Source organism: Muscardinus avellanarius (assembly GCF_963383645.1).
Source record: "Muscardinus avellanarius genome assembly, chromosome: 9".
NCBI lineage: Eukaryota > Metazoa > Chordata > Mammalia > Rodentia > Gliridae > Muscardinus > Muscardinus avellanarius.
Genome location: NC_137795.1, coordinates 65802199 through 65946377, shown reverse-complemented (window position 1 = coordinate 65946377; position 144179 = coordinate 65802199). Strand labels below are relative to the sequence as shown.

At 37.9% G+C, this 144179-nt stretch overlaps 2 protein-coding genes across 5 annotated transcripts; one reads left to right on the top strand and one right to left on the bottom strand.

Moving 5' to 3' along the window:
* Positions 1-63416: 63416 nt before the first annotated feature.
* On the bottom strand, positions 63417-64601 carry PEG10 (paternally expressed 10; the record flags this gene model as incomplete). Its single annotated transcript, XM_080701786.1, has 1 exon — positions 63417-64601. The coding sequence occupies exon 1, from the start codon at positions 64482-64484 to the stop codon at positions 63417-63419; it is 1068 nt and encodes a 355-aa protein (XP_080557912.1). The 5' UTR covers positions 64485-64601.
* A 6553-nt stretch (positions 64602-71154) lies between these two features.
* On the top strand, positions 71155-141959 carry SGCE (sarcoglycan epsilon; the record flags this gene model as incomplete). Of its 4 annotated transcripts, XM_080701637.1 has the most annotated exons (13): positions 71155-71351; positions 85588-85695; positions 96570-96692; positions 98653-98810; positions 105052-105124; positions 109981-110179; positions 122620-122782; positions 125606-125817; positions 126760-126786; positions 127504-127692; positions 139023-139066; positions 139943-139977; positions 141909-141959. In XM_080701637.1, the coding sequence occupies 13 exons, from the start codon at positions 71243-71245 to the stop codon at positions 141957-141959; spliced, it is 1491 nt and encodes a 496-aa protein (XP_080557763.1). The 4 variants fall into 4 exon arrangements, with proteins under 4 accessions (XP_080557763.1, XP_080557764.1, XP_080557765.1 ...); XM_080701638.1 differs by lacking the exon at positions 126760-126786 and having other exon boundaries at positions 71161-71351; XM_080701639.1 differs by lacking the exon at positions 85588-85695 and having other exon boundaries at positions 71243-71351.
* Between the last annotated feature and the right edge of the window lie 2220 nt (positions 141960-144179).

The window sequence follows — 144179 nt, the reverse complement described above, 5'->3', positions numbered from 1 at the left end:
AAACAACAATACTTGCTTTCAAAAGTACTGTGGTAAACATTAACAAATGGTAAAAATCAAGAGAGATGGGTAGTGCACTTGAGATTTGACAATGTGTTCTTTTCCCCCTGTAAGATATGTTCTAATGCAGATAATTTCTCAAAAAGTTAAAATTATTCTAATTGAGCCGGGTGTGGTGGCGCACGCTTGTAATCCCCGCGCTTGGGAGGCATAGACAGGAGGATCGCGCAGGTCCAAAGCCAGCCACGTGCACTGGCTTAGGAGACCCTGTTTCCAAATAAAAATGTAAAAATAGGTCTGGGAGTGTAGCCCGGAGGTAGAAGGGCTTCCAGTACCACCAAAAAAAAAAAAAATTATTCTAATTGAACACCTTTGAGGAAAAGGTCAAGATTTTATGAGGAACCTCCTATACATCATAATTTAAGATACTGGTCCATACACATGGAAACAAATTTAACGAGTAGAATGGTTAATAGAACTAATTAAAATATATAATTTGAAACTTAAAAGAAAAAAGAGGACAGCTTCGAAGGATTCTCAGTGACTGACTTTGAGACAAATTACAGGTAATAAACTTAAGGATGGTAAAGGATTATAACAAATTTAATAAAATAAGAAACCACAAGTGGAAAGATATGATAAGAGAGAAGGCATTCAATTCCTTACAGAATGCTAATAAACATAGAAAGAACAATTGACTTGAAAATTACCTAAAGATGCTAAAATAAGAAATGTTTGGAGATATTGCCGATATTTCATAGTCTCAAATGATCAAATTAGTTATTAATAACAAAGGGATAAATAATTGCTGGTGAGTAGAAAAAGCTGCAGACACCATCTTACTCTCTTGGCCAAAGGTAACATCACTTTCTTGAAAAAAAGCTGACACTGTATGTGAATTTTGAGGATGACACAAGGATGTTTCCCTGATAACACCACCTGAACGTACAGCACAAGTCTCATCGAAGAGAAAGTTCAGACAGAACTGCACTGAGTCACAGTTTACACAATCATGACCCTGCCCTCTGCAAGATGTGAAGGTTAAGAAAGGCTGAGGAATTCTTCAGATTTAAGAAAATGTAAACAGATATGGGTATTAAAGCAATGTTGTAAAGAATGTTCATTACTGAGGCATAGATAAATTTTAATATGGGTTATGGTTTCAATACCAGTATGCCAATATCTGACTTCCTAATTTTTTTGTATTGTGGTTACGTAAGAAAATGTTTCTTAGAAAATACACATCAAAGTATTTAGAGAAAAATAGGCACAATGTCTTCAACTTACTCTTAAATGGCTCATGGGGAAAAATAGTAAAATGTAGAATAGTAGAAATACATCCATAATATATACCTTATATGTACAGATATACACATATACATGGATATAAAGTAATGTAGCAAAAGAAAAAATATAAACAATAGTGAATTTGAGTAATAGAAGCACAGGAGTTTGCTATCCTACTCATTCAATTTTCATGTAAGATCTAAAAAACATTTTGTTTTACCAAATATATTTGTGTGTGATTTATTTAGAAAGAGATAAAATATAATAGCCTCTAAATAATTTAAGATAAAATAAAAGGAAATGAACACAAAAAAATTTAAGAATGAGAAACATAGTGTGAACCTAGTCCAGAACCTAGTCCAGAGGATATTAAAAGGTGAAAAGAAAATATCAGCACAACTCTAATGATAATTTGAAAATAATTTTCTGGAAATTATAGATGTACTATTAAGTAGCAAGCCAAAATTATGTTGTTGAAGTTTACTAAGTGAAAAAGTTTATGATATATAGATTAAAAATACAGAAGAATTTACAAGTAGACTGACTCTAGCTTTACCAAAATAGATGTGAAATCAGAATTCAAACAATATACATAAAACAATCTGATAACAGCAATTATTTCCATGTAGATAGATTATGGATATTTTATTTTTTGGCTCTTTCTGCAATCTCCAAATGTTAGGCAATATTATATGTTATGTTTTTCAGTATCTACACATTATCCTCAGTAAATCTTATGAAATATCTATGAAAACAAATTAGAAAAACATGTGCAATGCCTCTGGAAACGAAGGATTAGAATTCATCATATATCAGAATCTTGGAAGGATTTATACTAATTACAAGCAGATGTTAAGGTTTAAAGAACTCTAATCATATCCAATGAATGCTTGACCTCTTGCCCTGGAATAGAGTATGTGCCCTTCTGACAGGAAGAGGTTCAGTAACATGGAAACTGCCGGACACCACCTTCTCAACAGCAGATACTTTCTGAGGGAGGAAATTCTTTTCTGCCACCCCACATTAGCCCATTCTTTGTACATTCATTTAAGACATCTAAAAAAACTCAGGGTATTTTCAGGATGGATGTTTTACCTTCACGATTTTGCTTTTTACCTCAAGAGAACAGAAATCATCAGCATCAGAAAAGCTAAGATGATAGAAGGAATTGGGCAGAGTAACAGGATAATTACTATTGCCCTTGGCATATCACCTCCATGTTTAAATCCAATGGATTAAAATGGGTCTATGTGATAGAATAAAATGATCAAGGAGAAAAAAAGTTTTTAAAAATGTCAGTACAAGAAATATATGGAAAAGGAAAATGAAAAGATAAAATATAACAACATCTACTAATCAGTAAATATAAAATTAGTTGGATGAGAAGAAATGAAATGAATGAATTTATTTGGCTAAACTATCCATGGAAAGGTAGACTCCCCTGAAAAAAGGTACACTACTGTGGAAAAGGTAGAAACAATCTACCCTGACACCGACTGTAAGAACGAAAGATTGAAAACAATGGGATGGAGAAAGATACATTAGACAAACACAGATTTTTAAAAACCAGAGGATAGCCGGGCGTGGTGGCGCACGCTTGTAATCCCCGCGCTTGGGAGGCAGAGACAGGAGGATCGCGCAGGTTCGAAGCCAGCCGCGCGCTGGCTTAGGAGACCCTGTTTCCAAAATGAAAATGTAAAAATAGGTCTGGGAGTGTAGCCCCGAGGTAGAAGGGCTTCCAGGAACCCCAGTACCACCAAAAATAAAAAATTAAAAATTAAAAAAATTAAAAAAATAAAAACCAGAGGATAATATGCTAATATTGATTTAGTAGAATTAGAAAGTTTTCAACAAAAATATTTACAGTGGTAAAAGAAAAAAAGTGATAAAATAATTGCTAATATTTCTTTATAACTATGAATAGAGGTTTGGGGCAGAATAATTACTAATGTAAATATATATATATATATATATATAATGATATTTATACATTTCACTATATGTTTAATTTTTTACTCACAGGACCATTATGAAAAACTGATCTGAAATCGAGCAGATAAAAAATTTATAAAACTTTAAAAGGAATTTAGCAAGTTTGCTCTTTTATTAAAATGTGAAAAATCTAAGATCAATAACAAAGAATACAACACAAACTTACTTGCTTTATAATAAAAAGTACCCTTTAGGATATTCTCCAAAACAAATAGGACGTTTAAAATGAAAGGTAGAGCCACCTTGAGAGTAATGGAAAAGATAATATATCAGATAAAAACCGAAAAGAATGTGGCTAAATCTCTACTTCATGCAGAGAAAGTCTTGATATTTTACTCAAAATGAAATACTAAACTGAATGAAATAAGTATTCAATTTAGTACACTGAAGAAAGAAAAACAAAACTAAATTGGCAAATAAATATAAAATATTAAAATAGAAATACCCAAATTAAAATGAAACAAATCAGTACATTTAAAATATAAACGAAAAATTTATTACAGGTAAAATTTGAAATTAAGTAAAGGGCCCATCAGTTTTATTAAATTATAGAACAAACCATTTTCAACCTTCAGCACTCAAAACAAAACTATTTGTTTGACTGGCAATTCGACATTTTGGTCGTATGGTGTGGGCTTGACCTGAGCCGGATGTTTTTCCCTGGATGGGGTTGGATCTGTGCTGAACTCGGGTGCTTGCAATCAGCTGGTGAGCCCAGCTGGCTGGCTCAGGGAGCTGGGCTGGAAGTATATGTTCTGAATTTAGTTGATACAGTTTCTGCTATATTTTCTTGGCTAAAGTGAATTGCAAGGTCATCCCTGATTTTTAAAAAATGAGGAGATATGAGAAATCCCCTTTCTTAGTGATGGGAAAAGTCATAAAGAGTTGTTTGAGTTTTTGTGATCTATCATAAATGTATGCTACTTTGTAGAAATAACTTTTTAAAATCTGGCTTAAAAGGTACTTTTCTACCAAAACACATTTTAATTATTTTCCTAAGAAGAACTGGATCATGTAGAACAAAGAAACACTTGTTAAAATTTACAGTCAAAAGGACAATATCTCATATAGTTTTACATCTGAGTTCTTCTAACTTCCCAAGAACAGAATCTCCTCTGTGATTCAAAATATTCACAATATAGAAAAATAAGGACACAGTCCTCAGATATTTGTAATACCACAAATTGCTAAAAGTTTCAGCTATAAACAAATAAAAACCCTACTATTATTTCTAAAATAAATACATGTTCAAATTCTTTAAAAATTTTTTTAAAAGATAGCTAACCAAAATCAGGGCTATAGTAAATGCTTATTTATTCAGCAAATATTGACCACCACTATTGACCAGGAAATGTGCTAGGGACTGGGAATACCAGTGCGAACAAGCTCTATAGACTCTCTCCTGGGCTGGAGAGGTGGGATACAATAGGCCCAGAGTGGCAAGCTGACCTGCGGGTCAACTCTGGCTGACTGCCTGTAAATAGAGTTTTGTTGGAACAGGGCCACATCCATTTGTTTATGTCTTGTTTATGTCTGCTTTCACACAACAGTGGCATAGCTGAGTGTTTGTGACAGATGCCAGATGGACCACTAAGTCTAAAATATTCACTGTGTGGTCCTTTTTGGAAAAAGTTTGTCAGCCTTGAAATACACCATAAAGAAATAGCAAAATACAATTTTAAAAGAAAATAAAACTGATGTAAAGAAAACACATGGATTGATGAGATGCCTCAAGAGTCATCTTTAGGCATGATTGGTCAGGGAAAGCTATTTTGAGGTCAGAGAGAGAATGAGATCTGTCTGCCAGGGGGGAAACATAGCAAAGAACTTTTTCCTCCTCCTCCTCCTCCTCCTCCTCCTCCTCCTCCTCCTCCTCCTCCTCCTCCTCCTCCTCCTCCTCCTCCTCCTCCTTTTTGTACTGGGGACTGCTAGGAGTGCTGTACCTATGAGATATACCCACAGTTTTATTTTGTATTATTTTATTTTAATTTTTGTTTTGAAACAGGGTTTCACTAAGTTGTGGAGGGTCTCACTAAGTTGCTGAGGCAGCAAGGGAACCTGTGATCCTCCCGTCTCAGCCTCTCAGGTACTGGGATTACAAGTGTGCACCACCATGCCTGGTGGGAAAGACCATCATTTCTGACATAGTTAATAATAAGTTAAAAAAAAAAAAAGGCTTAGCGATTGTGAGGAATAGAAAGTAGGTTGGTATATCAGTAAGCAAGTGTCTAGGAAGAAATGTCTAAGGCAGTAGATAAGAATCAGATCTGGAAAGGCAATTATGGTTAGGGGATCTATCAATATATTATCTCAAAAAGCAAAACAACAAAAGTACTGATATCAACTATCATAAAAGAACCATTTGGCAAAATTCAGTAGCTTTTCCCAATTAGTTTTTTTTTTTTTTTTTTTTTTTTTTTAGTGGTGGTAGTAGTACTAAAGGTTGAACCCAGGGACATTCGATCTCTGAGCTAGCTACACCTTCAGCCCTTTTACCTTTTATTTTGAAAGAGTTTTGTTGTTGAGGTTGGCCTCATACCTTTGATCCTCTTATGTCAGCCCTCCAAGTACTGGATTTCCAGGTGTGTGCCATTTCACCCAGCTTCCTAATCAGAAACAGAAAATAGTCTCTTAACAACAGAAAGAATCTAAACTGAGACCTCCTTCAGCCTGGATAAATTCAGAGTCTCCACGCAATGTGGGTCACAAATAAATGTTCTGTGTATATGTTTCTTTAGAGTAAGGCAGTGGTGTTTAGTGAAAAAAAATTTTTTTTTTTTTTGTACTGAGGATTGAACTTGGGGCATTCTATTTCCAAACTATACCACCAGACCTTTTTTATTTTTTACTTTGAAACCAGTTGCTGAAGCCGGGCGTGGTGGCGCACGCTTGTAATCCCCGCGCTTGGGAGGCTGAGACAGGAGGATCACGCAGGTTCGAAGCCAGCCTCTGCTGGTTTAAGAGACCCTGTTTCTAAATTAAATATAAAATAGGTCTGGGAGTGTGTAGCCTGGAGGTAGGAGGCCCCTGGGTTCCATCCCCAGTACCACAATAAAACAAAACAAACAAACAAAAAAAAAACAGTTGCTGAGGGTCTAAGTTTCTAAGGCTGGTCTTGAACCTGCAATCTTCCTATCTCACAAGTAGTGGGATTCCAGTTAGCAGTGGCATCTTAACTGTATTGGTTCTAGGCTTTTCAAATTAAGCAGTGTTATTCTTATATGGGGTCTGGATATGATTGGTGGTGCTCACAAACTAATGGTTAGAAACCAAAGTGGAAAAATTCCTAGCAGAGGATGTAGAGACAAGGACAACCCGAATGAGAACAAAGGAGGCTATTTAAGCAGCGCTTGCTATAGCCAGTCAGTCCATCTCTATCACTTGTGCCTGATAGAGCCACAAAGGCAGAGAACTGCAAAAGACTTAGAGTGAAAATAGGGGAAGCTTCAGGAATGCTCTGATTGGACTTAGCTGACACATGGAGCTGGAGACGGACTAAATTAAAAAAACAAAAAACAAAAAACAAAAAACATTAGGGCATTCTTTGTGACTGGTTTGAGGGAGCTCACTTAGCATTCTCTGGTTCACCCTGAATTGAAAGAACAAAAATTAGGGAAGCTGGCAGCCACTGATCAGGTTCTGGATTGTTCTGCGCTGATCGTGGAGAGGTGTTGGATCAGGCTGGGGTTGCATTTATGGTCTGGCTATTGTCTGATGGCTTATTCAGTCTCTTAAGACAGCCTGTGATTATTCTCTCCCTTGCGAGAGACTGACCAGTTCCGGGAAGGCTGGAGATGCAAATCTTCACGGATTGAGGATCAGGCAGTCATCTCCATAGTCAACTGTATTACAAGATCTTTCATTTATAAATAGTTATAATGAGCTCAGAAGGATTTGGCACCCAATGCCTGCAATTAAATTCTCCAGTTGAATTTGGAAATTCTCTTGATTGCCATTTCGTAAGGGTAGTAGGGTTAAGTTTGGGTAATCTTTAGTAGGAGTTTAAGGCAAGTATTTTTCCCCTTCTCATGTTATGCCTTAAACAATGAGCTGTGTTTTTGGCAAACTCATAACATCTTTTGAAACTTGATGTTAAGGCTGAGAGCAAGTACGTGGAATCCTTTTTACAGGCGTCCTTGTTCTCTGACCAAAGTATGACATCATCTCCATGTTGTATCAGGACCAAATCACAAGGGAAATTAAGATCTTTTCAAACTTGTTGGAGGACCTAGGAAATACAGGCATGGGCTTTATTAAACGTTGGGGCATGGCCATGCAGATACTTTGTCCTCCCTAGGTGAAAGCAAAAAGGTATTGACTGTTCGGGATAGAGGCACATTGAGTCATTTAGAGCAAAGATCCACTATATTGAAGTTGTTTTAGATGGAATTGATGACAAGATGATATTTGCACTAGATACAAGCAAGTGAGGGAAAACAATCTTTTTGCTGCCACTAAGGTCATAAACAAATACATATGTAATTTATTTATTCACTTATTTACTGGCAGGATGGGAATGCTATATGACCTAGTGCAGACCTTCTAATATACAGAGTTCACTGGTAGGTCTGAGCCCTTGCTTTGCTTCTGGTTTCAAGGGATTTGGGGGAACTTCGTGTAATGGTATGTGGGATCTGTTTAATTTCATAGGTTCTGCTCCACTGATTTTTCCTATGTCAGTGAAATTTTTAGTTCAGGAAATACCAGGTTCAGCATTGGTGATCCTTATCTTGGATATGCCTGAAATATAATGGAGAAAGCAAAAGTACAAGCAGAGTAGAAGAAACTTGATTATGAATAGAGGAGTTCCCTAGAACCCCAAGAAATGATCTTCCTGGTGTGCATTTAATATTATGAATTCACTGCGAAGTAAGTCTTTTCCTTTTCAGCTTGCTGGGGCACACATCACAGAGCAGAAGAAACTTTTTTCCATCAAGACCCCAAGGTGTATTTTATTTCATTTTTGCAGTACTGGGAACTAAACTCAGGGCCTTGCACATACTAGGTAAGCATTCTACCACTGAGTTATATCATTAGCCTGGCCTCAAGGTTTATATTCAGGAATGGAAAATAGAAAAAACCCGTGGGTTATTTGAATTATCGACCACCTGTGTGATATATTTACTCTGAGGAAGAGGTTGAGCAAAGGTGGCAAAGTTTAACGTAAAAGGAATAGCAGTCGTATCCATCCCAGACCACTGAGGGTGACCACCTGTATTTGTAGCTCTTTTACCTGGAGTGGCCAAAGGGAAGACAGGAGATAAGGTGTTGTTTACTTCTTTGGAGCACCCACACTGATCTGAATTGCAGGATTTTTGTCTTGGTTTTTCTTTTAGAAGATGAAACGGTCTTTTCTTGAATGTACCCTCCCTTTACAACACTAAAAGTGTTCTTGTCAATACTGATTGGTGGGACATAGCCTCCTTCAGCAGTTTGATTGGCAGGATCACAAGTTTACTTTGGCTCCTGTCTTTTTTTTTTCTAAAACCCTTTCAGAGTGGTCTGCCACTTTGAAACACCACCACCATCAGGTGTTTATAAGTTTCCTATCCTAATTTGTGGTTTTTTTTTTTTTTTTTTTTTTTTTTTTTTTTTTTTTTTTTGGTGGTACTGGGGTTCCTGGAAGCCCTTCTACCTCTGGGCTACACTCCCAGACCTCCAGACCTTTTTTTTTTTTTTTTTTAAACAGGGTCTCTTAAGCCAGCGCGGCTGGCTTCGAACCTGCGCGATCCTCCTGTCTCTGCCTCCCAAGCGCGGGGATTACAAGCGTGCACCACCATGCCCGGCCCTAATTTTTTTTTTGTTTTTGTTTTTTTTGTTGTTTTTTGGTGGTACTGGGGTTCCTGGAAGCCCTTCTTCCTCCGGGCTACACTTCCAGACCTATTTTTATATTTTTGAAACAGGGTCTCTTACGCCAGCACGGCTGGCTTCGAACCTGCGCGATCCTCCTGTCTCCGCCTCCCAAGCGCGGGGATTACAAGTGTGCGCCACCACGCCCGGCCCTAATTTGTTTTTTAATTAGTCTTCAATTTCAGGTTTAATTGCATTGACAAACTGAGATGAGAGACTGCTGTTACAGCTGCGTCTTCTTTAATTTTCTAATGTCATTAGAGGTACAGTTCTAGCTGTGAAAATTTCCTACTTTTTGTATATTTCAGTTATGGTCCAATCAATTTTTATTGGAAATGTTCTAGAGATGGCTTTTAAGAGATTGTGGCCTCTGTTTTTGAGCCTTTGACTGGCCCTCAGATTTATTGTCCAAAGAGGAATCTTGTAGGTCCCATTCTGAATTAGTCTATTCAACTTCTGCCATTAGTATTTAGCATCAGAGGTTCTGTCTAACATGTACGCAAGTCAGGTAACCTGGGTGATGTGCACTCAAAAGAATTCGAACATCATCTATGAATAACTGATGGCCTTGACTGGGTTTAGAGAAATCTTTAATCATAGATTTTAATTTACCTCCGGTTTGCCGGGCGTGGTGGCGCACGCTTGTAATCCCCGCGCTTGGGAGGCAGAGACAGGAAGATCGCGCAGGTTCGAAGCCAGCCACGCTCGCTGGCTTAGGAGACCGTGCTTCCAAATAAAAATATAAAATAGGTCTGGGAGTGTAGCCCGGAGGTAGAAGGGCTTCCAGGAACCCCAGTACCACCACCAAAAAGTTTTTGAGTTTTTTTTGTGTGTGTGCTATTTTGGTACTTGGGATTGAACCCAGGGGGATACCCCCTCCCCAGTCCACCCGCAGACCTTTTAAGTTTTTTATTTTTGAAACAGGGTCTTGCTGAGGCTTGCCTTGAAATAGCGATTCTCCTGTTTCAGTATCCGAGTTCTGGGACTACAGGTGTGCACCACCACGCCCAGCTGGATTTAAATTCTGCAGTTGCCTGCCTACCTGGCTCGTTAGAGGGATGGATCTTTAAAGGCAAGTGGTGTGTCAGAGTCTTTGGATAGTTGTTGGCAGAAGGAGGAGGGTCTGGACTCGGCAAAGAAGAGTAATGAGTGCGTGGAGGAGGAGAGAGGATAAGGAAGGAGCGGGGGAGCCCAATATGAGTCAACTGGAGGATAAAACGTGGGACTTCCCAAGGAGGTAAGTCTGGCTTATTTTTACTTGTTTGCTTAATTGATCATTGTATTTAGCCAAAGAAGCATTTAGTGAGTAAATTTATGATTCAGAATTTCACTTAGAGGCCTCTGTACATCTATAAAGAAATGTCACCCAGTAGGCTTGAGAAATAATGCTCTTTTTTTCCTAGGGCACTTCTCAAATATTCATATCAAATGTTCTTTAGAGGGGCCATTGAAGGCAAAAATTATTCTTGGTAAAAGTTATACCACTTATGAAGACTGGCACAGGATTAGTATTAGACAAGAAGTACATGCAAGAAGTCTTTCCTAGGAAGAAAAGGATTTAGATAAAGATGACCCTTTACAAGAGCTAGAAATGGCCAATAGAAATGTGATCCTTGTACAGTTCATATCTTGAATCCCTAACCTGCCCCAATGAGCCAAAATATGATCACCTGCATCCATCTCACCCCACTTTGCAATAAAAAAAACTAGATCAAGCTGGATCAAGTCCAGCTCCCAAGACAAAAACTCAAGGTGGGAAAAACCTATGTAGCTTTTGATGACCGTACGATTTGGCCAATAAGAATTGTAAATTAGCCGGGCATGGTGGCGCACGCTTGTAATCCCAGGATTCAGGAGGCTGAGACCTGGAGGATCATGGTTCGCAGACAGCCTCAGCTATTTAGTGAGGCCCTCTGCAACTCAGTGAGACCCGGTTTCAAAATAAAGAATAAAAAATAGGGCAGTGGGTGTAGCTCGGAGGCCAAATGCCCATGGGTTCCATCCCCAGGCCCGCAAAAAAAAAAAAAAAAAAAAAAAAAAATTGTAAATTCACTAGTCTTTGAGGGCAGAGGGAGCAACAGGCCGTTTCTGGGCCCAGTCTATGGTTCTCCTTATGACAAACCACGCTTTCAGACAGCATAACACAAAAGACAGTAAGAAGGAATGACCTGATTCCAAAAAAACTAAACAAATGGAAACCAAGAACAGTCTGTGCATCAAACTGAGAATAACTGAGAAACTGAACACAAAAAGAGTAGAGTCCATTCTGACTTACCACATCAGGAATGTGTTCCAATGAGAAAAGGGTTGTAAGGCGCAAGGGGCCTCTGCACCTGGTTGACAGTTGGTGTCTCAGCAATAGGCAGTACAGAATGGATTTAATGGGTCTCCAGTAAAACTGGAAATAAAACAAGCCCCTTGGAATGAAGATTTTAAAAGGCTATTTCTGCAGACCTTGCTGTAGCAAGTGAGTTACCCACCATTGCTTCCACGTGTTGAGACTCCAAGTGGCCAGGGACGCTTTATGGTGGGGGGTGGGGTGGGGGCTGGGAAGCCTTTAGGTTTGCTCTGATTGAAGTGTGTTGGCAAGGGGCCTCCATGATTAATTTGGGGGCATGTTTGTCTTTCTCTGGTTGATCCTGAGCTGGAAGCCAGGGTAAAAATTAAGCTGGTATTCATTGACTAAGTCTTGATCGTTTAGGGTTGACTGACATAATATTAATTCATTCCATCATTTAGTCTTTCTAGGATATTTTTGTTGTTGTTAATCTGAAAAATGTTCATGGAACTGTTTGATTAAGTCTTGTGGTTAATAAAAGGCATAATTTGGGATGGATTTCTCCAGTCCTGGCTTCATATATTCCATTTGGCCATTGGTTAAAGGATGGCTTTGGAGGCAATTTCATTTTTATAGCCTGTTCTCCTTTCTTTGCCTATGTGTGCATGTGGTACTGGGGATTGAACCTAAGGACATTTGACCTCTGAGCTACACCCCCCCAGCCTTTTTTAATTTTTGCTTTGAAACAGTGTCTTGATAGGTTGCTGGGAGTCTCTCTATGTTGTTTGAACCTGGGATCATCCTGTCTCAGGATCCTTCTTCTCTCCTTATCCTACTGGTGACCTAATGCCCAAGAGCTGACACCTGGGTTGTAGCATGTTACTTTGGCCTCGCCTACCTAGACATGTTTCATATTTCAAAATGGCTCTAAGAAACTCTTTGAAGTTCAAGTCTTTTCCTTCTCTTCGTCTTTTAAATTGTCAATAATACTAACACAGCAATCTGTACACTGAGGGTGATCAATAAGCGATTCTGACTCAGAATGTACCTCAGGTGCACCAGAGCCCTGAGCTTACTCAGAAATGGGCTCATTAAAATGGTATCACACCGGGTCACTCTTATTATCTTCCCCCCAAATTATTAAATGTACATGTTGCTGAGCAGGGTGCTTTGCAGTTTACTTAAAAAGAAAAGAAAATCTATTTTTGATTGTGGGGAAATCTTTAAGAGCCGGAGACAGAGTCAGTTTCAAACTGCATTTGCACCTGAGCAAAATTACAAGTTACTCTGCTTCTGAGAAGAGAGAATTAGGCTGCTCGTTATCAAGGCTTCTTGGTGTCTCGGCCCCACGGTTTCAGACCTACCCCAGAACTCACAAATTGCCTGCTGGTGTGTCAGTTAAAGAAGAAAACGGAATAAAGGCTCCGAGGTTAAAAATTACCACGAGCAGCTCGATATAATTCAAGCAGGGGACACATAATCCACATCTACATTTTTAGCCATGGCTCTCCATCACGATGGGATTTAGTTCTTTTTCTATTCTATGGGGTACCTGATTCCTTAAACTGTGTCCCTGGAGGTTACACAGCAGTTTGTTAACTTGCCGCAATCCAGCTTTCATCCTCTGCTTTACTAAACGGTGTCAAAGATAAAGCTGGACACTAGTTAAAGAGGTAAGGGTAGATTTTAATCAATAATATGCTCTTGTCAGAGGGAGAAGAGTCCCGAGTAAATTCTATTTAGCTTCTATGTACAGAGGTGACTGGGCCTTTTAAAGGGATGGTGAGAGTAGCGAGTGAGCTGGAGATCAGTGTTGGGGAAGTGAAAAGGGAGGAGGGAGAAGCAGTGGAAACCTAGGTGGGCTTAATAACTGGTACCTATCAGATTCCACTCCTATACTCCCACCTCCACAGAGGCTGCGAGTCAGAGGCCCTATCTTCAGGTGTCAGCTGGGACAATTCTTTTTATCCTCAATAAATTCTTTTGTCAGCCTTGAGTTTACTCAGGCAGGCACTTTAAGAAAGGCTAGGGTCATCCCTGGGACAGAACACTGAGCTCTTAGAAACTATGACAGTGTTTACTTAAGTTCTTACAGGCTAAGGTAGAGGCCTCAAGGGGGCCTGGCTAGAGTTTTCTCTTAGGGAGAGAATTTTTGTCACCTTCAATATTATCATCAGTGTTAAAGTGAGTTTTTTATGTTTCCAGGGACAGCTTTTATGGGTAAAGAGAACATTGAGAGGTGTAATTAGGTTTCAATTAAAATAAATATTTTATTTACTTAATTCTTAAGTTTTAAGATCACCTTACAGTCCTTGAATTTTTTTTTTTTTTAATTTGGTGGTACTGGGGTTCCTGGAAACCCTTCTACCTCCGAGCTACACTCCCAGACCTATTTTCTATTTATTTTTTTATTTGGAAACAGGGTCTCTTAAGCCAGAGAGGGTGGCTTCGAATCTGCGCAATTCTCCTGTCTCCACCTCCCAAGTGCGGGGATTACAAGCGTGCGCCACCACTCCCGGCCCTGAATTCTTTTTTAAAGTCTAGAATTTTTTTTTTATAATTTCTCCTAAGAATGATTTTAGAACCTTATTAAGCTTCAATCTGCATCTAAGTTTACTGAATTTCCTTTTACATTTAACATTTATGTTAACAAGTTCAGTGTTCTTTTTTTAGCAAGATAATTGTCTAACTTAAACACAGTTTTACAGACCACTTAACTTTTATTATTAACCTCATAAATTAAGCATATAAATCAAGTTGCCTCAGATTTTTCAAGAAGGTACATAAATTTAGTAAGAATTCAATTTAATATCATAAGTGTAAATCAATTATACCAGTACACTCCAGAAAATGGAATTCTGAAGATTTGAGACATATTACAAGAAATACAGTGGCAGATATGTAAAACTCCTTAATACAAAATATTAGCACCACAGATTTTACTTTCTTAAATTTTTTCTGTATATGCTTTTAAGTCTTGGGTGAAAGACCCTTAATCACTAAAAATAAGATTTAGACTGATACCGACCATTATTATTGTGCTAAAATGCTTAACATAACCATCCCCACCATTTCTTTCTAAATGCACTGTTAGGTCTGTTCAAATCTGTGTGCAATCCATCTCTAGCTATTTTTCACCTTATAAACTAAAGCTCTGTACCCATTAAATGACAAGTCCCCACCCCATTGCCTCCTCCTTTAGTCCCCAGCAATCATTCCATTTCTATTTTCATGAGCTTGACTACTGCAGATACTTCATATAAGTAGAGTCATCCAGTGTTTATCTTTATTGCTGGCTTGTTTCACTCTGAATGCTGTCCTCAAGGTTCATCCATGTTGTAGCATGTATCAGAATTTCCTTCTGGAATGATTCTTTATTTTTCGGTATTGAAGCTTGAACCCAGGGGCACTCCGCCACTACATCCCCAGCCCTTATTTTTTATATTTATTTTTTATATTGAGACAGGGTATATCTCACTAAGTTGCCGAGGTTGGCCTTGATTTGTAAGTCTCCTGCCTCGGACTCCTGGGTAACCGGGATTACAGGCATGTGCCATCACATATGTTCAGCTTCTAAAATGATTCTTTTCTTTCCTTCCATCCTCTCTCCCTCCCTCCCTTTTCTTTCCTTTTTTGTACTGGGGATGGGACTGAGCTATACCCCCAGCCCTGTTTTATTTTTAAACAGGTTCTCACTAAATTGCTGAGGACCTTGGGAGGCTGACGCAGGAGGACCACAGTTCATGAATAGCCTCAGCTACTTAGTGAGGCCTTCTGCAACTTAGTGAGACCCTGTTTTAAAATAAAGAATAAAAAATAGGGCTGGGGGTGTAGCTTGGAAGTAGGATACCCCTGAGTTCCATCCCCAGTACTGCAAAAATAAATAAATAAATAAAGTAATTAATTAATAATAAATTGCTGAGGGCCTTGCTAAATTGCTGAGGTTGACCTCAAACTTGTAATCCTCCTGTCTTCGCCTCCCAAGTACTGGGATTACAGGTGTGTGCCACCACACCTGGCTAGAATGATTCTTAATAGCAACCATCAGGAGCTTACACCGTCTTTCTTATAATCACTATACCTTTAAGAGGGAGATAGAGAAGAGTTTCATATAGTCCAAGTCTATGTATTTAAATTACATTTCCTAATATAAGCATAAGCTGATTCTCTCCTAAGTTAAGAATTTCCCAGTGGTATGCCTCTTGATTTTTAATACCCCTAACTTCATAGAACATATTTATTTCTCAATACATTATTTTAGGCTGATGTGTTTGTGGAGAAAAATGTGCATTTATGTCCCTAAAGCTCAATGCAATATTTTTTTTTATTAAAATCATGAGAGGAAAAAGCTTTGAATCATGATCCAAATAAAATTGACTGAATGACAAAGTCAGTGGAGATGCCTTGAGAAACATACCACAGTGTCAGTTACAGGGATGTAACTCTGGTGTAGAGAGGCATTGCAGCATCACTGCTTGGACTATGATGTTGATTTATAATTTCACATCCTAGCATAACAGTCTGTTACATACATAAAAGTTGGTTGCATATGTGTGTGTGTGTGTGTGTGTGTGTGTGTGTGTGTGTGTGTTTGTACTGGGGATTGAACCTTTATTTATGTATTTATTTATTTGTTGGTACTGGGGTTCCTGGAAGCCCTTCTACTTCCGGGCTACACTCCCAGACCTATTTTTTACATTTTTATTTTGGAAACAGGGTCTCCTAAACCAGCGCGCGCGGCTGGCTTCGAACCTTCACGATCCTCCTGTCTCCGCCTCCCAAGCGCGGGGATTACAAGCGTGCGCCACCACGCCCGACACCTATATTTATTTTTTATATAAATATACCCATTCCTATATTTTTAAATTTTGAAATAGGATCTCACTGAGTTGCAGACACCTCAGTAAGTAGCTGAGGCTGGCCATAAACCTGTGTGATCCTCCTGTCTCAGCTTCCCAAGTACTGGGATTACAAGCATGCATTGCTATGCCTGGCTCCTGTTCATATTTTTTCCCACCTTTTTTTTTTTTTTTTTTTTTTGCAGTACTAGGGAATGAACCCAAGACCTTGTTCATGTTAGACAACTAATACACTACACTCTCAACACTTTTTATTAATTTTCAGATAGGGTCTCACTACGTTGCCCAGGTCCTGTTAACAATTTTGTGCCTAAGTTCTCATTGTCAGGAATGCTTTACCGGTGTTAGGGAGAAAATGTCAGCACTTGTCTTCTAAAAGAAGCGTGCAGCCCCCACTAAGACTGCTGTCAACTTGCTTTGCCATTTCATTTGGGTTTTCACTTCTTTGTCCCTTGAAATACTGAAATTTCTTGCTGTCTAGCTTCAGAAACTATAACTTGGTAATATCTTGCATTCTTCTCAGTCTTTCTGTCTTGAAGATCAAACTTTGCAATTTAGAATTCTAATTCTTTTTAAATATTAGAAGGTATATAATTAAATTTCAGGCTCTCTTTTAGCTTTATCTGGTGTGTGCACTCTTGACTTTTAAGACCATTCTAGTAACACTTGTGTGCACAGAATGATCGTGATTTATCTGTATCCCTGTCCGTTTGCTTCTCAACCTGTCTTGTCAAATTAAAAAGCCCTTTGGGATAAGTGAGAGATAGAGAGATGTTAATACTTAGTTGGTCAAATTTAGGACTTAATTTCTCTGTTTAAATAGATACTCGAAGTGAAATACGTATTTCAGGCTTCCGTTCAAACTGCTTCGCTGAATTACCGTTGGCAAAAACATTTCTGCTCTAGTCCAAAACAATGAGATAGTTCCTGTAACAGAGTGACCAAAGTGATTCTGTTATCTATAATCTAATTTTACCTGACTAATCATGTTAGAAGAAAAATCTCCAACTTGTTTGCTTTTCAAAAGAATCTTAAGGGCAAGCTGACAAAATTAGGGCAAGGCTAATTTTTCTCAGCCTAAATTCTTGAAGAAATAGCTGCAGATATAATGTCTAAAGACATTGAGGCTAGTCCTGAAGACCAGTGTATTTTTGCTAGATATGAATGAGAACAGGTTAAGGAAGCATGGACCAGAAAGTTCCTGCCTTTGAAAGGGCTGTGTATCTGCGAAGTTTGAAAGAATCGAAGTTCCAAACCCTGGCAAAATCTTTTAACTCTGATCTAAAAAAACAATCAGGCTGTAATCGCAGCATTCAGGAGGCTGAGACTGGAGGATTGCGGTTCACGAAGAGCCTCAGGTACTTGGTGATGCCCTCCACAACTTTGTGAGACCCTGTTTCAAAATAAAGAATAAAAAATAGGGCAGGGAATATAGCTCGGAGGTCAAATGCCCCTGGGTTCCATCCCCAGACCCACAATAAACAAACAAACAAACCAGGACCCCTTTTGCAAATAAATGGAAACAGAAATGATACCTGGTCAGAGGAGGATAACACCATTCTAAAGAAAGAATACACTGTGCCGCAACAGAAGAAAATTATTCCTCTCAAAAATAGTCACTGATTTTTGCATGGGAAATAAATCTTAAGGCAATGATATCTTCCAGGTATACCACCAGGCAAGCTACAGCATAGGTCATGAAATACAAAGATTCCAAGAATTCATATCACCTGGGTCATCACCGTACAACTATTTGTTCCAGAGAACTCTAGTCCAGGACTGTAAGACTATGAGCCAGTAAGTTATACTGTTTAGTCAGGGAATTTCTGTAAACCAATTTTGCACAAGCAAATACTTTGCTCATTTGAATAAACACTTCTATCAGGACAAGAGACCGCACCCTTGGATGGAGAGCTTGTTTATCTGACAATAGTTTACTCATCAGAACACAGTGCTGTGTTTATCAATCCCCAATTATGTCAAAACTGTACCTGTCATAACGGGTTCCCTGTCGCTGTGAAAGAAATGGAAAAGTGGTTAGAATCGAAATGGAATTGCAGAAGATAGATAAAGCTAGGTTATGAAGGAGGGGGTTCCTATGCATGAATTCCCAGTTAGCTATTGCAAAAAAAATAAATAAATAAAAGTGAGGGCTACAAGATCCCACAGAGGCCACCACAGAAAGTGTAACTTTGAGGACATCTGCCAGCCACAGTCCATCCAGCTGCAGACTGGTGCCACTTGATTATTCATCCTTGTGACCAAGGATTATTTTCTTAAAATATCTAATCCTCCTCAGTTTTGACTTTAAAACTTTCTCCTTAATTACCTTGTAAAAAAAAAAAAACCTTGGTTTACTATGACACAAATATTACCATTTCAACACTTTGCTATTCTCATATAAATAGCATTATTTTTGACAGAATCTTTCTCTGATTGTGTCTTCTTCTTTTTTAAATTTTTGTGGTATCGAGGACTGAACCCAGGGATTCACACATGCCCTTTTTATTTATTATTATTATTATTATTATTATTATTATTATTATTATTATTAATTATTATTGTGGTACTGGGGTTCCTGGAAGTCCTTCTACCTCTGGGCTACACTCCCAGACCTATTTTTTTTTTTTTTTTTTTGGAAACAGGGTCTCTTAAGCCAGCGAGGCTGGCTTCGAACCTGTACGATCCTCCTGTCTCTGCCTCCCAAGCGCGGGGATTACAAGCGTGCACCACCACGCCCGGCCTTATTTTATATTTTTATTTGGACACAGGTTCTCTTAAGTTAGTACGGCTGGCTTCAAACCTGCGTGATCTTCCTGTCTCCACCTCCCAAGCGCGGGGATTACAAGCGTGTGCCATCATGCCTGGCATCATCATCATCATTATTATTATTATTATTGTTTTTGTGTGGAATTGGGGATTAAACCCAAGGACATTTCACCTCTGAGCTACACTTCTAGCCCTACTTTTTCATTCTTTTTATTTTGAAACAGAGTCCAAATAAGTTGCAGATGGCCTTACTAATGACTTGAGGCTGGTTGCAAACCTGCAATCCTCTTGTCTTGGCCTTCCAAGTACTGAGATTATAAGCATGCCCCATCATGCTTGGTTATTTTATTTTTGAAACAGGGTCTTACTAAGTTGCTGAGAATGGCCTCAAACATGTGTTCCTCCTGTCTCAGCCTCCCAAGTACTGGGATCACAGCATGTGCCATTGCCGCTGGCTTAATTTTATTTTGTTATTATTTTGTGGTACTGGGAATTGAACCCAAGGGCATTCTACCTATAAGCTATACCACCCCACTCCTGCCTTTTTTTTTTTTTTTTGAGGGGGTCCTGGGGATGGAACCCAGGGGCATCCTACCTCCAAGCTATACCTCCAGCCCTGTTTTTTATTCTTTATTTTGAAACAGGGTCTCACAAGTAGCTGAGGCTGTCTGTGAACCATGATCCTCCTGTTTCAGCCTCCCAAATGCTAGGATTGCTAAGAGTCTTGGTAAATTGCTAAATCTGGACTTGAAACTGATCCTCATGTCTCATCCTCCCAAGTACTGAGATCACAGGTATGCACCACCGTGTCTGGCTCGCTTAATTTTATTTTGTGATGAGATCTCACTTAATATCCAAGCTGACCTTAAATTTTAGATCCTCCTGCCTCAGCCTCCCCAGTAAGCATGGACCCACTGCACCCAGCTGACTATTCCTATTCTGAATCCATGAAAGTCTTGCCCTATACCTCATAATCTCCAGCTCCATGAATTCTACCAAAATTATTTCTTGAAACTTCTCTTCTGAAATATGACTAAGATTTGAGAGAAGCATTCTACCTGGTCCATACAGACAGTAAATGACTGTTCCGTCACCCTGTTTTTCAGGCAATAGTTTAAGAAACAGTCATTCAACATTGTTGGAGGTGTCATGAGCTAGTTGAAACCTCTGGCCACCAGGCTGAAGGACCTCTGCTCAGAAACTGTACAGTACCCTGAGGCCTCTTGAACCCCATGTTCAGGGTGTCTCTCCCTATATTGGGTCTGAGGTCCTATTAATATTTTGAAGCCTTCTAATACTGGGTTTATTTTTATGTCCTGGGAATGAGGATTCCGCTTTTAGGATATCTGCTCAGCTTAGAAAACTCGTACATGTGCTAGGAAAACTGCCTTATTTGTGTGTGTGTGTGGGGGGGGGACTGGGGGTGGAACCCAGGGGCTTTCTACCTCCAGGCTATACTCCCAGACCTATTTTGTATTTTATTTGGAAACAGGGTCTCACTAAGTTGCTGAGAGCCTCACTAAGTAGCCGAGGCTGGCTTTGAACCTGTGCGATCCTCCTGTCTCAGCCTTCCAAGTCCTGGGATTACAAGCGTGTGCCACCATGCTCAGCACACTGCCTTATTCTTAACACAGTGTTTTGGCTCCTTCTCTCTTCACATTTCTTGGTAAGCCCACAGAGGAGAGGATCAGTACAGGTTCAGTGAGTGAGCCTCTCACCACACACCCCATGCTGACAAGCAGAGAAGACCCCATCAGATGCATAGTTACCCTTAGAGGACAGACTCTGTCTTAGACCACCTTCCAGATCTAGTGAGAACATTCCTCAGTCTTGCCCTTTTTTCTTTGATAACCACTTCATGCTTCTGCTGCTCGGGGCTGGATATCTCATGATGGCTCTAAGACTTGCTGATTGACCAGATTCTCACTGTGCGGTAGCTGTCACGGAGTCTTCTCCAGCCTTCTGAGCCAAGCACACTCTCTTCGTGTGCATATTTCTCTAAGTTACCTAATTTCACCAAGAAATTTTGAATAACTGTGGCCACTATGGGGAATTTCTGACATGAACAAGATGAATTACTTGAGAAACAAATTAGAATAAACGAGAAGAACATCTTGGGAGGAGAGCCTCTGGCTTGTCTGTCCAAAAGAAAAATCTTTTTTTTTTTTTTTTTTTTTTTTTTTTTTTTTTTTTGCTGTACTGGGGTTTATACTCAGGGGCATTCTACCACCAAGCTATCATCCCCCCCCCCCCCAGTCCTTTATTTATTTATACTGGGAATGGAACCCAGGCAAATTGTACCTATGAGTTACACCCCAGTCCCATTAATTATTTATTGAAACAGGGTCTCACTGAGTTGCAAAGGGCCTCGCTAAATAGCTGAGGCTGTCCATGAACTGCGATCCTCCAGTCTCAACCTCCCCAATGTTGGGATTACACGCATGTGCCACCACGCCTGGCCTATTTTTTTTTTTTTTTTTTTTTTTGTATTTTGAAACAAGGTCTCACTAAGTTGCAGAGTGCCTCACTAAATAGCTCAGGCCGTTACTGGGATTATAAACGTGCACCACCATACCTGGGTCAAATCACCTTTTTCAAATAAGAGATTAAAATGGGGTGGTGGTACAGGTTGGTAATCCTAGTACTTGAGAAGCTAAAACGGGAGGATCATAGGTTCAAGGCCAGCCTCAGCAATTTAGTGAGACCCAGTTTCAAAAATATAACCAGAGGTATAGCTTGGAGGGAGAATGCCACTGGATCTAATCCTTACTACCACTAAATAAATAAATAAATACATACATAAATAAATAAATAAATAAATTTCCCTCTCTCCCCAAGGTTTCCTAGTTTTTGGTTTATTTAGTACCAACTTCCTAATGATAAGGCTTGATGGAAAGACCCTAGTGACTGTTACGATCAGCTGGAATTCTTTCTCCTCTCTGTATGTATATGTGCAAACAGTTTTCTTTCATCTAATTCTTCTCTTGTATAGTTTGGATGGTTGACCTTTTACAGTGCTAATTTGACACCTGTCTTCCTCCTGAGTCTTCTCGCCCCCTCTTTATCCCCCTATGGGAACCTGGAAATTATTTTGTTCATGAACATTGCTCTGTCATTATGTGTAAACTTTAGAAATATCTAATACAGATATAAAGTCAAGGATTTCCAGAATAAAAAAAAGACAGAGGAAATGTTAAATTATTTTGTTTCTTTTGCATGCTTTTCCTTGCCAAATGTGTGACTCAGAAGGAAAGTTCACTGTGAGTTTAAGTAACAGACGTGGTTCCTAGAAATAAAGAAAATCTCAGCATTTAGAGCTTTTGGCAAAAGTCTACAGTCTTTAAAATATTTGATATTTTATTACAGAGATTTATCTGTATTTGAAAAATATGTGTATATGTGTATGTTTCTAAAACAGGCAATTCTTTGGACCAATTAGAGGAATTTAATTTTAGTTTAAAATCAATACTGTTTCCTTACTATCTTACAATATAAAAAATTTAGTGAAATATTTTACTACAAGCATAATTTTTCATGTTTTTTTTTTTTTTTGTGGTACTGGGGTTCCTGGAAGCCCTTCTACCTCCGGGCTACACTCCCAGACCTATTCTTACATTTTTTAAATTTGGAAACAGGGTCTCCTAAGCCAGCATGCGCGGCTGGCTTTGAACCTGCGCGATCCTCCTGTCTCTGCCTCTCAAGCGCGGAGATTACAAGCGTGTGCCACCACGCCCGGCTTAATTTTTTATGATTTAAATGTTTAAGATTTCTGACATTAGTTCCATTAGTTCTATCAGTTTCCACTAAATTTTTAGGATTAAAAATGTGTTTAAATGAAAATGTAATGAGAGATTGAGAAAGTTTATTCTTTTAAGTTCTTATTGTCTGGTCCAAGATACAACAATACCAAAGTGAAGATGTTCAAGCTGGGCGTGGTGGCGCATGCTTGTAATCCCTGAGCTTGGGAGGCTGAGACAGGAGGATTGCGCAGATGGAAGCCAGCCTCAGCTACAGCACAGATTGGAAGCCAGCCTCAGCTACATAGTGAGGCTCTCAGCAACTTAGACCCTGTTTCCAAATAAAATATAAAATGGGTCTGGGAGTATAGCCCGGAAGTAGAAAGCCTCAGGGTTCCACTCCCAGTACCACCAAAAAAAAAAAAAAAAAAAAAAAAAAAAATTGAAGACATCTGGATTTAAACTTAAATTGTGGGTCCAGTCTGACTTTTCCAAGGTTTTATCTTGGTTATGTGGATTTGGATTCTTATATAAAAATGCTTCTGTACTAAGTCTCTATAGAAAGGGATTTTGAGCCAGGTGTCGTGATGCACACTTGTAATCTCAGTATTTGGAAATTTAAACAGGAGGAATACAGGTTCTCACCCAGCCTCAGCAACTTGGTGAGGTCCCCAGAAACTTAGCAAGACCCTGTTTCAAAATAAAAATAGGCTGGAGATATAACTCAGAGGTAGAATGTTCCTGAGTTCTTTCCCCAGCACCAAAAGATAAATACACACATAAACATAAAAATAAAATAAATAAAAATATTTTTGGAAGACTAACATACATAATATATTTAAATTTCTGGAAATTTTGGAGATATAAATTTAACAGTATATAAACTTAAGCCAATCAGAAGAGCTCTTTTTTTTTTTATAAGCCTTAGTTATCTAATGTATTATTTCCCTCTGGAGCTAGGAAAATATTTTATGTCACCCAATAAGAAGTAAAAAACATCCCCTTACTTACAAGAGCACAAAGAAATTGCAGCCTTTATTCTACAACTTTAGCCACAAGACAAAGGAATCACAAAATATAAAAATCCCACAGTCCAGCTGGGTGTGGTGGCACACTCTTGTAATCCCTGCGCTTGGGATGCAGAGACAGGAGGATCACACAGGTTCGAAGCCAGCCGCGCTGGTTTAAGAGACCCTGTTTCCAAATAAAAATATAAAAATAAGTCTGGGAGTGTAGCCCGGAGGTAGAAGGGCTTCCAGGAACCCCAGTACCATAAAAAAAAGAAAAAAAAATTCCCCAGTCCAGATACCAAAGGGCTAGTCTTCTTTCTAATGGATTTGAAAATATTTACTTAATGAATATCAGTGCACAAATAGTGAAACAGAAAAGCAATTCATATTCTCTGCTATTATGCCTGACAAAGAGTTCAGAGGATGACAAAGATTCCCACCATCTTTTCAGAGAAGAGAGAAACCCAGAAGATATTACCAAACATTGTTAGAATCAAGAAAACATTTTGGGCAGAGTGTGGTAGAGCACACCTGTAATCCCAGTACTTCAGACAATGAGACAGGAGGATACCAGGTTTGAGGCCAGCTTCAACAAGTTAGTGAGGCCCTTGGCAATTTGATGAGACATTATTTCTGTTTCAAAATGAAGTAGTACAGTGTAGAGGTAGAGCACCCTAGGTTCGGTCCCTAGTAACACACACACACACACACACACACACACACACACACACACACACACACATACACACACACACCACACACACACAAACCACATTTGGCTGGGGATGTAGATCAGTGGCAGAGTGCTTGCCTTCCATGTCTGGAGCTCTGAGTCTCAGTATCAGAAAAAGGAAAAAAAAAACCAAACACACAAACAAACATTTGCTGGTCTCACATAAAAGAAGTTCTGTATACATAATGTACTCATCTGACTATATAGTCAAGACCAGCCGATTAGACCACTTGGTATAGAAACTGATTTAGCCCAAACTCCTCTTCAAACACAACATAGACCAACTAACAGACTGGACTAAGAACCAGAAAGCAAAACAAAAATGAAGACGAGAAAAGAAAGGACAAAAATCGCACCAACCAGAGGAAGAGTGAGTGGGAAAAGGTTTAAGGTTCTGTGGCTGCTGGGGCTCGCGCTAAGGACCGAGGAAAGACAGGCCTGCACACGAGGTTCACGTTGTGGACAACCACTCAGCCCCTTGGTTATTGATTCTCTGAGGCCACAGAATCCACAGGGCATATGTGTTAGGAACTTATCTACTCTGCTCACACTTCGCAGCAGTGTCTGTCGTCCCACGTAGCCAGCTGCACCCAGAGAGCCAGAGGAACCAGCACTGGCCCAGCCGTCCAAGAGCTCGAGTGTTGGAACAGAAGCAACCAGTGATGCAGTCCCAATCTGAGATGGACAGGCCGGGAAGCTCTTTGGAGATTTATTGGAGAGAATCCAGTTAGAAGAACAAAGGAGCTGAAGTCCAATATCTCCAGGTGAGAGCAGATGCACCTTCCACCTGGGAAGAACCCGGCTTTTCTTCCTGCTGCTTCTCCTTCTCCCACTCTTTATTCCATTCAGGCCCCCAGTCTGTTGGACAGTGCTCTCCATGTTCAAGGTGGGACTGACCCCGTCAGCTGCTCCATGTGCCAATCATCTCCTCAATGCACCTAAAGTCACCTAATCCTAGTCAAATTGATGTCCAGATTAACCATCACAGTTATCATAGTGATGACCTAGAACTATATTGAAATACAATGTTCAAATAATTGAAACAAGGGCAGTAGGGATAGCTTAGTGATAGAGCTCTTTTGTGAGGCCCTGGGTTAATCCCCAGAAACACACACACACACACACACACACACACACACACACACACACTGAAATATAACTAATACAAATATACAATGACCACAGAATTTGTCCCATTTTAATGAGTGAGAAAACTATCAAGAACTGTGAAGGGCTTGAGATAGTACCCTACTTGCAAACTAAAAAGTTTCCTGCCAAGGATTCATAGATGCTGGCAGAAGACAAGAGATTCCTGGGTCAGAAGCAAGAAATGTATTACTCATGCCATAGCAAGCAGCGTGCACCTATATTTGGTACCAGTTTTCCAAACCACCACCTCTGCACAGAGATGTGAAAAAGGCCAGGTGACATTTGCGTATGCAATAGGCTGCATTCTAGGAGAGGAGTCTGAGTTTAGGTGATTCATATCTTTTATAATACACATTAAACTTACCTGACTCTGATCTGGAAGAAGACCTGTGGATATCTTCCACAGCTATAAACAAACCTGAACTTTGATCTGGAAGGAAATATCCATATCTTCTCAGATATAGAATTTTGCTATACAAACATTTTTGTTTGCTATACAAACATTCTAAGAAAGATAATTCAGGAAAAAAGGAAGTTAGTACTTCTGTTCATAAGAAATGTAGGAATATGAGAAATCTAAGAACCGTCTCCTAACATCAGAGATTAAAATTAATTAAAAAACATATGAGGAATTATTTATAGGCACTTGAACAAAGTAGCATTAGAATAAGATTGCTAAGTTAGATATAAAACTGGTAAAAAACAAACCTGAAAATCTATGAAATAACAATTTCATGTCTTGGCTCTATGATAAAAAGGAAAGAAAAACAAGTAGAAAGTGCTACTGCAATTTTCTTAATTAAATGGTCATCAGCTGTTTAAAATACTGATCCACTGTGAAATTGAAAAGATACGTATTTTTTCATGAACTGTGGTTATAAGATGTTTGTTTATAATTTGATGTTATTGTATGGATACTCAGAAGGTTCTTTACTGTTTTTATGGTAGCAGGAGTTGAACCTAGGGGTGTTCTGCCCCTGAGGTACATCCCCAGCCCTATTTTTAACTTTTGAAGTAGTCTCACCAAATTGCTGAGAACCTTACTAAGTTGCTGAGGCCGACCTTGAACCTTCAACCCTCCTATGTCAGCCTCTATAGTAATGGGATTACCAGGCATAAGCTATCATTTCTGGCTATATTTGTTGTTTATATAGGAATTTGTATGCATTATTTAAACTTTTGCCTAAAGTTATTAGCAAAGACATATATCCACGGTTGTCTTGGTAATACTCAGGGTATAACACTGACTAGAACACTAAAATATCCATTTTTCTTTGGTAAGCTTCTCATGTCCCAGAAGAAAACAAACATCACATCTTCTATCCAGGGCTTTATCAATTATATTAATATTTTCAAAGAACCAGTTTTTGCTTTGTTAATTTTCTTTATTTGTTATTTCCAATTCCAGTGACTTCTGCTCTGATCTTATTGTTCTTCTCTTTGGCTTTGTTTGGTTGTAATTTTTGCTTTTAGGTTTCAGAGATAAAAACAGATCCATGCTGTTAAATATTTCTTACAAATATTTAAAACTATCGATTCTAAACATTGTTCTCATTGAATCATGTACATTTTGATATGGAGTATTTTCATTTCAAAATATTTTAGATTTTTATTGCCATTTCTTCTTTGGCCCCTGGTTTACAATTATGAGTATATTAATTTACGAATACTTGGGGGCTTTCTAGATGGTTTCATTATTTTCTCTTTGAACTCATTGAGATTCAATTTTTTTTTTTTTTTTTTTTGTGGTACTGGGGTTCCTGGAAGCCCTTCTACCTCCGGGCTACACTCCCAGACCTATTTTATATTTTTTTTATTTCGGAAACAGGGTCTCTTAAGCCAGCGAGGCTGGCTTCAAACCTGCGCGATCCTCCTGTCTCCGCCTCCCAAGCGTGGGGATTACAAGCATGCGCCACCATGCCTGGCTGAGACTCAATTTTTTAACCCCACATTACACTCAATTTACATACAGGATCAGATGAGTTTTAACAGATAATAATTCTTTTGACAGATTGCCAATCATGATGCTAAATATTTGACTATTTCATCACCTCCAGGATTTCCTCATCCTCTATCACAAGTCATTACTCTCTCAGACCCCATTGCAGGCTCTAATGACTTTAGAATATACCATGTAAGCAATAATCAGAAGAAACTTGGAGTGGCTGCATTAGTATCATGCATTGAAGACCTCAAAACAAGAAATATTACCTGCGATAAAGAAGGTATAGAAAGATGATTTGAATCATCATAGTATATTATTCAAAGAGGTCTAATTATGGTTCATCTGACAAATGACAACAAATTTGAAAAAGATGAGATAATACAAAATGATAAAATCAGTTCTTGACAGCCAGAGGGCAAATCTGGTCTGGTTACAAGGGAGAGAGAGAAGAGGTTTATCCTAGAATATTAAAGCTTGTTCCAGAATATTCAAGAACATAGTGAAGGATAAAATTTGAGTGTACATAAAAAGTTGTAGACTGTTTGAGGAAAATGAATTTCATTTGCCATATCTGAGTGTGGCGAAAGATGAAATATGTTAAAATATTGGCAAAGTTCACTTAATTTTGATGGATTTATTTATAAAGATATTTTGCTATCTTTTATTGCCAAAGACTAAATCAATGCAATACTAGAATTTTATTTTCTTGTTAAAATAGAAATTGATCTTGAAATATTTAGTCTGCTTTTAACAAGGGAAATAAAAGATTATTTTTACCTTCTATGCAATCTGCAGATTTAGCAGAAATTTTGTATACACTAGAATAGTGGTGACTTTCTTGTTATTGATTTTTAAAGTTCATCATCTCATGCAAACTAAAGTTCCTTATAATTGTATTACCTTCTTCTATATTTATTATAAAATATAGATATCACTTTCACTTGTGTATAATTAGGCTATAACCAGTCAGTGTTCACAGGCATTGGAACTCTTGTACCAATCTAATGGCCAAGGCTTTTTCTGATAATTCTTTGTTTTGTTTCCTCAAGATCTGATCCTAAATATGGTGGGGCGGGATGTGCCTGGTGCGCCACCACACTGGGCTCTGTCTCTATGATTTGACTTTTTTTTTTTTTTTTTTTTTTTTTGCAGTAGTGGGGATGGAACCCAGGGGCAGTGCACCTCCAAGCTACACTCTCCAGTACTACTTTTTAATCTTATTTTTTAAATAATATTTATTTTTTTGGTGGTATAGGGGTTCCTGGAAACCCTTCTATCTCTGGGCTATACTCCCAGACCTATTTTATGCTTTTTATTTGGAAACAGGGTCTCTTAAGCCAGCGCAGCTGGCTTCGAACGTGCGCTATACTCCTGTCTCTGCCTCCCAAGCGCGGGGATTACAAGCGTGTGCCACCATGCCCAGCCATCTTTTTATTTTTTGAAACAGGGTCCCACTGAGTTGCAAAGGGAGGCGGAGACCGGGGGATTGCGGTTTGGGGACAGCCTCAATTTGACTGTTCTAACTGGCTTACATAAGTGATATTATTCATATTTGCCCTTTTGTGACTGTTCCATTTCACTTACTATTATGTCTTCAAGGTTCTTTAATGTTGTAGCAAATATCAGAATTTCCTTCCTTTTTAACGTGAGGAAATATGTCCTTACATGTATGTACTACATGTGTTTACCCATTAATCCACGGATAGAGGCTTGGGTTGTTCCTATCTTTTTACTATTGTGAATATGGCTGTTTTGAACATTGATATACACAAATACTCTTTGAGACCCACTTTTGATTTTTGAGGTATATGCTTAAAAGTGGAGTTGTTGGATTATATGGTAATTCTAGGTTTACATGTGTGTGTGTGTGTGTGTGTGTGTGTGTGTGTGTGTGTATGTATGTGTGTGTGTTACTGGGAATGAAACCCAGAGGCATTCTACCTCCAAGCTACACTCCCGACCCTATTTTATTCTTTATTTTGAAGCAAGAGTCTCACTAAGCTGTGGAGGGCCTCAGAAGTAACTGAGGCTGGCTGTGAACCCGCTATCCTCCTGTCTAGGCCTCCTGTCTTGGCCTCCCAAGTACCGGGATTACAAGTGTGCACTACCATGTCTGGCTTATGTTTACTTATTTTGAGGAAGGTCTGTGATAATTTCCTTGGCAGCTGTACCATTTTATGTTTGCATCTAGCAGTGCATAATGATTCCAGTTTCTGTATAGCCTTATCAATAACTGTAAGCCGGGAGTGGTGGCGCACACTTGTAATCCCAGCATTTGGGAGGCTGAGTCCTGAGGATCATGGTTTGCGAACAGCCTCAGCTACTTAGTGAGGCCCTCCATAACTTAGTGAAACCCTGTTTCAAAAAATAAAGAATAAAAATAAGGCAAGGGCTGTAGCTCAGAGGTTGAATGCCCCTGGGTTCCATCCCTAGACCTGCCCCCCAAAAAATCATAAAAAAGTATAATTCTTAAATAATATCCATTTGTAATGGTTGTGAGCTGGTGTACTTGTGGGGTTTTTTTGCATTTCCCTAATAATTAGTGATGTGGAGTCTCTTGTCATGACCTTATTGATCTTTTCTATATATTCCTCAGAGCTTATTGGTCATTGGTATATATTTCTTGGAGAACTGTCTGCTCAAGTCCTTTCCCAATATATTTTTTATTCTTTTTCTTTTCTTTTCTTTGTATGTGTGTGTGGTACTGAGGGGGGAACCCAGGGACTTTTCTACCTCCGGGCTATACTCCCAGACCTATTTTATACTTTATTTGGAACCAGGGTCTCACTAAGTTGCTGAGAGCCTCACTAAGTAGCTGAGGCTGGCTTCGAACACATGCAATCCTCCTTGTCTCAGCCTCCCAATTGCTGGGATTACAAGCGTGTGCCACCACGCCCAGCTCCCCATATTTTTTAATTCAAGTTTTGTTGTTATTGATTGAAGAAGTTATTCATAAATAGCATATGAGCCCCTTACAAGGCATATGACTTACAGATGTCTTCTTCTCTCCCATGGAATGCATTTTTACACTATTTAATAGTACCTTCCCCCTTTTGGGTACTAGAGATTGAACCCTGGGGTATTCTACCTCTGAGTTACACTGCTTGTCTCAGCCTCAAGTGCTGAGATTACAGTTGTGAGCTATCATGTCTGGCTGATAGTACCCTTTGACACAGAAGAGTTTTAAATTTTGGTATAATCTGTCCACGTTTCCTCTTATTACCTGTACTTTCAGTTTCTTAGCTATGAAAGTATTGCCAACTCCATTATGGTAAATTTTGTCCCCTGTTTTTTTCTTTCTTTCTTTCTTTCTTTCTTTCTTTCTTTCTTTCTTTCTTTCTTTCTTTCTTTTCTCTCTTTCTTTCTTTCTTTCTTTCTTTCCAGTACTGGTAATGGAACCCAGGGGCTTTCGACCTCCAAGCTACACCCCCTGCCCTATTTTTTATTCTTTATTTTGAAACCGGGTCTCACTGTGTTGCAGAGGGCCTCACTAAGTAGCTGAGGATGTCCGCCAACCTCGATCCTCCTGTCTCAGCCTCCCGAATGCTGGGATTACAAGCATGTGCTACCATGCCCAGTTGTCCCCTGAGCGTTGAATAGTTTTAGCTTATTTATTTATTTATTTATTTAATTATTTATTTATTTTTGCGGGACTGGGAATTGAAATCAAAGGCATTCTACCTCTGAATTATGCCCCTAGCCCTATTTTCTTTTTTATTTTAAAAGAGTCTCACTAAGTTGTGGAGGGGTTCACTAAGTAGCTGAGGCTGGCTGTGAACCTGCAATCCTCCTATCTCAGCTTTCCAAGTACTGGGATTACAATCATGCACCGCCACATCCAGCTAGTTTTAGCTCTTACATTTAAAGTTTTAACTCATATAAAGTTAAGTTTTGGAAATTCATAAAGGAAGGGTCAAACTTCACTCTTTTGTATATGTATATCCAGTTTTTCCAAAACCATTTGTTTTAAAAGAAAATGGAACACTTCATGAATTTGAGTGTCATACTTGTGCAGGGACCATGGTAATGTTAATATCATTCCAATTTTAGTGTATGTGCTGCCATACTCAGTACTAGGATGTCGCTAGAGATGCTAGAAGTATTTTAGGTTACTTTGATATACTCACATTTCTGAATTAGCTCATCACTAACACAGGAAATTCATGGGAAGAATCAATAAATCAAATGACAGCTATCTATAGATAAACTGTTATTCATATAATAATTTCTGAGCTTGTTTTTTTTGCCAAACAGGTTGACAGGCTCCAGAGGTTTGTTAATGCAATCACTGTCCATACTGTGATCTTATCCAAGAAAAAGCACTGATGAAATTCTTATGAAATGGTTATGTATCATAGCCCAGTGGAAAAGTTTACTTGATTTCAATGTTGTTAATTATTGTGGTAAATCAGTCTCATCCATTTATCCATCTATATGGATAATCTATATAACATATAGATATGTTATATAGAGGGATATAGATATATATATAGAGAGAGAGAGAGATATTTTGTGGTATTGGGGATGGAACCCAGGGGCATTCTACTTCTGAGCTACACCCCCAGCCCTATTTTTTATTCTTTATTTTGAAACAAGGTCTCACTGAGTTGTAGAGGGCCGCACTAAGTAGCCGAGGCTGGCTGTGAACCCGGATCCTCCTGTCTCAGCCTCCAAAATGCTGGGATTACAAGTGTGTGCCACCACTCCAGGCTGCTTTTTTTTTTAATACATACTGTTTAATACGTATCAATATATTTTAAATGTGTACTCAGTTCCCAAAAAATAGATTTTATTTTAAATATTTGACAAATTAGCTTTCATCTTACATAATTTAAAGGAAACTAAGCAGCATATTTTACTGAATATAAAGAAATCCTAATTTATCTTTATATATTTAAAAATATGAGATGTTAAAATTCTATTTTTAAATACTAAGAATACTATTTTAGATAAATGCTAGTTTTATTTTTTATATGCTAATAGTAAATACATTTTTTCAGGTGGATATGATGGTACATGCTTGCCATTCCAGTTTTTGGAGGCTGAGAGAAGATCACAGGTTTGAGGCTAGTATCAGCAATTTAGTGAGATCCTCAACAACTCAGCAAGACTCTGTTTCAAATAAAAAATGAAAGGGTTGAGGATATAGCCCCTGGGTTCAATCTCCAGTACCGCAAATAAATTAATGAATAATAAAAGTTTTCTTGGATTCACTTTTTAGTATAAACTTTATAAAAATGGATAAAATGATTTTCAGAAACATGAAGGAGAGTTCATAAGCAAAAAGAAGAAAAAAAAGGATTGGAAAATGTTGAGTGGTATTGTTATGTAATTGTTCATGGCAAAATTATTAATGAAAGCCAGTAATCCACTCACCTATCTTTATTTTGTAGGTCTGAAAATAGGACTGAATTCACTTGGTAGACTACTGTAATATTAGCATAAGATTTAGGTGATAAACATATTATTCTGTTTCAATGACTAATGCCCAAAAAATAGAAGGAAGGAGAGATGCTGTTGGGTACCAAGCCCCTGCAAAGCAAGTTGAATTTGAAGTACAAAAGCAATTACATCATTATCAGTATAAGGGATGTACATATCTCACTAAAATGTTTCATCAGAAAAAGAAGTATCCTTGAAATTGCATTTTGGAAATAGTTTGGAAGAATAGCCTGTCTGGAGTACTGGTATTGTCTGATCAGTTCAAATTTAGCTGTTCCCATTATTTACAGTAACTAGTTAGATCCTGATCCGGAACCTGGGTTTTCATTAATTTATTCAGCAAACATCTGTATATGAGTTAGACTGCTGCTACAGTAGTGATCAGTTGATGAGGGCCCAGATAAGACAAAAGGAAAAGAAATGTAATTGGGTTTTAAATGTAATTCAGACTGATTGGAATACAAAAAGTAAAATAGGTTTGGGAGTGTAAAATGGGGCATAATCATGACTCTCAAACATAAAATAGATGCCTATCAAAGACTGTACTTAACTCATTAATTAATGAGGGAAGCATAGTCATTAGCATTTATTCAAATGAAAGTTCAAGGATCACACATAAATAAGCAGTAAGAATGCTGGAATTAATTTACAAGTACTTGTATAACTGGCTTATTCTATGGGAGGTGGAGAGAAATCAGTTTCATTTCTCCTATACAAAATTCATTCATGATTCTGAACGGGAATCATTTCCATTGCCAATAGTTATTTGCAACTTACAGAAATTGGCAAATAGTTCAAGGGACATTGCAGAAAACCTATAGAATCGAGTGCAATCATGATGTGTTAGACAGCTGCCTAGTTTTCCATCAAAGATACCCGGGAATCCTTGTCCATTTTGAAAGACAGGTGATACAAATTTAATTAAATTTTTTTGAATTTAAGTTTCTTCAGAGATTCTAAATATTGACAAATGTTCTCTATATTTGACTTTTGGTATTGGTGTTTTTCAGAAAAGACTAAGATTCAAAGAGTCGTAAGAAGGCTCATTGACAACATGAGCTTTCCAATAAAAGTATAAAACAACAAACAAACAAAACCCCTAAACCACGAGCTCTCAAGTTAGATTGTTGAAGTTCAAATTCTGACTTCAGAGACTCTGCTTAAACATAAAAAAAAAAAAGGATGGAGGTATAGCTCAGAGGTAGACTGGGCTCAGTCCCTAGTACCCAAACAATAACAACAACAAAAATAAATTCTGACTTTATTACTTACTAGTTATGGCCTTCAGACAAGTTATTACTTTTTAACTCAGTTTAACTCAGTTTTTTCATTGCTAAAATGAGAAAAATGATAATACTTACTTTGCAGATTGTGGGGAGGATTTCAGGAGAATGTCATGCGCCTAATATACCAGGAACCATTAGTAAGTGCTATTTATTAGTTTTTATTAGTATTCTGAGAAAAGGGCTCTTAATATTGCTAGTCCTATGAAGAGTACATTTTGATGGAGGTTTGTATGAGTCAACAATCCTTTCTCTGATCATGTTATTTCCCAGTTCTGTGTAATTTTCAACACTCTGAGCCAGTAGCATGAGCAGGAGCTAGGAGTAGCAGTAAGAGAAACTGCAAGGATAGCCTCAGCAACATAGTGAGACTCGGCAGCCTAGCAAGACCCTGTTTCAAAAATAAAATAGGGCTGGGGGTGTAACTCAGAAGCAGAATGCCCCTGGATTCAATCCCTAGCTTGAAAAAAAAAAAACATAGATCAAATTGTTAACTGAAATTTAGTCAGGATAATGTGTTCATGCCTATTTTTTCTTTACATTTACTATGTGCTCTCTCAATTTGTATATGTAATATTTTAATATTTAGGGAAAGTAAAAAGGGAACATAGCTGGAAGTGGTGACACATTCCTGTAATCCCAGTACTTGAGAGGCTGAGATTGGAGGATCCCAAGTTAAGGACAGCCTCAGCAAATTAGTGAGACCCTCATCAAATTAGTGAGACCCTAGCTCAAAATTCAAAAAATAGGGCAGGAGGTATAGCTCGGAGATAGAATACCTCTGGGTTCAATCTCTAGTAACAAAATAATAATAATAATAATAATAATAATAATAATAATAATAATAATGATAAATGAATAAATAAAAATAAAGGGAACCAATGCCCCTCAAATCCTCAAGAATACCATTTCAAAGCCTTAGAAGAGAAGGGAAAGATGTAGAAATATAAATAGTATAAAAATCATGTCTGAATTATCTTCACTAACTCATCATACAAAATAACAAACATTTTCCAGTGCCGTTAACAGGAAATACGACTCCCATACTGGGAATGCACTTGAAGGGTTATGGTGCACCTGATAAGAAAATGTAGCCAATTTTTACAATACAAAGACTCTATTCCCCTGGTAGATGTAAGATTGTTATTCCAGCTTTGGCAAGAACCAGCAAGCACTTCTGTTAAAGTCACCAAGTTACTGACTCTCCAGTTTCCATGGCAACCACTTTTTTTTTTTTTAGTATATATGTAAAAACAACCCCATAAAATTAAGAATGGAGTTTCTTCCAGAAGTAACTTCAACAACACAGGGCTAAGATGAGTAGCCTCCGTTTGATTTGGCTTTAAAATGGATCGGTACTTCTGATGCCTTTGTCATAATTATAATGTGATGTTTAGCTACTGAACCAAACAAAGATGTGCAAATGAGGGGGGAAAAATAGTAAAAAAGCGGTTTAGCTTCAAAAAAGAGAAAAATGCTGTTAAAACTGAGCATGCTTACCAGCTAGAGCTAAGGAGCTGCTAAAGTAATTCACTCACAATGTTTCTTTTGTCTGTTCCCAGAAAGGAATGCATAGGTTACACACACGAAATCCCTTTTCTATGGTAACTGCCACTTTCCCCAGGGCAACAGGAAATAGGAAGAAAAAATACGTTTGCAGTCCTGAGGTGGAGTTAAGTGGTAGTAGGTTTTTGGTAAATAACCAGGCTGCATCTGACTCTGCTCTATCAAGGACACTTTGCCCTCTTGCCCCTCTCCTTCCTCAGCTCTAGCAAAGCTCACCATCTTCACAAATGACTTAAAAATGCAAATACTTGATTACAGGTTGTTATGTTAGGTATTTATTCACAATGGGGAGGAGGCTCATAATCAGAGGAAAGATGTTCCCAAGGTAACATTTAAGACAGAAAAACAGAATTTTAAAGAAGATAGGATAACAAGAGGATCCTATAGTGGTCCTAGAGTGAGTCCCAAGTCACACTCCTGTAGCTGCCTTGTGATGCCATAAGGTTAATCCTATCCAGAAAGATGTATACTTTTTTTTTTTTCTTGCGGTACTGGGGATTGAACCCAGGGGTGTTCTACTTCCTCTAGCCCTATCTTTTATTTTTTTTAAATTCTTTATATTGAAATGGTCTCGCTAAGTTGTGGAGGGCCTTACTAAGTAGCTGAGGCTGTTGGTGAATCTGTGATCCTCTTCTCTGAGCCTCCCAAGTACTGCAATTACAAGCAGTGAACCACCACGCCCGGCTTTCTATTTATTTTTATTGTGTCAAAAACCACATAACATTTACCATTTTAAGCACTTGTAAGTGTAGAGTTCAGCAGTATCAAGTGTATTCAGATCGTTATACAGTGGATATCCAGGATATTTCTATCCTGCAAAAGAAGCTCTACTTGTCCTAAGCAAAAACTCATTCCTCCCTGCTTCCAGTCCTGAGCAACAATAATTCTGCTTTGTTCCTGTGGATTTGGCTACTAAAATCCTACATGTGGAACCATAAAGAATATACCTTTTTGTGATGGACTTATTTCTCTTAGCATGATGTCCTCTAGGTTTGTCCATGTTTATATTATATGTTTTCTTTTCTTTTTAATGCTGAATAATATTCCACTGTATGTATATACTCTGCTTTCTATTCACTCATCTGTTGATTACATGTTGAGCTGCTTCTACCTCTTAGCTATTATAACTAATGCTACCATGTATATGAATATGCTAATATCTTTCAAAGATTCTACTTCAATTCTTTGGGCTATATATTCTTAAGTGGAATTGATCAGTTGCCTGACAATACTATTTTTTTTTTTCTTTTTACGGGACTAGAGATGGGACTTGGGGGCATTCTACCTGAGCTACACCCCAGCCCTATTTTTTTTTTTTTAATTTTGAAATTTTGAAGCACAGTCTCATTAGTTGTTGAGGGCCTCTCAGCTTCCCAAGTACTGGGATTATAGGCATGTACCACCACACCCAGATTGAAGTTCTTTTCTTGAAGAACTGGCTTATTTTCAATTTTTTGAGGAACCACCATGCTATTTTTGGTAGTGGCTGTGCTATTTTTTACTCCTAACAACTATGTACAAGGATTTCAGTTTCCCTAAATCCTAGCTGACAATCTTTTTATTTATTTTGGTAATAGCCATCCCAATGTATATAAAATAATATCTCACTATGATTTTAAAGATTTATATTTTAATAGTACTTCTTCACTAGACCATATAATTTAAGATTGCATATATCTTCACTAAATTATCATAGCATATCAAATAAATATGATAGTTACTGGCAAACAGTGATGCAAAAGAATGAAGAAGCTTTGTGGTTTCACAAGATTCACAGGGAATTATTAATCAATTGGGAGTTGAAATCACAGCTGCGAATTACCCAGCCATTTGTGTAATTCTGGGAAGCACAGATGAGCTCCTGACTTCCATGGTTCTGCTGTTATTTCTCTGTGCTAAAATGTATATGATTTTTGCTACCTAATATGAATTCATCCAATTTTTAAGACAAACATACACTACCATGTGCTAATGTAAAAAAGAATCTTTCCAAGTCTCCTCAATAACAATGAAAATTAATTGCTAATGAATAATTATCCTATACATGCAAGCACATGAATTGAGGTTAAGGAGAGGAAGTCTGTTGAACATAGCAAGAGATTTCAAAGCAATTTAATTAGTTTCACAAAGTTACGTACCTTTTTCTTTAAAACATGTTATCTGAGTCGGGAATTGTGAGCACCTGTAATCAGAGCATGGGAGGTTGAGAGAAGAGGTTTGCAAGTTTGAGGCCAACTTCAGCAATTTAGTGAGAGCCTGTTTCAAAAACGACAGTATAAAAAAGGGACGGGGGTGTAGCTTAGAGGTAGAATGCCTCTGGGTTCAATCCCAAGTACCAATAAATAAATAAATAAACAAATAAATAAATAAAAAGACGATGTTATCTGGAAGCTCTGTGATTAAAACTTTGTAATATCCAAAAAAGCACAAAAACTTAGTAAAATGATTTATTCAAATATAGTATAATTGAAGTGTAATTTTCCCAAAGTTATAATAATGACTGTCATTCCATTAAAATATGAGCATGAGTAACAAATACTATTGAACTCACCTATTTGCGAGGCAATCAGAAAGATGTTACAACCTACTCAAGAAGCACTTGAGAAGAATCCACTATTCTTTTTGTGTGTGTGTGGGTCTGGGGGTGGAAGCCAGGGGCATTTGACCTCCGAGCTGTACCCCCTGCCCTATTTTTTATTCTTTATTTTGAAACAGGGCCTCACTAAGTTGCAGAGGGCCTCACTAAGTAGCTGAGGCTGTCCACGAACCGTGATTCTCCGGTCTCAGCCTCCTGAATGCTGGGATGACAAGCGTGAGCCACCACGCACCACTCACTACTCTAATAGTGTGTACTTATGTGTGTGTCTGCCAGTGCTCATGTATGCACTCACAAACAGAAATGCTTTGATAAGCTACAAAACTACTAATATCTTAGGGGACAAATAGTTACCTGTCTCTCTGGCAGAAATTATTTCCATTTCTACTCAACAAAAGCCTATTATTTTTAACAAAAGCCTACTCAACAAAAGCCTATTATGAAAGTTAATGCCTGGGAACTTTAACTCATTAATGTCCACTGAGTGTAAGTAGTCATCTTCTTCTATCCACAATTCTGAAATTGTAGTCCCGCCATCAGCAGCATTGGCATCACTGTGGAATTTGTAGGAAATTAACATTCCCTGGCTCCATGTCAGATCTACAGGAGCAGAAACTCTGGGTGGGTTCAACAACCTGTGATTTAATGAGTCCTTTGGGTGATTCTGAATGCACCCTTGGGGTTGAGAACAATTTCCCTAGGATAACCCTATGTGGCTGTGACTGAGTGTGACATAGAAGAGCCGTGATCTCCAACCTTCTGCCTCTAAAATTTTGCCTCTTTTTTTTTTAATAGCAAATAAAAATGTTAATACTTTTTACTCTTTATCTTTCCCAGTTTTGGAAAATACATCCTGATATCATTTTCACATTTGAGGCCATTCTCTGTCCCTAACTCTACAGGAACTTTTATAATAGAAGTCCCAGATATTTAAAAAAAAGAGGAAAATGCTAATATTATAGTTTTAGAGTTAGTGTATAGAGAATCTTTGTGCTTATAATTTTTGTATAATTTATGGGGAGCTTTTAAAGTTGTATGGTAGTAAGTCAAATTATATTAGAGTCCACAAAGCTCTGAATTTGCCATGGTAGGCCTTAAAAGACTTAGAGGAGATCTCATCTTATAATACTAGTGATATATTATTTCTTCTGCATAATAAATGTTATTGTTAAATGAAGAGTTCACATTAATTCTTTTGTTGCACATTCCTAACAAAATTATAGTTCTGTTAAGTAATGCTGACAGAACTAATTTCTAATCATTTTTATAACTTTGTTCTGCCTTTATATACTATTGCCAAACAGTACTAAGCAGGCTAATGAAAAAAAAAAAAAAAACCTTCCAGCAGTAACATGTTTTCTTTCATTGTTTCTCACAAGTCATCCCAACAGTATGTTATTTTGAAGGTCGGCAGCAAGAAAAAAAGTAAAATAATACAAGAATTTTAAGCTGGTCATGCTCTGCCATGGTACACACGCACACACACACCCCAATCTCTGTATACCCGATATTATGTGTTAGTTGGTTTTCTGTTGCTGTGACAAAAGTACCTAAGAAAAACAACTCAGAGGAGAGGTTTATTTTGGGTCATGGTTGACCCCCTTTACTGTGGGCCTGGGGTGACGGACAGCATCATCATCATGGTGGGAAGGGAGTAGGGAGCAAAGGTACTCACCACATGGCAGCCAGGAGGGCTGGGTGGGGATAAGAGATGCCCTGAAGGACATCCCAAGAGATCTCCAGGGATCCATGCCCATCAACGAGGTCCGGCCTCCTACTCCTACAGTTTCTACTACTTCCCAACAGTCGATTCAGGTATGAATCGCCCAGTGGGTTAACGCCCTGCTGAGGTCAGCATCCTCATGAGCCAGCCACTTCCCAAAGCCCCACCCTGAGCACTATTGCACGGGACCACGTCTTCAACATCTGAGCCTCTGGGGACACTCCATCTTCAAACCACAAGAAAAGGCTGTCATTCTTTTAGATTTCCTCTAAAATTTACTACTTGGAAACGCAATTGCTTCTCTATGTAGCCATGGGCATGACATTTGTCTAGAAAACAAAAGACAAAAGCAAACACTATTTGCTTTTGTGGAACTCGAGATTGAACCCGTGATTGAACCCAGGGGTCTTCTCTCTCCAGTCTACACCCCTAGCTCATTTTATTTTTTATTTTGAAACAGGGTCTCATTAGGTTGTTGAGTCTCATTACATTGTTGATGCTGTCCTCAAATCTGTGATCCTCCTGTCTCTGCCTCCCAAGTACTAGAATTATAAGTGTGTGCCACCATGCCCAGCTTCACATTTATTTTTAAATGTCCCACTTTGAGTTACATACTTATTTATTGTGGAATATTTAGAAAATGCAAAAACATCATTACTGAAAATTCTACTTTGAGAATAACCGCTATTAATATTTTATCTTCAAATAAAAATATATTAACATTTTATGCTAATGGGCTTATGCACTATTCAGGAAAGAGCTAAGAAAATAATTTCTCAGCTAGGATAATGAAATAAATGCTATAGACATTAAGCTGGATGTGGTGGCATTTGCCTGTAATCCTAGTACTTGGGAGGCTGAGACAGTAGAATTGCAGCTTTAAGACCAGCCTCAGCAATTTAGCAATATTCTTAGCCACCTAAGTGAGACCCTGTTTCTACATAGAAAAAATTTACAAAGGGCTACAAGTGTAGTTTAGAGGTAGAATGTTCCTGGATTAGATCCCCTGTACCACATACCAAAATAAATAAAATATCAAATGGCAATTTGTATTTTAAAATTATCATAGTAAAGACCCTTATGTCTGAAAATTATTGGCATGAACAGAAATTCCAGATATACCAATGAAAAAGCTTAATTTTCCATCAAACCAGTGAATCTTTGCTTATTTAGTATAAGCTAGCTTGACAAGTCTACATTTACCCACTTGTTTATTTACCCATTGTGTGGCAGAAAAATAAATGTGCTCATCATGCCAGGATGACAAACATTCCCTTTCACCCATAAAAATCACTTTGAAAAGCAGGAGTGATATAATAGAAAGCAAATTTGTAACAGTGCTGGACACTAAACAGAATGTCTTTGTCATACTTAGAATTTGAGGAATTTCTTGGATATATCCAGTGGCTAGCGGGATAAGAGCTAGAAACCTTGGAGGAATGTAAAGCGTCAAGTCAGCAGCTTGGTAAAGGGAGTTGGCCATGAGCCAAATGGTGAGCCTATCTGTTGAAGATTTCTGGGGCAGCTGAGATAGTCCCAACTTGAATATCCTGGAGCATACAGGCTAAATTTCACCAGAAGAATTAAATAAAGTGGAATTTCTGGCTCATGGAAGCCTGAAAACTTACCATGAGCTCCTGGGCTGAAGTTAGATGAAAAGATAAAATCTGACTATCATATTGGACATGGAATAAACACGGACACACACCTACACGCTAAAGGAGTTGGACAATAGCGATCCTTATTTCTCAGAGAAATGTCAGTCCATCTGAAATGTCAGTCCATCTCAGAGAAAAGCAGTCCATCTGCTTCTTATCTATAAAGTCTTCAGAAAAGCTGATCCTTATCTCCTGGTAAAAAATGTTCCTGGACATTCCCCACAATCATGAATACATTAATGGAGCCCTTGGTTTACTTCTCTCTTTTGAGGGATAGTTCTCCCTAAAAAAGAAATGCCTGAAAACGGCCAAGGAACTTCAGGACACCTATATTCATAAATCAAGTCTTTCATTTATAAATATGAATACAAAAAAGTGAATTGCCAGGCATTTTGATAAAAAAGTAGCAAAAGAGATACTGAAAGGCTATGCAAATACACAGAGAAATATAATCTTTAAAACATTAATTTGTACCTTCATATAGTTTTGAGATGAAATTGCATGCAACAATGAAACTATCAGAACAGAGAGAATTCTTGGAAATTAAAAGCAGAACACCATATTGTTGAAAAAGATCTGAGTTGTAGTATTGAAGAGCAATGACATATTTGTAGAGTGATCTGGTGACTGGAGATACAAGTAGAAGGCAGTGCTTTATGCAATAAGCAAAGCGATGGAGAAAATTGTTAAGAAAAATATGGTGCTGAGAATAGAACAACCATGGCATCTGGTGCTTTGCTGAAGCCTCACATGTGAGATCCTCCAGCCATGCGTTTGGTTTGATATTGTCATTGTGTCCCTGGAAGTTGTAGCTCTAAGTTGCTGCAAGCAAAGCAAGAAAGAAGGTATATTCAGGTTTCTACAGAAATTATGGTTCTGGGATAGATTCTGGGGAGATCATGAAGACTGGCATCTACAGCCAAAAATACAAAATCATTTTGGAATGTAAAGAATTTCTTTGGATTGAGTTTGTCACTGAACTGTGTTCCTGAACTATGAAACATGAACGTGTTCTCTGAAGAATAGTTTTTCCTGATAGATGCACATTGACAAATGAAAGAAGAGATGAAAATAGGCAGTAGAATTTGTCTTTTTTTTTTTTTTTAGGGGTCTACTCAGCAACTTTAAGCATCCTTCTGGAATTTTAGAAATTTCTCTCCTGAGCCTCAAGATAGAAGATGGTAGCCGGGCGTGGTGGCGCATGCTTGTAATCCCCGCGCTTGGGAGGCAGAGACAGGAGGATCGCGCAGGTTCGAAGCCAGCCGCTGGCTTAGGAGACCCTGTTTCCAAATAAAAATATAAAATAGGTCTGATAGTGTAGCCCAGAGGTAGAAGGGCTTCCAGGAACCCCAGTACCACAAAAAAGAAAAAAAAAAAAAAGAAGAAGATGGTCACTGGCTTTCTCCTTTCCCTTGTTACTTGTAGGGAAAACTTTACAAGTTAAAAATTAATCTTGCAAACTCCAGGGAGTGCCTACTAAATTATTTTCACAAAAGCATATTGAATATATTAAAAAATGAGATAAGGCAAAATAAAATATGCTTAAAACTAGAAAAAGAAGGAAAAAGGAACAACAACAAAACAAGTGCAATGAGTAGAAAATAGTTAAAAACAATGTAGATACTAACCCAATTACATTAATAACCACTTTATTTATTTATTTATTTATTTATTTATTTATTTATTTATTTTGGTGGTACTGGGGTTCCTGGAAGCCCTTCTACCTCGGGGCTACACTCCCAGACCTATTTTTACATTTTCATTTTGGAAACAGAGTCTCCTAAGCCAGCGCACGGCTGGCTTCGAACCTGCGCGATCCTCCTGTCTCCGCCTCCCAAGTGCGGGGATTACAAGCGTGCGCCACCACGCCCGGCAATAACCACTTTTAATGGATTGTCCAAATACACCAATTAAAATATAGATCATGAGAGTAGAAGAAAAAAAAATCATCTCTATCTTGCTTACAAGAAAGCCACTTTAAATATAAAGACACAGATGGATTAGAAATAAAAGGATGGAGAAATTTGTACTATGTTAATACTAATAAAATGAAAGCTAGAGTAGCTATGTTAATTTCAGAAAAAAAGCTCAATTTCAGAGAAGAAAATTATTAGGGATAAAGATATGTATTACATAATGGTACAGGTATCAATTTCCTAAGAATACCAAACAGTCCTGAGTGCAACAGGTCATCAAAGTACGTGAGGGAAAACTGATAGAACTGTAAGGAGAAATAGATTATATTTTTATTATGTTATATGTATTATACTATTATTACATGTTTTATTCTATGTGGAAACTGCATCTACTAACAGAGGGTTGGTATTTGCATAGATCCAGGAGGCTAAAAGTCAGTACGGATATAATTGATGAGAACAGCACTACAGATCAATTACATATGATCAACATTTATAGAATACTCTGTCTAATCACAGATAAATACATATTATTCTTAAGCTCACACAGAATACTAATCAAGATAGACAATAATCTTGGTCATAAAACACAACTTAAAAATATTTAAAAAATACAAGTCCTATCAGGTATACTCTTAGACTACAATGAAATTAAACTAGATTCATAGAAGAATGATAGCTGGACAATTCCCCAAATTCAGAAAATAAATAATATACATCTAAATAGATATGGATTAACAAAGAATTTTCATAAAAATTATAAAAATAAGCTGGGCATGCTGATGCACACCTGTAATCCCAGTACTTGGGAGGCTGAGACCGGAGGATCAAAGTTCAGCGTATAGAGTCTCAGCAAGCAGGGAGACTCTTAGGAACCTAGAGAGACCCTGTTTCAAAACAAAACATGGATTAGGGGTATCCTGGAGGTAAAAGGCTCCTGAGTTGACTCCCTAGTACCACAAATATATATATATGTATATCTACACACACATATATATAAACAAAATATTTTAAAATAAGTAGAAGTAGGAATATAACTTTTTGATATTTGTGTAATACAACAAAAAACAGTGCTCAGTAGGAAATTTATAGTATTACATTATAAAAGAAGAAAATAATGATTCAATAATCTAAGCTCAGGAAACTGGAAAAAAGGAGAACCCAAAGCAAGTAGAATAAAACAAATTATAAAAATGAGACACAGCAAAGGAAACAGAGTGAGGAGACAACCAATAGTATAGAAGAGAATATTTGCACATTATACATTTACAAAAGGCTGGTGTCTAGAATATATAAGGAACTAAAAAATTAAACAATAGTAACCCAATTAAAAATTGGGCAATAGACTTATATAGACATTTCTCCAAAGACATATATATGACCAACAAGTATATGAAAAATATGTTCGGCACCACTAATCATCAGGGAAATATTAAGCTAAAAAAACTGTGAGATATCACCTCAATACAATAAGAATGGCTATCATCAAAAAGAGGAAGATAACAAGTGTTGGTGAAGATGTGGATTAAAGCAAACTTTCGCCTACTATTTATGGGTATGTAAATTATGTAAAAGACAAGAAGAGAAAATAAATACTAAATAGACTAGAAAAAAAATCTCTGTTTACGAGATGACTTACTTGTTTAGATATAGAAAAATTTAAAAAAAACCAACACGAAGCGCTTGGAACTAATAAGCGAATATAGCAAAGCTGTGGGATACAAGGTTAATATACAATTAATCTTGTAGCTTTAATTGCTTTTATAAACACCAACAATGAACAATTAAAAATTGAAATAAAAATGGTATAATTTAGAATGTAATCCCCAGATATTTATGCTCTATAAATCTAACAAAATATGTACATGCAGAAAATACATATCTATATGCAGAAAATTTCTGATGAACAAATCCAAAGATCTGAGTGGAGAAATATTCCATGTTCATGGATAGAAAGATTCAGTATTGTTAAGGTCTCAGCTTTTCCCAGTTTAATCTATAATTCAACACATCCCCTATCTAATAGCAAGCTATTTTCTAGATAATGACAAATTGATTCTAGTGTTTTTGTAAAAAGGCAAAAGACCTTGAATGGCCAACATGATATTGAAGAAATAGAAAGTTGAAGGACTGGTGTTCTGGTTTCAGGACTCAGTATAAATTTAGATGATCAAGATATGATATTGGTGAAAAAGCAGTCACACCATTCAGTGAAACAGAATAGGGAACATATAAATAGAGCTACAAAAATATTGTCAACTGGTCTTTGATAAAGTTACAAAATTTCAAAGGCAATTCAACAGGAGTTTTCTCAGTCAATGACAATAGAACAATTGGGCACTCACATGCCCCCCTGGCCCCCAAAATGATGCTAGACATTGACTTTTCACAAGTTTTGAGTTTTCAATAAATTAAAAATGTATTACAGAATTGAAAATATAATTCAAACCCATAAAACTTCTAGGGCTGGCAACATAACTTTATAAAACAAAAAAAAAAGTATATGTAGCCTCTGGCAATGAGCTTTTAGACATAGATCAAAAGTCTGGTCTATGAAAAAGTAATTGATAAATGAAGTTTGAGTATCATTCAGATGGATTAAACTTTGGAAGACATTTTGTAATGTTTCCTTATATATTCAGATTTCTCTTCTGAGAAAATTTTATTTTATTTATTTATTTATTTATTTATTTATTTATTTATTTATTTTTGGTGGTGGTACTGGGGTTCCTGGAAGCCCTTCTACCTCCGGGCTACACTCCCAGACCTATTTGTACATTTTTATTTGGAAAGAGGGTCTCCTAAGCCAGCGCGCGCGGCTGGCTTCGAACCTGCGCGATCCTCCTGTCTCTGCCTCCCAAGCGTGGGAATTACAAGCGTGCGCCACCACGCCCGGCTTCTTCTGAGAAAATTTTAGAAATAATTTTGTATCTCAGTAAAGAACATTATCTAGCATATTAGAGTTTGCTAGTGTCTGTCTCAAATCTCTTCTTTCATATCAGCAGCTTATTTAAGAAAACTTGTAATTTAAAAATAGCATTTATATTAATTATACTGGACCTTTAACTGAAATATTTAATTATAAGATTTAAAATATGTATATATAAATTTACGCTGGGAGTGGGGCACACGCTTGTAATCCCCGCGCTTGGGAGGCTGAGACAGGAGGATAACTCAGGTTCGAAGCCAGCCTCAGCTACTTAGTGAGGCTCTCAGCAACTTGGTGATACCCTGTTTCCAAATAAAATATAAAAAATGGGTCTGGGAGTATAACCCGGAGGTAGAAAGACTCTGGGTTCCACCCCTAGTACTACATATATATATATATATATATATATATATATATATATATATATATATATAGGCATCCTCCTAAAGTTCATATATTGAAACCTCACCCCCTCAGCAACTTAGAAAAACCATGTTTCAAAATAAACAATTACAAGGAATCAGGTTGTAGCTCAGAGGTAGGATGTCCCTGGGTTTGATCCCTGATCTTGGAACTATAAGCAATAAGATTTTGTTGTTTATAAAGCGCCCAGGCAATTTTGTTACAGCTGCTGAATGGAAATATTCCATGAATCATCTTGTGGGTAAGGCTTCCTTCAAAGTGGTCCTCTAGGCAATCAGTATGGGATGGAATTATTATGAGGGTCCTTGTCATGTGAAGGCCAGAATCTCTAGCCCAGAGACTTTGTCTTCCAATGTTAGGGAACAAATGGATAGTAGATACCCTGTAATAGGGTCAATTTCATCAAGTTCTGATGACCAGGATTTTTATGCTCAATGAACCCTAATACGTTAGATCTAGATATAGTAAGTGCACATGTCTAGGGCACTGCTACTTCAAGACATCTGGCTATAAGTTTTACATATGTGAAAATAAGTACAGTCTGTTTTTCTGATAAGAGCCACAAGTATAATAAGAACCACTTTTCTATATTGGTGTTGAAATATCCTGAGGATAGACTGGAGCTTAAATTCCATACTCGATACTTGTATGCAATCTATATTAGGCTGTCTTATCACAGTAGACTTTTGTGCTTGCTCTTGCTCTCTTGATTAGGTTCCTGATTGGTTGGAGGCAATTTTCCCCGCCCTCTCACCCCCCAAGAGCTTATGTAGGTGGCTACTCCTTTCATTTCTCACCTTCGGAAACAAAATTGGAGTGGAGAAAAGAAATAGGAAGGATAATTTTAACCTAAGGCCCCAATTGCATTTTGCAATTTTGCTTATCTTGATAAAGATGTACTTTAATCTACACCTAACTTCCTGTGTTCATTCTTTTTGTGTGTGGGGGGGGGTCTAGAGGTAGAACCCAGGGGCATTTGACCTCCAAGCTATACCCCCTGCCCTATTTTTTATTATTTTATTTTGAAACAGATCCTCACTAAGTTGCAGAGGACCTCACTAAGTAGCTGAGCCACAATCCACGAACCGCGATCCTGAGGTCTCAGCCTCCTGAATGCTGGGATTACAAGCATGTGCCATCATGCTTGGCTCTGTGTTCATTCTTAAGAAGGTTAAGAGTAGTCAGCACCCTTCCAACCTCAACTCTGGGTTCTGGTGAGGTTTCATATCTATAACAAGGCTTTTATCTAATTCTCAGAATTGCATGATATTTCAGTTTGAGACTAATAGGGTTATTTGATGTCCCAAGTTTGTGGCCCTAAAGCTAGTAAAATGTTATTCACTCTACTTTGATTCATCTTAAGAAGTTCAGGCAGCACAGGGCATGATGGTGTATGCCTGTAATCCCCACACTAGGGAGCTGAGACAGGAGGATTGCAGGTTTGAGAACAGCCTCCGCAAGTAGTGAGACTCTCATCAATGTAAAGAGACCCTGTTTCCAAATAAATAAAATCGGGCTGGGAGTGTGACCTGAAGGTAGAATGCCTCTGGGTTCAATCCCCAGTACCACACACACACACACACAAAGAAGCAAGTGCAGGCAATATTGATATTTGGGGTGGTGTTCAGGTGATTCAGACTTACAGAATTGAGCAGTGCAGTCATGAAATCAACTTAGGTGTGCAAGGTAGGATATTCCACTTTATTAGACTTATTCTAATATTGGATGATTATAAATGAGATTTAAGTACTTCTAAAAACATTAAAAATAGTATAGGAAAAATGTATTTTCTCCTTTCTTTTTTTAAAAATAATTTAATCTTCATTTATTTTTGTGGTACTAGGAGTGGAACCCAGAGGCTTTCTACTTCCTGGCTGTACTCCCAGACCTATTTTATATTTTATTTGGAAACAGGGTCTCACTAAGTTGCTGAGAGCCTCACTAAGTAGCTGAGGCTGGCTTCAAACCTGTGCGATCCTCCTGTCTCAGCCTCCCAAGCACAGGGATTACAAGCGTGCGCCACCACGCCCGGCTTTTTTTCTTGGTTTTAAATATAGACATCTTAAGAAAATTAGCCAAAGATATGAAGTGTGTGTATGTATATATATATATATATATATATATATATATATATATATATACATATATATATATATAAATTCAGGGATTTTCTCATGTAAGGACTATAAGACTAGCTATAAAATATTAATAATCTTCCAAACGTTCACTTGTTCTCTCTTTCAACTCATTATTTTGGGTAAAAATGTTATTCTGTAAATTATCTTGAATTAACAGGCACACAGTATTCTAGATGTATGAGTGTCAACTATTTCTAAAAAATTTAACCTGGAAACTGAACTAAGGAAACTTATTTTATGCTAAAAGGTTTGCTTGGGAGGTTAATTTGAGAGGAAAAAGCTATCTAACTTTTCTTTCTCTTGTTTGTCTGTCTTAATTCTCAACTGGAAAGCACTAGTAAAAATAAGTCAATACAAAATTTAGTATACTGTGGAAAAAAACAAATGTCAAATATTATACAATTCCCTTTTGCCTTAATAACAATTAAGTGGTAACTGGACACAAATGGTTTGAGTAACTATTGGAACTAGAACCCTTTGGGGCACTGCTTTTAGGGGTATTCAGTCTTCAAAAGCATTAGGTATCTTAGTTCAGGATCTGTCCCCAGCATTGTGTCCTCTTGAGTATCCATCCATCGATCCATCCATCCATCCATATTTTTCTTCACATATTTTCAAAGAAGCCAGAAAAGAAGTAAAAAGAAAAAAGAGATTATTACTTAATATCTCCAGGAAAATATTAAGTGCTTTGGGTAATAAGTTAGTGCTATGTTTGACTGTGGTTTGTCTCCACCAAAACTCATTTGAGGCTTAATTTCTTAATATAACAGTATTGAAGTGGTTGGTCCTTTAAGGGAAATAATGAGGCCATGAGGGCACCATACTCTGAGAGGATTAATACCCTCTGGAGGGAGTGAGTTAGGTCTCAAGGGACACATGCTTGGCCTCTTTTGTATAACCACTTCCCCTTTGGGTTCTCTGCCATGTTATGATATACTCAGGGGCTTTGGCTGATGGAAGCCATGCTATTTGGATTGTTCAGCCACTGGACTCATAAGCCAAATAAACCTTTCTTTTACAAAATTCTTAGTCTTAGGTATTTTGTTATAGCAATACAAAACAGATTAAAACAGCTATCAAATATTTTATATGTATATACTGATATTTTTCCATTCAAGTATTTGTGTTCTTTATAAATTTATAATTATCAAACTACATTATTATTATTTATTTATCACCCACACCAGTAAGTTCAATAAGCCTGGCCATGGTGGCACACGCTTGTAATCCCCGCGCTTGGGAGGCAGAGACAGGTGGAGCCAGCCTTGCTGGCTTTAGAGACCCTGTTTCCAAATAAAAATATAAAATAGGTCTGGGAGTATAGCCCTGAGGTAGAAGGGTTTCCAGGAACCCCAATACCACCAAATATATATATGTTCAATAAATCATTGATTTACCTGAAATTAGTGTACATTTTGCGATACGGATCAAAAGCGATTCATCTAAACACAAATTTAATTGCTTTTATATGTTTTAAGTTAATTTTCCTTTGTTGTACTGCTTCTTTCATTGTGTTGTTCATGTAATTTATTCAAGAAGGCAACTGAGAGCTCTAATCAGTGAAACATAGGCCTCTAACAAGATTGACCAATGAATGCATGTTTGTTGTTTGTTTATTTATTTCATAAAATGTTTTAAAAATCATGCCACTGCTGCATAAAATAGGTTTAATGTTTAGGACTAGCCCCATGACCTAGCTGCATAACCTAATTTTATGTAATTTTGAGGCATAGTACCTTTCTGTTGTTGTTTAAGTTTTGTTTAATAATGTGGATTATGATGAGGATAGGGTCCAGATGGTAGCCAGTGTAGGGGTAACAAGAGAAGAATAAATACATGTCAATTTTCTTTTCAAGTGAGTTTGCTAATCACTTTTACACCATAATATTTTAATCTTAAATGCCAAGCAGACATTCGATAGTTACGTGGTTCTTAGCCATGCATCTCCACTCCCAATTTTTCCAACTCTACCCACTACCCCGTATACCACACAAGTCTGGGCTGGAAGGTCTGCTGCTAAGAGGAGGCAGCTTTTAGTTGTATATTTTTATCATTAATCCCCAAATTTTCCTTTAAATCACCATCATTTTGATAAGCCACCATGTTAATGTGACTGCCATTTCATATAAGGAACCCAGCAAGTCTTTGAAACTAGCAAACTAAAGTTCAAGTTTTCCATATGCAACCTATTACCTATAACTGATTTCATGTTTTAACGTCTAATAGGATGAGTGCCGCATGACCCCATTTGCCACTTTTTACTTAGATGAAAATCACCACCATGCTGATTTTTGTGAGTTAATTGGTATAAAAATCAGCAAGTTTCCCACATATCTCTATTTTAGTGCACTTAGTATGTCTTCCTTTATGCCCTCACTAATGTTTTATAACTTTCTATAAATAAATCTCAAATGTTCCAGGTAAAGCTGATATTACAAATAAGATTTGCATATCATTGAAGTTGCTATTAATTGGTGGTTACTTCATACCTTAAAGTTTTGCAGTTGGAAATAAACTAGCTGATTTCCTGGTATTCTGAGACTGGGCTGTGACTGATTGGGTTCTTTACACACTGCACTCATCCCAAACTCACCCCACTCCTTTGCCCCTCCCAACCTCTCTGCCCATCTCCCCACTTTCCTCAGCCCCTTCACTTTCCACACTCTCCCACCATCCTATTAATAAATCCTAAATATTCCAAGTAAAATTGGCATCAATAAATGAAATTTGTTTTATCATGTTACTATTAACTGGTAGCTTATTTTATACTCTAATGATCTGCAGTTAGAATAAATTAGTTTCTAATTTCTTAGGGTATTCTGGGCATTAAATTGACCTTGGGTTGTGATTGATAGATTCTTTGTTCACCACCCCCATCCTCAACGCACCCAACCCCCATCTTCTCTTGACATCCCCCATTCCCCTCCCACCTCTCCGGGTATCATTTTCCCCCACTATCCTTCCCTTCTTACTCCAAACTATTTCAAATAGTATTGATTTTGAAGTTTATTATCTCACTGGAGTTACTATTTATTGGTCCCTTTATCATTACATGTTAATGAGTTGGAGCTGAAATAGATTAGCTGACTTCCTGAGGTATTTTGGGTAATAATGATATTGGGTTGTGTTTGGCGAGTTCCTTACACACTGCCCCATTCCAAACTCACCCCGTTCCCACCTGCTCATGCCTCTTCATGTTCTCCCCCATCCCCACTCCACCTCTTCTTCCTTCCTCCAACTCTCCCCACCCTACTCCAATTAAGAAATCTCAAGTAATCTGAGAAATATTAGTATTAAAATTTAGTTTATGTCAATGGAGTTGCTCTCACTGGTGGCTTTGTGTGTGTGTGTGTGTGTGTGTGTGTGTGTGTGTGTGTGTGTGTGGTACTGGGGTTCCTGGAAACCCTTCTACCTCCAGGCTATACTTCCAGACCTATTTTATTCTTTTATTTGAAACAGGGTCTCTTAAGCCAGTGCGGCTGGCTTCGAACCTGTGCAATCCTCCTGTCTCTGCCTCCCAAGCGCGGGGATTACAAGCTTGCGCCACGATGCCCTGCAAGGTGGCTTATTTTACATGCTAACGGTGTGCAGCTGGAAAATATTAGTTGATTTCTTTGCGTACCCTGTGTATATCATTGATACTGGGCTGTGATTGATGTGTTTATACTCCACCCCACCCCAAACTCACCCCACCCCACCCTCTCTTCCTTCCCTCATCCCCCTATTCCAATGAATAACTCTCAACTATTCCAAGTAATACTGATATTGAAGCTGATGATGACACTGCAGTCACTATTAATTGCTTCCTTCATTATTATATATGTTAATGAGTTGTGCTGGAGTAAATTAGTTTTCTGGGGCATTCTGAGTATATAATCGATACTGAATTGTATGGTTGATGTATTCCTTATACAACACTCTCATCCCAAACTCACCCTCTCTCTCACCTTCCCCATCCTCTCTTCCCATTCCCGATCCTCTACACTCTACCCATTCTCTGCCCTGCCTCCCCTTCCACTCCCAATTAACAGATATCAAATATTCCAAGTAATATTGATATTAAAAATAAAATTGGTTGTATTATGCCACATCTCTGTAATTGCTATTAATTGGTAGCTTTATTGTATATGTTAATGTTTTGCAGTTGAATATATTAGTTGATCCTGGAGTACTCTGGGTACATTATTAATACTGGGCTGTGTGATTGATGTGTTTTTTTTCTTTTTTGTGGTACTGGGGATTGAACCCAGAGGCATTCTACCTCCAAGCTATACCCCTAGTCAGTTTTTATTTTTTAAAATAGGGTCTTGCTAGGTTACTTACTGAGAGGCCCACTCAGTTGCTGAGGCTGGTCTTGAATCTGTGATCCTCCTGTCTCAGCCTCCCAAGTACTTTATATACCACCGCCATCACAAAGTCATTTCTACTCCCTTCATTTCTGTCCCATTCTCCCCACCTCTCTTGAGCCTGTCTCCACTTGCCTTCCATCTTTCCACCCTCCAGACCCCAAATAAAAAATCTCAAGAATCACAATATTGATATAACATGAAGTTTGTTGTGTCACTGTAGTCATTATTAACTGGTGGATTTATGATTACATATGTTAATGTTCTGCAGCTGGACCTAGTTAATTTCCTGGAGTGCCCTCTGTGTATCATTGACATTGGACCGTGTGATTGATGTGTTCTTCACACACCACTCCATCCCACTCACCCCCACCCTCTGCCCTCCCTCCCATCCCCCACCTCCCTACTCCTTCCTGTGAACCCATTCACCCACTGTCCCACCCTTCCCACTCTAATAAATCTCAAGTATCTAAATACTGTAGTATTAAAAATGAAGTTTGTTAGTCATTGGAGTTGCTTTCTTTGGCTCTCTTATTATTATATATGTGAATTATTTGCAGCTGGAATAAGTTGATTTCCTGGGGCACTCTGGGTATGCCATTGATATAGGGGTGTGTGATATGTTCTTTATATACTGCCCCCAACTCACCCTCCTTCCACTTACCCCACCCTGTTTCCATCCTCTTCCCTTTCCACTCTTCTTAATCTCCCCATCCCCTGCTACCTCCTCCTGTTAATTAACCTCAAGTACTCCACGAAGTATTGACATTAAAAATACTGTGACATCACTATTAATTGGTGGCTTTATGTTAATGTCTTGCAGCTGGAACATATCAGTTGGTTTCTGTATATCATTGATATGGAACTGTGTGATCCATGAGTTCTTCATACACCACCCCATCCCACACTCATCCCACCCCACCATCTCTGACCCTCTTCTCCCACCCCCAATCTCCCCACCACCTCTTCTGACCCCATTTTGCTTATCCTTCCATCAGCCCTCCTTCTTTACACCAATTAATAACTCAACTCTCCTAACTAACATTGATATTGAAGTTTGTTATGTCATTGGAGTCAATATTAATAGGTGACTTTATTATTATATATGTTAATGATTCATTTCCTGGGAAATGCTGGGCATGCCATTGATATAGGGTTGCATGATTGCTGTGTTTTTCATACACACCCCCATTCCAAACTCACCCTCCTCATTTCCATCTCCCTACCTCCTTAATCTCTCCCACCCTCGCTGCCCACTCTTATTTATTTATTTGTTTGTTTATTTATTTATTTATTTTGGTGGTACTGGGGTTCCTGGAAGCCCTTCTACCTCCGGGCTACACTCCCAGACACCTATTATTTTTTATATTTTTATTTTTGGAAACAGGGTCTCTTAAACCAGCGTGGCTGGCTTCGAACCTGCGCCATCCTCCTGTTTTGGCCTCCCAAGCGCGGGGATTACAAGAGTGCTCCACTACGCCCGGCCTGCCCACTCTTATTAATCCCAAGCATTGATATTAAAGCCAGTTATGTTATGTCACTGGAGTCACTATTAACTGGCTATGTTAATTTGTTAAACTTTTGCATTGGGACATCTCCGTTGATTTCTGGAGTGTACTCTGTATATCAGTGACACTAGACCCTGTGATGGATGTCTTCATATAACACACCCATTCCAAATTCACCCCACCCCTTTCTGACCCTCTCCTCCTGGATCCCATCTTCCTACCCCATCTTATGACCCCATTTTGCCCACTGTCACCCTCTTCCCACTCTAATAAATCTCAAGTATTCTAAGTAATGTTGGTATTAAAAATGAAGTTTATGTCATTGAAGTTGCTATTAATTGGTTACTTTATAATTACATATGTTAGTAAATTGCGGGTATAATTGATTTCTTGGTGTTCTGAGTATATAATTTGATTCTGGATTATGGGTTTGATGTGTTCTTCATCTACTACTTCCAATCCTCAATTTACCCCTTCATACCCTCTCTTCCCACCCCCTCCCCACAGGTGTAATTAGTTGATTAGTTTGGGGTGTTCTGGGTATATAATTGATACTAGACTGTGTGATGATGTGTACTTTATCACCCCATCCCAAACCCATCCTACTCCCATCCTCTCTTCCCAGCCCCCCATTCTCTCCCCTCTCCACAGGTGTAATTAGTTGATTTCTTGAGGGTGTTCTGGGTATATAATTGATGTATTTTTGATATTTTACCTCTATCCCAAACCCACATACTCACACCCTCTCTTCGCAGCCCCCTCCCCCCTCCCCACAGATGTAGTTGATTCCTAGGGGATATTCTTATTATATAATTGACACTGGCTGTGTGATTGCTGTGTTCTTTATATATTATCTCCATCCCAAAACCCACCTACTCAAACCCTCTTCCCAGCCCCCTCCCCATTGTCCAGCAGGTATAATTGATTTGTTTGGGGTATTCTGGGTATATAATTGATACCGGACTGTGTGATGATGTGTCCTCTATCACCCTCATTCCAAACCCACCCACTCACACCCTCTCTTTCCAGCCCCAGTCCCCCAACCCCCTTCCCAAGGGTGTAATTAGTTGATTTGATTGGGGTGTTCTGGTATATAATTGATAGTGGACTGTGTGACTGATGTGTTCTTGATTTATCACCCATCTCAAGCCTACCCCACTCCCACCCTTCCCACCTCTCTTCCCAGCCCCTCCCCATCCTTCACCCTTACCACAGGTGTAATTAGTTGATTTGATTGGGATGTTCTGGGTATATAATAGTTATGGAAATGCGTGATTGATATATTTTTGATTTATCACCCCATCCCAAACTCCCCGACTCCCACCTTCCCCACCTCTCTTCCCAGCCCCTCCCCATCCTCAACCCTTACCACAGGTGTAATTAGTTGGTTTATTTGAAGGATTCTGGGTATATAATTGATATGGGACTGCATGACTGAAATGTTCTCTAATCCCCATCCCACCCTCTCTTCCCAGCCCCAAACCCCTAACCCTCTCCCCACAGGTATAATTAGCTGATTGGGGGGTTTCTGTGTATATAATTGATACCAAATTGTGTGCTTGATGTGTTTTTTACATACCACCCCCATTCCAAACTCATTCCCTCCCCTCAGATGTAATTAGTTTGATTGGGGGGTTCTGGGCATATAATTGATATGGGACTGCGTGATTGATGTGTTCTTGACTTATCACCCCATCCCAAACCCACGCCACTCCCACCTTCCCCACCCTCTCTTCCCAGCCCCCTCCCCATTCTCCCCTCTTCCCACAGGTTAATTAGTTGATTTGATTGGGGGGTTCTGGACATATAATTGATACGGGACTGCGTGATTGATGTGTTCTTGACTTATCACCCCATCCCAAACCCACGCCACTCCCACCTTCCCCACCCTCTCTTCCCAGCCCCCTCCCCATTCTCCCCCCTTCCCACAGGTTAATTAGTTGATTTGATTGGGGGGTTCTGGACATATAATTGATACGGGACTGCGTGATTGATATGTTCTTGACTTATCACCCCATCCCAAACCCACACCACTCCCATCTTCCCCACCTTCTCTTCCTAGCCCCCTCCCCACAGGTTAATGAGTTGATTTGTTGGGGGGGGGTTCTGGGTATATAATAGATGTGGAAATGCGTGATTGATGTGTTCTTGACTTATCACCCCATCCTAAACCCACCCCACTCTCACCCTCCCCACCTCTCTTCCCAGCCCCCTCCTCATTCTCCCCCCTTCCCACAGATGTAATTAGTTGATTTGATTGGGGGTGTTGGGCATATAGTTGATACAGGACTGTGCGATTGATGTGTTCTTGATTTATCACACCATCCGCAAACCCACCCCACCCGCCTTCCCCACTCTCTCTTCTCAGCCCCCTCCCCATTCTCCCCCCTTCCCACAGGTTAATTAGTTGATCTGATTGGGGGTGTTCTGGGCATATAATTGATATGGGACTGCGTGATTGATATGTTCTTATCACCCTATCCCAAACCCACGCCACTCCCACCTTCCCCACCCTCTCTTCCCAGCCCCCTCTCCTAGCCCCCTCCCCACAGGTTAATGAGTTGATTTGTTGGGGAGGGTTCTGGGTATATAATAGATATGGAAATGTGTGATCAGGTATATAATTGATATGGGTCTAACTACATGACTGATGTGTTCTTGACTTATCACCCCATTGCAAACCCACCCCACCCCACTCCTCTTCCCAGCTCCCTCCCCAGTCTCCCCCCTTCCCACAGGTGTAATTAGTTGATTTGATGGGGGGGTCGGGTATATAATTGATATGGGTCTAACTACGTGACTGATGTGTTCTTGACTTATCACCCCATTGCAAACCCACCCCACCCTCTCTTCCCAGCACCCTCCCCAGTCTCTCCCCTTCCCACAGGTGTAATTAATTAGTTGATTTGATAGGGTGGTCAGGTATATAATTGATATGGGTCTAACTATGTGATTGATGTGTTCTTGACTTATCACCCCATTCCAAACCCACCCCACCCCTCTTCCCAGCCCCCTCCCCAGTCTCCCCCCTTCCCACAGGTGTAATTAGTTGATTTGATGGGGGGGTCGGGTATATAATTGATATGGGTCTAACTATGTGATTGATGTGTTCTTGACTTATCACCCCATTGCAAACCCAACCCACCCCTCTTCCCAGCCCCCTCCCCAGTCTCCCCCCTTCCCACAGGTGTAATTAGTTGATTTGATAGGGTGGTCGGGTATATAATTGATATGGGTCTAACTACGTGACTGATGTGTTCTTGACTTATCACCCCATTGCAAACCCACCCCACCCCTCTTCCCAGCCCCCTCCCCATTCTCCCCCCTTCCCACAGGTTAATTAGTTGATTTGATTGGGGTATTTTGGGCATATAATTGATAAGGGACTACATGATTGGTATGTTCTTATCACCCCACACCAAACCCACGCCCCTCCCACCCTCCCCACCCTCTCTTCCCAGCCCCCTCCCCTAATCTCCCCACAGGTATAATTAGTTGATTTGTTGGGGGGGGGTTCTTGGTATATAATTGATAGTGGACTGTGTGATTTATGTGTTATCATCTCCATCACAAACCCACCTTCCCCATCCTCTTCCCAGCCCCCTCCCCATCATCAGGCAGGTGTAATTGGCTGATTTGATTGAGGTGTTTGGGGTATATAATTGATATAGGACTGTGTGATGTGTTGATATATCACCCCATCTCAAACCTACCCACCCCACTTCCTTACCCTCTCCCCCCAACCCCTTCCTCATTCTCACCCCTCCCCACAGGTGTAATTATTTGATTGGGGTGTATAATTGATAGTGGACTGTGTGACTGATGTATTCTTTATATACCACCCCACCCCAAACCCACCCCACTCCAATCTTCCCCACCCCTCTCTCTTCCCAGCCCCCTCCCCCCCATAGTCCCTCTTTCCCCACAAGTATAATAATTAGTTGATTTCTTGGTGTTTGGGGGGTATTTAATTGATACTCATCTGTGTGATTGATGTGTTCTTTATCACCCCCAACCCAAACCCACCCACTCACACCCTCTCTTCCCTCCACTTCCCTCCCCCCAGGTGTAATTAGTTGATTTGTTTGGGGTGTTCTGGTTATATAATTGATATTGGACTGTGTGTTTGATGTGTTTTTTATACACCATCTCCATCTCACCCCATTCCCACCTCCCCACCCCTTTCCAGCCCCCCCCCCGCCCCCTGTTCTACCTTCCCACCTCCCAACCCCATGCCCTTGATGGTGGACGCTGAAATAATCAGGACACAGTTTGCACTTAACCACTAAATTTTTATTGAATTTTTATTATTATAACAGCAATACATATTAGTAAATACAGAGAAATAGAGTAAAGAGAATACAGCAAAAAGTTTGAGGGAAGGGGAGGGGCTGGGAGGGGAATGGGTTGAGGGAGGGGAGGATTAGGGAGAAGGGGTGGGGGTAAGGAGGGGGCACTGACAAGGGGTTTTTATTCATCACTTTCTTATAACTTTCACAAATGTTTTCCATCCATTGTTATCAACTTCATTCCAGCAACAATTTCTCAAAGGACACCATCCGTCCCTTAACTCTCTAAAGGTTTTGCTCACTATCAGATCCCTGGAGTTAATGTCTAGGGCCTTTATTAAATTAATCTAATCACCTTTGAACTTTCAGTAGTTTTTAATCCATTTCCAATTCCCTCTAAACAGATTGATCCCTGCAGTTCCCTCTGACTTTATTTGAGATTTAAGGGTAAAGGTTATAGGGTAAAGGGTCAAAAGTAAGTACACATGTCCACTTATAGAGATACCTAATACTTATCTTAACTTCCTAAATCCCACCCACTTAAGATTACTTAATAGTCCCACCCACACTAAAATACTTATGATTATATATCCCCAGTTACTTAAGTGATTACATAAAGAAATAAAACAATGCAATGTTCCACAGACCAATTCCATCATGTTCTACAATCTGAAACAACACAGAACTTTCAGTCCAATCAGATGTGTATTCTCTCCAGATGAAAATGTCACGTGGTCCCCACTGGGCTCTTCTTTTCCGCAGGTGGTCCGTCATTGCTGCTCAGGTCTTTCCAGCAGGGTGTTCTCTGTTGCCAACTGGATGTGATGTCAGATGTCTGTGGTGGATGACTGGATCAATTCAGGAGTCCAAGAGGTACCTGCAAACTTAAAACTCCAAACTGCACATTATAGGTGTGCCCCTCTTAAGTTGACTGACCTTCTTCTCATGATTTAATCAAACTAAGACAAGTCCCTCACTGCTCAAACTAAACTGACCCTTGATTAATGTATGTAAACTTTCTCTTTTTCAATATCCTAGCCTGATCCCCCGAGTGATCCATCTTTTTCCTTCCTTATGAATAAAGGCATTTTTGTTGAAAATGCCTAAACAAAAGTTTAAAGTGTCCAATTAACATAAATTTAATCAAAAGAAAAGAAAATAAATCAGGTGAGAGAAAGGAAACTTAGCCAAACTTCAATACTATAGAGTAAATTTAAGATTACTTATCCTTAACACCTAAGATCTATAGATAGTATATATAGTAAGAGAGCATGGTACACACCGCCAAAGTCAATCACAAGCTTTCAACAGTCCAATGCATGTCAGGGACTTTGTGAGTCGTGGACCCACACTAGCATGCTCTCCCTGACAGCCTGTCATTGTTGGCCAACTTCTCCCAACTTGCTTGCAGTGGTGGCAAATGTCCGTGTGTACCTTGCCAGGGCTGCAGATAGGAGTCCATTTGTGGGCAGTCTGCAGCTTGAAGATGAATTGACAGGGTGAAATTGATGCAGAATGAGTTAACTCAAACGTATGGAAGATGGATTGAGGTAAACTGAAGAGACGCTTCACAATGTCCAGAAGCACAAATGCACCATTTTAAAATTACTCTAATTAAAACAAATGAGTGACAAGCTTTCTGACTCCATTGAAGACAACAAAGGAAAGCTGTTTGGGAAATAGCCAATTAGGTGTCTTCTTCAAACTTGCACATACTTTTGATTTTTAAAGGCCCAATTGATAGAATTGAAATTATACATGATGTTACGATTGAAGATGAACAAGATGAACTATTGTACAAGCACTCCATTTTGGAGGAGCCTCTCATTCACAGTGTTGTAAAGTTCACAGTAAAGAAGTATCTTACACTACCTTACTTTTATTTGTAATTCAATGGAAAGTTTCGAAAGCATAGTCACCACTTTAAAACACTGTTAAAGAACACAACTACAGCTAAAAGTTTAAGTATTTAAACATGCAAGGATAAGGGGAGGGGTGATAATGAATACGTGATGCGGATGAAGAAACTTCACCGTTAAGACTCCTGGTTGTGATAGGCAAATGAGAGAGAGGTTAGAGAAAATGGCTCAAGGTAGGAGCAAGGGACCAGGCTAAAAGAAGTCAGGCGGTCCCAGGTGAGCACAAAGTGTCCAGGTGACACCAGACGTGTCAACGGACTGAAGACAAGCCTTGTGCTGTCTCCCGCTCTGCATCATGCAAGGCCTTTCATCCATCGGCAGCTTCCGGTCTTGAGCCCTCAGGTGCTTGATGAAAGCCATTGCTGGCATGGTGATGGTAAGATGTTGTGTCAAAACCAGAGTTCTTGGGTACACGTGATTTGCACCAGGATGTGAAGGCACACTCCATGTCCCGGGGTGTTTGCCGGCTTCTGGGAAGCCCCCCTCCACTTGCTGCTCCTTGAGAATTAACGGAACCATGACAGTGGAGTCTGAAGATGGTGAAGTTTCAAAGGGTGCAGCAAGAGGATCACGGAAGCCTTTCTATGCTGCACCAGTTAAGTGTGGCTTCCTTTATAAGGCGTCGAGCCCTCCTCCGAGGGTCCCGAACTGCAAAGGTCATGTCCTCCTCCTTGACTCCCCCTCCTTGAAGAAATCAGCACTTCCTGTGTTCTCTGAGGCTTCTCTGTAAAGAAATTTGGCAATCTTTACTTTTAAATTGTGAGAGAGCTTTCCGCAGGCAAAACCTAGGTTTTGTTGGACAGGTAAACTTCGTAATTGGCAGTTGAAAACTGAGAGATAATTTAGCACACTGTCTCTGATTGAGAAGCTCCACAGGAATCATCTTTGAGGGCGGAGGTCTTGAAGGACACGACAGGAATTTACATGGTGCTGTAAGAGGAAGGAGGCGGTGGGGGCGGCGGAGGGGGCGGTGGAGGCTGTGGGGGAGGATACTGGGGTACCGGTGGCTGGCGGTACCAGTGTGGATTCCAGGTGATCATGACAGGTACGTAGAGAGATCTTCCTTGACCATCTCGTCCCACGGGGTACCAGGCGAATCCGACTGGGTAGGTCGGGTACGTGGTGTAAGCAGGGTACTGGTATCCAGGTACTTGAGGGACGTATTCTGTGTAGGTGGCCAGGTGCGCTTGATCTTCTAAGTTTGGAATTGACAGGCGAGGATACTGATTCTGGATGGTGAAGTGATTTGGTGCGCGGCAGTCATACGAAACTTGCAGCTTCCACCCCCTCTTGACTTGGAGAACTTGGGCCCCATTGGGTGCAATGGTGGGGGTAATTAACCCATCTTTCACGTTTCTTGCCACGAAGTCTCGAAGAGCCGCCATCTCAGGTTCGGACAGTGAGTACACGTGTCCACTGGGAATGCTGTGCGCTCCGGGAATCATCTCAATGTTGGGGTCAACCAGACGGTGGTCTGGGTAGACGTGCTCATCTACCGGAGTGTAGACATTCTGGACGTAGTAATACCTCACTGGCTGGTAAACTCTGTACCCCTCGACTGGGTAGTAAAGGGACGGATGAGGTGCTGGCGGTGGCAGCGACGGAGGTATCGGAGAATACATCCGGCAGCGGTATCGGCAGTATTCGGAATCGAAGACGATCGATCGGGTGCTCCAGGTGATGTTGGGGTCATGTGTGGCCAGCCAGCGAACCCCCAGGACGACGGGGAAGAACGGAGACTGAGTCACATCAAATGACAGCACCTCACGGTGATCTCCAAGGTCGACAATCAGGTTGTGTGTTTCGTGGACGACGGGCCCCGAGGAGATGGGACGCCCATCGATCGCTTCCACGAGTATTGGCCAGTCCTTGACTCTTATCGGAATTCCATTCTGTGCGACGTATTCGTGATCAATGAAGTTGCCTGAAGCGCCAGAATCGATCATCGCTCGGACGAACAGGGTGTGTCTGCCCGGAAGATGGATCTGGAGCATCACTTGCAGGTGTGGAGATGAAGACGCATCATCTTGGGGGGACCTTATTCTTTCTGGCCCGGTCGCTGAAGGTCCCTCTACAGCGGGGCCGGGGAGTTTCCCGCCGGTGAAGACTTGGAGGCCTTGGCAGGACAGTTGTCGGCATAGTGCCCTCCATTCCCACAGTAGAGGCACAGGTTCAGCTTGCGACGACGCTCCTTCTCCTCCTGGGTCAGGCGCATGCGGGCTCCTCCCACGGGCTCGGTGGGGTCCACCTGGTGGGCATGAGGCATGACGAGCGCTCGGGGCGGGGAGCGCGGCTTGCGGGCGGCGGCAGCGCGGGCCAGGCGCCTCTCGATGTGAATGCACTGGCCGATCAGCGCGGACAGGGTCTTGGCGACCTCGAGGTGGGACAGCTCTTCCTGGATGTGGTCACTGAGTCCCTCGTGGAACTGGTCAATCAGCGCGGGTTCGTTCCAATCCAGGTCCTGTGCGATCATCTGGAAGGCGTTGGAGTAGTCGATGACGGAGCCCATGCCCTGGCGCAGGCGGCGGATCTTGCGCTTGGCGGCCTCTCGGCGCTGGGGGTCTTCGAAGACGTGCTTCATTTCCATCATGAAGGCGGGGTAGTTGTGCATCAGGTAGTGGGCGCGCTCCAGCTTCGCCGAGGCCCAGCGGGCAGCACGGCCGGTCATCATGCTGGTCACGAAGCAGACGCGGACGCGGTCGAGAGAGAAATCACGGGTGCTCTTCTCCATGAACACCTGGCACTGGGACATGAAGGGGGCCAGCATGTCGGGGTTGCCGTCGAACTTCTCGGGCAGGTCTTCAGGGCACTCTTCCTCGATGGGAGGGGGTGGCACGGCGGCCGCCGCGGCACCCTGCAGCTCGATGTCGTCTTCATTGTCCTCGGGGACGGGCTCCTCCACCTGCTCGCGCAGGGTGCTGTTCTCCTCGGTGAGCTTCTGCACCTGGTTCTGCAGGTTGTTGTTCTCCTCGGACTGGCGGATGACCTTCTCTCTCAGGTTGTTGATCTCCTCGGACAGCTCATCCCTGCGGCGCTCGGTGGTGTTGGGCACGCAGGGGCTGTTGTGGCCATTGGGCTTGTTGTTGTTGTTGTTGTTGGGGGGAGGGGGAGGAGGAGGAGGAGGGCAGTCGGGCCCCATGGCAACCGTGGCTGCGGGGGGAGGGGAGTTCCCGGGTGTGGCTTCGCCCCGCTGGGGGTAGAGGCCGGGCTCCTGGCCTCTGGCACCCCGCCTTCGCCTGGTCTTCAAAACCCGCTTATTTCTATAAGTGAAGATAAGAGCATACGTTTAACATGTACATTCAAAGCATCACCCTGCAGGCACAGCTGATTTAATATTCCTCGCCCCCCACCCTTGCTCCACTTGCTCAAGTTAATGTTAATTAGCAAAGAAAACACATCCCCCAAAGAAGAGGGAGTGACGTCATCAGCAGGACAACAGATTAATGAAAAGTATTAAAATGACCTTTTCCTTCTCAAAAATCACCTGTCAATTAAATCTTTATTACCAGCATGATGACCTTTAAATAAAGAGCCAACTCCCAAATGCAGCAAATAAATGGTTGTATATGGCGGGAACTGGGCAAGTAACTTTCAAGGCAAAGATGGATACCAAATTAATTATGCAAAACAATTAAAGTAACTTTTACTATTAGGGAAATCAGGCAATAAGTAGCCAATATGCCAACCAATAAGAAACACCAAAAAAGCACAATGACTAAACTCATCAACCCCCCCAGGATGGGGGGGGCACACTGGCCACCTCTACAGAGAGGGTAATTAATTATCAAAACCACAAGATGTCTAATTACTCTTCTGACCAAAACAGCTTCCCAAAGAGAGTTCTCTCTGGGATAGAAATGGCACTTAACAGCAACATGTGTATGTCTGCTTCCCTCATTATGCATTCATTATTAATTAAGGCCTCGCAGGGGCTATGAAATGGTACATTTTTTTCAAATAAGCCCAATAATAGTTTATGATAAATCTATTTTGATTAAATTATTTTGATTGGAGTTTCTTTTAATTAGATTTGCTTAATTAATGCAGATCAATGACATAGTGAATGTCCAATAACTGTGAGGTGATACTTAATAGGGTTATTAATTAGAAAACAGAAATGTAACTTTCTGTGCAAATAGGGAGGGGCTACAACAATAGCAACCTGGGCATTTATTTCCCATCTAACTTTTTAATTATTTAAAGGTGATTAATAGTTGGTATTATTTATTTAATACTATATTAGTCAAAGAAATCCAGGACTTTGTCCTGCAGGTCACCAGTTTATAATCTCTGGTTACTAATTAGGATGTGTTAGCACAGCCCCACCCAAAGGTTTGTAATGTAAAGGTGGGATAGAGTTGTACTGAGGGAGGGGCGTGTGTGGAGGGGGGGGTGAGTGAATGTGCATGTAGAGGTGGGGGATTAAGTGCTCCAATTAGGAGTGTGATGACTTCAGTGTCTGCCTGAAAATAGGGTTAAATGTATTTAGAATGATTTAATCACTTTTAATGATTTCAAATCTCAAATATGGAAAATTTAAATATATAAGAAAGTTTAAAACAAATATATAGTTTAAAAAGTTATAAAAACTTCTTAATTACTAAGTATAACAAACTTTTTAAATGCTTAACAAACTTTAAAAGTTTAGCAAACTTTTAATTACTGAGTGTCACAAACTTTTTAGAAGTTTAACAAACTTTAAAAGTTTAGCAAACTTGTAATGACAAAGTATAATAAACTTTTTAAAAGTTTATAATAATAAGTATAACAAACTTTATAAAAGTTTAACACACTTTATAAAGGTCAGCAAGCTTCTTTTTTAAGTTTAGCAAACTTTTGAGAAGTGTAACAAACTTGTGTTAAGTTTTACAAACTTTTTAGTTGAACCAAGTTTTTAATTTTCAAAGTTGAACAAACTTTTAAAAGTTTAGTAAACTTTTAAATATGAAGTTAAAAACTTAAAAAAAACTTTACAAGTTCAAAACTTTTAAAAGCTTTAAACTTTTTAATTTAAAAAGTTCAACAAAAGTTTAAAAGCACAGCATATAAAAGTTTTAGAAGTTTAAAATTTTGTTTTAGTTTAAAAAGTTTAAAATACTTTAGTTAAAAAAAGTTTAAAAGGGGGGAGGAGGTGAACAGACATGACACAAGTGCTCACCAGCCCCTCTGCTCACCAGCCTCTCCCCACTCCAGCCCCTCCCCTCTCTTTTGCCCCCCAACTCCCCCTTGTCTAACACCCCTCCCATCCTTTAGGCCCCTCCCAGCCCCAAATTGCCACCCATAGCTATTTTTCCCTAAGTCCTGTAAAGTTGATGTGACCTTCCCAAGTAGGGCAAGCAAGGTCCTTAAGGGACAGGGGTTAGAGTGCCCATTTTAACTTTGATAATTACTACTAAATATTCAAAATACCATTGTCAAACTTAGAAAAAGCTGAAGAAACAATAAATCAATCATACTTTTGACATTGAATCCCATTTCTAACTCTTTAAAGACAACTGTACTCATGACAGTGGCAATAGAACATCACAAAATAATGCCATTTTTATTAAAGCTTTAATGTCCCATTAAAAAAAACTCATTAGCATGTCAGGTGACTAAGGTGTCACTTCTATTGTTTCAATTAAAACTTTTTGATCAAAACGGAAACAATACTTCCTAAAAGGCACTGACAGCATGGCCTGGTGCAGCCTGACCCCAAATTAGGAAAGTAAACAACTTGTGTGTCAATCAGACACTGGGGTGGGCTTTAAGCCTAGGTCTGATGATTTTAACATCTTTAAAACAATAATAATGAGACAGAAAGGAAATTATCAATCAATATATTGATTAGAGAAACAAAAGATCAAAAGGATTAAAAATTTAAATACCATTACTATACAAAAAAAGTAATTTAAAAGTGAGAAGACACTAGAGTTAAGGTAATAAGGGAGGGGCTATAGCTTTGTAACTTTGAAATGCATTCCCCCTCCCACCCTATGACATTGATTTAAAAAAATATATATATACATATTAATGATTAAATAAACTTGAGACATTATTTGGCCTGTGAGGTCACCAATTTAGTAGTATTAGGCCTCAACCCCCACCTTGGGGGTTTGCAATTTTGAAGTAAAAAAAAAGTAAAAATTTTAACAGCAGTGGGAGGGGGCTGAGGGAGGAGCTAAAAAAGTCCCCCTTAGCAGAGTGGGACTGGAGAGGCAGGGTCAAGAGGTCCCACGCCTGAAAACTAAGGGGTCACACTGCTAAAGCCAAGCTGCCTGGGACAGATGTCACTTTATATATCATAAACATTTCAGTTATTCTTTTTAAGAATACACTTAATTAATTATTGATTCTTCAAAAACTTCCAAAAACTTTTATTCCTCAAACACACCAAAGAACAACAGTAGCCAAAAACTACCAATGTAAACATCCCATAGAGAACTGAAACACCTTAATTATTGATTCTTCAAAAACTTCCAAAAACTTTTATTCCTCAAACACACCAAAGAACAACAGCAGCCAAAACCCACCAATATAACATCCCATAGAGAACTGAATCACCTTAAAACTCCAACTTTTAATTGTTTGAAAACTTTAAATGTTGCCCAAGTTTTTTAAAGTACTATGTTATTTGTAAAATGCAATATTAATATGCATTTTACCAATGTTTTGATATGCAAATAAAATTCCCAAAGACAAAAACTCATTTAAAGCTGTAATTATATGCAAATAATTCCCATAGACTATAAGTTTGGGGGCTGGGGGGTACTAGAAGGGTGATAATTTGGGGGGCAGTCAAGGCCCCTCATTTCCCCCTTAAAGAAAATCCTGGTCCATAGTTTGTAATATAGAGAACCAGGTATTTAAATTTATTTATTAATTTAGAAATATTTTTGCATAACACATCTGACTGGCAGTAAGTTATAAAGATGTTTAATTATGCCAGCTGAAAGTCTGCATTTTATAATGTACATCCCACAAATTTTAATGCCAATATGTCCCATTAATAACCCATTTGCCCCAAGCTTAAATTAGCTTTTTATGAAAAAAGCTAATTACTTGGGATAACAAACAATTAGCTTTTTATGAAAAAAGCCAATTATTTGGAATATTTAAATAATTAGCTTTTTATGAAAAAAGCTAATTACTTAGGATAACAAATAATTAGCTTTTTATGAAAAAAGCTAATTACTTGGAATATTTAAATAATTAGCTTTTTATGAAAAAAGCTAATTACTTGGAATAATTTAATTTAGTTGTTTTATAATTACAGCTTACATTATTGGAGTTCAAAAATACCTTTTTTTCTTTTTTTAAGGAACTTTTAAGCTGTGAGATAAGGCAACAACACATCCCAGGCCAACAAAGCACCATAAAAACCAGAAAAGACCTGCAGTCACCAAGCAAGATAATGAACAAACAATTAACTCTGGTAATTTTACAAATATTTAATTACTGCCTACCATGTGCCAGGCACAATTTATTGTGTGTAGGCAGGTTAGCCTGGGCTAATCCCTTAGTTTCCAAGAAAACACCCAGCTTCATAGACACAAACAAAAGCCTGACCACCAGCACCAATAAGGCCACTTAAAAATCCTATGAATTTTAAAAATATTATAATTCAGTCCAAGTCACTCCTTGATTTGTATTCACCAAAGCTTCCAATTCCAGTAAGTCCACTAGTGTCTCAACATAAGTTAACTATGAAAATAGTTTTAATTGAATTTTATTTTTAATAAAATCATTTGGCTAATTGCCTTTAGAGGCGCTAGCCATGTCATCTTACAAGTTCCCATCATATCCCACAATCAGTTTAAATTGTGGGACTTTGTTCTTTAATTTATGCCAAGCACTTCTTAAAAGTGCTTATGAGTTACCAGGTATAGTTGTTAATTGTTATTATTTATTGTTCTTAAATTTATTAGACACTAATAGACAAAAAGCAAAACCGCGCAGCAGAGAAACCGCAGGGGGGCGGGGCTGTGCAGCCAGGCTCAGGCAGTGAAGGCGCGCAGGCGCCAAGGAGAGGGCCGGCGGGGGGGGGGGGGGGGGGGGCTCACACTGCGCAAGCGCAGGCGAGGCTGTAGCCCAGCTCAGAGGAGGGGCGGGGCTGTGGGCAGGCCACCTCAGAGGAGGCGGGCCTTGAGGAGGAGGAGGAAGAGTCAGCGCCAGGGAGGCGCGCTCTAGGGAGGCGCGCTCTGAGGAGGCGCGCTCTGGGGAGGCGCGCAGGAGCGGAGGCGCGCTCAGAGGAGGCGCGGGGAGGGCCAGAGGGAGGCGCTAGGCGCGCTCTGAGCAGAGACTGCAGAGGCGCTTCGGGAAGGGCGGGGCAGGCCTGAGACTGGCTGCTACATGGCTGCAGAGTGTCTGCACGCCACTCCCAAGATCCCTCCCTCCCTCCCTCCCCAAACCCCTCCCACCACCGTCCAACAGCAAGATTCATTTCATGCAGCAAGAGCAATCACCCCCACATCCAACCCCCCCTCCCCGCTCAGCAAACCGACAGTTTCCACAAACTGTTGCTGGGCGCAAATTCGCGCCACCACGGCAACTATGCCGCGACTTCAATCATGCACTATCAGGCAGACAGCGTGCTCTGCCATCACCCCAAATCAGCGCCCCTTCACTGCTATACAGCAGGAATGGTGCGGGCAGAATGTTAAACATTAATTTTTTTGCCCGGGGCTCCATCTTGTCCAACAGCACCATCATGCAAAGACCCGTCCTGCAGAAAAAAATGATAGTGGGAGCCATTCCAAAAGGTGAAAGGGTGGGGCCCGCTTCACCAGAAGCAGAGTAATTGTACTCTGCAGCTCAGGTCTCTCGATTGCGGGCTTATCTGTTGCGCAAAACTGTCCGCAGTTCATGGACCTCTGCGGCAGCGACCACTCTGGATAGCGCATTTGAAGAATAAATTGTTCCGCAGCCCGTGTACCTTTGGAGTTCGGGCGCCTTGTTGCGCAGTTTAGCGCAGCTGTAGAGTGACTCGTATCTTTTTCTGTCGCGCCAATCTCCCGCAGCTCAGAATTTGAAGCGCATTTGAAGCGCAAATCGGTGTTTAGTCTGCGGCTGCGGTTTTTGCCGCGCGTGAAGCGCCCATCAGTCTGCAGCGCACGAGGCGCCAATTTTTCGCGCAAATGAAGCGCTTATCAGCTGCTAGCGCACTGAAGCGCCAATTACTTTGCAGCGCAGATCACTTCGTAGCGCATTTGGAGAGCTAATTTCAAATTGGTCTGTAGCTCATGTCCGTCTGCAGCTCATGTCCGTCTGCAGCTCATGTCCGTCTACAGCCCGTATTTGGACTTGAGTCCTGGAAACCGAAGCCGTGAAGGCTTCGTTTCCCCTCTTTCTTTCGGGGTGCAGCCAGTGAAGGCGTGGCGAGGTTTGCGTGGAGACATTCTGGGGCGCTACTTCGTCTCCCGCAGCTCCCGATTTAAAAACGGGGGATGAATGTGATCTTAAAAATAAAAACATCCTCACCGCATACTCACCACGCGAGGACTCCTCTGCGAAGAGACGGGGTCCCACACCTGGGCAGGCGTGGGATCCGAGGGGCGCTCCGCAGCCCGGAGTGGCTCCGCTGTTCTCCTCGGGTCGCAGGTTTCTTCGACACACACCAACCGAAGTTGAAGCGCGTGTACCGGGAGTGCAAACTGCGGACCTTATATAGGGTGAACAGAGGCGGGGGGCGCCAGATCCCGGCGTGCTCCGCGGGCTGGGGGGGCGGCGGGGGTGCGTGGGCGGGAGGGGTGGGGGCGGGGAGCGGGCAGCGCCTCGCTGCCTCGGCCCGCCGCTAGGGGGAGCGCGGCGCCGAGCAGGGGGGGTGCAGGATGCTGATGCTGAACTGGCCGAGCTGCGAGGAAAGAAGAAAGGGAGGGGAGGGGAGACTCGAGGACGGCCGGCCTAGGCAGGCCGAGAATGCTATTGCCCCGGTGGTGGGAGCTGGGAGACCCCTGTGCTTGGACGGGACAGGGTCGGGGGACACGCAGGATGAGCCCCGCGACCACTGGCACATTCTTACTGACAGGTTAGTGGCCTGCGCGCGACGTGGAGGTCCCAGGGCCCACAGGCCGCGCCTTCCCCTCCCCCGCCCGGCTGCGGGTACCAGGCGCGCCCCGTGGGCCCCGGGGCCTCGAGACCCCCTTGCACCCCGACTCCAGGACGCCCCAGCCCGCTTGCTGGGGCCCGGGGGTGCCTCCCCGGCTCTGACCCCTGGCCTTGTCTTTCTTTTCGCGCCCCCACGGCCCCTCCCTGCCCAGCGGGCCCAGAAATTCCATCTCCAGCTTCCATCGCCGGCGCCCTCGCCTCCCAGCCCCCACGGTGGACCTCTCCCGGTCCCTGAAACAAAGACTGGGGGCTCCTTGTCCATTTTGGGGGGCACTGCCCCTCGAATCGAGGCTCCTGGGCCTAGATGAGGACCAAAGGCAAAAGGTGTCAAGCCGCGTTCCCATCTACACACATCGCTCTTTTCTTTTCTCGAATCTCATCGAGAAAGAACACTCAGACCCGACATTGGAAACACTTCGTTCCCCCATTTTTCTGAGCACGTTGCTCGGTGGTGGAAATCCCGTTTTCTTTAGGTTTTACGGAGCAGGGGAGCGGAATCCTGAGATGTCGGGAGCCCCCCGGGTCAGGGTTCGCGGGCCGGGGGCAGAGATGCCGCCAACAGCTCGGGCTGCCCCACCGAGTGCACTATTTCAAGAAAGCAAAAACAATCGAAAACAGCTGTGGATGCTTCCAGTGTGCTTGGCGGGCTTTGTAAGCTCCCAGCCTCGGACTTTTGGTGGTGATTACGAGGTCTACAACAGAGACCTCGCTTTCCCTGCAACGTTACATTTTCCGAAATATTTGAGGGCAAGAGAATGCTTTTTTTTTTTTTTTTTTTTTTTTTTTTTTTTTTTTTTAGTCACGGTAACCACACGTTCAATGCTTTGAAGCGCGTTGCTGAGATTCGGCCCCAAATACTTGCGTGATTTTGTATATATAAAATACAGTTTTTTTTTTTTTAACGTTAGGGAAAATGCAGTGGGTTACTAGACTCTGAAATACCGGTGAGGAAGGATGCTAAATAAAACCTTTACGCGGATTCTCATCTAAGCGCCTCAAAGTGTTAGGCACTAAGAAAACTGACAATCTGTTGCTAATCTTAGTGAAAGAAGTTTAAGTTAAATGGGGAAATCGGATTGTCTAAACTGAGATAGAGGTCTAAAACGCACATACGACATATAGATCTTTGAAGACTAAAACTGAGCACGTTTTAGCAACAGTTTTCTAGCTTATTTTAGAGGATAAAGGAAAATTTGACCCTTCGTACATGACAAGGTGACAGGGACTATGCTTTAAAGGCAGGCATTTCTAGGAGTAAACAAAACTCCGTCCATTTACTTAGAGTTTACTCCTTATTAAAAATAAAACGATGACCAGCAGAAATATGAATGAATGAAGTGTAGATTTACAATAAAAGACATTTTTCTGCGAAGTTGGGTGAACACAATTATGTCCTTTAGTAGCGTCTTTTAATTTAATCTAAGGATTTTCACCCTTTTCTACAAGATACATTAATTCCAGGATTTCCTATGTTTGCTTGTAGAGTATTGTTGGTGTGACTGCGGGAAGGACTGTTGAATTCTTAGCAGCTGATTTTAAAATCCAGAGTTATTTCACCTAATTGTTAACTGGTAGACGTTTTTTCCCTAAAAAAGTGAGATTTAAAACTAGTACAAATAAAAAGTAGGAGAAATTAAACTTAAAAAACCCACCCGAGACTTAAGTTTGAATCAATTTTTTAATTTCAAATTGTTGACCAGGATTTTTTGTAAAAATAATAAAAAGATTCCTTAGTATTTTTATCATAATAAAAGGAATTCATACTCATTAACTAAAATTTAGGGGGAGAATGGCAAAAAACTGCAAAGAAGAAAATCAAGATCACCTGTAACCTCTTCACCCTGCAATAATGCCAGTAAATTTTATAGCCTGCTTTTTCAGAATTTCTCTATGATTATGTAAGCATCTTAAGAATATGTATTTTTTCATACAATTACATGTGTAATTTCTACAAATTAAAAATGAGATGAAATTGTTTTCCTCAATTGCTTTCTTTCCAAATAGCCTTTAAATATCAACATTAAATTTGTAGAGTTTTCTTTTAAGGCAATAGTATTTAGTTTTTAAAAAAATTAAAAATAGTTAATGAATAACCTTAGTACACAAATACTCAAAATCAGAAAACTAAGTAGAATTTCTTCTTATCTCACTTTTCTAACATGCACACAATTGTCTTTTTGGTGCATTTCCTAGTTTTTTATTTCTCTACATATGAAAAATTTTTACTTTGGTTGGAAATATAATTTTCTAATGGAAAAAGCATCATCAGTAGATAACTAGTGTAAATAGTTAAAACTTTCTTGCTATCTAAAACAACAAAACATTAAAAATAACAAAAAGATAACATTAATTAACACTTTAGATTTTTTTGTTATTTAAAACAATAAAAAGCAATTTTAACCCCCCCAAAAAACCAGGAGTAGTAGATAAGAACTTTAAACACCATTTTGACATTTAATATGTAAGTGAATTTTTAATTTTCTCAGATATTTGTTCCCGCTGTTGACTGTTGATTATTTCCTACCCGTTTTCCACAAGGCTCAATGCAAGGCAAAAGAGGTGTTAGTATTTATTATTTATTCTACCAAATAATAACTGAGCTTTGTATTTGGACATTTTATACTTTTTATGTGTATGCTCTAGGTATATCAAGCTGTTGATTTACCACCTATATTTAACTTCCAGTATAGTAGGAAAATTATATAGCAAAACTAAGTGAAATTTTCACTTGTCAAATAATAACTAGACCTTCTGTTTGGACTTTTTACTTGTTTTATGATAATTTGCCACATATATCTATGAAACTGTTGTTTTACCATGTATATTTAGGTTAAGGTATAGGCAAGTGAGAAATTTTATTAGAATTTGCACATGTTAAATAATGACTGGACTTTCTATTTGGACATCTTTATCCATTATTTTTAAATAACATTTTGCTCTGCATCGATGAACCTGCTGATTTACCACCTGTATTTGGCTTAATTTCCAGTATGGTAGGGAAATTTATAAGTAAAGCAGAATTTTCAGTTGTCAAATAGTAACTGGACTATGTATTGTTCATTTTATCCATCTTATAACAGTTTTACATAAATCTAGCAGGTATTGATTTACTTTATGTATTTAGCATAACTTCTAGTATGATAAGCAAAATTGTATTTCTAGGCAAAGTAGGATTTTTCACTTTTCTCATAGATATTGAAAACAGCAAGGAATAGTGCTAGAAAAACCTGGTTAAAGACACCCTTAGAGAGATATAGATACCATGTGTACAGTTTCTAATGCTCTAGGTTTTCATTGATGAAAATTATGCTTTGAAGAAAATACTAAAACAATGAAGAAAGCCTGGTTTGTTAAAAATCTCAAGTCAGACACATTGTTTGTGCTTCTGATAAGTGCAGTATTTACAGATTACATTTTTCCAGAATAATCAGCCCCTCTCTTTTTATCTATCTTTCCTTCCTTCCTCCTTTTCTTCCTTCCTTCTTTTTTTCCTTCCTTCCCTTTTTTCCTTTCTCTTTTTTCTTTTTTTTATCTTTTCATTGCCCACACTTACTCTACTCCATCCCTGGACTTAGCCTCTGCATTCTCTATTCTAAACACTTAAATGCATTTTCTATTGTTTTATTTCCTACTCTTTAGTGTATAAAGAATGACTCAAGGTGAATAGATGTATGAGTTCCTGTGTCCAGTAGACATTCTTGGCTTGAAGGAGAACCTTTACACTTTGCACAGAAATATCACCATTATGATTTTTCTCTCCATACTTCTCCGAACCTTTCCAACAGAGATAGACAGACAGACACCTGCACATGTACACATATACACATACCACACACACACACATACGTGTGCTGTGAGTGCACGCACGCGTACACACACACACACACACACACACACACACACACACAATCATCCAGACTTTATTTCTAAACTTCAGGATCAAGTTCTTGAGTTTCTCAAATACTCAGAAATAATAAGTCTAAAACAGCAATGCAAAGTTAAAAAGAAATAGAAGCCAGTGTTTCTAGGGATCAACAAGTCATTTCAAATAACTTTTTTTTTTTTCTTAGAGTTTTCAGGTTGGTAGGCGCAGAGAGGCTATGCTCCAGAGCTATTTTCATGGATTGCTTCCAAGATAAATTCTCTCTTCATAATTCCCAGTGTTTTAATTTTTCAAGTAATGTAACTGTATTAAACAATAACATCCCCACCACCACCACAAATCTCCACAGCCTGACACCAGAACAAACATTTCCATGATGCTCTTTCCTCTGGGTTTTGCTCCGTGTGCATGCATATATTGATAAAACTATAATAATTTTATTATGTGTAGATCTTTTATACTTTATTTTGAAAGATAAGCAAATCTTGCTTTTCAGCAGGGCAGTTGTCAAGGCTGCAGGCTTCTTTTGTGTGTGAAATGGTGTGTAGACTAATTAGCAGATCTGTTGTTTGCATGCGGGGCAGGCTAGAACCGGGTCCCGCGGCCAGGTGTGTAAGTTACTAGGTTTGGGTCCGGGAGTAACCCGGGAAGGGTCACAAACCTTTCCCCGGCATCTTTATTTTTTTTGAACATTTGCATGAATGATTTTGACAATGATCTAGGAGGCTTGCTTTAAAATTCATGGGTGACTGGAAAAAGGATAGCTGTTACAAATAGATAACAGAATTTAAACACCATTCAAGTAGGGCACAATATTATGGTGAGAGCAAAAAGATATTTTACAGCAGTAAATGCATCATAATTCATTGGTGTAGAAGCATGGAGGTGGTTTTGTGTGGTGGCAGTTCTTTATGAAAAAGGTTAATATGAACCAGCGGCATGATGTGGCTTTAAAAAAAAATTAGAATTAGGCTCTGGTAATAGTAGAGTGTCCATATGTCACAAAAATTAATAGTACCTTGCTCTAATCAACCACATCTGTAGTATTGTGTTCATTTCTAGCTGTCACATTTAAAGAGAGACGTTGACAAATTAGACAACTTCCAGAACAGTCTATGGGGATGGTGAGGTGTCTGGCAGTTCTGTCATAGGAGGTATCCTCAAAGGGTCTGGAAGTGTTTAGCTTGAACAGAGTAAAAGTAGATCTGAATTCTCTTTTATTTTGCGGAGGAAAACAGAACCAGCATCAGTGGGTGAAAGGGACAGATTTCAACTCAAGACCTTTCTAACAGTGAGCGCAGCTCAACAAGAAAATCAACTTTACTTGTCTTGTTCTTTCAAAATATCACAAGTATTCACCTTCTTGCAATGAATATTTAATTTGAAGGCTATGATACAATTTTAGTGCAGCTGACAAAGAGGCTTGTGATAGAAATGTGTTTGTTTTTCACATAAAGTGCATTAAAAAGTGATTCTGTGTGTTGCAAGTTGATCTCTTGCAGCTTGGAAATAGCAGCAACAGGCTAATTTAACACATTCTCTCCTGTCTCCCTTTTCATTTGCAAACATGAAAATCTGAGAAGAAAATGAAAGATTTTTGTTTCCTCTGCAAAGTGCCCTGGTCTTAACTTGCTTCCTAGAGTCACTCTTTTTTCTGGTATTTCTTGCTGTCTCCAGAGCCGAGAAGGCTTTATCAGGCAGTGGCCGTGGATGCTGGGGGGCTTCCACGGGTACCGGGGAGCAGGCAAAAGACAGGCCTCTGGTCCAGAACAGCTTAGCGCTTGGCTACCTCTTTCCTTGGGGGAACTGTGGGGCAGTTCTCCCTTGAATAATTGCCCCTTCCCTTGTGATATATCTCCTTTTTTTGCTATTGAATATTTTGCTATTGAAAAACAATACACTTTTGTGTATTGTTTTTCAATAGCAAAATAAAATATTTTCATCAAAAGTAGCTTCTACCCTTGTGCTGTTTTCACTCCACTGCAGATTAGACTGTTTTCTGACCACCTCAAGGGCACATTCTGAATGTTTTAAACAGGTCTTAGGACAGATATTTCTTGCTGTTCATCTGACTGTTGTTTATTTTGATTGCCATATCTAACTTTGGAATTGTAATTGCTCATAATGCCTTTGCTGAGGCTGCAAGACTTTCTTCCAGGACTCCTCTTCTGAGTAGCACTTCTGACTCCATAGAAACTGTTTTTGTGCCCTGGAAACTTGTAAACTCTGGGGTACTCTGATGAGAGATATAAAGAAAGGAGACACAATTTTTCTGACATCTTTTCTAACCAACTTTTCCCCCCTCCCTGTTGCTTTTACTCCTGCTCACACCCAGAAATTACTCTACTTAGAGGTTAGTAATACTCGTTTTCACTGTGCAAAGTGTATTGTTGATACAGAACAATTTTCTCCTCTTTTTATTCCCTCTATCTTTTGTAAAAGTGCCATGTACTTTTGTGGGGTTGTAATAACGCGCACAGCTACTAGCGATGGCTCTCTTCCCAGTTGTGGAAGATGCCACAGGCGTTCTTGGGCTGAGCTCATATTTCCGAGAGAGAAATGCTCAAAGGTGAGGTTCTGGCTTGTCAACACTCACCTGATCTGCAGGCGGCTACTTGCAATTCCTTGAATGCAGGGCCCACTGGGCTCCTATGCTTGGGAAGTAATAGTCCTAATGTTTTGTTTAACTTTTAAAACTTAAAGAAGTTATCTTGGCCAATATATAAGTAGCTGCAAAACATTCCTTGCTGGCATGATTACTATTATAGTCTCAGAAACATTAAATATGTTAAACACTAAAGTGCTATTTTCTTCCTGGGTCACTCTTTGGTAGAGTTTTTATTTATTTAATTTTTGTAGCTTCATCTGAGAATTTTCATGCAATATTTATGTAATATTTATGCAATAGTGATTTAGATGCATTTTATTATTTAAAAATCACTCATCTTTAACACATCTCACTTCCTATCTAATTACCTTAGACTAATCAGATTTTTAGAATAGATCTTTGGCAGCCCGTATCACGGGAATCGCTACGGCATCTGTTGTGACATGGAAAGACAGATTTTTTTTTTTCTGATAAGTGAAGCCGCTCATTTCAAAAATGTTTAGGGGTTAGGCAGCTTCAGTGTAAATTCTTTCCCATTATATAGCTTTTCTCTCCTCTGGTCACAACTTCAATTATTATGGAGATTTGGGGTTCACTGCATATCTGAAAGCACAGATCACAGTTAACTTTCCTCTGGTGGTTAGAGTGAAATATTTTAGTTCTTTATTTCTGTAGAAATAAAAGTAGAGTTGATCTTTTACCTCAGAATGCAAACGAAAAAGGAAAAAACAAGCCCCAAGGTTGATTTGTTTTCCTTAGCAAATTAGTGTATCTTCCCAGGCGGTAAAATGACATCGGCTTTTCTCTCTTATGAAATGGTTAATCAATGTAGCATCTTTAACATCTTTCATTTCTCTAGTCATAATGTTGATTCTAATCAAAGACCGGTACTGCAGAAGTGGACAGAGCAGGTTGCTACATGTTCTTATCAGAATCTGAAAAGGATGTTATTTTTTTGTCTAGCCATTTTCTTTCTTGAAGTTTAGCTTACAGATACACTGGTGAAAGTGCTCAAAGATACAGATAAGGATGTCTCTTGTAATACTGATAGAAATGATGAAGAAAAAAAAACTAGAAAAACTCTTGGTCCTCTTTTTGAATCAGTACTTTTTTATTTATTCTTTTTTCTTTTTGGGGGTGTTGATTGGTTTTGAGACCCGGTCTGTTTTGGACACTAGGAAGACACAAATCCCAGCCATCATAGAACTTTTCACACTAGTAAATTGACAAGGGATTGACAAAGATTAATCAAATAATTTTTTTCAAGATTAATCTTTGTAAAGAATAGTCAAATAATTGCACAAATAAATGTGCTATTAGAACTATGATAAGTGCTAACAAACATTATTAGAACATCTAAGTGGAGGATTTGGACCAATTTTTGAGGGATTTTTTTTTTTATAAGAAGTAGTTGTGAAGAATAAATAAATGAGGCAAAAACAAAGAGATCTGCAGAGGTTCTGAGGCAGATAGATCATGTCAAATAGAAAGTGCTGGAAAAAGTTGTCAGGTTGGAGCAGAAAGGGCAAGTGCGATATAAAAATGAGGCTAGAGTCCAGGTCAAGGAACAAGTCTTAAGGTCCTGGTCGCCTACCTTAAACAGTTTCATTTTATTCTGAGACCCAGGGGAAGTCTTCCGAGGGGGGTTAGCAGGACAAGATTAGATTTGCATTTCAAAAAGAGTACTTTAGTCTCTTTGTGAAGAAAAGGTTGGAGGGGTCTGAATAGATTGCCGCTGACCAGCAATCTTAGACCGCTACTGTAACTTAGGATACAGAAGATGAGATTGTGACATTGTGTGTTTGGGTGGTAATAGGGAAATGAAGCTGGGAACGACATTTTAAGGGGGGTAAAAACTGATGGGAAGGGGTGTTGGATTGAATTCCGGGCAGAGTTTGCTAGGGCGAAATAGCAGGGATGAGGGTAAAGTGTAATGTCATGCTGGAAAAGGGTCAGATTGTAAGGGAAAAATTGAGTCCTAGTTTGGTCAGGATGAATGCAAGGTGATGGTAAATAAATTTTGATTGAGACATACAACTGAAAGCTATGCAACCTTAAAATAGGGTGTCATGCAAATAAATTCAGGATATATCCTAAGTGAAAAAAGCGTGAAGCATATTTAAAGAAGAGCATGGGGTGCGTGTACTTAGGTGGCACACAGTATTTATGTGTGCCAGTATATATTGCATATGCACAAAAATGGAACAATGCAGAGACTTTTAAGAGTATCTACCTTAGGCACTGGGATTGGCGGATGGCAATGGAGACGAGAGGGCAACTTTTGTCATTTATACCTTACTGGTTATATTGTTGGAATGGGTTACAGTTAGAATATATGGCTTCTATAATAAAAATGACAATTTAGCGCAAACACCCGATATGAAAGTATCTTTCTTTTAGACTAAAGATTTCTTAATTGGAAAAAATCACAGAAACATTATTATATATTTTATTTTGAACATAAAATTTCCCCACGGCTTTACTTCTCTAACCCAGTGGCTGGTACACACACTTTGCTTTTTAAATTCCTTTCCACTAGATTGCACTATTACACTGGATTTCACATGGAGTACATACTGTTTTGTGGGTTTTTTTTGTAACCGAGTTTATTAATTTAAAAGCAGCCCTATATTTTGCAGATGAGAATGTTAAATTGTATTGATGTATGCAACTACTGCGCATATATCCCTTTTGTTAAAGATCCACTGGTGCTCCTTTTTCATCCATTATTTCTATGATAAAAGGATTGTGTCTATGAGAGAAAATGCAAACTTTTCTTCCTAGGTTATTTGAGCAAAAGAGCAAAGTCTACCCTGCGAAATGAGTAACCTTCCCTTTTCCGTTAGCCATTCTATTGAACCAACACTTCTTATACTGGGTATTTCATTTTTTCTCCAGTTTTGATTTAGTGTTTGGTGCAGAGTTGAATATTGTGCATATGGTATTTTTGTTGTTTTATTTTCTCTGAATAAATGTCTAAGAGTTTATGAGAATCAGGGAGCATGAATATCAACATAATTCATTTGTTATGACATCTAGCTTTCCTCAAAAGGGTTAAACTGCAGCTTTTAACTAGTATTCCTTAACTCGGTGCTGGGAAGGAGGGCTTGCTGCGATGCCATCTTTTTAGCCCCTGTGTTAAATAATTGCGTACATTCTGCCCTGCCGGGCTTTTCGTTTTAACAGAGTTTAGAAGCTACTCCTCCTGACATTCTTGGTTTAACGTCTTGCTGATACACTTCACTTAGAAATATATTTTCCTGGTATCTTTCGGAGGTTGTAGTGGACATTTCTCAGCAAAGCCTTTTCCCCCACATAGGTTTTCACTGATATTTTACCTTTCCTTTGCAATGAATTGTTTGCGTGTTGTTTGTGTTTTGGTGTACATAGTGCACATGATTAATTTCCACTGCAGAGTGATAGCATTGCTTTGTCGCTAGAGAGAAAAATAAGTTGAAGATGACACAGTAGTATAATAAAAAATATCTCAAATGGCATATATAAAAACATATGTACAAGTTGCTTTTTTATTTAACTAATAGGGGTGGTATTGATGGGTAGATGACAGACTGCCGTAAAAAGAGTTCAAAATCCAACTCTGCCATTTAATTAACATATGACTGGTGGTAAGTTACAGAATTTCCTAAGACTTCTTACCCTTATTGTTAAATGGAACTAATGGTATCTACTGCACATAATTAATGTAGGGATGCAATTAGTTAATAATGTGTAAAATCCTCAGTGCTGTATCTAATACTTAGAAGTAATGGTAAACTAACAATTTTTGGAGAGAAAAATAGGCAGTTGATTTTTAATAGAACAAGCAATATAAAAAAGTATTGAGAGTTACTTAAAGCAAGGGAAGAGAAAACATAGAGGATGAGGGAGTGAAAGAGCCACTTGGACGGGGAGCGGTGAGAGAGGGTAAGAGATGTAAACTATAGAGCCAGCTTCTGAAAAAAAAGTCTTCATTTCCCCATAGGATGGACTATGAAAAGAGAGGGTGAAGCAGTGGATAGAGAAAGACTTGACAGTTTGGTTGTAAGGTGACTGTGCTAATCAAATTAAATTTCATTTGGCATATTCCTGCTGTTTACTTGGACAGTGATGCCTGAGCAAGTTATTATTTATTATTTCTGTCCCTTGGCATTCTGATTAGCTCATCAGCAACCAGTCACTATTCATAGCTTTTCAATTGCTTTTATTAAATAGCAATCCCCTCCTCCCCCAGTCTGTAAATTATTCAGGTTTGGGAAAGAGTATCATCTCTTGAGAGAGCGCTTGCCCCAGGCCAGATGAAATGTAGTCATGCCGCTACACGACTCAAGATGAATCACGGAGTCTTAAGACAAACTTTTTAAGTATTGTATAGTTTCTAGGGAACTTGAGGGCATGACAGTCACCTTTGGATTAACTCTGGCTTTGATTAATTTGGAGAAGAAGCACTGGAGAGTTGGTTAAGTGGTGTATAGTGATAACTAGGCTAGTCATAGGAATGTTTTCTCAGTTTGGGCTGTGTAAATGCAGGATGCATGGCTTTCTTTGCTTTTGTGTTTATGAATTAGAGCAAAACTCACACCCAGGTATAATTGTAGTGTAGATTATCATGAACCTGGTGAACATATGAAGATTTCTCTTCTTTTCACATTTCTGAGGATAGTCCATTATCTTTGGAGTTAATCCAAAAACCGTCAATGCAGGTTGACATTTTTAATGCATTAGATTTAATCTTGAGAAGTTGTGTACAAGATAAATATTTTAAAAACTGAGTCATGTATTCTCATCCTAATACAATTTGTTCTCACAGGGGGAAAAAATGCATGGGTCCTTTTCTAATGAAAATAAAATGACAAAATACCAGCCTATTTTCAGTGAGGACTCTCCACTTGTCAGTGCACAGATTATAGTAATTTTCTACACAAGAAGTTAGTCGAGTGCATCCGTGATCTTGAACACACAATTAAAAAGTTATTTCCATGTTCCTAAGGTTTCTCACACAAGGTGTGGGACTTAGATTTATAGGGCTTTGATCATCTGTAGCTAGGGTTGGACTTTACATGGATCAGTGTGAACTTTTTAAAAGTGAATGTGCTCGAGCAATGCTGCCCTGAAAATAGAGCAATATCTATGAGATGTGCCTTATTTTTTTATTGACAGAGAGGGCAATCACATTTGCTTTTTGACTCCCATAAAAGGGAACCGGACTGTTCTTATATGGGGACTTGAAAGTATGAGCAATGATATATGACTTTTTCAGTCAAAGGCATGCAGTGACATTCAATTTTATGCTGGGGTAGTCCAGTTTTAAAAGCAAGAGTGTAAGACAAAAAGTCTACAGACTTGGAGTTATCCTAGTAAATCCTTTCAGTTGCCCATAAATCATTAGAGCTGTAGTTTTGTATATATACCTCTGAGCAATATTTCTTATGCACAACAAGTCGGAATAAAGGAAGAATAAAGTGTGCTAGAATAAAGGATTGAACGAAAGAGAAGCTGTCTGTGCACTTAACCTACTCCTTATGGTGACTTTGTGGCCTTCAGAGAAGCAGGGAACTCAAAGGAGTGTTACTTCTCTGTGGGACTTACTCTGTTTTGCTGTAAGAATGAGCCCTGGTACCACAACAAATAAGATATTTACTTTGGCATTCATTATTTTAATTTTTTGCAGTACTGAGATGTAAATTTAAGTATTTTATCTGTAGGGATGCAAGGGCCTTGGATTTCCACTCCTCATCATTAAAATGATCACCTGAAGGTTTGGTTTTTAATAGCCCAAGTTTTGAACTGCATTCTTATATCATTTTAAAAGGAAACTTGATATTTTTTCCTAATTTAAATATAAATTTTACTGTAAATTCAGTTTGTAATGGGAATGTATATTAAGTTGGGGAGTGCTCTTAAGATTACCTTTGCTGTACCCCACTGAACGCTCTTGTCCTGACTCTCTCATTCACGAAGTATTTATACGGCATATGTTTAGTCTTAGGCATTTTACTTTTTATTGCATTATGTCCCGTGGTTTATGCTTCCTCATCAGTTTCTTTTTTCTTACACCCTTTTTCTCAACTGATGTACAAAATCCAAGTCTCCTTGTACTAAAATAACCATCCCTTCTTTCCACCTTGCTCCTCGGGTTGTCATTTGATCTCTTTGCTTCCCTATTTTGGCCAGGCGCTCTTGAAAGATTAACTGTGTTTGCAGCATCCCCGTCTTGACCTCTTGCAGTTTGGCTTCTGCTCTGATGGCTTTTTTGGAACTCCACTTTCAAGGAGTCGCCTGTAGCTTCTCACCTTTCAAATTGAGCAGTCTTTCCTAAGCTCTTGTCCCCTTTGCCCTTGAGGCAGTGAGTAAGGATGTTGAGTTGATCTCACTCTCTTTCTTGACATTTCTCTTCTGTTGGCACGTGTGGCTTCCCCGACTTGGGTGTCCGACCCCTTGGGTGTCTTTGTGGAATCATCCTCTGCTTTTGCTATGCAAGTGTGTTCGCTAATGTGTTCTTCCGCCTTTACTATCACTCCTACTTTCTGTGTCTTCTTTCTTAATACATTTAATGTCTAGAAGCTAGGATAGATTTGTGGGTTAGGCCCTAAGGGATTTGGGGAACTTAGGTCAGAGAGAGGGAGAAGGATATAAATAGCCAATGTTGTCATCTGAAAAAATGGTGCCCAAATATATCAAATCTGAAGGGGAAGAATGGAAAATTGGAGAGTAAGCAGTATGATTGGCATTTTAGTTGATGAGAAAGAGGAGAAATGAGTGGATCAATGACACGAATGCATATGGTCCAGATCACTTTGTGTGTAAGGGCATTGTATGGGTTGCCTGTAGGCATGGTATCTTTAAGGAATTGCACTTTACACTTGGCTTCCATGATCAGTTTTTCTAGAGAACTTTAAATCCTCATCCAAAGCCCCATTATAGTCTCTTAGGAAACAAAGCTCTGTTACTTCTTCTTAAATGGTCTTACTTGGTGGCTATGTAGCTGGTATCCTAAACTTCATATATTCTAAATTAAATTCATTATCTTTCTCTTGAAGCTGACATTGCTTTTTGGACTTCCTAACAAATACTTGTTCTGTATCATTCTGAATAAAAAAAATTCAAAACCATTTTTGATTCTCCTTTAATCCTACATCTAGCAACTTAAAAAAGCATCATCAGTATTATCTCCATGGTGTCTGGTAACTCACATGACCTTTTCTTTTGGTTCAGGATGACTACTTCCCTATACTGTTATGGTAGCCCCTTATTTAGTACCCTAATCCTAATTCTGTTCATTGCTGCTCATGTAATGTTTCCAATCTCAAACGTGAATTTCCTTCATGCAACATTCCTAGCCAGAGATGATTGCTTTTCCTTCAGTATTTTTGTAGCTAGCACATAAATTTTCGACTATTATGTGTGTGCATATTACTTATATAAGACATAGAGATTTCTGCACATAGAGTGTAAGCTCCTTAGGGGGCAGGAACAGTGTTTTTTTTTTTTTTTTAAGCAGTTATCTTTATATATTCCTTGTATTGGCATGCAACAAACATTTGTTGACTGAAACTAAGCAGTTTTGGCTGGATGTAATCTGTTCCCAGCTAATAGTAGGTGATTTGTGATAGTCATTTAAATTTGACATTAATTTCATTTTTTGTGCATTTGTTTTATTCTGAAAAGCTATTTTATTAAGCTGGGCTGATGGCATAAATGGAACAGTTAACTGGAAGACCAAACAGGCCAACAGTTTTATTATCAGCAGAAAAATGGCTGCTGGGAAGAAGGATGGTGAGTTTAGGTTGTAAATTTAAATCCCTTTGGGGGAGTCAATTAAATGTTCGCTTCCAATATTCCTTTTGCTTTTTTTAGTTGTGTGTATGATTTTTTTTTCCTGTGTCAACTTGAAAAAATAAATTTTGTCTTCCTAATCTTCTAAAACTTCTGATTCTGTATGTTCTTAATCCATTATTTTCCTTTGCTATAGTTGCCCCTTTTAAGCTAAAAATCATCCCTGTTTTTAATCTATGTCACCCCTTATCTAGTCACTAGTTTTACCACCTATAAAAATTGTCCCAGTGTGTTTAGTGTAACAATTTATTTATAAAAAATTAACATTTTATTTATTTATTTATTTATTTATTTATTTATTTATTTATTGGTGGTGGTGGTGGTGGGGATTGAGCCCAGGGACATTCTACCTCTGAGCTATATCCCTAACACTTTTTTATTTTGAAACAGGGTCTCACTGAGTTGCTGAGGGTCTCTCTAAATTGCTGAGGCTGGCCTGGAACCTGTGATCCACCTGTCTCAGCCTCCCATGCGCTGGGATTAAAGGCATGTGCTACTGCACCTGGCAACATGCATCATTTTAATATAGTATTTATGAAAACTTGTAAAAATGGTCATAAACTATTTTGCCTAATTTTGCATGATTTTTTGTTGCAAAATGAAGTTGATGTTTTGCTGTTAAATAATTAGTTGGTAATGGTTTACTGTTGGAAAGATGACCCTTGAATGATGGATTAATCCTTCTAAACTTTTCCCTATCTATAAATATGGCTGTTAGCAACATTTCATGACCTTTGAAATAATGCATTTTTTAGGGACAAAATGTCTTACTTAATAATCAAAATGTTAGTGGTTTTTAAAATATCAGTTACTATTATGCATTTTCACTGATTCTCTCCCCTCCTCCAAATATTAGCTACATGTGGTCATGAACATTTGCTGCACAGTAGCCTGGTTTCTATAACTTTGGGGCAACCAAATTGTCTATAAAAAGAATGATAAAATGTTTTAAAAAGGACAGCAAATCTGTGTGATAAAATGTCCTTAATGTCAGACAAGACCTGCTCAGTACTTGTAGTACCTGACTTCCTTCATACATCTTTCAAGTTGGAGTCACTAACTTTTGTATACCTGGTATAAAATTATTCTTCACCTAGAATCTTCTACCCTTAGATCTATTTCAAAGTATTACAGAGGTTCCCAATATCTCTTTTTTCTTACTGATTTTGAAGCAAACCCACAAACATTTGTGTATTTTTAAGGAATTTTTATTGCTAATATGTATAGAAAGACATGGAGTTTTATAATAGTAAAACTTGCTATGAAAGTATCACAAACATTTGTTTTAACAAGCACTAGATGCATTTGCACCAGAGCCTAAGTCTTTGGCCTCATAGTTCTTTTCCCTACACCCTCTTAAATATTTCCAGTAGATTCTCCCTAATTGCTTCAAAGGAATCATCTCCATTTTCCAGTATCTGTTGAACCAAGCTGAGGGCTTCATCCTCCTTGGTGCCCCCACTTTTCGTGTTTTCTACTATTCTTTTGAGGCGATGGCTTCCAGTGTCCTTCCTTCACTGTTGTGATCTATGTTGTACTTTTGTTCTGTCATCTCCAAATGATATTGGACTTTCTCTGACTCCTGGTTTCCCACAGAGGATCCCCAGAACCTCTTCGCAGGATTGCACATCATTTTGCACTAAATTAGAGCCATCCTTCTCTTTTTTTTCTTTTTCTTTCTTTTTTTTTTTTTTTTTTTTGGTGGTACTGGGGTTCCTGGAAGCCCTTCTACCTCCGGGCTACACTCCCAGACCTATTTTTACATTTTTATTTGGAAACAGGGTCTCCTAAGCCAGCGCGCGCGGCTGGCTTCGAACCTGCGCGATCCTCCTGTCTCTGCCTCCCAAGCGCGGGGATTACAAGCGTGCGCCACCACGCCCGGCATAGAGCCATCCTTTTCTTTATCATCTACATCTTCTCTTTTGCTTTGGTCCCTAGAGTTTCTGTCCTCTCTGGGCAACCCACTCCATTTCTGTTTGATTTTCCAAAAGAGTACTGTCTAACCAGCTATTCGATCTAGCTAAGTCATTTATTTTGGTGCCATCCTTAGTGACATGCATTCCAAGACCTTTATATAGCATCTTCTAGAATCTCCAAGAGGTAGTGGTCTCTTCCCATTTCAAACTTCATGTCCCCATTGTACCTCAAACTAATTGTTTCTCTGGAACATAAGAGAACTATAGTTATCAAAATACAGTCACAATCCATCCTGGTTCTACAGAGGTAGCCGGTTCAGGCTGTCATGTTCTTATTTCCTCAGTTTCTCTTGATCTCATCCTTTAGATTCTTTTCCCTCCTAAGTCTCTGCATCCTATTTAAGTCCAGTCATTATAGTTCTGAATTATCAAAATAACTTGTACAGAAAGCAGTTTCATCAACATTGTGAAGAAAATGGTTTTATCGCTCTTAAAAATGATAAAAACAAATACCAGTAGCTTGTACAACAAGCACATTTTAAATGCTGTGTCAGATGTCCAATGTTCTCTGTGATGTTCTTGACTGTGAATACCCATCATTTCTTTTTGGTGATTTCAAGAGAACACAAAAGATTGCAAGAGCATTTATATAGTAAAAAAAAAATAAATGTAGCAATGGTAATGTTTTGTGTAATGTTCTTTCTAAATAAGATTATAATTCTTAACTAAAGCAGTGAGCTAGTAGCTCCTCTGTAAATAGAATTCTGATTGCCTCAGACCAACACATTTTATATTTTTCTACCTTGACACACGTTAAGTAGTCATAGAAGTCATAAAGAACGCTCTAAATATGGATTAATTTTGTCCTGGGTTGAAATGAAAAACTTTAAAAAATTTACCCTTAGGATAATTTAAATAAAAAATAGTAACCCTTCCTGTTTACATACTTTCCTTAGGTAAACATCTTTATATTCTCCTTTTCTACATAGGAAAACTCATGTCCTAAAACAGGTCAGCCTTAGGTTTACTGCAAAACTTCCATTGTGCTTTCCTAAGAAACTAAGGCAAAATTAAAAATGATTGTGTCTAGATTTCCTAATTATTTTCAGTTTAAATGTTCAACTTTAACTGAATACTCATTTGAATGAAATAATACATACCCCATATGAACCGATAGAATTCTTTTCTACTGTCTTAAAAGAGACTCCTTGGCTTACTGACTGTCCTAGGACTGTATTGCTTGAGGACAGGAGTGTCTCTCTAGATTACTTCTTTTCCCCCAAGGTTGGAGAGGAGCTGGAAATGACCCTATGGCTGAAAATATTTCATTCCCCTTGAAGAGTCAGGGGAATTACCACAGAGTTGCAGGACTTTAAAGGATTCTTTACTAGAGAATGTGAGATTGTCCTTCTAAGCTCTGGCTAAGGGTTGAAATGTTTCCTCCTCTTTCAGGTATGTGTGTGTTAGTGTGTGTGTGGTTTTGTTTTTTAGACCTGAGTGTGTTTCAGATATGACTGTCAACTCACTTTTTCCAGTTGTGCAATATAACTAGAATGATTTTATGAAGCTGTGCATGGTAGTACATGCCTGTAATCCTGGTACTTGGGAGGCTAAAACAGGAGGATTGCAGGTAGGAGACCAGCCTCAGCAACTTAGTGAGATTGTCAGCAAGCTAGTAAGACCTTGTTTAAAAAAAAATGTGGGGGGATGTAGTTTGGAGGTAGAATGCCCCTGAGTTCACTCCCAGTACCTCCTCACAAAAAAGATAACTTTATAAAATAATAAGATAAACTTGGATTACCTGGTCAAATTCTGGTTCTTCATAAAAGAGGAGATAGTTCATTGATGTGTATGTGTATGTATATAACTTTGAATCTCACTCTGATGAATAATTGCAGTGTACTAATAAAAGTATAGAAAATTGAAAAAAGAAAAATCAAGGTGTTACATAACATAAACTTACTGTGGTGAGATGTTACAATAGAATATATAGCCACAAACATATTAACTTTTATTTTCAAATCAATAAACCACATGACTACGCCACTTCAAGTCCTGGCTCTTCCTCTTATTAGCCCTGTAGTTTTGAACCAGAACTTAGTCCTTCTGGGTTCAATTTTATTATCTATAGTGGACGACTGACTCCTCCAGGAGAGCTAATTTATGCCAACTCTGATTGCTAGTAACTGTCAAGAATCCTGGGTTGAGTAGGAGGCTATGGACAGATCTGGGTGGGAAGTAATGCTGTGATCTATCTCTTAATAGAGATATTAGCATGCCCAGACAGGATGACATCTAAAACCCTTTTCAACTTCCCAGCATTCTGAGACCAGTGTTCTATTGATCACCAATTAACAATGGTTTGCAACTTCTTTCCGATTGGCATTTAAGAAAAAAAGAAAGAGAAAAAATACATGCAATCACAAAATGATTGAGATACTTAATTCCATTTTGTAGACTAAAATAAGGAGATTTGGTTAGGGGGGAAAATATTATGAAGAAACCTGGAATTTTTTTGTAGGAACAGATCCAAGCAGTGGTTTCTCTTCTATCTCATGTAAAGAGAAGTGGCTGCATCTCTTAGACAAAGTTTACAAAGAGAATCTAATGCTGTCTTTGTGATAAATTCCACAGTCCAGGCATGGACTATGTGTGACCAAAGCAAAAACAATAGCTGCCCACCTTCAGATGAATGGCCGGCATACTTTGATGTCACGTAAACCCAAAGGTGAAGGGCAGGCTGATGAGAAAAAGCTTTTGATTCAAAGCCGAGATTTATATAGGTGGATTAATAAAATACAAGGGAAATCTTAGAAAAACAAAAGCAAGAAACAGGTTGTATACATGGCTGGATATTGAGATCTTTTAAAATATATTTTTCCTACAGCAGTTTTCTGGTTTAATAATTAAATTTTAATTTGACTGTAGCAATCAAATAGTAAAAAATAAAGTAGGAAGGAATCCAAAAATATAGAAGACTCTGAAAATCCTGAAATGAGTTCTTTTAATGTACAGAAGCAAACAAGATTCTTCTCTTGTAATCAGTTCCGATGACTCGGTAGCGGCTTCTTGGAGTGCGTGTGTGCAGCGGCTCTGAGCTCTGAACCCATAGAGAGCTTTTGCCTGTTATAACTGCAAAATAAGGCATTTTCTTCTTGTTAGTACCTAACATTTTTAATTACCACAAAGAACATGCCTAGGTGCTTAGGTCAACTTTATTTTAAAAGCTGTATGAGATAGGTAGCATTGTATCTTAAACAGATCTAAAAATCTCATCATTCTCATTCAAAAATATTTCCAGATACTACTTCACATTAAGGCAATCCAATGAATAGTTGGGAATGTTCACTATCTTATGTAAGGAATCTGGACTCAGTTCACCTCTGTGACCCTTCACAGTGAGTAACTTACATCTTAAAATCCTCTGAACACGAGAGGAAAACTGACAAAATTGAAATGCTTTTAGAAATAGACTTTGATTTCTCATTAAAAAGTTGCTTACTAGAGTGTTAAAATATTCTTAGGTGGATTTAGCTATTGCTGAGGGTAATATATCATTTAATTCATTGATCTCTTTGTTTAAATTATTCCGTTTATTTTCCTTATTTCAAATATGTAAGAAATTATTTTGTACAGCACATTACATCCATTTTTGATAGCTCATCTTCACATAATATATGGGTTGAATTAAGACTTTCAATTGTACACTTATTTATTTTTGAATATATTTAATGCACAGCATTTATGCTGTTCTTGCCTCAAGTAATGTCTCTGTCTCAATTATAGTAAAATCATCTGTTCAGAAGTGGACTGCATCAACTAAGGACGAGAAAATACGCTACAAAGGGGTTTTTAGGCAGCTAAAACAGATCACAAATGCATGTTCCTAGTTTTGTTTTTTTGTTTTGTTTTGTTTTACATCTAGCACAGCATTGCGTGCATTAAAACAGCACATGTTTATTCTTTAACGTGCGCTCCTGCCTCATTTGGTAGTCTGGTCTGTAAACCTACAGCAGATTAATAACAGCAAATTAGAGGAGATAGAGAAGCCGATATAGGAATCATACTGATAGCAATGAGAAATGACAGCTGACAACTTGTCCACGGAGGAGAAAACAGAAAATCTATAAAATACACAACCTTAAAAAGCATTAGCAGCCCAGGACCCACTAGCGTGATCGGTAAATGACAAGGCAACCAAACAGTCCATAAGGGTGTCTGCATAATAGAGCAGAGCGTAATAATTGATGTGCAAATTGATAATCTTATACTATCTTGAAAAGGGTTTCACCACTGAGTACGTTAGAAAAATCAGCTTTCTGAAAGGATTTGTCGTGTGGGCTGTCTGGTAAACTGAGACACTGCTATATGCTTGTATAACCCCCTAAAATTAAAAAAATGATGATGTAAATGGATCTTTTAAAGTGCTTAATTCATTGGTAAAGCATGTATAAGAGAGACATAAGCATAATTTGGTACCTAATAAAAGCCGCCTGGACATGAATATTGACAATAATTTATGACTTTCTTCTCTAAAATTTCAAAGGAGACTGCTTTAAGATTTAAGTCTGGTTGGAATTTACAACGTCTCACATTCAGTGGCTATTTTATCTTTATGGCCACGTACAATGTTCTTGGTGACACAGAGAAAGTTCTCCTAAGTGTTCTCTGGATTTTTTGGGGGGATAGGGAAGGGACTGCATGCATGTCTGTGCACATACATATGCCATTTAAAATAATCTTTGTGATATTTGTGAAGTTACATGTCATGGATTTATTAGCTGTGCACTACCACAATACTTTCAGAATATAATATTTACTAAATACATCCAATTTGCTTTTTTTTAGGTAATTGTACATAAGCACACAAATGCACACTCTTATATTTTCATCATGGAGAGAGAACATTTCCAGCGGATTCTTAGTATAAGAAGACAGCACGCAATTGAGCTAGCATGAGGTCTCACGTTATTGCTACTGCTATCACGACCTGTTATTTGATTCGTGGCTCTCTGCTGTCACATAATATGCAGTTGTTGAAATGGTCTGTAGTTTCTGTGCCCTCTGACTAAAACATACAGAGAATAGTTCTGTGGACACGATTTTGGTAGCACGGTGATGAGAAACAACGGAGCTTCGGGAGGATGAAATAATGACTCTGACTACTTGCCGACATAGCCTTTTGGCTTCTCTCAGAGATATAATTTTTCCTTAAAAATTTCTATTACTTATGACAACTTGTCTTCAGAAATTTTTAATATTTTCAAATATAGCTCCCCTTGCTCTTTGGAGATGATGTTTTTGATCTCCCGTGGCTTGGACTTTTGCGTTAATTGTTTTCCCCATTAATGGTGATAGATTTGCACGGATTTAGCCACACACTGGTTTCCGGTTTCATTTGTACCCAGTGGCATGTGTTTGCAGAGGTGATGGGTTTGCAGCCGTAGAAGATTGCAAAACCATGCGATACGCAGAGAGGCCAGACCCTGTGACCTCAGCTTGATTAGCATGGAACCATACACATGTATATTTCAGAGATTATTAGATCTTAGTGCTGAGGATTCTTAGGGTGTTTAAATTTGATTTTCAAGACTTACTCTTAAGGAAAACAATATATTTCCAGCTTTCTTTTTGTGAGTACTATCTAGGCATATGATGGCAACATGTGTTAACTGTTAGTAATAGCCTCAGTAGGTGTTGGTGCTGACCCCTATATGTATTATTGATAGAGCTCGTGTTTAGGACAAGAGCTTAGAGCTTCCAATTCTCTGTGTCATTTGTTGTTTTTGAAAGGGAGTCTAGGTGTAAATACTGCCCAAATAGCCTCTGTTGAAGAGCTATTTGTTTTGCAAGTTACAAATGGGAAAGCGGAAGGGAAAGGGCTCTTCTCTACAATGTGGTATGGGTCCCTACAATTTAAACTGATGCTACAGAAAGGAAGGATTATTTTCCCAAACAAAACATAGTGGCTTAGTCATTTTCCATTTCTGGATGATGAATGTGTCATACATCTGTATCATGTTTTTCTTAAAGTGAATGGCATACTATACTTAAAGTGAAGCAGGCTTTCCTGTGAAGTTGCCAAGGTAACTGACCAGCAAGTATGCAGTTCGGGAGATTGCAGAACTGCAATTGAGAGTACACGTGAATAAAGAAATGTGCATGTCATCTTAAGACTCAGGAGGGCCATGGTAGATTGTGGTTTGGCTCTTGTGGATCGCAGAAATTTTTTTTATAAAGATGTTCTATGTCATTTCTTGAAGTAAGATGGTATGGAGTGGCAGGTGTCCTTTAAACAGTTCTACTTCAGGCCCCATGGAGGGCTATACAGAAAACAGAACCATTTCAATAGTATTTAATATAAACAGTTTTCTTTTTGCCTAATAAGCTAGCCTTTACCACCGGATAGGAGCGAAAACTAGGGGGGACTTGTTTATTAGGGGAGACTTTTTTAGTAGTTTATGATATTAATGGAGGATGGTAATCTGTAAAGTGCTGTACCATAAATTAATTATTATATATATTTAGTTTAGTAGCAAGAGACCTGTGTTTATCTCTATAGTTCCCTGGGTTAGAGTGTATTCATCCATTCCAGAGCCACTGATAAAACTATTCAAATATTCTTGACACTCTTCTAGGTGTTGAGAAAATGACAAGGTAAATAGTTACTGCACTTCATGGTGCTTTTAATCTCTGGGAAGAATAGATTAGATATATTCAGAAGTGATTCATTTAGATTATTCAAAATATTCCTATGTGTTAGATGTGGGGTTGTAATCTGGAATTTAAACACCTTTAATAGAGAGTGAAATGACTTCTCAGCAGGAGTCACAAACTCTCCATCATTTGACTCCTCTTTTCTTCCCAGTGTTGTTTCCCCCTCAAATACACCCCAGGATCCAGTGTCCTTGAAAGGACGCCATGAGTATCTCACCATTGCATCTCACACATATGTTTGTTTCCTTTTCTTTTTCTTTTTCTTTTTTTTTTTTACATATGTTTGTTTCTGAGTGCCTGAATTTCTCATCTCTAAGAGAGAGAAAGCTACTAGTACTAGAGCTATATTAAGTTCTCCTTCCATAGATTTTCCCCCCCTATCTTTCCAGCCTCTGTTGCTCTTCTCATCTTTTCAGGTATTGCCAAAGTAATTTATTTATACCTCTGGAACTATGCCTAGCTAGATGTATGTTGTTCTCCCAGTCTGGATGTGAACTTGTGAGAAGCACAGGTCTTTTACATCGTTCAGGACACATTGTAGTATTGGGGAAAAAAGTCAAATTTTCACCCTTACTATGTTTTAATGATTTATTCATTATTTGGAATAGGACCACTCTCATAGGTGAGTAAATTGTTGTCAGGTGGAAGTTGGGCATTATAAACAGCATGGGAAGATTGCTTATGACAACTAGTACAAGTTAGGAAAGAGTTTCTCTACATCCCTATTTAAATCTACTTGTAGCTCCTTTCCTCTGTGACATAGCCTTAAAGTGTTTTTTTAGCAGTGAAGTTATGGTTACGTGAAGCTACAAGCCAAATATTTTAGTTCAGTTTGCCTTTTCTGGCAGCCATCCACAGAACTGGAGGGACACATTTTTACCAATAGAGAAACATTCTGTGGGAGTTCCCATTTTTGTGCTGAAAAATTTGCTGTCAGTGATCTCTCTACCCAGGGCTTTTAGTAAGTTGTGAGCTTGGTGTGAGCAGCATTGGGGTGCCTAAGGTTAATTACCACATTTACAAATCCATGCATGACTATGAGAAAGAACTGGCATGATATGGTTCATCTGTCTAAAAATTGCAGCAACTAGCCAATCAGGAAGATAGAGACCCAATAGAGATTGTAGAGGTGACAAGGGTAATGGCAATAATGTGTTGGTGGAGATGATGATATCAGGAGAAAAACAATAGGTGGAAACTAATCAAAGCAATTTGGCCATTTCAGTGTACTCACATCTTATGTCCTAGTAAGAGTAAATCACGAAATTGGTCCCATTTCACTCAAATTATTTGCACCGAATTATATTGCATTATGTAACTGTTACTGCTTATTTAGGATGTAGCACAGTATGATGGATTATACTGTTTGAAGTATTAAATGTCAAGATCAGGGGAAATGGAATAAATTAATTATTTCTAGGAGAGAGATAGGAATAAATACTCAAAAATTTACTCCGTGTATTTTTGTAAATATATATGAGTTGTCTTATATATTTGATGGTATTAAATAGTCTCATTTGCTTGTCTAGAAAATAATTAGTATAGTGTGGATTTTTAACACACATGCATTGAAGGGGGGGAGAGAAACCCAAACTATGCTAATTGTGTAGTTGGTCAGTTCTTATGATGTATTTTATTGGTAAGAATTCCAACTGAAAAGAAATTACCAAAATAATATTATAGATTTCTTCTTCACTATTTAATAGCAATTAAATATTGAATGTATATAAGTTTATTAATGTTGTGTTTAAAAGAGTTTAATAAATAAATTTTTTTAATGTTTTGTCCTAAAATCACTTCCCTTTAAAACAAACTGTTATTAACAGTTCTCTTGCATGTTGCTTCAGTTTTCTCCAAAATTTCCATCTAATGAGGCCTTTTCTTGCAGTCAAAACTGAAGAATCAGCCGGGTGTGGTGGCGTGGTGGCTTGTAATCCCCAGGCTTGGGAGGCGGAGACAGGAGGATCACACAGGTTCGAAGTCAGCCTTGCTGGCTTAAGAGACCCTGTTTCTAAATAAAATATAAAATAGGTCTGGGAGTGTAGCCTGGAGGTAGAAGGGTTTCATCCCCAGTAGCACCAAAAAAAAAAAAAAAAAAAAAAAAAAAAGAAAGAAAAAAAGCTGCAGAATCAAGGGCACATCTCATTTGTCTTGTCTCTCATTTTTTCTCTTTATTTTCAGTGTACACTATTTTCTCGAAGGTACACTCTGATCGGAACGTATATCCATCTGCAGGTGTCCTCTTTGTTCATGTTTTGGAAAGAGAATATTTTAAGGGGGAATTTCCACCTTACCCAAAACCTGGTATGTTCTTTGTGTGTGTGTGGGGGGGGGGTGAAAGGTGGTTAATTTTCTAAATATTTATTTTTGTTCAGTGTAGATAATCTAGGTAGTGTATGGTCAAAATATCATTAATACTATTTTAAGTGATCTGAGTGCATGAAAAAGTGATGATTGTAAGACATTTCCTAAAGATTATAAATTTGGTTAAAGATGGAAATAATTTGTTTTTGAATTTTAAAGAAAGCATGCTTCTGGGTTCTCAGTCTTGAGTTTTATACCTTTGACAAATGATCTATTTGTAGTCACATCGAAATAATTATAGCCATACAATTAGGATTTTTCCATATTAAGACTTAGAATCTTACATAATACATTGAGTTTTGAAAAACTATACATATACCGTAGAAGAGAATGAAATATGGTATTAAGAGTTCTTTCAAAGCTTTCACAAGATGAGATAATTTTATAAACCTTCATAACAATATAATGAAGATTAATTTTCCCTTCAAAGTAATACCAATTATGAAGTCTTATTTAATTCACTATTGGTTTAAATATGTTATTTTGAATTATCACAAATGCTATCATCTTAATGAAGATATAGAAAGACTAGCAAGAGAAAACACATTCAGTTATAATTCTAAAATAACAAATAAAAATGACTTCTGAAAATTATATTTTGTAAGAACTCATTTTTAACATTAGAATTAATATCAATACTTTTTGTGGATAATATGATGAATGGCATATCTGAAAACATAAAATAGAGGTAGACATGTTCTTAGTGGTATTTATGAGAAAGGTAATATTTTCATTAATTATATTAAAATGTTTTCTTATGAGGCATTTCATGTTTGCAAAACTATATGGCTAAATCTTTGGAGCAGCAGCTCTAACATTTGAGAAAATATGTGAAGAACAGAGTTTCTGGTGTCAACCAGGATTAAGTTCTAGTTTTACCACTTAATAAGGCCAACCATAGAGAATTTACTTAATACGGAAAATTACATATGTCACCGATAATACTAGAGTTAATAGCACTGATTTCATAGGTACGTTTGAAAATCAGATGAGATAGTGCTTATGGAGCACTTTATATGGGGCCAGGCATATGCTAAGAAATCATGCTGCTATTAATGTTTATCACTGGTAAATGCCTTTATTGCAGTTGTTTTGGGTTTTCAAAATCTTTTTCATCCCATCCTCCCATGTTTTATAATTGTATTATTTTTGCTTTGGTGATACTTTTTAAATTTTCTGGATATTAGTTTGATAGTATCTGGAGTTTCATGAAAGAAATGCATCCCGTAAGTATGAATTCATCTGTACTACTAATGGGAATTAGGAGATTTTTCTGACAATTCTCTCACCACAGAACTACCCTACCTTTTCTTTTTTTTTTTTTTTTTTGTACTGGGGGGATTTAATCCATTATATCTCTGAGCTATGTCTCCAGCCTTATTTATTTATTTTTTTATTTTAAAACAGTGTCTTGATAAGTTGTTGAGAGCCTTGTTAAATGGCTGAGGATGACTTCAAACCTGCAGTTCTCCTGGCTTGGCTTCCAAGTCCTGGGATTATAGGTGTATGACACCACACTTAGCTAGAACTACTCTTTTTTATGGTTTTTTTTTTTTTTTTGTGTGTGTGTGTGTGTGTGTGTGTGTGCGTGTGTGGTACTGGGAAGCCCCTGGGTTCAATCTCCAGTACCACCAAAAAATATAATAAAAAATCTGTATGAATATGCTTTTTTGTTGGATAGATACAATTTCTGGACAAATTAAATAACCAAAATAAGTTTTCATAACATGGAGCCCTAATCTAAATTTCCAGATGGATTTGTTGTTGCTTTTGTTTGTGCATTTAGTTTGCTACAGATGTAAAAAAAAAATTTGTTTAGGCAGAATGTTTTGATTAAAACTACCAAAGCAACATGTGTGAAAATAAATGTCTTTTGTCTAACTTTGTGTTTCTTATCTAGGGGAGATTAGTAATGATCCCATTACTTTTAATACAAATTTAATGGGTTACCCAGATCGACCTGGATGGCTTCGATATATCCAAAGAACACCATATAGTGATGGGGTCCTATATGGGTCTCCAACGGCTGACAATGTGGGGAAGCCAACTATCATTGAGGTAATTTACTTAAAAAGAGAAAATTATATATTTTATAATTTGAGCTCTAAATGTTGAAATTAAAGTTACCTTGGCAGTGATTTTTAATATTATATACATGGAAACACATTAATTAGCATTTTTGTTCATTTACAAAGTTTGTTGTTTCAGCTTTTATATTAAATAGGTCATCTGAATTAGTGAAAAAACATTAAATTAATTTTAAAATAAATAGACTATTATAATTAGTTACACTTAAAAAATAACTGCAAACTTAAAACACTTATTTGCTCTCTGTATTTTAAATTCAGATTTCATGTTCATTAAAATAACATTCAGCATTGTGATAGATGCTTAGAGTTAGAAAGATGAGTAGTAGCGGATGAGTTCCACCATGTTTTATAGTGCAGGGGAACAGAATACAAAGCTGTCCTCAGCCAACACTTCAAGAACTATAATAAGGTATTGGAGAATTTATAAAGTAAAAGGAAAGCTATCTTTAGCACAGGTAATAACATACCAAAATTTTGGAAGTTAAGGAAGGAGGGTGTAGCTCAGTGGTAGAATACTTACCTAGTGTGTATAAGGCCCACAGTTTGGTTCCCAACAACACAGGCATACCCATGTGTACACACACACACACACACACACACACACACACACACACACACACATTTTAGAGGCCCCAAAATTATACAGTCGCAGAGGATTATACTTCTCATTAGACGGTAGGACATACCCCAATGGGCACATTGTGGGAACTGGAATCATTGTTATTGGTAGGGGAAAAATCCTTGTAAGGATACATTCTTATGTATTTAGCTTTCATTTTAAAAGGGGTAGTGATATTATAATTCATCAGTTTTTTGCCAGTAATGAATGTCATACCTGGAGGATATTAAAATGACAATAGTAACAACAAAAATAATTATTACATTGAACCTTTAATAGGAATTAACATCTAGAAAAAAACAAGTGGATATTAAAAGTTAAATTGCTTCATTGTTTATCACTTACAACAAAATCAGAATTATAGTGGTGATTGGTAGCAGGAGAATACTACCATACTTTTAGGCCCAGATGCCTCCAGGATTGTAGATTCTAATTTAATTGTGGGATTCCAGAAGGATTTATTGGTAAGGAGTGGATAGCAGCATAGGACCTGCTAGTGAAATTGCCAATACAGTAAAGAAATAAATGGAATCTCTGAAGATTTGAAAGGAAAAAATTGAACGGTCAGTGACATAGTCTATAAACATTAAAAATCTTAGGAAAGGCTAGCAGTGAGCTATAGGATCAGTATAAAACATCGCTACATTTCTGCATATGAATAAAAAATATTAAGAAATACTTTTTATAGCAACAAAATGATAAGGTTCTAGGAGTAAATAACACAGTTGATATGCAAGGCCAGAATGGAGAAAGTTATAAAAGTTTATTAATAGTAAAGAATACCTATGTAAATGATAAGATATTCCATTCAAGAATGGGAAGACTCGCAGGGCGTGGTGGTGCACACTTGTAATCCCCTCGCTTGGGAGGCGGAGACAGGAGGATCGCGCAAGTTTGAAGCCAGTCTCACTGGCTTAAGAGACCCTGTTTTCAAATAAAAAAGTATACAAAATAGGTCTGGGAGTGTAGCCCGGAGGTAGAAGGGCTTCCAGGAACCCCAGTGCCACCAAAAAAAAAAAAAAAAAAAAAAAAGAATGGGAAGACTCAGTATTATGAAGTCATCACATTATCACTGTTGATCTATAAAGTAAATGCAATTCCAGTTAAAATTTCAATAGTTTTTATTTTTCATGGAACTTGGCAAGCTGATTTTAAAATCTATAGGAAAGATTATAGTCCAGGAATAACCAAGACAGTCCTGAAGAAGAAAAAAAAAAGAAGGGTTTCTTTCCCTTGTGGTCATCAAGATTTATTATCAATCTATAGTAATTACTGGAAGGTTGCTTTGATATAAGGATGGAAAAATTAACTGAAGAATAGAATAGAGAACACTGAAACAGATACATCTGCAGAAGGATCAGTGATAAATGTTTGAAAAGTTGGTGCCACATGAATGGTGCTTAGTTAGTTGGTTAGCTACATGGCAAAATGTAAAATAAGATTATCATACCAAACACAAAACTTAAATCTAGGTATATTAAGAATTAAATGTGAAAAGCAAAATTTTAAATTACTATATTAAAATGTAAACGAGATGGAGATTGCTTGCATCCAGGAGGAAACAACAAAAAACTTTCCTTCCTTCCTTTCTTTCTTTCTTTCTTTCTTTCTTTCTTTCTTTCTTTCTTTCTTTCTTTCTTTCCTCTCTGCTGTGCTGGAGATACCCATCATCTCACGCATGCCAAACAAGTGTTCTACCATTGAGCTACATGACCAGCCCAGGATTTTGAAATAAGACCTAAATATTTTTATTGAAAAGAAAAGATAGGTCAGCATCACATATTTGTGAACTTCTGTCCATCAAAGAAATACTTTTTTAAAAAAAAACAAGCTATAAACTAAAAGAAGATATTTTTAATACACATAGCTGACTAAAAGTAAATATCTGAAATATTAAAAGAAATTCTAAAATTCAATAAGAAAAAAGCATTTCACTAAAGAGAATACACAAATGATTATAAACTCAAGTAAAGAAACTTAATATTATCAGTAATGAGGAATATTAAAATTAAGACCATAATGAATATTTTATCATCAGTAAAATTCATTGTATGTGGATATGAGAATTGATATAACTATTTTGAAAAACTACCAAATATCTCAGATAGTTGAATTTCTCTGTACCCTGTGATCTAGCAGTCCTATTTCAAGATACACACCCAGAAGACATACTTGCAAATGCCCACTGGGAGGCATGTGCAATCATGCTCATTAAACAGTGTTTTTATAGCAAGACACTGGAATCCCACAAAATAAAGAGACCCAAAACTCTGTTATTTAAGAAAGTATATTAATGAATCAGATGTAGTCATGCAGTAAATGTTAAGTGCACCGATGAACTTAAGCTTGCCCCACAACCTAGATAAATGTTTTAAGCACAATATTGAATTAAAAGAAAAAGTATCGGAAGACTGCAGATAGGGTGCCATTTTTGTTGTTGTGGTGGTGGTGGTGGTTGTGGTACTGGGGTGGAACCCTGAGCCAAGGCTACCTCAAGGCTATACTCCCAAACTTATTTTATGTTTTATTTGGAAACAGGGTCTCATAAGTTGCTGTGAGCCTCACTAAGTAGCTGAGGCTGGCTTTGAACCTGTGTGATCTGCCTGTTTCAGCTTCCCAAGTGCAAGGATTACAAACGTGCGCCACCACGCCCGGCTAGGTTGTCATTTTGGTAGAGCTCAAAAGCAAGTAAATGGTATATTTTAAGCATGCATTTGTAATAATACTATTTTAAAGTGAATGAAATTTTTTTTTCTGTACTGGGGATTGAACCCAGGGGAATTCTGCCTCTGAGATATACTCTTAGCCCTATTTTATTTTTTATTTGAAAATAGGGTCTCAGTAAATTATAGGGAACCTCATGAGGTTGCTGAGCCTGGCCATGAACCTGTGATCCTCCTGTCTCAGTTTCTCAAGATGAATGTTAGGGTAAAATGTTAGCATATCTTTCATAGAGCACAAATGGCAATTTATTTGTAAATAGCTCATTTTTATATACATGTATAGGCATGGTATTTTATTTTAAATATCTCATTTGAGCAGGCATGGTGGCACACGCTTGTAATCCCAGCATTTGGGAGGCTGAGACAGGAGGATCGCGATTCACGGCCAGCCTCAGCTTCATAGTGGGGTCCTCCACAACTTAGTGAGACCCTGTTTCAAAATAAAGAATAAAAACTAGTGCTGTGCGTGTAGCTCAGAGATAGAATGCCCCTGGGTTCCATCCTCAGTACTGCAAAAAAAAATCTCATTTTATTTGTAAATAGCTCATATTTACACCCATGTAGGCACAATATTTTATTTTATTTTGGCATGGTATTTTAAAATATCATCCTATTAGTTTAGTCAAAAGTTTTGCATATCTTTAGTTATTATTTAATCATAGAAATATACTGATTCATTCAATGATTGTTTATCTGAAATATTTAAACATCTAAAATAGATCAAGCATTATATAAGAAAGACAGGGTCAACTCAGACATGGTAGTAGAGGACACTTGTAATCCCAGTGCTTGGGAGGCTGAGACAGAAGAATAGCAGGTGCAAAAGCCAGCCTCAGCAACTTAGTGAGGCTCTCAGCAACTTACTGAGACCCTGTTTCCAAATAAAAAATAAAATAGGCTTGAGGTTGTGGCTAGGAGATAGAATGTTCCTGGTTTCAAACCACAGCAACACACACACACACACACACACACACACACACACACACACACATTAAAAAACACACATACCTCTCTGCTCTGAAGGTTTTCATATCTTCATAATAAGTAAAATTTGGTTGAGGTTATTACAGTACTTAAATATCTTATTAGAAGTGACAGAAAGACTACATTCTATTATAGCTATTAAAATTAAACATCAAATAGAAATTCAGATAATAAAATTCTTCCTCATAATAAGAAACGCCTTTCAGTAGCTTGTGATTAAAAAAGAAACTTATTAGAATTTACAACACTTACAATAATAAGATTTATGATAAATATGGAAGGTTAGCCATAAAAGTAGTTATTAATTTGAAAATACCTAATATTTTTCTGAGCTAAAGGCTCAAGATATAACACATAGGAGATTAGTACATTTTTCCCATTGAAAATAGGATATTTTGTACGATAATTTTCAACCTAAGAAGATTCTAAAATGACACTTATTTTATGTTTTTCCATTAATTTTGTTTGAACAAGATTTTATACTTTCTGTAACTAGTCTCTATTTTACTGTTTAGTGTGATCCTAACTGATCATGTATCTCAACAGAGAGCAGCAAGAAAGTGATTAAATCTTCTGGAAATTTGACATACTGTGAAGAGAGAAGTTCTTTCTTTTAGCTTTTTGTGATACTATGCCTTTCAAACTATATACTTTTTAAGTATTTTTAAAGTTTAGAATGATTATGCTAAAATTTTGATTTTGGTATTTCTGATTATTGTAGCTTATTTCTTTTGGAGCTTATATGTGATATATAAAAATCTTTGATATTTGTTTTTAAATATATAAGATTTTTTCTTTTAGCTGAGGCCAGTTACATCCTACTCTTTTGTCTGTGTCAACTACAGTTGGAGTTACTTCTAGAAGGCTAGTGCTGGATTCTAAGACTTTGACAAAATCATTTTTTTTGAGGTACTACAGATGTGTCTGAATGATTTAATATCTGCTCTAAAGTTAATTACTCCTTGATTTTTGAAGCCATATCCTGTCCTTGGCCTTGGCTTTGTTTGTTGTTTGCAGTGGCTGTTTCTGAGTTGACTTTGATGTAAGTTCATTGGCTCTGCAAATGTTTACTAATATTTGACCCCATGAAGGGATTGATTTGTGTTTTTGAGCATGTGCCATAAGTTTTATAGACTCTGATCCTTGCTGTTTTACTTCTATTATAAGTGAGCTATGATTTCCAAAGGATGAGTTGTGACATTTTTTGACAAATTGGTGTGTAGTTTAGTATAGATGCATACAACACAAAGGTGAGCTTAGTTTAAAGTGTACTTCCCATTATAATCCTTAAACTCCATTTAAAAGTACAAAAATACATTATTTAGGTTTTTAAAAATTTTTTACAATGTGCCGGGCGTGGTGGCGCACACTTGTAATCCCCACGCTTGGGAGGCGGAGCCAGGATTATCGCACAGGTTAGGAGCCAGCCGCGCTGGCTTAAGAGACCCTGTTTCCAAATAAAAAAGTATACAAAATAGGTCTGGGAGTGTAGCCCGGAGGTAGAAGGGCTTCCAGGAACCCCAGTACCACCAAAAAAAAAAAATTTTTTTTGTTTTACAATGTCACTGGTAAGTAATTCTTAATGGTTAATCCATTTGCTAATGACGCATCTGCATTGCTACTTGTGCTTAATGGCCTCCTGTGAAAGGGGCTTTCTGCATTTAACCTTTTGTTTTAGCATGTTAAGTAGACCTGACTATTTATTTTCCTATAATATTGCTAAAAATCCTGAGTTCTTATTGCCCAGAGACAGAATATTTTGTGAGTATATTAATAAGTAACGAAAATGGAAAGAATAGCAATTTGTTTTCATTTTTGTCCTTAATGAATTTTATTTTACAAATAATATTTGACTTTTTAATACAATTTTCCTTTTCTAATAGATAACTGCCTACAATAGGCGTACCTTTGAGACGGCAAGGCATAATTTGATAATTAATATAATGTCAGCAGAAGGTAGGTATGGAAAAAGATGTTAATGATCACTTCCATTTATTTATTTATTTTTGCGGGTCTGGGGATGGAACCCAGGGGCATTCGACCTCTGAGCTACACCCCCTGCCCTATTTTTTGTTCTTTATTTTGAAACCGGGTCTCACTGAGTTGCAGAGGGCCTCACTAAGTAGCTGAGGCTGTTCACGAACCTCGATCCTCCAGTCTCAGCCTCCCGAATGCTGGGATTACAAGCGTGAGCCACCCCGCCCGGCTTCACTTCCTTATTTAAAAGAAATATTTTTTTTATGTTTTATAACTGTATGAAATATAGTTAAGAAATTTTAAGTACCACATAATATAACTGATGAAATGATAAAAGGTAGGGGAAAAACCTAAGCAATATATAATTTGTTATAAAATATTAGGAAACTAAAGAGGTGGGCCACTTCTCTTAAACTTGGTTTTATCACGTGTATAGTGGTACTAAGAACAGCATTTCTCTCGTATATCTGGAATGATTCTAGAATTTAGTCTTGAAATGTGCTTAACACAGATCACAGAGTGCACGATAGGTAATTAACTAGCTTTATCGTTTTACTTTAAAGTTTGCCATAGATAGTAGTTCAGTTGTGTATAAAATGTAATTTGGGTTACAGTTTTCTTGCTAAATTAGTTAATCATGCACCAGAAATTATTAAAGCCCATCAGGAATCTAGAATTGTATATGCTAAGTTGTTAGTGTTTTTCTAAGGATTTTGCAGATTAGGAACAGAGAAAATATTCCAAGGATTAACACTCAAAATACTTTGACCGTGTTTCGACAATTAACTGGGAAAAAACATACGCCACTAAAAACTTTGTAGTTAAAATTATTAAACCACAGGATAATGCTCTCTAGACTAGATGTCATTCATTAAGGAGACAGAAGAAGAACTGGCAACAGAAAAATTATCTCTCTGAGAAGAGCAAAACACTTGTGCATTTTTGAGAGAAGAATTCTTGCTTCTGTTTAGCTCTCACAACTAAAAACAAGCAAGCAAACACAAAACATTTTCCCAGAACCTACTAATTTGAAATTCATTATAATTCAGTAGAGTCTGGGTTAAAAATTGCCTTTAGACTATATAAAAGAAAGCAATTTCTACAAAATTGATCATATATATATATATATATATATATATATATAGAGAGAGAGAGAGAGAGACTGCTTGAAGACTTTAAACCCCCTTAAGTGAATTTTTTCCAGGTGTTTAAGCAGCAGTACCAATTGCAGACAAGTGTGAGAGACTAAAATGTAAAATTACCTTCATGATGAAAAGCAGTTCTGTGGACCTAGACAGAGGACTCCCTGTCAACTCTCCTGCTCCCCAAGGGTTTTTGTAGGTATTCATGTTTGGATAACAAAGACTTTTGGTTTTGACTACAGTTGTGATTAGATATTTAAATTAAGTCTCAGTTCGTCCTATAGAATTAGAATTCCTTTAATGAGCAGAATTCCTTTCTCCTCAGAAATTTGCCACTGGAATTATGCAGTTACATTACAGTGGGCTTGGACCATTGGACCTCACCATTCTACTCCTGTGGGGGCTTAAAACACTCTCAGATATGGGAATCCCTATAAACTGAAGCCTGGCCTATAGCTTGACCTTCCATCTTCTCGAGTCTGGTCTCAGGGCTGTAGAACCAGAGTACACACAACTTCTTAAAAGGTGGTGTTATTGATGTATGGCGACCTAAGATCAAGCATATACTGATGGAAGACTTCTAGACAACAGAAGGATCAAAAGTTGATGTTAAAGGCTATTTAGCTAAGTCAGGGGCTTTGAAGCTGTTCTGGTGAGGCAGGAAGAGGAAATGGGTCTTGGAAGCCTCCGCTTTGACATTAGGCAGAACTGTTCCACTGCCCTTGATGTGGAGTTTAGTGACCCAAAACTGTTTGAAAGCCACTGAACTAAAAGGTCATGAATTTGTCCTTGCTGGTCTAGACAGAATATATATGCTCACCAGCACGGACATGAGCAAGGCCTTCGCTTATGCCATTTGTCCCAGATAAGGTTCAGAAAAAGAAATAACAAAGTTGTAAATCAGGGTAATCATGCTCAATCCGACTCCCTGCCCAGCTGTCTCCTGTTCTGAGAGACCTAATGGGAAATTAGTCATGTAGACTCACACAGCATGGAGCGCAAGGAGAGTACATAAAGTGATTCTCTAAATTGGGTTTAGCGCCTCAGAGGCCTGCCACCAATCTGTTGGCCTACTGTTCTCTTGGCCTCTGTGATTTCCGAATATAGCAGGCATGGGATTTCCCCAGAGTTAGAAAGCTGCTGTGACTCATCTCTGGGAGGCCTGACAGCAGCACTTGGCCCAGCAGACAGCAGACAGCTGCATAGCCCAGAGCCTCTCAGGGGTGTGGTGGTAGCCACGGCTTTGCAGCGGCTCTCAGAAGGGAGCCATGGAGCCGGGTCACATGGATCGTGAAAAGCCAAATATGATAGTTCTCCCAAAAGTAGCACTAATCATAAGAAAGATATTTGACATGCTTTTTTTAAAAACTGTATTGATAACATGGAATAAAATGAATAATTAGAGACTTCTGACATGTTTTAAAAACTATAGTTTGGTATTATAAATATGCTGTCATATATCAAGAAATTCTTCTGATTCATTTATGCACACCTATTTCTAGGTATGGGAGAAATATCACAGTTAAGATACTATTTATCTGTATAAGAGAGGAAATGTGTATAATCAGGAGGTTTATCTGCATGAAAGAAAATAAATAGGTTATATTTTAGAAGACTGCAGATGGGTTTTGCACTGAAGAAATCTAGTAAAAGATGAAGAGAATAGATGACAGTATAGGAGATAAATAAAGAACTTTTTATGAGTAGGGCCTTGAGGAGTTAAGTCTTTAGGAAGGGATGACTGCACTCTAGACAACTCTGTTGAAAACTCTGAAGCTAGAGTTTCTCCTCTGACTTCATCTCTGGCATCCAATGTCTTTTAATACCAGAGGCTTCATAAGAATTGAGATCATCAAGATTTCAGGTGCTGATTATGTAATTTTTATTTTTGTTTATTAAGTAGAAGTGGAAGACTACAGATCCATGAGTTTGTTGAAATAAATCAGGGGATATACATAGTACTATCACTGGAGACTTAAATCTGTGTAGAGTCCAGAAATATTTTCTTTTCTTTCTTTATTTATTTATTGATTGATTGATTGTGTGCGTGGTACTGGGGTTCCTGGAAGCCCTTCTACCACCAGGCTACACTCCCAGACCTATTTTATATTTTTTTTATTTGGAAGCAGGGTCTCTTAAGCCAGCGCGGCTGGCTTCGAACCTGCGCGATCCTCCTGTCTCTGCCTCCCAAGCTCGGGGATTACAAGTGTGCGCCACCACGCCCAGTGTTGTCTTTTTAAAGTAAGAATACATGGCTGGGGATGTAGTTCAGTGGTAGAGCACTTACACAGCATGCATAAGGTTCTGGGTTGGATACCCAGGACTGCAAAAAAAAAAAATTTATAAAGTAATAATTCAGATAACCAACTTTTTCATATTATTATAGTAAGAGCTAAAGTTTTACTATTTTAGAAGATCTTACTGTGTTTGAAACTTTGCTGAGCACTTTATAGTCTCCTTTAGCTTAGAGAAAAATCTAATGAAGTCACTTCAAATTATTTTAAGTTCCTGGAACTATCTAAAGATAAGTTTCTCTTTCTGAAAGCATAGAGAAAAGTACAAGAACATACTCACTTTCCTGTTGTGAGAACTAAGTATTATAAAATCCTCCTAAATCTCTTTGCTTGGCCTGCTTCATAGTAAATATTTTATAAAATTTAATTTTATTATTACAGACATACTGTTACATAAAAAGAAAACTATCTGAACAGGACAACCAGAATATAGGAAATATGGGTAGTAATTCAAAAGAAATACTTGAGAAAAAAAACATTTATTTAGATTTTCTAACATTAAGAGTCTGAATTTAATGTCGGATTGATTTAAATATTAATTTTGAAATGTTTAAAAAACAATTTTGATATAATATTGGGAAGAAAAAAGCTAACTACATTTCTAATTATGTCAGATGTGGAATTGCAGGAGGACTTGATAGTTTTTCGAGAACATTTAATTTAACTAAACAGTGACCAAAATAGAATTGCTCTGATTTTTAGAATTCTTATTGGATATGTACTAATATTTGTGGTAGGGAAAAGTAATGTTTTAGCATGCTTTAAATAATATTAGTAATATTAGAAATTAAAAATGCAGATTTTGTTCTTTTTTTGCCAAATCCTGTAATTATAAATTACCCTGTTGAATCTCTGGTTTTATTATATTACAGATAAACTTCTGTGTCTAATATTTGTTATGTTTTTAGATAGATCATCCCTATTATGCACAAATCCTTTAAAGTTGGTACAGTTGTCTTATGGTATTCACACAGAATTTTTCTCAGATACGTATGGATACCAAAACCTGAGCATGCTCAAGTCTCTTATAAAAAATGGCATAGTGTCAGCATATAACCTACACATATCCTCGCTCACGCTTCACGTCATCTGTGTATTACTTATGATATTTAATACAGTGTAAAGGCTTTGTAAATAGTTACATTTTTTAGGGACTAAAACAAGGAAAAATAGCCTGCACTTATTCAGTACAGACACAATTTAAGAAAAGCTTTTTTAAAATCTACAATTGGTTCAATGCAAGGATATGTAATCTGTGGAGACAGAGGACCAATTGTTTTACTGTTGCTCCCTACTGCCAGGATTATAACAGAACTCAACAATTTCAAATTGTTCTTTTGTTTCCCTTTAAAAATACTACTTCACTAAAAATATGTATACCCTTTTTTACCAAACTTAGACTTCCCATTGCCATATCAAGCAGAATTCTTCATTAAAAACATGAATGTGGAAGAAATGTTGGCCAGCGAGGTTCTTGGAGATTTTTTGGGGGCCGTGAAAAATGTGTGGCAGCCTGAGAGACTAAACGCCATCAACATCACATCGGCTCTAGACAGAGGTGGCAGGGTGCCGCTTCCCATCAATGACATGAAGGAGGGGTAAGCAGATCTTTATCTCATTGCCTTAGATATGGATTTTTAAATAGGCCATCTTATCGAATTTATTATATGTCCAAGATGGCCTATTGTGTTTTTCTTTTAATAATATTATAGAGATTTACACATACTAGCAATTTTCTATATCGACAAAGAGGTTGTATTAATGGTTCCTTAAATCTCAAGTCCCCGGCCCGGTGAAATCTAATTGTAGTTCAGGATCAGCATCATAAATTATAACACTTAAGTTTTTTGTACCTTTTATAGAGAAGCCGATTATTTAGGGCCATGAATTTCAAAGGAAATTGATGCCCTAGTTGTCAGCTGTAGAAGGAAACACCGACTGCTGTAACTTTATTCTAGGAAACTATTTCTTCGCCTTTAACATTCTTTCCACCATGTGTCGGTGACTGATGGCTGGAGTGGATTTGAAACACATCCAGTGAGAAGACAGCCTGAAGCCTGGCCTTGTCACTCACAAGCTGGTGACACTGGGCAAATCCTGAACTCTCCTGTGCCTCAACTTCCTCTTCTGTTCAGTGGGGATTGTTATAATGAGTGTATGAAACAATGCTTTTGAAAGAAATGTATCAATTCTTAAGCAGTACAAACACAAAGTATGACCAGTACCCTGGTAGAAGTCAGGAACACTCATGCCTGGATAAATAGAAAGCGTCAATATGGAGCCAAACTTTCATCGTTAATTTCTTATCTGTAGGTTGATACAGAATTGCTTCCCCTCAATCCTATATAAGAATGATGTGTGGAATAAATCACGTTCTACACAGCATATCCCCTTTCAAACTTCTTCATCCATAACCCTGGTAACAGTCTTATACAGGTGATAACTGGAATTAACTAGGATACCTGGATTAGTAAGAATTAGATTTCAGGGCAGCTTTTAAGGAGAACTTTGTGGAAATAACAGAAAAGATCGCAAATACAAATAAATGAAGTTTGAGGGAGTAGGCAGGATGAGGGATAGAGAAAAGCAGTGAGCTGTGAAGTCCAACTTAAAATTTCAGAATTAAGTTTTATCTTCTCTGTGATAGCTATGGATTTTGCAGTCAGTCAAGCACACGTAGAAGTGCTCTGAGGAAAATTGTTGGTTTATCTCTTGTCTATGTGCTGGTTGGATTTCTATATGAAAACATAACTCTAGAGCTTAAATTTTCACTGCAGTGTTATAATACGGATTTCTTTCCTACTTGCGTAATTAAAAAAAAAGCAGAACTAGGGCTGGGCATGGCGGTGCACACTTGTAATCCCAGCATTCAGGAGGCAGAGACTGGAGGATCGTGGTTCCGTGGTTCGCAGACAGCCTTAGCAAGGCCTTTTGCAATACAGTGAGACCCTGTTTCAAAAAATAAAAAGACCAAAAATTAACTTGGGCTGGGGTGTAACTCGGAGGTACATTGTCCCTGGGTTCCATTTCTAGTACCACACACACACACACAAATCAGAACCATGGGACAGAATGAGCAGTAGACTCCCCTGAATGCATTCTCTGAATTTGGAGAATGTTTCAACAGTTTTCTTAATGTTTTCTACAATAGTTGTTAAAATAACCACCAAACCACCTGTGATCTCAGCTGGCCAAGGAGGTTTACAAGTTTGCAACCAGCCTGAGCAACTTAGCAAGATCCAGTCTCCAAAAATAAAATGGGCTGGGGATATAGAGCAATAGTGAGGTGACCCTGGATATTCCCACTAATGCAAAACAGGATAGCCAGGCACTAACAGTTTTCCATAGTTGTCCTTTCTTCTGGGCTCACTCCTCCAATCAGCAGTATAGATTCCACTTTTAGACTCTGAGCTAACCTAAATTAAACTAAGCAATCTTTAAACCAAACTCTGATCTAAAGCCACACTGCCCAACTATGTCCAGCCTGAGAATCACCAGTAAGGCATTCTTAAAAATATAGATAGCTGGCCTCCCATACCCCCAAGAGATTCTAAATTTTTTTTTTGAGCCTAGGCTAGGCCTGAGCATGTGACTCTAAATTAAGAACAGAATTTGTGTCTTACAAGTACTTGTTGAGAATTCAATCATTAGCTCACTGACCCCCCAGCACCTGCTAGAGGGCTGCACATACCGTCAGCTATTTCAGAGAGCCAGTCCCATGGCATTTATTTAGACTCTTGTCTCAGATCCCTTCCCAACTTAAAATGTTTTCCATGAGTTTTAATTTAATGTTAAGCCTTAACCTTTACAAAGTATTCATATAAAGTCTTTTAAAATAGCATTTCTATGCATTGTACCCAATGCCAACTCTGTTACTCCACTTTCTTATATGAAATAAAATCTTACCTGAATTATAATTCCAGAGGAAAAGTTTCTCCCTGGCATTGATTTTGCATGTTTTCTTTAGTTGGCAATACAAGGTCACAGTCACAAAAACATTTTTTTAGACCTATTGCCTTGAGTTTAGAAATAAATCCTGTGCTTAACTCATCTTTAATGCCTTCCTTTTCCTTAAATGATGTATGCTGTGGCTTTACTTCACTTAATGCACCTTTGCCTCTGTATTTTCTTTTGAAAATATACCTCCTTTTTGTGTGTATGTATGATATTGGGGATTAAACTCAAGGACATTATACCCCTGAGCTACACTCCCAGTTCAATTTTATTTTTATTTTGAAAAAGGATCTTACTAGGTTAATAAAAGTCTCACTACTTGCTGAGATTGTCCTCGAACCTGCAATCCTCCTGTCTCAGTCTCCCAAATACTGAAATTACAGATGTGTGCCACCATGCCAGGCCTATAAATCCTTTTAAAACAATGAAATCCTGGAAAGATCAAGAGTTAGGAACAGAGATAGCCAAGGAATTGGGAATTGCATTCCTTACTTTTCTAAAAATTTTATTAAAAACAGATTCATATACTTTAGAAGTGTTCACTAAGTACCTAATAAATGTGTTCTGCTTAATACTTGCGTAAGTTTTGGTCTCAGATTTAAAGAAGAAGAAGAAAAACATCTCCATTAAATGATTTCCTTTTACTCATGACAGCCACAATCTACTAATTACAGATTATTCCATATTAGGTATGATTAATCAAATAAACAGCAGATGACCAAGTGGCTCTGAGTCTAGACCCTTGGAGTAAACCTAATGAGCCTGCTTTGGAGCATCCTGGCTCCTCATCCTCAGAATGAGCCTCTTCTCATTTTTGCAGAACTCACTGCCAGCTTTCAAATTTCTAAGTCAAACAGAAAACAATTAAAAAGATTTGCTTCAAAGTAAAAAATGAGCTTCTACAAAGGAAGGCTGAATCCCCAGAAAAAATTTATTTGCACTTGCCAGGCTCATTGCCCTGATGCCACCATGCCATCTCTGGGCATGCTTTTGGTGTCGCTTTTGCCCTGGACACCAAGCCAGATGCTGAGGACTCGTGGATGTATTTAGCCCTGGGTAAAGCTGGTGGAAAGAAGAGCAGGTTCATATTTCATTCTGGGCATGTCATAGCTGCCAACCACGGGTGAGTGATGTCCTGTAAATGGTGGCTATGAAGGGAATGATGGGGTGTGAGGATTAAAGAATACACTCACTTTTCATAGGAGATTGTCAAAGTTACCTCTATTTCCTCTGGTTTCCAAAGCATGGGGATCTAGCCTCAATCACCAACAGCGAATCCTAGTATATTCTCTAGACCACCTCAGAAAATACCCTCATTAATTGTCTGATGTTTGCCTGATGTAAAAAATCTCAGCGACAAATTATACTTGAGAGCTTGCATATATCTCAATAGCTCTCCTCCATAGGATGGAAAGTCATGATCCTGGGCCAGTCTGTAGGGTTCTGAAATTGTCCCTGCATTTGATAACTTACAGGATTACTTTTCATTCTTTTTTTTTTTTTTTGCCGGTCTGGGGATGGAACCCAGAGACATTTGACCTCCGAGCTACACCCCCTGCCCTATTTTTTTATTCTTTATTTTGAAATAGGGTCTCACTAAGATGCAGAGGGCCTCACTAAGTAGCTGAGGCTGTCCACAAACCGCGATCCTTCGATCTTAGCCTCCCGAATGCTGGGATTACAAGCGTGCGCCACCATGCCTGGCTCTTTTTATACTTAAATAATGTTTCTCCTATAGTTTTGGTGCAAATATCTTTTTTATGATATAATGGTAATATGAAGTAAGAATTTTAATTGCCTAATTGCAGATATGTATAGAGAGAAGTAGGGCAACGGAGAAAGGCAGGAAGTGGAGTGCCACTAATTTTGAGAGCTATAGAGTTTCTAGGCAATATGTAACATACATAGACACATTCTTCTCAAGTTATCTTGAATCTCTTATATGCACAAACTAAAGAATAAATTATATCCATGAGTTGGACAGTCAGGAAAACATATAATCACTGGATTCATTTATCTGGCTGTTGCTGAAAAAAGCAATTTTGAGTTTAATTATTTGCCTTTTACTTTACTTTCTTTCTTAACACAGTATGTTTTTAAAGGCCTGAAAATACATTTTACCTCAAAGAAAGGAAATTGAATTGTTCAAATTGAAAGAAAAAAATTCTTCATAAGAAACTTATCTAGTGTACACCAATTCCTAACATTTTGAATCATCCTGTTTTTTAATCACCCTATTTTGATAACATTCATTGAGAGCATTGTACTTGATAATACACTTCCATCTCATTTCCTTATATACATTTGACATTTTGAAAACACGTGTTCAGATCAAAAAAGTGAAAGATCATCCTAGTACTTCATAAAATTTTAAGTTTCTGCATATCAAGAAGCTAGCTAAAAGGAAAATAGATCATGAAAAACAGTATTTTAGCTTGTATAGCATAGAGCTCAATTTATTACATGTTGTGGCCCCATACAAAATGGTATTTTTAAAAAGCCAGCATGTTCAAACTTACTGATTTCTACAAAAGGAACTTTTTTAAACCTATAGGTCAAATCTAGTATCTTCTGCTCTTGAACATGACATTTGCCCTCTATGTTTTTAAGTGGGATAATGCTGTTTATGCACTCATTCAGCAAATAGGCTCCCGGAGGACAATGGCAAAGACCCGGTTAGAAGATAAAGGTTATGGGGCTGTTGCTTAACGCCCGGCAGGAGGTGATGGTGACTAAACTAGAGTTGTAGCAGAGATAGAACATGTGGACACATGAGTATGAGTTATTTCAGGGCAACTGTCAGAGTCTGATGATGGATTCAAGTGTGAGGGAAGGAGTCAAAGATGATGGTTCATGACTTGAGCATCTGAGGGTGCCAGTCACGGAGGGAGAAGGAGAGGAAGAGGAGGAACAGGTGGAGGTAGGGTAGGGTGATGATGAGCTCAGCTCGGAACATATTAAGTTGAAGAAGTTTATGGATTGTCCAAGTGGAGATGAAAGTAATTTGGCAGAATGTGTCAACCGTCATAAAAATGTTTCCACTTCTTGGCATCTCTTTTAAGATAGTAACATTAAGGAACATGTACAGAGATAGTCTTTGCAGCAGTATTTATAACATCAAAACATTGGAAGCAACTACATGTCCAACCCTGAAATAATTGCTGAATAAATCATGTGCACTTAAAAAATTACATTGCCATAAAGCTATAATTACAAAGACTACAATATGGAAAATGCTTGTGATGCATTAAGTGAAAAAGCAGATACAAAATTATATTTTAGAGATGATTGCAATTAGGTTAAATATATGCATTTGAAAAATATTCCGCAAGGTACATTGGAAAATGAAAATAGTTAGTTTGGTAATATAAATGAGTTTTGTTTTTATGTTCCAAGTTTTCTGTAATGTTTTTATGTTGCTTTTATAATTTAAGGGAAAAAATTTCAAAGAACCAAAAACTCATGCCCAATTATGTAATCTTTAAATGCATTAATTAAAAATCTTATTCATTATAAATGCAAATCACTGCCGTGTTCACAGTTGTAAGAAACATCCATTTGTCTGTATTTACAAACATGTTTCACAGTTATCAAGAAAAAAATGGCATTGGCCAGACAGTTCATAAGGGAATCAAAATTGGCTTTATTTGATGCTTAAAAATATTAGCTTTTTCTAAGCCAGGTATGATGGCATACACTTATAATCTCAGTACTTGGGAGGCTGGGACAGGAGAATTGCAGGGTCACAGCTAGCCACAGCTACTTAGTGAGGCCCTCTGCAACTTAGACCTGTTTGAGACCCTGTTTCAAAATAATAGGGAAAAAAATAGACTGAGGATGTAGCTTAGAGGTAGAATGCCCCTGGGTTCCATCCTCCTTAACACACACACACACACACACACACACACACACACACACACACACACACACAATAAATAAATAGATACAGTTAACTTGTTTTAAATGGAGTATGTTTATATCACTGATTATCTAAAAACTTTTCCAATGTTTTCTTAATCTAGTTTTATTATAAATTATTTCATCTTTAATTTTAGTCCATTATTTACCATTTATTTCTCCAAGATACCAGTTTTAAAAAATGTTTGTTTCAAATGTAAGCTAAATCCTAATGTAAATTTGATGTAAAGAGCATGTATATTTGTGTAATTGTATTCTAGAACACAGTCATCATCTCAGGGTTGGCCATGACTTCAATTCTTAGGTTGACATAGTTTGGGTTTTTTGTGCTACATGTATTGCATTTCATTTTTTAAAATACAGTTTCATTAAGATATAATTCACTTATAAAGCCACTCATCTATTTAAAATGTATAATTTCATGGTTTTTAGTAAATTTACAAAGTTATGTATTCATTATAATCATCACTTTTAGAACATATTTTTTAAATTTTTTTTTATTGGTGCACTGTATTCATACATCATAATGGGATAAAAACTTGTGTAGACATACATGCACACATTGCCCAGTTAGCCCCTACCCAATCCCCACACCATTCCCTCCCCATCCCTCCTTCCCATGCTTGGCTTAGTGGTTGACATCTAATATTATAGCAATTTATCCAAAATTAACAGTGATAATCTCACATAACAGATTCATCTGTCTGATATCAAACTTTTGATCACTTAGAGATAATATTTCAGTATTTCTTTTTGCTTTCTTACCAGAGGATATTTTTTTCTTTTTTCTTTTTAAGGTAAAACTATCGTACATTTTTTTTTTCAGAAAAGGTCTATCCTAACATGAAATATGAACTCTAAATACCCAAAGCAATCCCAAAAAAGAATAAAGCTAGAAGATGTACATTTTCTGATTTCAAACCTTATAGAGCTACAATAATTGAAACAGTATAGTACTGCTATAAAGGCAGATATATAAACCAGTGGAGTAAAATAAAAAGCCTAGAAATATATTCTTCCATATATGGTGAAGTTATTTTTTTATAAAGTTTACAAGAACATTTGGTGAAGGAGATAATAATTTTTCACTAAATATTGTTGAAAAACAATTACATGAAAAATAATAAAATTGGACCCTTACCTAACACCATATACAAATATTAACTCAAACTAGATAAAAAGACTATAAACTTTTAGAGGAAAACCTGGGTCATAACACTTCACAACATTGAAATTGGCAGTGATATCTTGGATATGATTTCAAAGGCACATGCAACAAAAGAATAAACAAACTTCCTAAAAAATAAAATATTATATAATGTAAACAGAGTTAAAATTTACTGATAGAATGGGATAAAATATTTCCAAATGCTATATCTGAAGGTATATTAATATTCCAAATAGAAATCCTAAAAATTAGCAACAATACAAGCAAACAATACAATTTAGAAATACAATTTAGAAATAGGTAAAAGACTAAAATAAATAATGAATCTCCAAAGATTTTAACCAATAAACACATGAATATATTCTTCTTTGCTTAGTTGTCTGCTGGATGGAAAATCTCTTTCTCTGGTTCTGGTGTGTATTACCTATTTCTTCTTTGTAGTTAATCTCTTTGAGTATTTTCTCTAGCGCTGGTTTTGAAGACATAAATTCCTTTAGTTTCTGTTTGTCATGGAAGCTTCTTATTTCCCCATCTAATTTGATAGAAAGTTGTGCTGGGTAGGAAATTTTTGGCTGGAAGTTGTTTTCTTTCAGAGTTTGGAATATGTTACTCCACGCCCTTCACCTACTCATACTGGTATATAGAAGAAATTACTTCAGTGTATTAACCTTTTTATCTTGGAAACTTACGATAGTTGCTTATTAGCTCGAAGAGTTTTGTTTATTTGTTTTGTTTTATTGTCCTTTGGGATCATATCCTCTTTGAACAAAGTTTTATTTCTTTCTTCCAAATTGATATACCTTTAATTTTTTTTCCTCTTATTGCATTAGAAAAGACTTCTGTATGATGTTAAAAAGTAGTAGTGAGAGTGATATAGAGTGATATTCTTGACTTATTTCTGATAGTAGTAGGAATGATTGAGTCTCTTTAGTGTCGTGTTAGCTGTAGGGTTTTTTTCAGGTTATCTGTATTAAAGAGAGGAAGTTTCCTGAGAGTTTTTATCATACATGGGTATTGAGTTTTGTCAAGTGCTTTTTCTACATTTATTAAGAAGATCATGTGATCTTTTTCTTTATTCCATTGATCTGATAAATTATATTACTAGATTTTCAAATGTTGTGCTAACATTGTATAACTGGAATAAATCCGACTTGGCCATTATTTATAATTTCTTTTATACATTGTTAGATTCAGTATCTTGAGCTGTAATAATGCTTTCATCCATTTCTCATGTAATTTTATTAATTTTTGCCTCATTTACTTTGATACTCTGAATAAACATACACATTAAAGATTGTTTTGTATTCTTGGAGATTTGATTCCCATGTTAGTCTGTAATGCACTTCTTTTTCTCTGACAATTTTATTTGCTGTGAAATCTGCTCTGCCTGAAATTCATATATTTTTTATTTTTTACTTTTTGATACTGGGGGTTGAACCCCAGGGCATTCTACCTCTGAGCTATTCCCCCAGCTCTCTTTTATTTTTATTTTGAAACAGGGTTTCACTAGCCTGATGAGCCTGAGGTGCTGGGGATTGAACCCAGTCTTTCATAGATACTAAGCACATGTTCTACCAGTGACATGTATTCCCAGCCCCATTCCTACTTTCTTTTAATTAGTGTTAGCATAGCATCTCTCTACCCATTTTCGTTTACCCGTGTGTTTTTATATTTAAAAAAGATTTCTTATAAACAGCATATAATTGAATCTTGTTTTCTAAAATCTGTTCTGACACTCACTCTATCTTTTAATTGGTGCATTTAGACCATGGCTTTTTACAGGGATTGTTCATTGAATTCCTGTCTACCATATTCCTTTCTATTTTCTATTGGTCACCATTGTTCATTGTTCCTGTTTTCCTCCTTTTTTAGTTTTAATTGGCCATTTTATATGATTCCATTGTTTCTCTCCTCAACATACTTGCACTTCTTTTCTTTTTTTTTTTTTTTTTGGTGGTACTGGGGTACCTGGAAGCCCTTCTTCCTCCGGGCTACACTCCCAGACCTATTTTATATATATATATATTTTTTTTTATTTGGAAACAGGGTCTCTTAAGCCAACGCGGCTGGCTTCGAACCTGCGCCATCCTCCTGTCTCCGCCTCCCAAGCGGGGTGATTACAAGTGTGCGCCACCACACCCGGCGCACTTCTTTTTCTTACTTCTCTTATTAGTTGCCATAGAATTTGCAATATACATGTACAGCTAATCCCCGTCCACTTTCAAGTAACACTGTACTGCTTCGTGCATAGTGCAAATGCTTTATAATAACAACATAATCCCTATTCCTCCCTTACATCCCTTGTGTCATTCCTGTGATTGATTTGCTTACATTAAGTACACAAAAGCATACACACATACCTAGGCATACATAAGTGAATATATTGTTGCTGTTGCTATTTTGAACAAGCTAGTATCCATTATAGCAATTAAGGATAACAAAAAATTGAGGTTTTCATTTTAGCTTCACTTATTCCTTCTCTGATGCCCCACTTTTCTTTATGTGGATCAGTTTCTGTCTCCCTGAAGAACTTCTAACACTACTTACAAGGTAGAAGTACTTTATTCATTAGATCTCTCTTCTTATTAATATAATTGTTTTAGATTTGTTATCTGATGATTCCAACATCACTGACATCTCTGAGCCTGGTTCTGGCGGCTGTCCAGTCTCTTAAAGCCATGTGCTTCTTAGAATGCTTTGTAAAAAATTTTTTCTTGATAGCTAGATGGACCCTGGGTGAAAGGAATTAATAAATGAAGGCCTTAAGTAGTAAGGCATAGTCTTATGGTATAAGACTGCATAGTCATATGATTGGTTCTCATTCTTTTAATGAATCTGTGTCTCTGAGCTGTGAACATCACATGTGCTTCTCATGTGAAGCACCCTTTATATCAGACAGGATCTCTAACTTGGCTTAATTGGATATTTCCCTTCCCATACATATGGCTGCCTGTAGTTGGTTATTTCTGTTCCCCTAGGTCAGTTAGGCTCTAATATAACTCCGACAGGTTGGGCTCTGATCAGTTTCTCATAAAGGCAGGCCTTATTAGAAAGAACAAAAATGTTCTTATATACTTCAAAATTCCCTTTGTGCCTTCCTTCATCCTAAAAGTTCCAGGTGATTGTGAATATTACATATGATCCTGGCAGAGCTCCAGGAGATAAAACTTATATAAATGTGGGAGTTTTCTGATAATTGGGTCCCTCTGAATTTTTTAATTTTCAGACTTGTCTACTTTGACCCTCCAGCAAGCAATTCATGAGTTAGAGTTTAGGTTTCCTTATTCCCACTAGTTCCCTTGAAGGTTTTAGCTTGAAGACATTGTCTCAAATACATAGTGAGTTTCTGTATTTGTTGGTCTCTCCAGATTTGGAGCATCAGTTTATCTTGTGACCTCACTTCTTTTATGGGTCAAGATTTTTTTCCAGTTTGTTCAGCTTTTTTACTTGTTGCTAGGATAAAGTAGTGCTGCCAAGCTTTTTATTTGCCAAATAAGAAACCAGAAATTTTATTTGATCTGTTTTGAGTTAATTTTGTATATATGGTGTGAGGTAGGGAGTCAAACTTTATTCTTTTTTCACGTGAGTATCTAATTGTTCTAGTACCATTAGTTGGGAAGATTCTTCTTTCCCCCGCTGAATTGTCTTGGTATCTGTGACAATAATTTATTAAATATTAGAGTTTATTTCTGGACTTGTAATTCTAATCCATTGATCTATATGGAAGTAGATGTCTATGCCAGCATCACACTGTGATGCTGTAGATTTGAGTAAGTTTTCAAATTGGGAATTATGAATCTTCCAAATTTAGTTTTCTTAGTCATGTTTTTTAGTTTTTGCTTTTCTGTGTATCTTGAATTTTCATATGAATTTTAGGATAAGTTTGAGAATTTCTGCAAAGAAGATAGTTGGAATTTTGATGGCTTTATTTTATTTTATAATTAGCTACAGCATTGCCATTAAGAAAAGAAATAGCCAAGTATGATGGCCCATTCCTGTAATCCCAGTACTTGGGAGGCTTAAATGGAGATTACAGGTTCAAAGATAGCCTCAGCAACATAATGAGACTCTCAGCAACGTAGCAAGACCCTGTTTCAAAAACAAACAAAAAGTTTACAAAAAGCACTAGGAGTGTAGCTTAGAAGTAGAATGCCCCTGGGTTCAATCTCTAGTATCAATAAATAATAAATAAATAGTAAAAAAAAAAACCCAAATATTTATTTAAGGTAAATTTTTGGTTTTCTCTTTTCTTTTGAAAAGCCAATGAGATTCCTATCTCTTTAAACTGCTCCAAGATTATTTAATTGTTATGGTCACTACTTTCTGTTTTATTGTGAAATCATGCCAGTCAATTAAGTTAGAGTTCTAACTTAAGTTTGGTAACACACCAAGAATATATGGTTTGTTTGACTTATTCATGAGGACCAAACAATAGTTTTTCTCTTCTTAGATAAAAATTGAAGAGGTCTTCTAGTGAGATTACATAGAGGTTTGTATATTAGGAAAACTGGCAGATAGAACTGTTGAGTAGAATAGTAAAGTCTGCTTAGAGCTCAGTATTTCCAGAATATAATTTCACAATCTTATTACAATGAAATCAAGTAAAGATTTGTTACGTATATTTATTATTTTGGTGATAGGGTTATTTTCTAAGCAATTCACCTTAAGAATAGTTTTTAAATAGTTTACCAAATGTAGTAAACAGAATATAATGATTATTTTGAATGGAATAAAAAGGAAAATAAAATTATAGAAATTAATGTAGAATGGAGAGCATATCTGTTATACCACAGCACTCAGTAAATATTGGTTGAATAAAGGAATGAATAAAAGGAAGCCCCTACATGAATCACTGCTTTTAAAGCCCAGGCCTTTACCTTAGGGATGATTCTAGTTAATCCCTCAATTCAAAAGGATAAATCCTGCTTTCAGGGTAGATTGTTTTTCGGTGTTTTCAATTTTCTTAAAGGATAACTTGAGAGTTTCCCGTTTTTACAGTGTTTATGTCATGGTTGGTGCCGATGTCCCATTTTCTTCTTGTTTACGAGAAGTTGAAAATCCACAGAATCAATTGAGATGCAGCCAAGAAATGGAGCCTGTAATAACATGTGATAAAAAATTTCGTACTCAATTTTACATTGACTGGTGCAAAATTTCATTGGTGAGTTCTCATTTAATTTTGTTTTGGCAGAAGTAATTAGGAATAATGTGACTGGACAGAGCATTTGACTAAAACCTGAATTGCTTTTAGAAACAAATCCTAGGCTTACTTTGTTAACTGCAGTGGAATTCCTTGACTTTAAGGATTTGGTAAACTCATTCACAGTGCATCCATTTAGGAATGAGTATCTCCACCATAGTATTCACTTTTCCCTTGATTAGTTGCTGAGGCTGGATTAACTTGGTAGGTGGTCCAAGTGAGACCCTTGGACATCCAGGTGGCTGTGAAATCAGCCCAAATTATAGAATTGGTATGATACGTACAGAAAGTCTTCTGAAATGTGCTGCCACTACTTCACTTTGGAAGAAGAGAATGAAGTGCAATAATAAATCTGAAAATAAACCAATATTATGTTATGACTCTATTCTGGATACTCAAATTGTAGGAAAAGTCATAGGACAGAAAAAATTGCAAGTGACGAAAGTTGGTATCTTACCCACAGCTTAAAAAATAAATTCACGAACATTAAATATTTCTTTGTTAGCCACTTTTCAATTTACATACTAAAAGACTTAGAAAAATGCGAGTGAACTTTCATTTGTATGTAAATATGTATAATATTCTTATATAAATTTATGCAATTGCTGTCTCTATTTTTACAAAAATGTTTTGATCTTGCTATCTGAAAAGTAGGAAAGTTGTCTTAATTCTTTTGTGACCTTTAGATTTAACTTCTGTCAACTCTTTATGATTGGTGGTGAGTGAATTAGATCTAAGTTTAAAGTTGACATTTGGACAACGTTATTGACACATAAACACAACTGTCATTTCATGTCTTAGAGAGTCAACGGCAGGCCGCTTGCCAGGAGCCAGGGTTAGAGAACATATCACTCACATTGCAACACTTAGCCCCCCACACACACACACCCTGGAGCTTTTTGGCATGGATTCTTCTTCTCATGTCCTTGACATCTTAGAAAATTAATCCCTTTTCTGTGCCTTCTTAAATAAAGTAAAAATTATTTTCTTGGTATGGTTTATGTACATGATAGGTAAATGTTGAATTTGCAAAGCTCATTGTTTCAGCTGGTGCTAATCATACAAGGGTGTGAACGACTAAGCACTTGTGATCATGACTTAGGTAGATTCCTCTCACCAGATTCAGGAGAGGGCAGGCCGACCAATGCCATTTTACTTGTGGTTGTGCTGTAATATGAGCTTATGTTTAGGACTAGTATCTAATTTCATTTTTTTGTGTGGGTGGTACTGGGGGTGGAACCCAGGGGCTTTTTACCTCTGGGCTATACTCCCAGACCTATTTTATACTTTATTTGGAAACAGGGTTTCACTAAGTTGCTTAGAGCCTCACTAAGTAGCTGAGGCTGTCTTTGAACCTGTGCGATCCTCCTGTCTCAGCCTCCCAAGCGCGGGGATTACAAGTGTGTACCACCAGCCCAGCTAGTATCTAATTTCTAAAAGTTTAAAAATGACTTATGCTTTCAAATGTTTTTAATTTTTTTTTGTGGGTTTAGAGGTGGAACCCAGAGGCATTTGACCTCCGAACTATACCCCCTGCCCTATTTTTTATTCTTTATTTTGAAACAGGGTCTCACTAAGTGGTGGAGGGCCTCACTAAGTAGCTGAGGCTGTCTGTGAACCACGATCCTCTGGTCTCAGCCTCCCAAATGCTGGGATTACAAGCATGTGCCACCATGCCCGGTGTGCTTCCAAGATTTTAGTTTTTGTGGTAAGGCTTTATAAATGGAAAGGTTGGGGATTTTATTTTTTATTGACATATTTACTTATATGTCACATTTTACCACAAAAAGTTTCAGGATAAGTGATAAGTAAAATATTAAAAAGTTGAAAATTGGGACTTAAAAAGTAAGTATAAGGTCATATATGACAGATTTTCTAGTATCCAGGATTAAAAAAAAATCCATCAATTCTTTAGTTCCCATTCTTAAAAAGATCAATTCTTGGCAGAAATAAAGTATTGTATTATTAACAAAATTCTTCCAGTGGAGTTTTTTTTTTGGAAAAGAATATTGAGTAATGCCAGAAATAATTCTGCCCAAAATTTTTTCTTTCTTTCTTTTTTTTTTTTAGTAGCAAATGTTGGAACAGATTTCACGTGGCTATTTTGTGATATCCTTAGTAAAAAAAAAAATTAGTTTTTATTTATAATCAAATACAACTCTGTGAAAGCAATTCATGATTTACCATGGAGGTAAATCAGGATGCTGCTAATGTACAGTTTTTTGATCCTAGGATAGAATTTAGTAAACCAACAACATTGGACATGTTCCATATTTTGTCAACTGGATGGCAGAAAGATCAATAATAATACTGGAAGTTTCCCCTCTTTTTATATTTTTTTATTTTTTGTTTCTTCTCTTACTAACCTTAGAAACCATACCTCTAACCCTGTTTATCAGTCAGTGTGGTTTGCTAACATCTTCACAGAGATTTGTCACTAGGAAACAAGAAATTTAGTAATGTGTAGGACATCTGCTTTGGAGAGGAAAAACATAAAAAACTACATACACACAGCACATTTATTATGTACGTATACATATTTGGTGAATGCATGTGTATTGTAAGATGGACACAGAAAATAGATGAAGATAAAGCCTTTATTACTTTCATTCATTGACTTTCCCTACCTCTAATAATTGCAAATTCAAGGTGATAATATAATTGGAAAAGATGGCTTTTTAAGTAATTTGTCAAAGAATGTTTTAATGCATCTTGGTTGTTAAAATCTATCTCATAATGTTTGCAGCTATTAATTTGATGTGTAATTGTCTTTTTTTGTATCAGGTTGATAAAACAAAGCAAGTGTCCACCTATCAGGAAGTGATTCGTGGAGAAGGGATTTTACCTGATGGTGGAGAGTACAAACCCCCTTCTGATTCTTTGAAAAGCAGAGACTATTACACGGATTTCCTAATTACACTGGCTGTGCCCTCGGCAGTAGCACTGGTCCTTTTTCTAATACTTGCTTATATCATGTGCTGCCGACGGGAAGGAGTGTGAGTACTTTAAAACACTAATAAAGAGCTAGAGAGTCTGCTAAGATAACAACATAAACGATTCCATTAAAAGCAAAGTTTCATTTAGTTCATAAAAATACTTTATAAATGAACTGAAATTGTGTTCAAGTAGAAATGCAGTGCTTTATCCCTTTAAAATTAATTAAAATAGTTCTGAGTCTAGTAAATCAAATTAGGGGCCATAATTACTTTATTCAAAAATTATTAAGGCTAGATGTAAATTCATGCTGGCAAAACAGTCCCAAGAATAATTGAGGCTAGACACTGGTTATACAAGCCACGTTGTGTGAGCAGAGACTGTGGAATCCATTGACAGGGTAATTGCACTTTATATACATCAGTTGTCTTCGCTTGATCAGAAGTGATGGTCAGAATTCTTCTTGAAAGCATTCTGCTGTCAACCAGGGTGACACAATCTAAATGTTTAAGATATATTAAAAAAATAACTGAGGAGTAAATTAATGAAAATAAGGTAAAATCTGAGTAATGAGTCTTCGCTTCATGAATAGTGAGTACTTTCAGGACATCTATGTCAATTAAGACAATCTCCTGAGATTATCTGGAAGTCAGGGTAACAAAGCAAAGGATAAAAAATTAATAAAGCAGCAAGTAACAAATTTTTCCATTTTTACATGTAGCTTGATTTCATTATGTCATAGAATTTATTTCAATCAAGAGCGTGATTCTTAATCTCCATTTTATTTTCTTTTTCCATTTTTTGTGTGTTTCTCATCAGTATTCCACCTCTGTATGTGTACTCATCCAAGTAATATCATAAACCTGGTGGCAAATGCTGCCTGGTTGCATTTAAAAGTAACAATGTCAGCATTTCCACATCACGCACGATCCCATGAGCATAGAGTCTTAATGTTCCAAATATCAATGCTATTATTTAATTCATAAATTTTGTTTTGTTTCTAGGGAAAAGAGAAACATGCAAACCCCAGAGTAAGTGTCTTCTTTCCTGTTCTTATCATTTTTCCCACTTCTCAGTTGCTCATCATGCTCCATCTGTGTGTCATGCTTTTTTTTTCATTCATCATCTTTCATAGTTTATTTCATAAATGTGAAAGCTGCTTTCTAAATAGAGATATTTAGGAGGGGTAGAAAAATAAAAAGGGTTTGAAATCTAAGCTTACCTAGATTTAAAAAATTAAACCTAAAATATTTCAGGTTCAGAATATTAACTTGCCATTTATATTATGTGATTTCCCAATCTGCACTTCTATAAACCAGAGAACAGATGAAAAGACCTTTCATACAAGTTTTCCTGAATCTACAGTAATAACCTACTATAAAATGAAACTTCTGTGAGTATTTATAAATGCCCCACCAGAAGCAACAGTATAAAAGCTCTTGTAGTTTTCTCTTAATCGTAGAAAATAAATAGAAAACTAGCTTGCTACATAGGGCTGTAATATTAACACAGTGCTTCCTAGCTTAGTTTAATTTGAAACTTACCTACTTCAAAATCATTTGTAATTTTCAGTTCTCCTATGTTAAAAGCACACAAGATGTATTTCTTTCTAAGATTGTTTGTAGAATGCCCAAAGTATAACAATGTCTTGTTATTTTAAAAGAAACATTTTTATAACTGTTTTTAAATTGATCAGGCTAATCTATAATCTTAAATATATGTTGTTTATTTCTTTTTTTTTGACATAGTATCCAACTGGTCCACCACAGTGCTATTCAGAAATCTACCAAGGAGCTTCGTGACATGTCCAAGAACAGAGAGATCGCCTGGCCCCTGTCCACGCTGCCCGTGTTCCACCCTGTCACTGGGGAAATCATCCCTCCTCTACATGCTGACAACTATGATGGCACTCATATGCCACTGATGCAAACACAGCAGTAAGTGTCCCCCGGAGCCACTGAACGGAGATGCATGTGTATTTTTACTAATGTCTATAGAGAACAGAGCTTTTCATTGTTGCTTTTATTTGTTTAGAGTCAGAAGAGAAAATACCAAAAGGTCACTGATAATACAGTTCCCATCCCCAACGGCCTGACACAAATACAGTAGAATTACTTTCAGGACATTTTCTTTTTTTCTTCACTAACCCAAACAAGGCCACGTTGCCCTTAATCCCTAAGAAGTTGGCACTGATCATAAACCACCTATAGTTTTGCTCAAAGACAAATTAATTATGAAAAGAGAAGCATTTACTAAAGTATAGTGAACTGACAGTTTTTAGGGACATTGTTAGAATTATTTGGTTTTGTTAACCTTTTTTTTGTTACTACCACAGACCTATGTAATCTAACTTTTGGGGGGGAAGAGTTTTAGGTTGTTTTTAATATGTGTTTATATGATCTTACAATCTGCATTTATATTGAAATGAGCAGTTTCAATCTGAGCGATAAGCATATTTATTAGTGCAACCCTTCTCTAGCACTAACAGGTCCACAGTCAGAAAGCCTGGAGGAAGACTTGGTGAGGGGGGTGTGTGGGGAAGGAAGCTGAGGAATTTATATGCCTAGACGCTATATTTGTATGTATAAAAGAGTGGATAAAACTATCATTCATTTTTAAAAATGTGGCTTTTAAAAATATATGTTGATGTGGTTTAAAATCAATTATACTAAGCACTAGAAGTCACAGAGTTTACGTTTGAGGTCTTCTCATTTTCGAAGTAAATGGAATGGGTATGCAGAAAAATCTTCCTCTCCCCTTCTGTTCTCTCTCCTCTCCTCCTCCTCCTCTCCTCTCCTCTTCCTCCTCTCCTCTCCTCTTCCTCCTCTCCTCTCCTCTTCCTCCTCTCCTTTCCTCTTCCTCCTCTCCTCTCCTCTTCCTCCTCTCCTCTCCTCTTCTCTTCTTTCTTCTTTCTCTACTTCTTCTCCTCCTTTTCTCTTTCTCACACCCCACACATATATTAAATATGTTACTGGGAACCATGCTAGGTACAAACATTTTTCTATTGAGAGTACTTATTTCATAATCAAGTAAAATACATGTATTTGAAAATAATAACGGAGATGAGTAGTATAAGCAGGCAACCTAGATAAACATGCTCAAAATACTTGGAAATACAGAAATATAAATATTTTCCTAAAATGTTGTCTATTTACTTAGGGTTGTATAGACAAAAGATAGGGGTGTGTGTGTGTGTGTGTGTGTGCGCGCGCGTGCACATGCATGTGAATGATTAAGTCTTTTCAACAGTAGGGAAACATGTAAATATTTAAAATTTGGGGGTTTGGAAAAATTAATATTATCCTAGATATATAAGCAATTAAGTTACATAAAATTTAGTTGTAGTGAATGGAAAGACCAAAAGATCAGTGACTGTCTATTATGGGTTATAAGACCCAGATACTGATGAAAAAATTAGTATAATTTTAAGAATATCATACTTATGGATATATGGTATTTACTACATTAAAGTTAGTAATCTCTCCTGCCTTCTTGAAATAAAAATTTGGAAAAGCCTTATCATTCAATTTGAAAATGGAAAGAATATTTACTTATTTTTAGAGACTAGTATTTCTTATTGTTTAAAGTGCCAGGGAAATGCTGATAGGTATTCTTTAAAAATGAAATGATCAAATATACTTGGAAACCAGGTTTCATTTGTTTGTTTTTAAGCCACCAGAGTTCTCAGACCATTTCATGTGTTGATGTACTTTGGGAATCTATGGGAAAAGGTCAAAATAGCAAACTTCAAAGAACATAGTTTGGGAAATCGTTCTATTGATAAGGTAACAATGCTAAAAAAATTTTTAGAATATAAAACTATCATAATGAGTAGGGGAACTTGAATATGTTTGTAAATGAGTAGAACTCTTATTGCTGATGAAGAATAAAGAAGGGGGAAAGGGATTTCTGTTATTTTTTAAGATACCTTTTCTAATCATACATATTTTGAGAATAAGAACAGCTCTTTAAAAACTATTTTGATTTTCTATGTTTAGGATTTTACATTGTTTCTGCTCATATACAAGAAAAATAAAATGTCCTATGTAGTTCACAACCAGATACATCTTGCTGGTCCTTCCGTAACCCCATCAGTACTGCCATTATGTTGATCAGGTCTATTTGCAAATGCAATAGGTTATTATATTGAACTTGCAACAATTTCAACATATGTGTGTTTTTAAGTCCAGAAAACCTTTGTATTATTCCCATTTCTGCTAATGGAAAAGCTCCATTAACTAGCACTTCTATATAAATAGGGTACATAGATAATTGATGATGTTCACAATGATTATTCCGAGGCCCTGCAGGATCATCAAGTGCGTCTGACTCATCAGAGGAAAATTAAATTACATTCGGTGTCGTTTCAGTGTTGAGTGTATATTATCTTTCTTTTATTCTTGGAAATGGATAATATGTGCACCGTCTCTATGGTAACTCCCTATAAGCCAGAATATGTGATTAACCTCATTTTCCAACTATGCCAGATAATAGGGAACTTATTGTATCAGGTTCATCATAGCTGTCCTTTACACAAATTCAACTTTTATACTTTAACTGAGAAACATATTTGTTTTTCTAAAGTTTTATTTCCACACTGAGTAGATACATGTAAATATTTTGGTCATTTGGATGGGACTGAATTCTCAAGATTAAAATGAGATACTGTATTTGATGAGGCCTTACAGTTCATAATAACCAGGTGTATGCTTGATAATGCTGCCTTGCACTTAATAATTAACCCTTCCTAAAAGAATATGCATTTCATCTTCATATAGTCATACAAAGTATACTGAAATTATCATTCATAAATAATATTGCCAACAACAGGAGTTTGTGATTATCCTATAGATTGACACCAGAAATATACAGGGATAAGGATGTGGCTACATGTTTATGTGGGTTTCTAAGCAAGACTCAAGAACATTCAGAGCTTTCCTACAAAGATGTAGAGAGCCAGTCCGTGGCCCTCTCCATGGCCCTCACCTGTTAGTCCCATGACTCAGGAAGCTAAGGAGGGAACATAGCCAGCCCTGGCTACTTAGCAAGACCCTGCCTCAAAATAAAAAATAAAAAGGGCTGTGGTTGTAGCTCAGAAGTAGAGCACCTCTAGGTTCAATCTCTAGTTCTGAAAGTTTATATATATATATATATATCTTTCAGATTATATATACATACATACATACATACATACATACATACATACATACATATAGAAATTAGTTTGTTCTTTAAAACAAGTCAGTCTACCTCAGATAGAAGTATAGAAAGAATTTATGATGGCTGTGTAATGAGGGGCTGTCGTTTTTTGCATATACACAATAATATTTTTTTGAAGGCAGAATGCTTCAGAGGAATCCAGATTGGCATCAATAAGTTATCCAGTGAATATATGTTTAGTTATTTGTAGGTGATAAATTTGAGACAGTGATAAAAGACAAAGCTAAATTAGGTTATTTACCTGTACCGATATCTACACAGGGAGAGATGGTGGGGTGATTTACCTACTGGACCTCTGGTCCAGCTTCCAAGCAGAGCGAATAAAGAGGCGGGAGAAGGAAATCTGGGTTGGAACTGGGAGATGACGTGTACACTCAGGAAAAAGGCCTCTCCTTTTGTGCAGTGTTATTTTGCTTTTCACATTACAAACACTATATAAATGGGCTTTTATCACATAGCTAAAAATGTAATAACATTACATTTTAAAATTTAATTTGATCTTTGCTAATGTATTTGTTCTTTCACCTAATTTTGAAACGTTTGGAAAGATTCTAGAGGTACAGGAAAGCTGCAAAAATAATAAAGTGTTCTCAGATACTATCAGCCGGTTTCACTCACTGTTACCACCTTAGAGTACCGTGGTACCTACACATCATGATGAAGGACCAGCACTGGAACTTTCTTGTTATCTAGACTTCAGAGTTTTTTCAGATCTCACTAGTTTTCTCACTAATGTCTTTTTTCTGTTCTAAGGTTCTATGAAATAATTTCTTGTTACAAGGTCCTTCCAAACACAATAATAATCTTGTCTCCTTAGTTTCCTTTGTCCTGGGAAATTGCTTTGTGTCTCATGACCTTGATTGTTTTGAGAAGCAATAGCCAGGTGTTCTAGGAATGTCCCCCATCTCCTTATCTGCTCAGGCTTTCTGCATCAGTACATGGTTATCTTTGTAGCTCAGTGAATAAGTATGTTACCATTAATAATAAGAATATTTTCCTCTCATTGGAAATCCCCTTATTATAATTAATTTCTAGAAATCACATTATAAAGTGATTCTTACATGTAAATTTTCTTTGCCCCAAAATCATTGTCTATAAGGGGTTACATTTGTGATGAAATGCTTAAGAGTAAAAACTTATCAAAGATTTTGTTGATGTACCTTAAAGATAAATCTTAATAATTATTTAAATGAAAAAACTTAAATTCCAAATAAAGAATTTTAGGTGCTAAAAGTTGAGTCTAACACAGTTGTTCTCAAAGGGTATTGCAAGTCACAATCACTATGGATTTTTTATGATGCATACCCCAGGGTCAGGAGTCTGGGGATTTGGAGGCTGGTAAAGAGAGGGAAAAGGGTTAAAATTCCCTGATTAAAGCTTTAAAGGGCTTGTTTTAGGATTGGGAAATATGGGGCCTCCAGGGATTCTGTTGGGATACAGTAGGAGTGGGGAAGAGGTATTTACTCACCTCCCTCACCTGGAGTTTTAAAAAGGGAACAGTTTTTCCTAAGTTCTCTTGAGAGGTACATGTGAACCTGTGAACGAGGAGCAGTTGTATGAGTTTATCTAGAAAGTTTGTGCTGTTTGTGGATTTGTGCCTATCAGCCTGTAGACTTTTTCACACACACAACCTGTGTGCCTGTAATCTTAGTAGTTGGGAGACCAAGACAGGAGGATGGCAGGTTCATAGCCAGCCTCAGCAATTTAGCAATTTAGAGAGACTTTGTTTCAAAAGTTAAAAAGTGCCTGGTGTGGTGGTTTGTAATCCCTGCTCTTGGGAGGCAGAGACAGGAGGATCATGCAGATTCACAGCCAACCTTGCTGGCTTAAGAGACCCTGTTTCCAAATAAAAAGTATAAAATAGGTCTGGGGGTGTAGCCCGGAGGTAGAAGGGCTTTCAGGAACTCCAGTACCACCAAAAAAAAAAAAGTTAAAAAGTGCTAGAGGTATACTTTAGAGGCAGCATGCCCCTGGGTTCAGTTCCTAGTATGAAATAGAAATAACGAAAAAAGAAAGGATGCTTGAATGCCTAAATAGGACAGAAAAAATGCTACACCTTGAAACACTAAAATCACTCTGAAAGTGTAGTTTGTTGGCAGTTTCATGCTTTGGGAAAGGGTATTTGACTGGAGGATCCCAAATATTCAGTTTTCTAAAAATTAGTGTGTCATTAAATTTATGAGGCATGATGATGGCTTTTAGGGGGAAGATCTGCCTCTGTATCATTCATTTATTAACAACATTGATACCAATCAATTTTTTTTCCTGAGCAGATGGCACCTTCTTATAGGACCCAAATGTGATATTATTGTATGGGAAAGTGTCCCACACATTTTTTTCCAGGAAAATTTTAATTGACTGTATAAAAATTTTCCTTAGTCATTAAATAAAACATAATCCCTAATTGAGGATAATTGGGTCTCCCTCAAAACAGGAGGTAGATTGTGCTTAATCTTGTCCAAATTAACAAGTATAAAAGTAGAACTAAGTCTTCTAATTAAAGATAGTAACTGATTATTTTGGTTTTCATTTATGTATTTTCCCATTATGTCTTCCCTTTGGTAATAATGAGAACCAACTTAATGGTAAAATACCATAAATAAAAAAATTAAGTTTTAATAAAAGTTAATGTTAGTTGAAGAGACAGATTCAAGGGACCAAGATAATGGTTTTCTGTTGACAAGAACTGTCAGGCAGCCAAGGACATTTGGAGCCATTGCTTTTTTTAAAAAAAAAAATCTTAATTCAGTGAATATACACTAAAAGTGAAAGGTGCAACATTTCTTGGTGGATTTTGGCTTATAGGTTTATACTACTTCAGTTTCAGTTTAAACTTATGATAATTTTACTTTTGGATTTTGTATAAGCAGAGGGGGGAAAACAAGAAGAAACAAATGCATGTCCTTCTCCTTTATATATCATGCAGACTATTTTCTTGGTTTTAGTTCAAGTTAAGGTTTTGAAATTAAGAATTATGACGTTCTCAAATTCTCTGTGACCTTCCTTTCCTTCACCTCTCCAAATAATGACCTGATTCTTTAGCAAAGGTCAAGTTATCAAAAAGTGTGGGGCAAAAAATCAAGATTTGGGGTTTATCAATTTTACCAAAATAATTGAAAAATTACCAGAATGTATTACTATTTTTTATTGTTAAATGTATCTACTGTCTCAAAGGAGAAGTGCTTTTGTATTCCACATAACATCATTTTCTTTCAACTCTTGCATAGATTCTGTGGCCTTATTCAAATCACTTTGCTTTGTAGTCTTCAAGCAAAGTAGCTATATAATTGGTTGATAATCATCCACCTTACTCATAGAATTACTCTACAGGGTATCTAAGAATGTCAAATTACCTTGAAACAGTTGTACAAACAGCAAATAATTGTGTACTCCCCCCAAATCACTTATTTCTTAATTTGCAAGTTATTACCTTGGCTTTCTCAGAGAATGAAGTTTGTGCAATGACTAATTTGCACAATTTTCTATTTAAATGCATGTAATTATGGTAATAAAATTAGGAAATAATTAATGCTAATACTTCAGAGAATTACCGTTTTCTTAACTTTCTACGTAATGCCACAGTTTACACATTATAACCTTTCAGTTTGTCCATTAATAACTTAATTATTCTAAGTAGTTTTATGACTTTATAAAGGCCCTTTCTTTGAAGGATTACAGGGCTTCTGTGTGGTGTCAACCCTGCTCTCCTGTATAATTGGCTCCAGCAGCCTACTTTCACCAAGGATAGAAGCGCTCTGCTCCCACTCTCTTCCTGCTTTCTCTGCATCTCAGCTCCAGGGAGCGAGTTGTAGGTATTTTTCCAGTATGCCTGGGGCAGTCCTCTGAGGAGCTATGTCCCTTCAGCTCTTAAATGGAACACACATCTTCAGATGTGCCTATCATAGGCATATTAACACTATCATGCTCACAGCCACGGAAACAGAACTATGTGTACACACCTTGGAGACTAGGGAAGTTGAATCTCAACAGTGTGTGTGTGTGTGTGTGTGTGTGTGTGTGTGTGTGTAGCACCTTTTTGCACATATAAGTGCTTTTGGTATAGCCTACCTATCTTTGCAGTTGAAATCTCAGAATGCGCAAGTGCATCCTTCACATTTCACTGTCTGTGACATACACTGCAGATACTTTTTTTTTTTTTTTTTTGCAGTACTAGGGATGGAACCCAGGGGCATTTTGCCTCCGAGCTACACCCCCAGCCCTGATTTTTATTCTTTATTTTAAAACAGGGTCTCACTGAGTTGCAAAGGGCCTCACTAAATATCAGCTGAAGCTGTCTGCGAACCGTGATCCTCCAGTCTCAGCTTCCCAAATGCTGGGATTACAAGCATTTGCCACCACGCCCGGCCTACAGATATTTTTAAATCCCCAAACCAATATAATACACACAATTATTTTCTCATGTATCTTTTCCGTATTTCTCCCTAGTTCCTGTGCTACAGTTTTTCGGGTTTTTTTCTTTTTTCTTTCTTTCTTTTTTTTCTTTTTTCTTTTTTTGGTGGTACTGGGGTTCCTGGAAGCCCCTCTACCTCCGGGCTACACTCCCAGACTCCAGACCTTTTTTACATTTTTATTTGGAAACAGGGTCTCCTAAGCCAGCGCGCGCGGCTGGCTTTGAACCTGCGCGATCCTCCTGTCTCTGTCTCCCAAGCGCGGGGATTACAAGCGTGCGCCACCACGCCTGGCAGTGCTACAGTTTTTCAATGACCCATTTCTTATTACTTAGCCAAACCCATTGAGATTTAGAAAGTTCAACAGTTTAGTGGAAGAGGAAAATGGGAACTCTGGAGAAGAAATTTCAGGGTGTGGGTTGAGTTTGATCAGTGGCTTTCAAGCAGTATTCTATAGAAGGGTATGTTGGGAGAACTAAAAGAGAGGGGGGATCCAACTGCCTCATCCAAATACTGATTTTGTTTGGCAGATGAGACAGGATGATAGCAGGTTTGAGGCCAGCCTCAGCAACTTAGTAAGCCCCTGTTTCAAAATAAAATATAAAATAAGGCTGATGGTATAATTCAGAGGTAGAATGCACCTGAGTTTGATCCCCAGTACCCCCCCCCCACACACACACTCACACAGATTTTTAAATTTGGGGTGTACTTGATCTAGGGTTTTGAGAAGCCTATGTCTTTGTTTATCAGCCACTACCTTTATCAGGACACTTAAATGTGTGCTTCCTTTGTCCTCTGCACTTTGTCAAAATGTGTTGATTTAATCAATTAATAGGCTAGGTAGAGCCAAAGATGATCAAGAACAAGGAAGTAAGAGCAAGGAAGTGCTGGAGTGTGGTTTGTGGTGTGTGGAGAGAACACTATCTGTTTAGAATGCAGAATAGCAGTAAAGTATACCTAAGTAGTTAAAACACACCCCCTGCCCACCCCACATGTCTATATAATTAAATTTTAGCTTTTGCAGTAAAGGTAGTTGCTTTTCCATTTTGTCTTTTATTCATTTATATCTTTGCAGTGCTGGAGGCCAAGCCCAGGGATGTTCTACCACTGAACTTATACCTCTCCTCTCCTCTCCTCTCCTCTCCTCTCCTCTCCTCTCCTCTCGTCTTCTTAATAATCCCTACACTGTGCTGACTCTTTTCTATTTAAAAGTATGAGGATTGTTTTGTGGTCTTTGAAGTCATCTTTTTATTTTTGTGACCAAAACCAATATAAATACATGTATGAAATATTGAAAGAGCTAGCCAAAAGAAATATTTCATTAGACCATGGGAAAATAATTGTGATCAATATGTAATAGGAAAAAAGTGTAATCTTTAGGATGAATTATTAAATAATTTCCTTAAATTGAATTAGAATCGATTTTGCTATTTCCTTAACAATGTATTTAAAATAGAACTGATTAAAAAACATTGAAAGGCATTAACTAGAGATTAAAAGTTTAAGCTGTATTTAACCAGCATGCACTGTTTTCTGCTTTAGATCATTGTGCTTGGAACATAATATTTGCCTGGCCAAAATTATTCAGATCAGTGGTTTTCAAACTCTGTTTTTTTGGAGGTTTCCTAGACTTGCCTTAGGGTCCAGCATGTGGAGCAAAGGAAACAAAGCAGTCAAGGTGCCTCACTCCCTTTTCAGCCCAGGGCACCTCACATTTATCTCTTTTGTGCATCAGAGTTCTGCTTAGGATTTCAATGAAAAGGAATTCCACTGCTGCAGAGAAACAAAACAACTTGGAAAATCCCCAGCTTGGGTCAAACCTTACTTTGTAGCAAGGGCTAACTCTTAGAATTTCTTCCATATGGAACTTAAATTATACATTTTTATAAACAAATTATAATATTGAAATTTTGTGTGTGTGTTTCACTGGGGATTGAACCCAGAGGCATTCTACCTCCAAGCCAAACCCCCAGTCTGATTTTAATTCTTACTTGAAAACAGGGTCTCACTACCTCGCAGAGGGCCTCACTAACTTGTCGAGGCTAGCTTCGAACTTGCAATCCTCCTGTCTCAGCCTCCCAGGTATTGGAATTAAAAGTGTGCTCCACCATGCCTGGCTGTAGTATTGAAACTGAGAGAGACTAACTGGATGTGTCTGCATGTTGATGATAAATATATGTGTATTATTTGAATCTTTGTAAGTACTGCATGCTTCCTGTTGCAGATACTAAACAAAGTAGGATGGTTCTTACTAATAAGGCACTTTGGGGCAACTGATTGTTATGCACAGAGAAATACAGTGGTACTTGGCCTGTGTATGGATGAATGCTGAATGATAACCTAGTGGGAAGAGGGGCTTAGAGAGTAAGGAGGCATACAAAAAATGGTTCTTGAGATATTATTTTTAGATTGAAAGTAGTACATTGACATTTTTAGTAGCTTTCCTAGTGGGAATTTTTTACTCATAGGAGTGATAAATGTCTGTTGTAACAAATTTTGATTTGAGTTAGCAAGGCAAGAGGGTGCTGTTTGGATGTAGGACATGGTACTGCTGCAGTGGTCAGTTGTTCTGTTTCAAGCAGATGGGGTGTTCCACATAGGGGCCACAAGTATTGACATCTGGCTAGGCCACACAGTAAGAAGCCTGAGAAGATAGCTCTAAGGAAATAATGACACATGTATTATTTGTATGACATAATCAAATTTGTGTCATAGAAGATCATCCAGGCAATAATATAAAAAATGGATTATAAGCAAGCAAGAATGTGAATGTTGAAATAAGGGTCCAAGAGGGAAATGATAGTTTCAAACAAGTTAGCAGTGGAGATGGAATCCAGAGGGGACAGGATCCATTGAGAATGAGGAGAAAGGTCTTAAGTTCCCAAGTGAGAGAATGTGGGGACCAAAGGAGAGGGCAGGGTCCAGGATGACCTATGCATCTTGACTACTGAAGTTGGGTGGGTGGCCATACCCTGGCACGAGGATAAAAGAGCACAGATTTGGGACTAGTGAATGAAGATGGGGTAATAGGCTTTCAAAAAAATTTTTTTTGCTATAAAGGCAGCCATGGTGGAGCACACCTGTAACCTCAGTACCTGGGAGGCTGAGAAGAAGAGCACATTCGAGACCAGCCTCAGCAACTTAGTGAGACTCTCAGCAACCTAGTGAAACCCTGTTACAGAACAAAAAATAAAAAGAGTTGAGGGTATAGTCTGGAGACAGAGCACGAGTGTGTTTGCCTGTGTGTTCTAGATCTGCACGTTCACAGGTTAAGAACAAAGTTTCTGGAGTCACTGTGTTCACATATTTACTTGCTACTTTCTAGCTGTGTAGCTTTGAACCTCTGAGGCTAGTTCCTCATCTGAAGAATGGGGAAAATACTAAGGCCTACCTCTTAGGGTTATAGTCAGGTAGAGTTCAGCGTGTAGAAGAAATTCCTTGAATATTATCATATATTGCTAATATTTATTCTTCTCAGACCTGCATCCTCGCACATAAACTCATGATGGAGGAGGAGTAATGCTGGGTCACACAACCTGCGGTGCTATCTCCCTGTGTGGTTTTTCATTCGGATATGTCTGCTCTCTATTTACTTGCATGTAAACACTGTTTTACTCAATAATGTTGATCATTTCCAGGAACTTGCCTCACCAGACTCAGATTCCCCAACAGCAGACTACAGGTGAGTTCTAAAAATACCAAGTTGATGTTTGTGAATGAAGCTGATGGATTATAAGATAATTATAGCACTATATAATTTATGAAGTTTTAGATTCACTAAGTAAGGCAAAACAGGTGTATCGTTCCTTAATCAGACTCAGAACCTTGAAATAATAGCTTAGGTTATTGCCTAGATTGGCATCTGAGTGATAAACACAGGGTAAATGATCTTAGAGCAAAAGCATCGATGGAGGTCCTCTCTAATTAAGGAAAACTGAATAAAACCTCCTTCCTTCCATGGAGTTCCCTATTCTTCCCCTTGGTATGAAAGATTTTTAGCTTGGATGCATCCAGGATTTGTCTCAGTAAGTGAGCAGCTTGAAACTGACTCTTACAAAAGGAAACCATTGTGACTAATCACTGAGGCTTCAGGGGGATAAATGAGAAATGGTTGGCCTGGTTTTAAAGCTGCTTTAAAAAGCTGTTGTAACATGACCAGTGACAACAAGATGGCCGACCATTCTCTCTGCACCATTCTATTGCCCTAAGACTTGCTTTCTTTAAGTTTATTTCTTTCAAGTGTCCCTAAAAATTTTCCACAGCCAATTATTTCATTCATCACAGCACCAAGTAGATAACTTATTCATGATTGTCTTCTAATTAGTGGTTGATTCCTAGTTCTAATTGCCAGGCAACCAGTAATGCCTTTGTAGCTCTTTTGGAAAAGCAAGAGAAGTTTTAAAAATGTAAGTTGGGTGTGGAATTCTAAGTATGAATAGTGGCATTGTGGTAGGGAAGCTATTAAGTAAGTCTCTCAAAACCTTCAGACATATATAGAACTGTATTGGATGTTTTCATTCAAAATTATCTTCTCTATTACTGCTTTCGGGAATTTAAGGAGATTTTCGTTTGACAACTTTTCAAAGATTTGAGGCAAGTATAATGAAGTTTTTCATCATATTTTAATTATGAGAAAATGATCATCAGAATTTTTCCCCCAGAATTTTGATTACTTGTTTTAATTAAGTGCGAATGTGTTCCAACAACACTGTTCAATATATTGATGTGGTGGTGCTATGTTGTAAGTTCATTTGAGAGATTGATGAGGAAACAAACTTTGTTTAAAATGGGTATCATTTAAAGAGGAAAAATTCTCAAATTCTTCCTATAACTAATTTCATAGTAATATTTTAGGAGGAAAAAATTTGAATTAATATTTTTACAGTAGAAATGATAGAATTCCTTCCTTGCCAACCTCATGGAGTTCTGTTTTTCCCAAGACGTCTGTCTTCTGATTCTTGATTGTTTGAGGCATTGAATGAATAGAAAGAAAAGAATTTCTAGAAAAATAATGAACTTTGAAAAATATTTTTTAAATCCTTATTTTACTTCCTTGTACATGAGGAGAGACAGACTTGAGTAGACAATATGAGGGATGGTATTAATAGATGATGTTTTCAGATAGATTTTTAGCAAGTAGACTTGTTAGTATATTATGGTTTAGTAATAGGGAGCTTTTTGAAAATACAAGGAGAATTTATGTTTGAGCAAATGTGATAAGAGCCCAAGACATTCCCTAGGGGGATTTTAGGCAGTTCAACTTAATTTTCTAAATTATTTTTCTAAGAAAGGTTTTGCTTGAGTCAAGAAAGGTTTGATCTCCTTTTTAGTTAGCACTCCAGCCCATTACCTTCTTGTTTTCTCATGTTTTTCTGCAATTTGGATCATGTTATCGACTAAAGTGCACTGTCTCCTCTTGGTTGTTTTGTTATTCTTGTTTTATCAATAGTCCCAAAAGTACCTAAGTGCTGAGGGAGGGAGGGATAGAGGGAGAGAGAGTGAGCGAGCATGTGAGTGAGCGGGCACGCATACCTTAGCATCTTGCATAATTATGAAGGATTATTGTGTGTCCACTTCTGACACATTTATGATTAAGTGAAGTCAACCTCCTGAAGAGGGGCTAAATGGGCAGGACATTCCTTATCCCCATTCCCTTCATTTTAGTGAAAAGGTGGTAAGTGTCTCTGTTTCTAAGTTATTCAGTCCTGACTGCAGATGCAGGGATTCAGTGCAGTTTACAAAGTTTCATGAGTACTGTTGAGTCTTTCTGTCCTGCCCTGGCCCCTCCACCATTATGAGGCAGCTCCATTTGTGCCTGATCATCAGGAAATAATAACTGGCTTCTTCCAAGTACCTCCAACCACAAGGCTGGTGTCGTGGTGTTTTTTTATGAAGGTACTTCAGGCACAGGGTTTGTCTCTTGGATAGCAAGTGATTTTATTTGTAGCTACCAAATGGAATTTATCAGGGGAGAGTAGGTTCTGAAGCTTGTTTCATATAGTTGTTTTCTCTTAAATTCTCATCTGAAGTTTAAGGAGTAAAATAGCTGCTGGTGGTGTGTTCCTAGGCTTGAGTGCTAGCTGGGATAATAGAGCAGTTAAAAGCTGACAATGGTGCTACCTTTTGGATAAGGCCCAAGCCATTAGGCTTGATGTCCCTTCAGGTTTTCTCATTTTCTTTGCCCTTCCAACCCACATGACATTTTTTTAAAGCCACGATTAAAAGGTACAGTCATATATCCCGCAGTCAACCTCTTTCTGTTTGTTGATTGTGGGAGGGATTTTCAGGCCATATCTTTTGAGAAAAACCATATATTATAGCTTTGGTCCACAAAGAGGAAGACTAATTTAGAATTTTTCTTTCTTTAAAAAAAAAAAACCAAATGCAGAGAAATAACACAGTGTCATTCTTCTAAATTATATAAAAAAGATAAAATTATCCTTGCCATAATTTGTTTTGCTCAAAACCTGAAAGTGCCCGTACTGTGCCTGATGCATAGTCATACCCACCCTTGTGTGTTGCAGGTAAATGGTATCCCTGAAGAAAGAAAACTGACCGAAGCGATGAATTTATAATCAGACAATCACAGCAGTTTGCAGCTTACTGCTTTTCTCTTCCAAATAATGCATGAGCTTTTCTGGCATATGGTGTGCATGTCGACAGTCTTAAGTACGTACCAAATAATACAACATAAACTTTCATTTTACTAATGTATTTTTTTTTGTACTTAAAGCATTTTTGACAATTTGTAAGACACTGATGACTTTATATTTGTTACAATAAAAGTGATCTTTAAAATAAATATTAATGAAGCCTAATGTCTTGGTAAAATTTACTTGAGAAAAGTATTTTATTGCCTCTTACTTAGTAGGAATTTAATAGTTGCTGAGAACAGGTTCCTGCATTCATCTTTATTCAGCAAGATTTTATTAAGTGCTTCCTATGAATGTGTAAAGCATCTGCTTCTGTGCTTCAAGTGAGAAACCCCTTTAAATAATGCTTAAATCCTGCAGACTGAAAAGCATGTTTTGTTTTGTTTATGGTTTTGGGTATTGAACCCCGTCTCACATACGATAGGCAAGTGCTCTATTACTGAGTTATACTCCTAGCCCATTAAAAAAAAAAGTTTACTTTGAGACAGGGTCTTGTCACCAAGTTGCCCAAGTTGGCTTGGAACTTGTAACCCTGCCCCAGCCTCCTGAGATGCTGGGACAACAGGCGTGCACCGGAGTGTCCAGCTTCTGCTGTTTTATACTGTACTTCTTAGAATGTGTTAGAAGAGCCCTTGTGTTCATCCATTTCATGCAGGTTGTGCATTCACATGAGTTCATAATTAGACATTTGGCCTTAGAAGCCAACCAGGACTGTCGCACAGAAAGAGAACAGTTACCAGTAGTGACATGAATTGGTTCCACATGGTCCCCTGCAGGAATTTTTTGTTCATGGCTTAGCAGAGTTTTCGCACACCATGTTGAACTATTTCATGCATCTTAGATCAGGTAAGTTAGCAAGGCAATTTTTACTGCATACTAGACTAGTTGGGAAACCTTACTTTGCTCTGGGAAGATTTCTGTGTTACCTGTTAACGTGTTAGAGATTCGCACAAATGCTATCTAAATTGAATTCCAACATCTAAAGAGTCTGTTCATATTGTGAGCAGCAATTTTTTTCAGTTTAGGAGAATACTCTATCACGCCATTGGTAGTGGAGCCCCCCTGTTGGTTCTTTAACTTCTTAAAGCTATCTCTGGCACTCCTATTCCTTTCCGAGACAACCAGGGCCTTACCATTTGCTGTTCTCAAGGAGTGATCAGCTTGAGGCTGTGAATGTTTACTTCAAGGTCATAGGCTAGGAGGAAGGAAAGGCCATCATGTTTCCAGATGCTGGTCCTGGTGGTGCATGCCTGTCATACCAGAACTTGCAAGGCTGAGGCAGAAAGATCACAAGGTTGAGGCCAACCTTGGCAACCTAGTGAGACCCTGTTTCAAAGAATAAAAGGCCCTGGGGCTTTCTCAGTGGTAGAATGTCCTGGGCTTTAATCCCTAGTAACACACACACACACACACACACACACACACACACACACACACACACCTCCAGAGGTTTAGACTGACACAGAGTTAACGAACTACTGAGTACACAGGGACAAGCTAATGCACCATCCACCAAGAAACTGTGGTTCAGGAATCAGGAATTCACTCACTGTTCTAGTAAAGAGCTGTACTGGGCATTGGAAAATGCAGCTGGAGTTGGTTTTTGCACTGACCATATTGAGAAATTGAATGGAGGTGAAATCATTGTCCAGAATCTCACAAATCATTGATAATAAATAGCTTTAAATCCCCCTGAAAGAGGGATTTTTTTTCTCTAACTTTATATTTTTATGGGAAGAAGAGTCCAAAAATATCCCCTTGAATGTTGCTACCCTAATTATCCTTACTTTGTGAGTTAAAAAAGTGATGATTCTGCTACATGCTAAGGATTTCTATCCCAACTATGTACCCTCGTAGTAAGAAAACGACTGTGTAATGGGTTTGAGTCCCAAAGGTGAATTTATTTATTATTTATTTACTTATTTATTTATTTTTGATACTGGGGGGTGAAACCCAGAGGCTTTCTACCTCTGGGCTACACTCCCAGACCTATTTTATATTTTATTTGGAATCAGGTCTCACTAAGTTGCTGAGAGCCTCACTAAGTAGCTGAGGCTGGCCTCGAACCTGCGCGATCCTCCTGTCTCAGCCTCCCAAGCACGGGGATTACAAGTGTGTACCACCATGCCTGGCTCCCAAAGG